The sequence below is a fragment of the Oncorhynchus tshawytscha genome, unplaced genomic scaffold, assembly GCF_018296145.1.
Source record: "Oncorhynchus tshawytscha isolate Ot180627B unplaced genomic scaffold, Otsh_v2.0 Un_contig_7605_pilon_pilon, whole genome shotgun sequence".
In the NCBI taxonomy this organism is placed as follows: domain Eukaryota; kingdom Metazoa; phylum Chordata; class Actinopteri; order Salmoniformes; family Salmonidae; genus Oncorhynchus; species Oncorhynchus tshawytscha.
The window spans coordinates 1-102,841 of NW_024609055.1; the positions used below are offsets into that span (position 1 = coordinate 1).

The window sequence follows — 102,841 nt, forward strand, 5'->3', positions numbered from 1 at the left end:
TGGTTCTTTCAAGACAACTGGGAACTCTGAAAAAAACAAGAAACGTGCAATTCCGAGTTGGATGATCGTTCAAAACGTATTTTCCCAGTTGGAGCTCCTTTTTTCCTCTTGAACTCACTGAAATTTGAGATTTTCCAGTTCCAAGTTTCCAGTTGTTTTGAGCGCAGCAGAAGTCATGCTGGATTGACAGCATGCCCAATGTTGAGTGTTTGTCCTTTTAAGCTGGGAAAACTTGGACCACTCCACTGAATAGCAGGCTAGTGATTTCTTTGCAATGCTTGCAGTTCGCCACTGATTCCTTCCAAACCACTCATTGTTGAATTTGTGATTTCCAATTTTTGGTGTAATGTTCATGTCCAATGGCCAATGAGCACAGATACGGTTTATCTACAATTTCATATGATAAGGATTGAAAAGGATTTGCCAGTAGATTGTCGACTTGATTCATGATGATGACTCCTAGCTTGCTAGCTAAGATTTTAATAGTCTGATGTTGACAATATCAGTCCAATAAAAGATACAGTAGATATGTGATTTGACATCATTTTATCTGTGGCCAATGACCTTGAGCCTTCTTGGATGGGCACTTCGAATGTAACTCTATGGCAGCACCCAAGGGGCTTGAATTTTCTATCTCTACCCGTAGATTTGGCGGTGACGTAGTGTCCCCATGAGTGACAAAACACTGAGCCAATCACAGAGCAACTAACCACCACCACAGAAAGCAAGGATGAAACACCTGCATTTTGGAGCTGCTTTACTCAAGAAAGCAAAAAAAAGAGACCAAGTTTGTATGCGGCTTTATTAACTCAATGATTTTAAATTTTTATATTGTTTGCAAACTGATATGTGACACGTATTAATGCCAGAATAACATTCAAAACAGTTATACAAATCTAAAGTACCATCAATTGTAATTCTAGCATCGTGATTTACGTGATTCGCTGCCTGTGCGGCTTATTTTTCGTAGGAGAACCTCAAGGGAGTTACGCACTAGAACAGGGTTTCCAAACTGATTTTTGCCCACAGGCGGTTTTATTTGGCCCCCCCAATCTTTCTGAGAGACATTTTTTATTTTTTTATTATTTTGGGGGGCATGAAAGACTAAAAACACCAGGAAATCAGCTCCAAGTGATTTTAATTTGAGAAATCTGTTCCCAATTATTCTCAAATGTAAACAAGGTTTAAAATTAATATATTTTAGTCAAACATTATATCTGTTTGGGCTTCTTGCAGCCACTTTGCAACCCACAAAATATTTGTAATTTTGTTCCGGCCCACTGACCTTCCGCTCAAGAAAAAAAATTGTCAAGGGGCTGAATCTAGTTGATGATCCCTGCACTAGAATGTATGAGCACTGAAGTGCCTTTTGACGTGCTGACCCCAACAGCCACCCCAGTGGCCCTCCATTTCAAAGAGTGAGGACACTTAGTGAATTATTTTACTTTGGAATTTAACAGGTCAGCAAAAACAAAGACCAAAGTTCCAGAGAGATGTTCTGGATCCATTCCTTATGTTCTGGATCCATTCCTTAGATACTTTAGTCCCCAGAGGTCTTAACCCCCCCCCTACTGCAGTTGAAAAAAAGCTTTCCCTGTTTTTTACTGGTTCCACTTCTGTAGTTCATCACTAGGTGGCCACATTGACCACAGTACCCCACACCCTGAGTATCAACCTGAATGGTCTACCACAACATCTCTCATTAGAGCCACCAGTTTAAGTTTTCTCCCTAATTGTCTGCCCCATGCCCCATATGAACTTGTCTATTCCCTTTGTGATAATTCTGAAAAATGCCATTGAAGGCCGAAAGCGTAAATCTTTTAAACTTGCTTAATAAAAGTAGGATTTTTTAATGGTGAACGAGCCTTTTCCTTTCCAATGATGTTTACACATTTTTAGGTTGCACCTCAACTCACATTGGTTGAGCACCCTCTACTTCTTTCCAAATGGCTCCAGAGGCTGTCATAACCTGCTTGGGTAATGAGGGGGTGGATTTCTTTCTCAAAGATTTGACCACTTTCCAGAATTGACCTGGATTTCCAACACACTCAGATACATAATTCAAAAAGTATATTGACTTTGCTTATCTAACCAGAGTAAGACATCTATTTCTCAAATGTCTGAAGGACTGCCAGTCACAGGAAGAATCAGTCAATCGAGCCTTAGATTGACTTTCATTAAATATTTCGGACAATTCATGCGTGAACTATGGGTTACCTATGTCCTTTACCCTTCATCTCCTATGTGGGGGGATTCTTATCTACAACAGAGTTAAACAGAGGTAAAACGTTTAAGGGCCTGATCCGAGTCAGACATCAATCATGCAACCCCAAGTCATACAGGAAATGTTGTTCATTGAACGTTCTAAAATGTCTCTTTGTAATAATGCGTGTACATGATGTAGCTAGCTTAGTATCGCTAATGCAGGCAACGGGACAATGGTCACTGAGCTTGTTAGCAAAGATTCCATTAGCTCTGTACTTTCAGAATGATATCCAAAATAGTAGATTTCTCAGGGTGATTTAAGTTGGGGCAAGCTGATTCAGTTACCAGTTGAGTTAAATTTAGCTCAGTACAAATATATGCCAGTTTATCTGATACTGGCATCAACCAATCCAGGTTAAGATCACCCAAAATTCAGAATGAGTATAGTTAGCAAGTCAGATAATTTGCTAAGAGCAATTGGGAGGGCCAAGGGAGGGCAATAAACTCCCAATAACGTTAGTTGGGCATTATTACAAAGGCTCACATTTAGGACAATCCATTCAAATTGCTTAGGGACAGAGGTGGTAATACACACAGTAACATTCAAGTTGTTCTTCGTGAATTTGGAGACACCTCCACTTCTGCCAGCACTGTCAGATCTTTAAACATTATATCCATTTAGAGACATATCAGAGTCTGGCACATACTTTTTTAACCAAGTCTCAGTAATGAACAAAATGTCAGAGTTAGTTTGAGAAGCCAGACTTTCAATAAGATCCATTTTCGAAATGAAATTTCTGACATTTACATGAATCAGTCCAAGACCACAGCTGTGGGATTTCAGATAGTCTCTAACACAAACATGCTATGGTAACCCGCTATATGAAATGGCCATGGGGTTGGCTTGAAATTGTATAGATACAATATTGCTTAGAACTATGCAATTTGGTCTATGCCTTGAGCAAGGACGTGGAATAATACAAGACTCGATAAGGGTTACCTGTTTCGGCCAGTTTTAGGTTACCTGCAATTGCATTATCGTTTTCAAGCGAGTACAAAATTCTACTCTAGGCTGCAGTGAAAATGTCATTTGAATAACGGTGACAAAGGCCTGTGATTTGAATGTTTCATTCCATTTGGATCAGTTGTGAGTCTACTCTAGACCGCTTGTAAGGTCTCGAAAGACGCGGTAGCAGGCCAGTCTGGATGTATTTTTATATTTGATACTGAGACGCGCTGTCTGTTGTAGATCATCATTCTTCCTGTTAGGTCTAGTTATTCAGGAACGCTAAATGCGCGCTCTGCCTCCTCTCCAATCCAATGGTCTATTCCTCGCGCACATAGAACCTAACACTTGCATGTAGACTAAATATTTATCATTTAACTTTTAAAATGTATTACCTTTTGTTGTATGTGGCATAAAACAACGAGTCACAATGTTTTAATCCGATTAGATACTTCAAGCGCATGCGCACATTGTCCAAAATATAATTCCAGCCTCCTCAAAATGGTTTAACATTAACCAGGTTTCCATCCAATTTTTTTTACGCGAGTAAAGTACATGTTGGATAAAAAAAAGTCACGACATCATGGGAAAGCATGCAGTTTATTAGGCAACAGATTAAATCATTTATGATGACCTTCACAGGGTGGTGGTGAAAGTGAATGGTGATGAGTTTAATGCTCCTTTCAATAAATATCGAGGGTCTATTCTGGTGACATGATGATCGAAGTTTGGTGCCGTTTGATAAATAAAAATAATCTTGCACTTTTGTCCATAATAATCTCATCATGTAGGCTATACCCACTCTGTATGTGAGCTGTTGGCTAGAGCACATGTGCCAATACGAGAGTGGCCACATTCGCTATACCTTTGCAACATTTTTTTGTGTGGCAAAACCATCAATAGAGATAAAAATGCGATGGAAACCCATTTAACTTGTTGTCTTTTATTCGGTGCACGGGAATTTAACCGCAGAAGTTAACTTTATGTGCACTACGTATTTCCACACATACTTTTCTTTCATACATTTTTATTCAAGAGCATATAAAGAACATGTACTAAACATACACAATATATCTTTGCCGTCTTTACAAAGGCCGTAATTACATTCACATGTTAAGGATACATTTAGGTTGTATAGAGCAAATATTTCAAGAGTCTGAATAAGAATACAATTTGGATAATGCCACAGGGAAAATACAAGAAAAAAAGGAAGAAATGACAGAAATGACAGAGTAAGACCAGTAAGATATGTCAGGAACTCTGACCAGTAAGATATGTCAGGAACTCTGACCAGTACGATATGTCAGGAACTCTGACCAGTAAGATATGTCAGGAACTCTGACCAGTAAGATATGTCAGGAACTCTGACCAGTAAGATATGTCAGGAACTCTGACCAGTACGATATGTCAGGAACTCTGACCAGTAAGATATGTCAGGAACTCTGACCAGTAAGATATGTCAGGAACTCTGACCAGTACGATATATCAGGAACTCTGACCAGTACGATATGTCAGGAACTCTGACCAGTACGATATGTCAGGAACTCTGACCAGTACGATATATCAGGAACTCTGACCAGTACGATATATCAGGAACTCTGACCAGTAAGATATGTCAGGAACTCTGACCAGTAAGATATGTCAGGAACTCTGACCAGTAAGATATGTCAGGAACTCTGACCAGTACGATATATCAGGAACTCTGACCAGTACGATATGTCAGGAACTCTGACCAGTACGATATGTCAGGAACTCTGACCAGTACGATATATCAGGAACTCTGACCAGTACGATATATCAGGAACTCTGACCAGTAAGATATGTCAGGAACTCTGACCAGTACGATATGTCAGGAACTCTGACCAGTACGATATGTCAGGAACTCTGACCAGTACGATATATCAGGAACTCTGACCAGTACGATATATCAGGAACTCTGACCAGTACGATATGTCAGGAACTCTGACCAGTACGATATGTCAGGAACTCTGACCAGTACGATATATCAGGAACTCTGACCAGTACGATATATCAGGAACTCTGACCAGTACGATATATCAGGAACTCTGACCAGTACGATATATCAGGAACTCTGACCAGTACGATATATCAGGAACTCTGACCAGATATATCAGGAACTCTGACCAGTACGATATGTCAGGAACTCTGACCAGTACGATATATCAGGAACTCTGACCAGTACGATATGTCAGGAACTCTGACCAGTACGATATGTCAGGAACTCTGACCAGTACGATATGTCAGGAACTCTGACCAGTACGATATATCAGGAACTCTGACCAGTACGATATGTCAGGAACTCTGACCAGTACGATATATCAGGAACTCTGACCAGTACGATATGTCAGGAACTCTGACCAGTACGATATGTCAGGAACTCTGACCAGTAAGAACTATGTCAGGAACTCTGACCAGTAAGATATGTCAGGAACTCTGACCAGTACGATATGTCAGGAACTCTGACCAGTACGATATGTCAGGAACTCTGACCAGTAAGATATGTCAGGAACTCTGACCAGTAAGATATGTCAGGAACTCTGACCAGTAAGATATGTCAGGAACTCTGACCAGTAAGATATGTCAGGAACTCTGACCAGTAAGATATGTCAGGAACTCTGACCAGTACGATATGTCAGGAACTCTGACCAGTAAGATATGTCAGGAACTCTGACCAGTACGATATGTCAGGAACTCTGACCAGTAAGATATGTCAGGAACTCTGACCAGTACGATATGTCAGGAACTCTGACCAGTAAGATATGTCAGGAACTCTGACCAGTACGATATGTCAGGAACTCTGACCAGTACGATATGTCAGGAACTCTGACCAGTACGATATATCAGGAACTCTGACCAGTACGATATGTCAGGAACTCTGACCAGTAAGATATGTCAGGAACTCTGACCAGTAAGATATGTCAGGAACTCTGACCAGTACGATATGTCAGGAACTCTGACCAGTAAGATATGTCAGGAACTCTGACCAGTACGATATGTCAGGAACTCTGACCAGTACGATATATCAGGAACTCTGACCAGTACGATATATCAGGAACTCTGACCAGTACGATATGTCAGGAACTCTGACCAGTACGATATGTCAGGAACTCTGACCAGTAAGATATGTCAGGAACTCTGACCAGTACGATATGTCAGGAACTCTGACCAGTAAGATATGTCAGGAACTCTGACCAGTAAGATATGTCAGGAACTCTGACCAGTAAGATATGTCAGGAACTCTGACCAGTACGATATATCAGGAACTCTGACCAGTACGATATGTCAGGAACTCTGACCAGTACGATATGTCAGGAACTCTGACCAGTACGATATATCAGGAACTCTGACCAGTACGATATGTCAGGAACTCTGACCAGTACGATATGTCAGGAACTCTGACCAGTAAGATATGTCAGGAACTCTGACCAGTACGATATGTCAGGAACTCTGACCAGTAAGATATGTCAGGAACTCTGACCAGTACGATATGTCAGGAACTCTGACCAGTACGATATGTCAGGAACTCTGACCAGTACGATATGTCAGGAACTCTGACCAGTACGATATGTCAGGAACTCTGACCAGTAAGATATGTCAGGAACTCTGACCAGTACGATATGTCAGGAACTCTGACCAGTACGATATGTCAGGAACTCTGACCAGTACGATATGTCAGGAACTCTGACCAGTAAGATATGTCAGGAACTCTGACCAGTAAGATATGTCAGGAACTCTGACCAGTAAGATATGTCAGGAACTCTGACCAGTAAGATATGTCAGGAACTCTGACCAGTAAGATATGTCAGGAACTCTGACCAGTACGATATGTCAGGAACTCTGACCAGTAAGATATGTCAGGAACTCTGACCAGTAAGATATGTCAGGAACTCTGACCAGTAAGATATGTCAGGAACTCTGACCAGTAAGATATGTCAGGAACTCTGACCAGTAAGATATGTCAGGAACTCTGACCAGTAAGATATGTCAGGAACTCTGACCAGTAAGATATGTCAGGAACTCTGACCAGTAAGATATGTCAGGAACTCTGACCAGTAAGATATGTCAGGAACTCTGACCAGTAAGATATGTCAGGAACTCTGACCAGTAAGATATGTCAGGAACTCTGACCAGTACGATATGTCAGGAACTCTGACCAGTACGATATGTCAGGAACTCTGACCAGTACGATATGTCAGGAACTCTGACCAGTAAGATATGTCAGGAACTCTGACCAGTAAGATATGTCAGGAACTCTGACCAGTACGATATGTCAGGAACTCTGACCAGTAAGATATATCAGGAACTCTGACCAGTAAGATATGTCAGGAACTCTGACCAGTAAGATATATCAGGAACTCTGACCAGTAAGATATGTCAGGAACTCTGACCAGTACGATATGTCAGGAACTCTGACCAGTACGATATGTCAGGAACTCTGACCAGTACGATATGTCAGGAACTCTGACCAGTAAGATATGTCAGGAACTCTGACCAGTAAGATATGTCAGGAACTCTGACCAGTACGATATGTCAGGAACTCTGACCAGTACGATATGTCAGGAACTCTGACCAGTAAGATATGTCAGGAACTCTGACCAGTACGATATGTCAGGAACTCTGACCAGTAAGATATGTCAGGAACTCTGACCAGTACGATATGTCAGGAACTCTGACCAGTACGATATGTCAGGAACTCTGACCAGTAAGATATGTCAGGAACTCTGACCAGTACGATATGTCAGGAACTCTGACCAGTAAGATATGTCAGGAACTCTGACCAGTACGATATATCAGGAACTCTGACCAGTACGATATGTCAGGAACTCTGACCAGTACGATATATCAGGAACTCTGACCAGTACGATATGTCAGGAACTCTGACCAGTACGATATATCAGGAACTCTGACCAGTAAGATATGTCAGGAACTCTGACCAGTAAGATATGTCAGGAACTCTGACCAGTACGATATGTCAGGAACTCTGACCAGTACGATCAGGAATACGATCATATCAGGAACTCTGACCAGTACGATATATCAGGAACTCTGACCAGTACGATATATCAGGAACTCTGACCAGTACGATATGTCAGGAACTCTGACCAGTACGATATGTCAGGAACTCTGACCAGTACGATATGTCAGGAACTCTGACCAGTACGATATGTCAGGAACTCTGACCAGTACGATATGTCAGGAACTCTGACCAGTACGAAGATATGTCAGGAACTCTGACCAGTAAGATATGTCAGGAACTCTGACCAGTACGATATGTCAGGAACTCTGACCAGTACGATATGTCAGGAACTCTGACCAGTAAGATATGTCAGGAACTCTGACCAGTACGATATGTCAGGAACTCTGACCAGTAAGATATGTCAGGAACTCTGACCAGTACGATATGTCAGGAACTCTGACCAGTACGATATGTCAGGAACTCTGACCAGTAAGATATGTCAGGAACTCTGACCAGTACGATATGTCAGGAACTCTGACCAGTAAGATATGTCAGGAACTCTGACCAGTACGATATATCAGGAACTCTGACCAGTACGATATGTCAGGAACTCTGACCAGTACGATATATCAGGAACTCTGACCAGTAAGATATGTCAGGAACTCTGACCAGTAAGATATATCAGGAACTCTGACCAGTACGATATGTCAGGAACTCTGACCAGTACGATATGTCAGGAACTCTGACCAGTACGATATGTCAGGAACTCTGACCAGTACGATATGTCAGGAACTCTGACCAGTACGATATGTCAGGAACTCTGACCAGTAAGATATGTCAGGAACTCTGACCAGTAAGATATATCAGGAACTCTGACCAGTACGATATGTCAGGAACTCTGACCAGTACGATATGTCAGGAACTCTGACCAGTAAGATATGTCAGGAACTCTGACCAGTACGATATGTCAGGAACTCTGACCAGTAAGATATGTCAGGAACTCTGACCAGTAAGATATGTCAGGAACTCTGACCAGTAAGATATGTCAGGAACTCTGACCAGTAAGATATGTCAGGAACTCTGACCAGTACGATATGTCAGGAACTCTGACCAGTACGATATGTCAGGAACTCTGACCAGTACGATATGTCAGGAACTCTGACCAGTAAGATATGTCAGGAACTCTGACCAGTAAGATATGTCAGGAACTCTGACCAGTAAGATATGTCAGGAACTCTGACCAGTACGATATGTCAGGAACTCTGACCAGTAAGATATGTCAGGAACTCTGACCAGTACGATATGTCAGGAACTCTGACCAGTAAGATATGTCAGGAACTCTGACCAGTAAGATATGTCAGGAACTCTGACCAGTAAGATATGTCAGGAACTCTGACCAGTACGATATGTCAGGAACTCTGACCAGTACGATATGTCAGGAACTCTGACCAGTACGATATGTCAGGAACTCTGACCAGTACGATATGTCAGGAACTCTGACCAGTACGATATGTCAGGAACTCTGACCAGTACGATATGTCAGGAACTCTGACCAGACACCTTCCTACCTATTAAAGAGTGGCTAATGTGTTGGTCCAGTGTCACTTAGATTATGCCTGAAGATCATGGTTCACCAGCAGCCCCAAATATGTAAAGAATAAACTACAGGCCAGACAAAACAAGCTTGTTCTTAAACTCCCCCCTCATAGTCAACTTGAGGTCGAACATTTTTTTTGTCTGTACTGCTGTAATTTGTCTGTATCTATGTAATTATATATGTATTTATGTACAAAAAAAGCAGGGACCACAATGGAAATAAGTTCCCGACTTTATTGTGCAATCCCCGTCACAACAATCGTTGTACTTTGTGTATACTGTGTACGTATTTTATTTTTTTACCTGACACCATTATCGATCAATCCAGACTGTGCAACGGCCATTTGATGAATGGAAAGAGACTTCTGTTACAACGATAAATAATAATAACATTCAAAGATTGTCAAGGCAAGGATTCGATACTGGGTAGGCCTACATGGTAGGGAGGAAGTACTTTCTGTTTGTCGAAATTGACATAGTCTATTTATTGTGGTGTTGAAAAAGCAAACCATGATACTGAAGTGGCCGAAGTATGTATGCTTTGTTTATTGGTTGTGTGGTGCATTGGCACAAAAGGTTGTTGGGGGGGGAACATGTGTTGCATATATTTTATATATAGATATATATATTTTATATATATAAATATATATATATAAATAGGCCGTCATTGTAAATAAGAATGTGTTTTTAACTGACTTGCCTAGTTAAAAGAAAGGTTAAATAAAATAAATAAAATAATATGGCATCAAAATGTTGAAAATCTGAATTCCCCCTAGCTGATCATTGTCTGCAGCCGTAGTGTCGTAGTGTAATATACATCGTAGTGTAATGAAACAGGCAGTGAGTGAGCTCGCCCATGGAGGTCGGCGAAACCTCCACCTTCTGGCATCGACTGTGCCACAAAAGCATGCTGAAGTGGCAAAGTCGATATGCACGTTTATAAGCAGGGTCGCTAGTTATTGTTATTTGTGGTCGTAAACATAATTTAAAATCAATTATACGGGGGGGTGCAATTTATTTTACAGGACAGGGGGGGGTCATGTGAAACTTCATTATCAACATATTTTGCTATTGTTTCACAGGAGGTTGTTGGCACTGGCTCGTGTTAATGACTGGAGCAGTGATAGTGAATAGCTATCAAATACATCAAACGCATGATTTCCAGGTGTATGATGCCATTCCATTTGCTCCATTCTGGTAATTATTATGAGCCGTTCTCCCCTCTGCAGCCTCCTGTGGTTTGTTTGTATAGTGATTCAGTTGGTTTTAGAATGGTGGCCTTCCTAAATATAAATGTACCATTTGGTCTCCTCCCACTCCCCTGCTCTATATCATCCCATCTCTACAACGTGTCTGCAACATACCTGTCGTGGGCTTGGCTATATAGGCCTACACACAGCTACATCGAACTCTGTAAACTTATTTCGGAAGCGCCGTGGTTGTGGGGGAGCGCAGCTCTAGCTCTATATGCGGTCCAATTTCAGCAGTCAATTTCAAATTTAAAAATTAGATTTGAACTGTTATTGTCCTGGCGTCGGACCTATTCGAGATTGGTTTTAGCCCCTTGCCAGAGAAGAGGGTTTTTGTCTAGGAGGGATACGGCTTTTGTAAAAACGGCCTTTTCATAGCATTTAGGAGAAGGGTTAGGTTTATCTAAAATGCACAAAAAACTACTTTTGACGTCAATTTGACAAAAACTGTAATCCATCTAGACATGACCGGAGAAGAGGCGGGAGGGAGGGGGCAAGAGTGCGTAATGACGGATAAAGAGCATGAAGGAGGCGAAGGAAGAACGGGAAGAAGAAAATCCGACAAAGATCAGGTTTGGTTTTACTATTCTAAACACGTGTCACGCAATTTCATTAAATAGCCCGTGTCTTTTTAGCATTATTTTATCCCCAATTAGCTGCTTTTGAGGCAGCGGTACTCTACCTGGGGTGCAAAAAGTGAACAAAACAACATATCAAATACAAAATATACATACATATACACTGTATATATACAACAGTATGTGGACACCTCTTCAAATGAGTGGATTCGGCTATTTCAGCCAGGTGTCTAAAATCGAGCACACAGCCATGCAATCTCCCTAGACACATTGGAAGTAGAATGGCTTTACTGAAGAGCCCAGTGACTTTCAATGCTGCACCTTTCCAAGTCAGTTTGTAAAATTTCTGCCCTGTCAGAGCTGCCCAGCTTAAATGTAATTGCTGTTATTGTGAAGTGGACATGTCTAGGGGTAACAACTGCTCAGCTACGAAGTGGTAGGCCACACAAGCCCAATAATGTTTGTACCATGTTGTGTTGTCATGTGTTGCTGCCTTGCTCTGTTGTTGTCTTAGGTTTCTCTTTACTTAGTGTTGTGTTGTCTCTCTTGTTGTGATGTGTGTTTTGTCCTATATTTATATTGCACTTATTTTAATTTTATTTTTATCCCAGGCCCCATCCCCTCAGGAGGCCTTTTGGTAGGCCATCATTGTAAATTAGAATTTGTACATAACTGACTTGCCTAGTTAAATGTAAGTAAAAAAATAAATAATAATAAATTAAAAAGCTCACAGAATGGGATCGCTGAGTGCTGAAGAGCATAAAAATGGTCTGTTCTTGGCTGCAACACTCACTACCGAGTTCCAAACAGCCTCTGGAAGCCAAGTCAGCACAATAACTGTTTTGTGGGCAGCTTTATGAAATTGCTTTCCATGGTCTAGCAGCCACACACAAGCCTAACTATGCGCCATGCGCAATGTAAAGCTCGCCGCCATTGGACTCTGGAAACGCGTTTTGGCAGATGCCAAGAGAACGCTACCTGCCCGACTGCATACTGCCAACTGTAAACTTTGGTGGAGGAGGAATAATGATCTGGGGCTGTTTTTCATGGTTCTTGCTAGGCCCCTTAGTTCCAGTGAAGGGAAATCTTACAGCATACATTGATATTCTATAGTACAGTTTGGGGAAAGCCCTTTCCTGTTTCAGCATGCCAATGCCCTGTGCACAAAGCAAGATCCATACAGAAATGGTTTGTTGAGATTGGTGTGGAAAAACTTGTATTTATTTATTTCTCCCCCAATTTTGTGGTTTCCAATTGGTAGTTAGGCTTGTCTCATTGCTGCAACTCCCGTACGGATTCAGGCGAGTGAAGGTCGAGAGCCGTGCGTCCTCCGAAACCCAACCAAGCCGCACTGCTTCTTGACACAATGCCTGCTTAACCCAGAAGCCAGCCACACCAATGTGTCAGAGGAAACACGCACACTTGGCGACCGTGTCAACGTGCAAGCACCCGGCCCGCCACAGGAGTCTCTAGAGCGTGATGGGACAAGGACATCCCTGCAGGCCAAACCCTCCCCTTATGGACGACGCTGGGCCAAATGTGCACCACCCCATGGGTCTCCCGGTCGCGGCCTGCTGCGGCAGAGCCTGGACTCGAACCAGGATGTCTAGTGGCACAGCCTTGGACCACTGCGACACTCGGGAGGCTGTGGAAGAACTTGACTGGCCTGCACAGAGCACTGATCTCAATCCCATTGAACACCATTGGGATGAATTGGAACGCCGACTGCGAGCCAGGACGAATCGCCCAACATCAGTGCCCGACCTGGCTCATGTGGCTGAATGAAATTAAGTCCCCGCAGCAATGTTCCAGCATCTAGTGGAAAGCCTTCCTAGAAGAGTGGAGGATGTTATAGCAGGAAAGGGGGGTCCAACTCCATATTGATGCACATGACTTTGGCATTAGACGTTTGAGGAGCAGGTGTCCACATACTTTTGGTCATGTAGTGTACATTTTATAATTTAGTCATTCAGCAGATGCTCCCATCCAGAGCGACCAACAGCTAGTGCATTCTTCTTAAGATAGCTAAGTGAGACAACCACATATCACAGTTGTATCCCAACCACATATCACATAGGCTATTTAATACAAATGCGAAATATAATGCAAAATGCATAAAAATGTCTCTCTTCAGTCCCTGTTGTGCCATAAGGTGTTATTTTTTTGTCTTTGGGTTTTGGCAAGCCAAAATCGGGTGTGAATGGTAGCCTACTGTTTTCTGTTTCTGTGTTAAATATTTCACTGAATGCAGAAAGTATAGTATTAACTGACTTTTATTATAGAATAAATAACATTTATCGCAAAAGAAAAATCCATTTAGATGTAAAATTGCAGTAGCCTATGTCATTCCTCTCCATTTCATGGTATTTCTTTATTTAACCAATTGCTCTCTTTTCTGTTGCTGAAATTCAATAGGCTAAAGTGCTTACAGAACCGGTAAACTCGTAAATTAATCTTGGTCTTACAGTTCCACCTAACCTGTTGTACCCTAATCTTGATATAGCCTACATTCATCAATACCAGTAGCTTTACGTTCATCAATGCCAGTAGCTTTACGTTCATCAATGCCAGTAGCTTTACGTTCATCAATGCCAGTAGCTTTACGTTCATCAATGCCAGTAGCTTTACGTTCATCAATGCCAGTAGCTTTACGTTCATCAATGCCAGTAGCTTTACGTTCATCAATGCCAGTAGCTTTACGTTTCTCAATGCCAGTAGCTTTACGTTTCTCAATGCCAGTAGTTTCTCAATGCCAGTAGTTTCTCAATGCCAGTAGCTTTCAATGCCAGTAGCTTTACGTTCCTCAATGCCAGTAGTTCCTCAATGCCAGTTACGTTCCTCAATGCCAGTAGCTACGTTCATCAATGCCAGTAGCTTTACGTTCTCAATGCCAGTAGCTTTACGTTCATCAATGCCAGTAGCTTTACGTTCATCAATGCCAGTAGCTTTACGTTCATCAATGCCAGTAGCTTTACGTTCATCAATGCCAGTAGCTTTACGTTCATCAATGCCAGTAGCTTTCAATGCCAGTAGCTTTACGTTTCTCAATCAATGCAATGCCAGTAGCGTTTTGCCACGTTCATCAATGCCAGTAGCTTTACGTTCATCAATGCCAGTAGCTTTACGTTCATCAATGCCAGTAGCTTTACGTTCATCAATGCCAGTAGCTTTACGTTCATCAATGCCAGTAGCTTTACATTCATGGGCAAAAATCTACCACCTCAAGGCTCTATAGTATAAAGCTATTGCGTTTGGCAAATATGTTTTAAATAAATCGGCACAACTGCAAATTGATGGTAAATGGCACATTATTCCTGTGTGGTGACTGGGAGACAAGAATAGCTGAATTCTCAATCCTTGTGACAGTTACTTACTCATCAATGTAGGCTAGGAATACTACTGTAGGCTTGCTGTTTTGTTCATACCTTCTAACAAGGTTCTGTATGACTTTATTGCATTTTTTTTGTCGACGTTTAACCGTTTTTTGAGTGGCATTGACGGGATAATGTATGCGTTGTTGTAAAAACATAACACTCTTGTGACACGCGTCTCGAATCACCAGGGTAGGCTAGTCCATCTTTTTCATGAATGAACTGATAGGACGAGAGGTTGGACATATAACTAATTTAAGTTGTACAGCAGCTGCCAACTGTCCCACAAACAAAGTAGTTGGATGACTTTTAGTGCCCTCTGGTCTCTTGACATACAAAAGCTGAAAGGTTTTTCTAACCCTATTTGGAAGGAGTGAAAAAGCAAAACTCTGTGAGTGAAAATTGGCACATAAGTTCTGTATATGTATGCAGCCTCATAAACTAAACTTGAGAATTTAAATTACACAACTTGTCAGTCACAAAAGATAAGGGATGATAGCACACATGCTGGTATGGTAGTACTATGCATTACATTCATTGTTCCCAAGAAATAGAAACAAAGGAGAGATAAGACTGGACAAACTCTATTCAAGAGACAGGAAATAGAGACAAAGACCATGTTTTCATCCACAGTTTCTATGGGACTATCTATGGGACACCAGTATCTATCTGCATATGACCATTTGATCATTTCACTCCAGTGTTAATCTGCTAAATTGTAATTATTCGCCTACCTCCTCATGCCTTTTGCACACAATGTATATAGACTCTTTTAAAAAAAAAATTCTACTGTGTTATTGACTTGTTTATTGTTTACTCCATGTGTAACTCTGTTGTTGTCTGTTCACACTGCTATGCTTTATCTTGGCCAGGTCGCAGTTGTAAATGAGAACTTGTTCTCAACTAGCCTACCTGGTTAAATAAAGGTGAAATAAATAAAAAAATTGTCATACCGAATAAAAAAATCACTACAGCTGTGATGGAAACAGGAAGTGGCGGTATAATTATATAAATGTGACAGACAATTTGTTAGTTCCACATGGTGGGATCTTTTTGTGTCTAAAATTAATCCGCATGAAATGGCTATGGAAAATGCATTTATGTGCAAATATTGATATAAAAGCATTATATTGAAGTAAACTTGGATTCACATGATTATATGTGTTGTCCTCCTATGACTTGGATGCAATTTATTACCTTACAAATGATGTAATGATGAACTTCACAGAGTGGTGAAAGTGCACAGTGATGAGCTTGGTGCTCTTTTAAAATAAATATCCAGGGTCTTATTCTGGTGACATGATGATTGATGCTTTGATTTATTAGGGTCCCCATTAGCCAATGGCATCAGCTAGTCTTACTGGGGTCCAACATATCATGAAAAAGACATTAAAGATTTACAATTTACAAACATTGAAAAACATTAACATGTAGTGTGTGTGCATAAATCAGTTACACATATATGTCAGTACATACACACAACAAGTAGGTCACATGGGGGAGAGGTGTTGTGCTATATAAGATGGAAGGGAGCTCCATGCACTAATGGCTCTGTATAATACTGTGTGTTTCCTTGAATTTGATCTGGACCTGGGGACTATAAATAGACCCCTGTTGGCATGTTGCTTGGCTGCCATTTGACAAATACAAACATTCTTCTTTTATCCATTAGGATCTCATCGTATAGGCTAGCCTATAGGCACTTTATCTGTGAACTGTTGGCTGGACCACATGTGCCAAGACCAGAGTGGGCACATTTGTTATTTGAAAAAGCAATGAAAACAAATGTAATTTTATACTTAAAAATGTAAGCAAAAAATTACCATTTATGTGCATCAAAGTTATTTTAGAAGGGTATAATGCTTTGTTTTTGTTTCAACTGCTGATTGGCCCTTTAAATTATAAAGTCAAACTCAATGTGACTTGGATTCAAAAAGATTAATGCTAAGACTGGTGGAAGGAAACTCTCTCGCCCATGTTCACACCAATCCAATGCTTTTTCACCTCAGTAGGACATGCAAGAAGAATCAAGTTGGCTACCAAGACGATTACCCCATGTGGATAAATTAAATGAAGCATAAAAAAAGCCAAGAATAAGATAATTTTCTAACTGTCGACAGACAACTTGCTCATTCCACATGGTGGGATCTTTTTGCCGGTAAAATGAATGACGTTTAAGGAAACTTGGAGTTACATGATGATATGATATGTGGTCCTCCCACTACAACTCGGAAAAGCATGCAGTTTATTATGCTACAGAGGAAATAAGTTACGATGAACTTCTCAGGAGACGTGATGATCGATGATTGGCAGCCATTTGACAAATATAAATCTTGTTCTTGTCCATAATAATCTCATAATTTTCTAATTAACACAACAGTTTTTATGACAACCATCAGTAGCCTACAATTTGAAAATGTGATGGAAATACATTGAGCAGGCAGAATTTAAACGCTCACAGCAGTAGAAATCCTATTTTTCGAGCTGAAAGACAATGTCCAGAGCTTTCCCATGATGTTGCACAATGATTTAAGTCCTCTAAAACAAGGTTCACAGGATGATAGAAAAGACTGTATCAGTTGGTTATCAAAGCAAGCACTCTATATGTAGGAACTATCATGTGACATCATTACCATGTTTATCTCAAGGATGATGCAAGTGAAGTTTAGTGTAGTGCTGTAGGTTGGTTATTTTTTAATGCAACAGTCATTAGTTCATGTAATGAGTTTATATACCAATTCTGGGGTCAATTTGACTAATGGTTTACAGTAAGATTTGTGAAATATTTTCAGCATTAGTGTCCATATTGCGGTCATCATTGACAAAATAAAGTCTAGGAATTCAATATTTGTGTGTGTAAATGATTTAAATCTCAGTTGATACACTCCACATCAGCGTTCCAAAATACGTCACTACAATCTCACAGCTCTAATACGCAGACTGTGCAAGCGGCAGGACTTCCGGGTTTCTCATCTTCCTGAATAATAGATCCACTTTTCACTATGTTCATACCGCATAATAGGGCAACTATGTGATTATACAGATATACTAATCACAATATTTATTTTGGCTTGCCCATATTTTTAAATATATATATTTTTTGCATTAGACAATAGTCATTGCTCTGGCACCAGTGGCACCATAGGATGCTAATGACATCCATAGTGGCTACCAGCTGGTCTGGTGCAGCCATCAAAGGTTGCAGTGACTTTATATTTACACAGCTTCTAAGGACATACACTGTACATAAGGTTTACATACCAAATTTCATGGCCCCATGTCCATCCGTTCAGTTCTTATATCCCTGGTGTCATATGGTGTATCTAGTGGTGTAGCGTGGCCCACTTTTAAATGCAGCAACTAATCATTCTCAAATTCCTTGAGTCTATATACCAAATTGAGAGTTAATCTGATTTTTCATTAATGTGAAGAAAGTTTTTTTCTTTGCATTAGCATTGGTGCTAACATGCATCTATAGGTACAATGTGGCCATATTTGAGTGCTGCAGCATTTTTTCTCTTCTCAAAACCATTTGACTGATGTAATAAGTCTAAATATAAAATCTGGAGTGAATCTGACATATGGTTCATGAGAAGATGATGATGGCAGATGATTTTGTGTATTAGCGTTACATATATAATGATTTAGTAGTTAACAGTTTATTTTTATGTCAATAGCAAATTCAGTGTGGTTCATCTTAGGTACTGGCCATAATAGTGATGACACAAGTTGATAGGCCACTGTGGAGTGGATTTACAGTGGTTTAAATGGACAATCCCTTAGTTTGAGAAAAGCTAAGTTAAGACGTACCAAGGGCCTATATTCCAAATTTGGTGCCATTTAGTCCTATAGTTCATGAGAAGTATTTCTTGCATATTAGCGTATGTGCTAATAAGCATCTACTGGTATAGTGTAGTCATCTTTGAATGCATCAATGTTATTTTTTCAATCTCTTTAGGAACCATTGTGATGAGTCTAAAAGAGTGAATCTGACTCTTAGTCCAAGAGGAAGATTTTCTATGATTATTTTAAACAGTGTTATGTAGTCAAAAAAGTGAATTGTTAAGCTTCCTCCTTTTTAATGATATCAATGCCAAACATATGCTATACATGGTCATGTTTTTAATGATATCAATGCCAAACATATGCTATACATGGTCATGTTTTTAATGATATCAATGCCAAACATATGCTATACATGGTCATGTTTTTAATGATATCAATGCCAAACATATGCTATACATGGTCATGTTTTTAATGATATCAATGCCAAACATATGCTATACATGGTCATGTTTTTAATGATATCAATGCCAAACATATGCTATACATGGTCATGTTTTTAATGATATCAATGCCAAACATATGCTATACATGGTCATGTTTTTTTAATGATATCAATGCCATACATATGCTATACATGGTCATGTTTTTAATGATATCAATGCCAAACATATGCTATACATGGTCATGTTTTTAATGATATCAATGCCAAACATATGCTATACATGGTCATGTTTTTAATGATATCAATGCCAAACATATGCTATACATGGTCATGTTTTTAATGATATCAATGCCAAACATATGCTATACATGGTCATGTTTTTAATGATATCAATGCCAAACATATGCTATACATGGTCATGTTTTTAATGATATCAATGCCAAACATATGCTATACATGGTCATGTTTTTGATGACCCTAAAATGTTTCAAGTTGACAGGCCATTGGAGTGGATTTACAAAGGATTTAAATGGACCTGTAAAATCAGACTTCCTGATTTATGGATAACTCAGCCATCTCTTAAGGCCGGCGTGATTTAGGGCTTCTAACCCCTTTTAAACATTGTGTGTTTAAGCTACATACTTCTGGGTTGTACCATTTTTGGATTTGTCTATTTATTATACATCACTTGGTAACAACCATTATGTGTTATTGATAGGGGTTGAGCTAGAGCAGTTTTTGAGAGACAAAGGTGGACCCGGAAGGGGCCCTGAGCTGGTCTTTTATTTTGTTTTACAAAAACGGCTGTAGAGTAAGAATGGTTTGCGCTTTTAATAGTTTGTAGCTATCTATGAAAAAGCTGAGACTCTCATGAACACGTGTAACATGTTTCGCTCTATGACACTCACAAGCTACACAATAGTTGTTAGAAGGTAAGGGGTTCTTCAACATAGAATATCATAGGACATCCCGGGACATAGTGTCTATAATACATTAATAAGCTCACGTAGTTGCTGTCACAAACTCCACACAGTTGTCACTAACTAGTTGGATATTAATTTCTAACTGAATAAACCATTTTTGTACGATAAGCATTCAAATAAATTCATTTTTATCAGGTTTTTGTGTTGGCGGACAATTTTTTTTTTTTATACATTTGTCAGTAAAACTCATGATTGCAACTGTGTCAAATTGTTTTGTGTTCTATGTGTAGTCCTGGTTGTCCTGAAAATAACATTTTAAAACAGTTCAGTTCATTGTGAGGCAAAATATAAGGTCTGGATATGCAGATAAATGAAGGTCAGAATTATATTTTCTTTGCTTGGGTCTTGGGACTGATAGATTTGACCAATCCCTTTTTAGCTTTTATCAAACTGTCAATTTTGATATTATTTGGTTCATGAGAATACATTTTCCAAAATGTCCAAGATGGAGGAAAGTTTATACTGACGGACCTTATGGGTCCTTGTGGCAAATGTATTCAACATACGGAAACAGCCTACATACAAAGTTTATAGTCTCTAGGTCAAACGGCGCAACAGATATGAGGGTTCGTGAGACTGCTTACAACAGCGACCCCTGTAGGCCAATCGGTGCCATTATTTTTGACCAAGTTACTATGTCCTCTAGTTTCTGTGTGCCAAATTAGAAATAAAGTTAACAATCTATGCTTAAGTTATTTGACCATTTCAAGGAGAACTAACAAAACACCTAAAATAGGCTACATTTCCATTTTTCATATGTCAATTACAATGATTTAGTTAACACACCCTGTCCACTACCTAGCATCTGAAACAAAATACGCTGTTGCGAATTGGGAATTCACAGAGCCATGCATTTTTGTCTTACCTGGTCCGTGAGACGATTCTAGCTAGTGTATCCCTCTGACTGTTTTTCGACTGTTGGGTGTGGCTGTTCAGTTTATCAAGTCCCAGAATCCATCTAGCAGGCTCCAAATGACTTTTTATGATTTAAAATAAAAATTCAAGTACAATTTGCTCTTTAGCGCCAACAGTTGACTACCTGATAGGCCAGTTCCAGAAGAACTGAGCGCACATTTCAGCACCCCAGGATGTCCATTTACTTTGCAGTCCCCCCTCATAGCAAATGGCTGACAAAACAATCCAAGCACTGGGCGCCACTAGCAGTGCCCATGTGACAAAAATTTTGGACCCCCTTGTGACCCCCCCTAGATGTGGAGTATGCAATAAAATAAATTACATAACTCATTTTTGAATTTGTTCTTTCTGTACATCTGTTATTAGACAGCGGCAACACGGAACATGGTATTTTGCCTGCTAATGCCTGCAATGCAGTGAAGAAAACGTCATGACAACAATAACTTCTAATATAACTGGCCCCTGTAACAGTACAACTGTCCCCAGCTTGGCCCCCCCAGTTGAAATGGTCTAGAACCACCACTGCTGGGCGCACAGCCTGGGCACCCGGAGCTCCTGCTGGCAGAGTAGTAACTGAGCAGCTTGTTTTGTCTACACACATTTACTGCACTTTTATGAGCATTTTAAACATAAGTGTGCTATATAGTTCATTATTTATTAGAGAAACACTTTTCCATCAAAAAGTTCCTGTCAAACAAACATTTTGTGGATCTTTTAGAACTGATCTCCTATTTAGTTGCCCTTTCCATTTCACATGCCACAAGTTATTTTTGTGACAGTGTTTTTGTTGAATATACCGGGGTCATTGGAAACCTGCCTATTGAGAGAGGAAGGTATTTCTCTTGTCTAGTGATACCTTTAATCTTCTCCACTCGTTTTCCTATACTGTACATATCTACAGTTTATACACATGGAAAAGCAAACACAAAACACGAAAACCTAAATACAAACACATTCTTCCGTAAAAACGCCCTCTAACGTCCGCCTGAATTGCTCTAGAAGGACCAACTTTAAGGATGTTTGGAGATCATTCCACATGAGAGGCGCAAAAATACAAAAAGCAGATTAACCTAAATCAGTGGATTTAAAAAAAAAAAAGTGTTTTTATTTCACCTTTTAGTTAACCAGGTAGGCCAGTTGAGAGCAAGTTCTCATTTACAACTGCGACTTGGCCAAGATAAAGCAGTGCGACACAAACAACAACACCGAGTTACACATGGAATAAACAAGTGTACAGTCAATAACACAATAGAAAAGTCTATATACAGTGTGTGCAAATGAAGTAAGATTAGGGAGGTAAGGCAATAAATAGGCCATAGTGGTGAAATAATGACAATTTGCAACTAAACACTGGAGTGATAGATGTGCAGAAGATGAATGTGCAAGTAGAGATACTGGGGTACAAAAAAACAATATGGGGATGAGGTAGTTGGGTGGGCTATTTACAGATGGTCTATGTACAGGTGCAATGATCTGTAAGCTGCCCTGACAGATGATTGCCCATCTGTAAATAGCCCACCACCCAATCTACCTACCTCATCCCTATATTGTTTTCATTTACTTTCTGCTATTTTGCACACCAGTATCTCTATTTGCACATCATCTGCTCATTTATCACTCCAGTGTTAATCTGCTAAATTGTAATTACATTGCTACTATGGCCTATTTATTGCCTACCTCCTCACGCCATTTGCACACACTGTATATAGACTCTTTTTTTTCTATTGTGTTATTGACTGTACGCTTGCTTATTCCATGTGTAACTCTGTTGTTCGTGTCGCACTGCTTTGCTTTATCTTGGCCAGGTCACAGTTGTAAATGAGAACTTGTTCCCAACTAGCTTACCTGGTAAAATAAAGGTGAAATAAATAAATAAATAAAAAATGCTTGAAGTAAGTGAGGGAGATATTAGTTTCCAGCTTCAGTGATTTTTGCAATTTGTTCCAGTCATTTGCACCAGAGAACTGGAAGGAAAGGTGGCCAAAGGGGGAATTGGCTTTGGGGGTAACCAGTGAAATATACCTGCTGGAGCGTGTGCTACAGGTGGGTGCTGCTATGGTGACCTGTGAGCTGAGATAAGGCGGGCTTTACCTAGCAAAGACTTATAGATGACCTGGAGACAGTGGGTTTGGCAGCGAATATGAAGCGAGGGCCAGCCAACGAGAGCAAACTGGTCGCAGTGGTGGGTAGTATATGGGGCTTTGGTGACAAAACGGATGGCACTGTGATAGACTGCATCCAATTTGTTGAGTAGAGTGTTGGAGGCTATTTTGTAAATTACATTGCTGAAGTCAAGGATCGGTAGGATGGTCAGTTTTACGAGGGTATGTTTGCTTTGTTGCAAAATAGGAAGCCAATTCTAGATTTAATTTTGGATTGGAGATGCTTAATGTGAGTCTGGAAGGAGAGTGAAGGGTATTGAAGGAATCTCAAGGTTTAGCCATTCCTGAGTCCGGGTTTGGTAACTTATAAGTCTGAAGTTTAACAATGAGGTAAGGTATGGCTTAAGCATATGCAAGAGGGCTTTATAGACAAAAAGAGCACAATGCTTCGCTCTGAGACTTCAAGGAGGGTCAGCCTACTTTCTGATACAAAATGCAGTGATAGGTTCGGTACACATCGCCCTTAATAAAATGCAATGCACTTTGATAAACGGCATCCAATTGCTTCAATACAGTGGCAGACATTCATAAGCGGGGACACAATGAGGTCTCCATCCAAAACATATACATAAATCATCAGATACATTTTTACGTGATTTGGATAATAAATGATTTAAATAACATATACATGGTTTTACCTGCATTAAGAATGAACTTCAGGTCAACCAGGGCTTTCTACAGGGCGATAAAGGCAGATTGAAGCTCTGACAGAGCCTTGTCAGCTGTGGTGGCAATAGAATATACCACAGTGTCAATATGCATACCATTTTTTTTTTTTTACAGATGAACAAATAATGAAAAGATTCGGACCAAGGATACTGTGGACACCATTTGTTATGTCTAAACAACCTGATTGAACTCCATCAGCAAATATACTCTGTATTCTGTCCTTTTTAAATGATTTTCAAACCAGCTACTGGTCAAGTCCAATTGATGAAAGCCTCTGAATAAGTAATGAGTGAGCCACAGTGTTGAAGCCATCATTAGACAGGTCAATAAACATGGACACAGTGTTTCTTATTATCCAAACCATTAAGAACATAATTTAAAACCTAGAGGTAGTGAAGATAGTGCTATGACCTGGTCTGAAACCTGACTGGTGTACATTTTAGAATATACAGTGCTTTCGGAAAGTATTCAGACCCCTTGACTTTTTCTACATTTTGTTATGTTTTAGCCTTATTCTAAAATTGATTAAAATGTTTTTTCCCTCAATCTACACACGCAATAAAGCCAAAACAGGTTTTTTAAAATGTTTGCTAATTTTATTAGAAATAAAAAACAATTATCAAATTGACATAAGTATTCAGGCCCTTTACTCAGTCCTTTGTTGAAGCTCCTTTGGCAGCGATTACAGCATCAAGTCTTCTTGGGTATGACGCTACAAGCTTGGCACAACTGTATTTGGGGAGCATCGCAGATCCTCTCAAGCTCTGTCAGGTTGGATGGGGAGCATCGCTGCACAGCTATTTTCAGGTCTCTCCAGAGATGTTCGTTCGAGTTCAAGTCCGGACTCTGGCTGGGCCACTCAAGGACGTTCAGAGACTTGTCCCAAAGCCACTCCTGCATTGTCTTGGCTGTGTGCTTAGGGTCATTGTCCTGTTGGAAGGTGAACCTTTGCCCTAGTTTTAGGTCCTGAGTGCTCTGGAGAAGGTTTTCATCAAGGATCTCTCTGTACTTTCAGCTCTAGGAAGAGTCTTGGTGGTTCTTAACGTCTTCTATTTAAGAAAGATGGAGGCCACTGTGGTCTTGGGGCTCTTCAATGCTGCAGAACTTTATTGGTACCCTTCCCCAGATCTGTGTCTCGACACAATCCTGTCTCGACGCTCTACAGACAATTCCTTCGACCTCATGGCTTGTTTTTTGCTCTAACATGCACTGTCAAATGTGGGACCTTATATAGACAGGTGTGTGTCTTTCCAAGTCGTGTCCAATCAAATTATAGAAACATCTCAAGGATGATCAATGGAAACCGGATGCACCTGAGCTCAATTTTGAGTGTCATAGCAAAGGGTCTGAATACCTATGTAAATAACGTATTTGTTTTTTTATTTTTAATAAATTAGCTAATATTTCTAAAGTCCTGTTTTCACTTTGTCATAATGGGGTATTGTGTAGACTGCTGAGGATTTTTTTTATTTAATCAATTTTAGGATAAGGCTAACGTAACAATGTGGAAAAAGTCAAGGAGTCTGATACTTTCCGAAGGTACTTTATTTCGTAGTTAAAAGGGATTTAAGTTTAATATTTACAAAGAATTCTATCATTTCTGCTGCTAGGCAAGATCATTTGAAATGGGGTGATAATCCAGATCCTGGGGATGGTACCAGAAATAATTGTTAGGTTAAAATGGAGTGTTAAAGAGTCCGCAATCAGATCAGCAGAAAGCTGCAGCAAGAAAGGATCAAGCAAATCAGCCGCTGTGGGTTTTATTTATTTTTTTACATCAATCTTGCACAAGGTGTCTAGCACATCACAAGTCCAAAGCTGTTGTGATGAAAGCAAAGATTAACTAGAAGTTGACGGAACTGATTAAAAACATCAATTCTTATTTTTCTCAGTTATGATGCTAGAGTTTGACACAACTTGCTTAAGAAGGGAAGGAGAGGAATTTCCACGCTTCAGTGCATTTACTGTTTTCCCAAATTCTAACAGATCACCAGTAGAGTCGGAGATAGAACTCAGGAAGCAGCTAGATTTAGCTTTCTTGATTGAGGTAGTACATCTCTTTCTCAATTGCATGAAAAGCTGCCAATCAGCTAGAGGGTCCGTTTTTCTAGCCCAGGCCTGATTTCTCATCATAACAAGATCTGAAAGTTTGAGAGAGAGACTAGCCATCTTAATTCACTTCCAGTACAGTATAACTTCTATATGCACTGAGCACGCTATGACAGGTACTAGGGTGTGGGTCAATGGGATATGAGGTCTGAATTGAATGCCAATCCTCTTTCAACAGCTATTGCTAGTCAGGTTCTACCAGTTGGATTAGTCTACAGTTTGTTTACTTAACACTTACAGTATCCCACAGTCTCAGAAAAAAAGGTTGCAAGTTGTACTTAAAGGGGTACAAATGCTTGTCACTGTAGTCGTACCCTGTAAAGTATGCCCACTGTACCATTAGTTATAGGTAGGAGTGGGGTAAGTTGACCCAAATAGTTAGTTGAGCCACCCCTTGTTTCTGGGAAACCGTCCATACACCAAATATGAAATCATTCCATGGAGTATGTGAAGGAAGAAACAACAAGGGAAAAGTGGTGAGCAAGTTGGGTCCAAAAAAACGATTTTCATAGTTAAATGAATATATTGTGTTATAGGTTTAATGATGCTTGTATCTAAACCAAAGTACATCAGCTGGGGTTTATAAGCTACAATGTGAGATCCTAAACCTATCATGAAAGTGTATCATGTATGGGCTAATATAGTCAATATGTTTGCCTTGGCGTAAGTTGAGCCAGTGTCCGTTGGTTAACATAAGTTCAGCCAATGGCCACCATAGACCATACAGATTCTAACATTTTGTCAGTTTTATGCAATGTATCATGCATTTAAACTATTGTTAAAGAGCAGACATCATCATGCCCAGTGTACACAAATGTAAAACCAGCACGTTTAGCCCCCCAAGGAATTGAGAGAAGGGAAGAAGTCCATTCAGCAAGAGATGGAGAAAATAGACTGAATGGTACATTGACAAAAAAAGAAAAGGACCACATACCTGTGTGAAAGAGAGCTATGATAGAGTAGCAGAGGCACACAAGGTCTTATCTGATGACATGGAGTCTGAGCTTGATAAACATGTCAATCTCGCAGACCAGTTTTATGGAGAGAACTTGCCTACAAATCGGCACATCAAAACAACATCCATGTCCCAGACAACTGCTCTAGAAATGGAAGGATAAGTGATATTGAACAGAGATCTATATATGAATGTAGGCATGCATTTAAGATATACAATATATCGCACCCCCAATCCATTAATTAAACTTTGACCAACCAGCACCATCACCCACTGTCACAGAACACCATCACCCACTTACCCCAAGGTGGCTCAACTTACCCTTTCCTTAATGCTCAACTTACCCCATAACCGGGGTCATTTTTTTCAAGAGACTACGTTTGACAAGATATGTTTTCAAAACTGTTATGTTTACATGAATTGTGATTATTTCCAGGGAAAAACAACATCCGAAAATTAATGTAGATACAGTGTCTTTGTTAGAAAGAATACTATATTTCTCTTGAAATAGTGATGCTGAATGTAAAAAATGGCTCAACTTACCCAACTCTCCCCTACATAATTATGACCAAGCAGTGTGACCTCAAAACATTCAATGGTGCACCTTATTGGACAAGATAGTACCTTTTTATTATTAGTCCCTACCACGCTTTCACCTCCTCTTCGGTAATAAAGCCTGTGGAACGTCTTGTCAGTAAGAGGTTAAAAGAAGGTGGAGTGTATCCAAGCTGTTTGCCACTCCCAACAAATCAAATCAAAGTTTATTTGACACATGCTTCATAAACAACATTGAATGTTATTTCAATAAACATTGATGTTACTTCAATATATACACAATTTTCCTTTCTCATGATGCCATCTATTTTGTGAAGTGCACCAGTCCTTCCTGCAGCAAAGCACCCCCACAACATGATGCTGCCACCCCCATGCTTCACGATTGGGATGGTGTTCTTCGGCTTGCAAGCCTCCCCCATTTTCCTCCAAACATAATGATGGTCATTATGACCAAACAGTTCTATTTTTGTCTCATCAGACCAGATTATATTTCTCCAAAAATGATGATCCTTGTCCCCATGCGGTATGATGGCTGTGTGGTCCCATGGTGTTTATACTTGCATACTATTGTTTGTACAGATGAGCGTGGTACCTTCAGGTGTTTGGAAATTGCTCCCATGGATGAACCAGATTCGTGGAGGTCTACAATTTATTTTCTGAGGTCTTGGCTGATTTCTTTTGATTTTTCCCATGATGTCAAGCAAAGATGCACTGAGTTTGAAGGTAGGCCTTGAAAAACATTCACAGGTACACCTCCAATTGACTCAAATTATGTCAATTAGCCTATCAGAAGCTTCTAAAGCCATGACATCATTATCTGGAATTTTCCAAGCTGTTTAAAGTCACAGTCTACTTAGTGTATGTAAACTTCTGACCCCCAGGAATTGTGATATAGTGAATTATAAGTTAAACAATGTGTCTGTAAACAATTGTTGGAAAAATTAGTTGTCATGCACAAAAGTAGATGTCCTAACGGACTTGCCAAAACTATAGTTTGTTAACAAGAAATTTGTGGAGTGGTTACATTTTTTTTTAATGACTCCAACCTAAGTGTATGTAAACTTCTGACTTCAACTGTACATATAGGTAGGTGTAAAGTGACTAGGCAACAGGATATATTATAGACAGAAACAGCAGCGTATGTGGTGAGTGTGAAAGTGTGTGGGTGTATGTGTGTGTTGGGGTGTAAGTGTGTGGGCAGAGTTCAATGTGTGCATAGAGTTAGTGCAAAAAAGTGTCAATGCAGGTATTTTTATTTTATTTAACTAGGCAAGTCAGTAAGATTTTACAATGATGGCCTACCCCGGCCAAACCCTCCCCTAACCCGGATGACGCTGGGACATTTGTGTGCCACCCTATGGGACTTCCGATCACGGCCGGTTGTGATACAGCCCGGGATCTAACCAGAGTCTGTGGTGATGCCTCTAGCACTGAGATGCAGTGCCTTAGACCGCTGCCCCTCACAGGAGGTAGCCCGGGTAGCCATTTGATTAGCTATTTAGCAGTCTTGTTTAGCAGTCTTATGGCTTGGGGGTAGAAGCTATTCAGGGTTCTGTTGGTTCCAGACTTGGTGCACTGGTACCGCTTGCCGTGCAGTAGCAGAGAGATGATCAATGGCCTGGGTGGCTGGAGACTGTACATTTTTTTTAAACAATTTGGAATAGGCACATTCAAACAAAGGTATAGATGCAGGAAATATTTGTGTCATTGCTGGCGCTGCAGACGGATATATTGGTCTGCTAATACAGGACTATTAAAGGCCCAATGCACTACTGTATTGTTGTATTTTTTTTCTTCCGAATTTCAGGGGGTGTTGCTGCACCCTCAGAACCCCTAATTCCCATGGCTATGAACGAAGGCGGAGAGTTGACTCCGAAAGCCAATCATTTTCACATGTGCCCACTTTGGGTAGTGTCATTTTCAACCAAATTATATACTAAATTCATTCAAAACAATATCAAATCAAATTTATTTATATAGCCCTTCGTACATCAGCTGATAACTCAAAGTGCTGTACAGAAACCCAGCCTAAAACCCCAAACAGCAAGCAATGCAGGTGTAGAAGCACGGTGGCTAGGAAAAACTCCCTAGAAAGGCCAAAACCTAGGAAGAAACCTAGAGAGGAACCAGGCTATGTGGGGTGGCCAGTCCTCTTCTGGCTGTGCCGGGTGGAGATTATAACAGAACATGGCCAAGATGTTCAAATGTTCATAAATGACCAGCATGGTCGAATAATAATAAGGCAGAACAATTGAAACTGGAGCAGCAGCACGGCCAGGTGGACTGGGGACAGCAAGGAGTCATCATGTCAGGTAGTCCTGAGGCATGGTCCTAGGGCTCAGGTCCTCCGAGAGAGAGAGAAAGAAAGAGAGAAGGAGAGAATTAGAGAACTCACACTTAGATTCACACAGGACACCGAATAGGACAGGAGAAGTACTCCAGATATAACAAACTGACCCTAGCCCCCCGACACATAAACTACTGCAGCATAAATACTGGAGGCTGAGACAGGAGGGGTCAGGAGATACTGTGGCCCCATCCGAGGACACCCCCGGACAGGGCCAAACAGGAAGGATATAACCCCACCCACTTTGCCAAAGCACAGCCCCCACACCACTAGAGGGATATCTTCAACCACCAACTTACCATCCTGAGACAAGGCTGAGTATAGCCCACAAAGATCTCCACCATGGCACAACCCAAGGGGGGGCGCCAACCCAGACAGGATGACCACATCAGTGAATCAACCCACTCAGGTGACGCACCCCTTCCAGGGACGGCATGAGAGAGCCCCAGTAAGGTTTGATGCTCCAGAGCCTTTCCGTTCACCTTCCCACTCCTGGGCCAGACTACACTCAATCATATGACCCACTGAAGAGATGAGTCTTCAGTAAAGAGTTAAAGGTTGAGACCGAGTTTGCATCTCTGACATGGGTAGGCAGACCGTTCCATAAAAATGGAGCTCTATAGGAGAAAGCCCTGCCTCCAGCTGTTTGCTTAGAAATTCTTGGGACAATTAGGAGGCCTGCGTCTTGTGACCATAGCGTACGTGTAGGTATGTACGGCAGGACCAAATCAGAGAGATAGGTAGGAGCAAGCCCATGTAATGCTTTGTAGGTTAGCAGTAAAACCTTGAAATCAGCCCTTGCTTTGACAGGAAGTCAGTGTAAAGAGGCTAGCACTGGAGTAATATGATCAAATTCTTTGGTTCTAGTCAGGATTCTAGCAGCCGTATTTAGCACTAACTGAAGTTTATTTAGTGCTTTATCCGGGTAGCCGGAAAGTAGAGCATTGCAGTAGTCTAACCTAGAAGTGACAAAAGCATGGATTAATTTTTCTGCATCATTTTTGGACAGAAAGTTTTTGATTTTTGCAATGTTACGTAGATGGAAAAAAGCTGTCCTTGAAATGGTCTTGATATGTTCTTTCAAAAGAGAGATCAGGGTCCAGAGTAACGTCGAGGTCCTTCACAGTTTTATTTGAGACGACTGTACAACCATTAAGATTAATTGTCAGATTCAACAGAAGATCTCTTTGTTTCTTGGGACCTAGAACAACAACAATATATAGAATGCCAACAATGCTAGCAAATGCTAGTAAATGATCTTAATCTGGATAATTTGTGCTTCTCACAGCCAATTAGCCAGCAGCCGCTGGTAGTCAGCGTTCCACTCATACCTACCTTTCCAATATGAACTTCCCCAGACTCTTGAACAATGCGACTGAGGCCTGGAAGCAGAGGCTACTTTATTACAGGTGTTCATTTCCTATGATAAAATCCCATGATTTGTTAATGTGTTTGGACTAAACAGCTAGCGCGACAGCTAAAATAACTTCAGAAAAATACAATTTCAGCTAACAAGAGAAGTATCAAACAAAATAACTGCATTATGGCATTTACACAAACTATTTACATAGAAAATTGGGTACATTTGTGGACAAAATTCTAACTTACTCAACCTTTAATTTAACACTGAAACATGTGGACCCATATTATAGAACAGTGTTATAAACTGGGTAGTTTGGGTCCTTGATGCTGATTTGTCTGAAAGCCATGCTATATCAGACAATATACCATGGTTTTGACACACAATTACTTGTTTACTGTTCTAATTGTGTTGGTAACTGGTTTATAATCGCAATAAGGCACCTTGGGAGTTTGTGGTGAATTGCCAATATACCACAGCTAAAGGCTGTATCCAGGCACTCCTTGTTGCGTCGTGCATAAGAGCAGTCCTTAGTCGTGGTATATTGGACACAGTGGGGAGAACAAGTATTTGATACACTGCCGATTTTGCAGGTTTTCCTACTTACAAAGCATGTAGAGGTCTGTCATTTTTATCATAGGTACACTTCAACTGTGAGAGACGGAATCTAAAACAAAAATCCAGAAAATCTTATGGATCAACCTGCATTCAGAATGACAGTCAGGGTTAGGAACCTTGGTAAAAACATATCTATTTTTGTCCTTACTGTTATTAGCCCATGCATTGAATAACAGATTTACTACATGGAACAACAGATATTCCCCCCCCAAAAATCTAAAGGAAGTTTATTCTGAAGTGTCTGTCTTATCTGATAGATATACATTTATAAGAAAGATCAGATATACATTTATAAGAAAGGTCAGATATACATTTATAAGAAAGATCAGGAAACATTTTTTTAACATGTATTTAACCCCTTGTTTTTGGCACTAAACAGTCCCTATATATATGTATGTGTGGCCCAAACCGTTGAGACGCTACAGACAGAAGTTGGCAGATCGGCTGTACCGACTTCAGATGAGTCCCAAGACGCAAGTGGGTCGTAGAACAGAGCACATCGTGTTTGTGAGAGTCTCATCTTTCCATAGAGGGGTTGCTACAGACGATTTTGTGTGAAGACCGATTTTTCAGGAAGTCTCATGGTCAAACACCGCGATAGCGCTGTCACTTTTCACCGCAGATACGGGGGTGCGACACAGCTTAAACCGACAGATTTTTGTATTTTTGTATTATGCTAATCCTTAGCAGCCCTTGCACAAAAACATGTCCATGTAGTCCACACACACACTTTCGTACAATGTGTATGATGACTTGGCTTTTTGCTAATTGCTACTATACATCCAGTTTCATCTGTAGCTGAGATAGTTACTCTTAATCAACTCTTTCTCTCCCAGAGCTGGATCCCCAACATCATCAGGAAGCGAGTATGCACCACATTCGTAGAGGACTCTTTAAGGTACAGCCTTAAAGGGTCACTGAGTTGTCCCTTTATCTGACACAATATAGTTACAGTTACAATGCAAAATGTGTTTGGTCTATGCAAAGCAAATGTTGTGTGTGTGTGTTGTTTGTGTGTGTGTGTCTCTCTCCCTGTCAGCAATGGGGCATTGTGTCAGTGTGGGGGCATGCGGGAGACTCACGGCTCCAACGCTACGGGAGACTATTTCGGAGCCGCCATCGTCAGCCAGTGGGACAGTTCCCAGCACTCCTCAGAGTACCCCACCGACGCCTTCGGAGAGCTGGAATTCGCAGGGGCTGGCAGGAGACAGAGCCATGTAAGTAACACACACATGTAAGAGCATGCACATACCAACATATGCACACATGTAAGAGCATGCACATACCAACATATGCACACATGTAAGAGCATGCACATACCAACATATGCACACATGTAAGAGCATGCACATACCAACATATGCACACATGTAAGAGCATGCACATACCAACATATGCACACATGTAAGAGCATGCACATACCAACATATGCACACATGTAAGAGCATGCACATACCAACATATGCACACATGTAAGAACATGCACATACCAACATATGCACACATGTAAGAGCATGCACATACCAACATATGCACACATGTAAGAGCATGCACATACCAACATATGCACACATGTAAGAGTATGCACATACCAACATATGCACACATGTGCGTGCATACACTTGCACATATGCAAGCACACACACACTCATGCAATGGCAAACTAACACACACACACACACACACACAACACTAGTGTCTTGGGTTTGGCTTCTGGCCCTTGTTGATGATCTCATGGAGGACGGTGTGTTTATTCATCCGTGTCCCGCACTCAATCAATCAGCCCAGGGTATTACTAAGGTATAAATAACGTTAGGACACACACATGGTGTGTGACTGGCTGATTCATGAATTAGGTAGTTGGCTTAGTGCCCGTCAACTCATAACTATCAATTGACTCAGCTATGTTACCACATGATCCTACTGAGAGATTGAGTTCATACTAATCTCATGATGCTATATGTTATGAAATGAATAGGTCACATAGCCATTCATTGACACTAAATGACAAATATGTGAATGTAGTTCATTTCAGTCTTTTGCTCATCTACATCAGGTCTGGTTGGGCTGTATGTTGCAGAACGTCTGTCTGGCATTCTATGGAACCATGGTGGGCGGAATGTTCTCACCTGTACTGATATCGCTTCACTTTCGATTAGCTACACCATATAGGCAAAACAAGCAACTAGCAAGTAGCACTTTATGTAGCCTCTTGAGCATCATAACTTTGTGTGGCGATACTCATTGACCCTTCCCCACCCTCTTCTCCTTTTCTCTTCCTATTGGTCAGTTCTTGCGACTGTCATGCGACACCCCACCTCAGATCGTGTACAGTCTGATGACGGCCCACTGGGGGGTGCCCTCCCCCAACCTGGTGGTTTCTGTTGTGGGGAGTGGGGGGTGCGAGAAGGTCAAGCCCTGGGTCAGGGAGGTGCTGAGACAGGGGCTGGTCAAGGCGGCACAGAGCACCGGTGAGACACACACACACTCATACACACAAACAGACATACCATGGTGTGCTGTGATTGAGGCTGGTCAGAGCACAGCTGAGGACAACGCCCACTATGTTTCTTCTGTTTGTTTAAAATATAATTAATTCATACACTCTTAGAAGTAAAAGAGAATAACCTTTTGGGATTCAAAAAATTGCCACACAGAGGGAACCTTTCCAGTTCAAAAAGGTTTATTGGAGAACCCCTGTGTAAAGGTTCAAACTGGAACCTTTTTGTAATGGGAGGGGTACAATTAGAATCTTTTAAATAATATATTGTAGAGGTGGCAGCCTATTAAAAGATTGGAGGTGTGGCTTATTGGGGCCGTGGCTTTCAGATAGTTATTTTTGGCCACCTGTTTGAATAAATGTCATTATTTGTACACTGAAAATGGACATTTTCCTTAAGTGCTTCTTGATGACCCCCATTGGGATGACGGGATAAGACCCCTCTATGCAGGAGAGGAGATGGATGATGAGGACGCAAGCCGACAGATCATCTTTCGTCCTTAGCGGGCATTGATAGTGGACGACAAATATTCGCTGCTCGATGTCTGCAAATGGGCAGCGGCCAGACTTAACATTGAGTGGCCCGAACCCGTGGGGGACTGAGACGCAGAGGGGGACTTTTATGATGGGAGGCGTCTCCCCTCTCGTGCTGTCCCAGGCAGCAGCTCTGGTAGCACTTTATTTGGATAGTCCGTCTGTAGAGGCTCCACAGGCTATCAGTAACATTTCAACTAATCCTAGCTCTAATCCTAACTTTAGCACTTATCCTAACCTTAAACTTAACCCTTACCCTAAACCGTATTCTATACCTAACCTTAGCAAGCAGTTGCTTATCAACAGTTTGTTGATAGTATGACCATCTGTAGAAAATCCGGAGTATGCAAATAAAGTGTGAACGCAGCTCCTCCCGGCTGTCCCAGCCTACTTGCCAGAACCCAAGCGCGACTGAGTCAATCCCCTTACCTCCAGGGTCCAAACCAGGCATTTTTCCTACATGGAGGTCAAGGACTTGGAGGACCTGGGTATTTGAGCTTTCACTGGCCAGCCACCTCAACCCCAATGCCATCACAGAGCTCAACCGCCGTGCCTCTAGAGGCGCCATCCAATGCTGTGGCCGCATCATGAATCTTGCGGTGGTAGGAAAGAGAGCCTTGTGCCTCAACCGGTCCGTTCTATCCAACAAGGACAAAGAAGACTTCCTTGAAACTTTAGTAGTGCCTAAGGTACTGTTTGGGCCTTCTGTTGCCACCATGCAGCAGAAGTGCAAACTCTGCAAGAAGGAAAGTCAAGCCTTTATTAACTTTTGTCTGCCCTGTAGACCTGGAAACTGTGGCAATCTGGGCTAGCCCTCCACCAACCAAGGTGGGGAATGGGGAAGCCCCCAGAGACACAGCATGTGACACTGGGGCAAACGGCCATCCCCTGCAGCCACGTCCAAGTCCCACCCCTCTGGTTCTCCTGCCAGGAAGAAGGGGTGTCAGACTTATGGGTACGCCCCCTGCGGAAGAGAGGGGCAGTCAATGAGGCATTCGGTTCCCTGCACTGTTCCTTCTTGGGTGGAGCACAGACTCTGTGGTCCCCCCAAGGGAGATCACTCTACCTCCGGGTGCCCTCCGTGCCACAGTTGTCCCCTCCACTCGTTTGTTTTCAGCTGAGGCAGGAAGACAAATTTGCTTCAAAGCACTGTCACCAGTTCCCAGTGTCACTACACTTTCTTTCAATAAAACACCTGTCACAACCAGGCATCTTGCCAAGGAAACAGAGCAAAAATACAATGCACCACTGGTGAGTGAGAGTCAGCCTCCCTGTTGGCTACTCGCCGAGAGAGTAGACAACTGGCGTGCATGTGCAGTCAAGCCTTGAATCCTATCCACAGTTACCAAGGGCTACAGACTGCAGTTTGCAATGAGACCTCCTGCCTTCAACGGCATTCTGGAAAGGTACAGTGCCTTGCGAAAGTATTCGGCCCCCTTGAACTTTGCGACCTTTTGGCGCTACAAAGTATTAACTTAAGGGGGCTGAATAATTTTGTACGCCCAATTTTTCAGTTTTTAATTTGTTACAAAAGTTTGAAATATCCAATAAATGTCGTTCCACCTAATGATTATGTCCCACTTGTTGTTGATTCTTCACAAAAAAATACAGTTTTATATCTTTATGTTTGAAGCCTGAAATGTGGCAAAAGGTCGCAAAGTTCAAGGGGGCCGAATACTTTCGCAAGGCACTGTATACCGAAACTTCTGTACTGTTTTTATAATAGAACATGGTACTAGAATTTTTCTAAACCTTTGGTACTTCTGTCAAATGTCTCTTGTCGTCTACTGATTGAGAGAGTATCAAGTCTCTCTAGCAGTGCTGCCAATGTCCCCTTATAGGGTAAGCGCATCGTGCCTGCTCCACTTAGTCATTGCTAGCACAAGCCTGTCCCAAGGAACCATTGCACTGTGGTACATTAACAGAAAAAGGTTGGGAACCACTGATTTAGAGTTAATGTAACTTTAGTTGTTCTACAAATGTTGGGCTATATGTTTAGATTTTTAATACATTGCAAGGCTGCATGATGCGACTCTAATGATGATTTGAAAGGCTTTACACACTTTGTCATTCTCTCATTCACAATTTGAGAAGCACTTGATAATGCCTCTAATATCCCGGCGGCAGCCCCTTTGTGTGGCCATAATGCACCCTAAAAAAATCAATGCCTTTTACAGACCTCCTCCCTGAGGCTCTCCATCACGTGATTGGGTCTTTCTCACAGGCTACAAGTGAAGACAGATGCATCTGGGACATAACTGGGCGTGTCCTTATCCAATTCCGGGGTGCATATTGAAGATATTGTAAGAACTGACCCAGGGAAACAGAGAAATGTATCAACCTTACCCATAGACCGTAGCCCTCTGGGCCTGGCCCATGAGAGGCTAAATCTGATCATGACAGGCCTGCCTCTCAGAGTAATTGAGACCAGAGCCCCTTCTACAGGCTCACTGTATGAACATTAGTGGTGTGTTTTTGAGAAGTAATGTGCCCAAAAACAGAATTCCTTACAAACCCACATAAAAAAAATGGCAGTACATCCAACCGGCCTCCCAACTACAGACCACTTGTAAACACGGCAGATTCTGCAGGATTGTCTGAGACCAGCCACCCGGACAGCTGATGAAACTGTGGGTTTCCACAACCCGAAAACTTTCTGCATAAACTGTCAGAAACCGTCTCAGAGAAGCTCATCGTCATGCTTGTCTTCCTCACCAAGGTCTTGACCTGACTGAAGTTTGGCATTGTAACTGACTTCAGTTGGCAAATGCCTACCTTCGATGGCTACTGGCATGCTGGTGAAGTGTGCTCTTCACGGATGAATTCCGGTTTTAACTGTACTGGGCAGATGGCAGATGGCATGTATAGCATCGTGTGGGCGAGCGGTTTGTTGCTGTCAACATTGTGAACAGAGTGCCCCATGGTGGCTGTGGGGTTTTGGTATGGGCAGGAATAAGCTACGGACAATGAACATGATTGCATTTTATCAATGTCAGTTGTAATGCACAGAGATACCGTGACAAGATCCTGAGGCCCATTGTCGTGTCATTCATCCACCACCATCACCTCATGTTTCAGCATGATAATGCACAGTACCATGTCACAAGGATCTGTACCCAATTCCTGGAAGCTGAAAATGTCCCAGTTCTTCCATGGCCTGCATACTCATCAGACATGTCACCCATTGAGCATGTTTGGGATGCTCTGGATCGACGTGTACGACCTTGTGTTCCCTCCAAAATCCAGCAACTTCTCACAGCCATTGAAGAGGAGTAGGACCACATTCCACAGGCCACAATCAACAACCTGATCAACTGTATACAAAGGAGATGTCGTGCTGCATGAGGCAAATGGTGGTCACACCAGATAGTGACTGGTTTTCTGATCCACACCTGATTTGTGACCAAGACCTGCATATCTGTATTCATGTGTCATGTGAAATCCATAGATTAAGGCCTAAAGAATTTATTTCAATCAACTGTTTTCCTTATATGAGCTGTAAACTCAACTGAAATTGTTGTATGTTGTGTTTATATTTTTGTTCAGAGTAGTATTTGTCCAGTAGGTTTCCTGAAGGAGAAAGCCCCCTACCTCTATGTGAAAGATAATAAAACAAAAACATGTTTGTAAATACTACAGTTATGTCCCCAAAAACACCACAGTACATACAGTATAGATGCAGTATAGTATGTTACAGTCTGCAAAAGCTCTACAGTAAAAACTATAGTATACTGTACTCGTCAGTAAATACTATAGTACAGATGGTCCCAAACTTCTTTGGCCCAATGACCCATTTTTATATCTGAAACTTGTCGTGACACCAACCGTGTGAGAAAAAAAAAAGTTATTTAACAGACAATGTTTACTTTTTTATTTTGGCCTAATGGCAGTCTATTGAAAAACATTCTAACAGTATTTCTGATTTCTTTTAAAGATGCACTCCAGCTATTTTTTTACTTTTAAAAACAACATCCCACTTATAAATACAGTAAGCTAAAAATAAATATATGTTTTGAGCTAAATCGTTTTTTTTTTGGACAAAAGTACAAACTGGAGTTGGCCTGATGGTGCCCTCTGTCATCGGCCTCCCCCTTGCTTGAGGAACAAAAGAGGAGCAATAGAGAACAAAAGAGTATCCCCCCCACCCACTTGTGCCATGTCAGATTACACCTGGACCACTTTTGGAGATGTGGGTAATAAATTAGCTGGAGACTGGAGTAGGAACTGGAGAGACTAGTTTCTGGAAGACAATGCTATGCTGACTCACATGCGGAGTAACATGCATGGTTGGGGCTAAGTGCGGTTTGAACAATGCAGGTGTTAACAATGCTGAAGGGACGTAAACAAAGAAGAGACTTTCAAAGGCCTTTTCTCCGACATGTCTCCTAAGTGGATTTACAGGTTTATTGTCTTTCAAAGCAGCATACGTTTCCCATGTTTCCTCCAACTACAGTGTATGATATACTGTACCATTTTGAAGCTCTGCGTTTCCTCTTCCTCTAGCTGTACTGGTTAGATATTCACAGGACACATGACCACCTAGGCCAGGTTCATTAAATCAAGGTGGGGAAATAAGCAAGTTCAGCCATGAAGCATAATAAAGTTTGCAGACACAGCAATGGTAAGAGGCAAACCAGTAGGTCAGATGATCCAGAGAAGGAACAGGATATACTGTACAGTAGTTTCATATAAGTGCATACGTGAGCATTCAAATTCAGTATTTGAAACAACCCTTTCTAGGCCTGATTCCAATACATAATCATTGATTTGACGTCGTCTTTCACTGCCGTTAAATGGACAAATGTTCTTTTAAAGGATGGATGCATCTCACATATTTTCAGTGCCCTTATTTAATTGCTTGTTACTTTTATTTCTTATTCTTATCCATTTTTTTTAAACTGCATTGTTGGTTAGGGGCTCGTAAGTAAGCATTTCACTGTAAGGACCTGTTGTATTCGGCGCATGTGATTAATAAAATTGGATTTGATTTTAACCAACAGGTTCCTGCTCCTTATCTATATATTGTTTATTGTCTATGATTCTTTGTTGCTTAGTTGGTAAGCATGTGGTGCTTGCTATTCCAAGGTTGTGGGTTCAATTCCTGCAGGGATTACATACTCATTCTAAAAATATATGCACCTATTGTTTCATTAACATTTCTCTCACTAACCTCTCTTCCCCTCCCCCTTCTCTCCCTGCATTTCTCCCTCTTCTCTTTCTCCCTCCTTCTCTCTCCCAGGGGCGTGGATAGTGGCGGGGGGGCTGAGGGAGGGGGTGGGTCGTTGTGTTGGGGAGGCAGTGCGAGATCATGCTGCTGCGGCTTCCTGTCTCTCCCAGAAGAAAGTCATTGCTGTGGGCGTGGCCCCCTGGGGGCTGGTGCACAACAGAGAGCAGTTAGTTAACACACAGGTACACGCTCAGAGACACAAATACACTTACACACACACAAATAGACACACACATACACACACACACACATAAGGCGGCACAGGAACACACTACTGTACACTGTATACAAATAAATGAATGTCCTTCACGTTATTTTATCTCTCCCCTCTTTTCTTCTCACCCTCTCTCACTCAGCCAAGCAAAACCACAGGAAATGTAATTAATAACAAGGACATTGTAATACACAATGGATGGTAATCACAATGACCTCTCTTTTTCTCTCTCCCCTCCTTTATTTTCTCTTCCTTGATCTCTCTCCCCCTTCCCTCTCACTTTGCCTTCGCTGATCCCCTTCTCTACCCTTGCCCCCACTCCCCTCTCTTTGTCTCTATCTTCTCCCCCCTCCTCCTCTCCCAGGGTAGTTTCCCTGCGCGGTATTATGTCCAGAACGCATCTCGTGACTCGTGCTGCCTGGATAATAACTACCAGGCCTTCCTGCTGGTGGATGATGGGAGTGTAGGCCGGCGGGGAGGGGAAACGGCCTTCAGGTCCATGATGGAAGACTACATCTCCCACCAGCGCACCGGCATCTGGGGTGAGACACAGTACACAGTACACACACCACACACATGGCAGGTAGCCTAGTGGTTACAGCGATGGACTTGTAACCGAAAGGTTGCAAGATCAAATCCCCAAGTTCTGCCCCTGAATAAGGCTGTTAACCCACTGTTCCTATGATGTCATTGAAAATAAGAATTTGTTCTTAACTGACTTGCCTAGTTAAATAAAGATAAAATAAATACCTACATACTGGTAAGACTAGCCCCCATCTCCTAAAAGTTTATAAAATATATTACAGATGTGCAGGTGAAGTGCAGCATGTTCAAGCTGCCCAATGAAGGTATACTAAGTTCAGATCACAGTGTGACTTAAAAAAACAATCATGTTTCTAGTGCACAGATTTCAGCATGCAGGTGTGAGCTTACGGTAAGCCAAAGTTATGCTGTCTATGGAGTGGTCATTATCTGCCATCTAAAGCCCCTATCCTGTTCCCACGTATTTACAAGTATAAAACTTGATTTAATTCTCATAACGTTCTAGTAAGAGATTTCACACCCAACGTCCTTTGCGATATGATAAAGCCTATGAAACTCAGTGATGCTCATGTAACGCTTTTGTGTTGGTTATATTCGTTGGGTTATTTATATATTTCAGTTAGAAAGACTAACAATGTTTGACAGTTCATCCAAAGTTGAATCTGGTGAGCAACCAATGGGAGTTTCTATTGTTGACATCATGACTACACAGTAAAAACTAAAAAAATAAAACTAAAATACGGTGAAGACGGTGAATCATCACTGCAGAAACAATAAATATTGGGGAGAGCACATCATTCTGGTGCATGCGCAGGAAGACCATGGTAATCTTCTCTGTATCAACCCAATTTTAATATGTTCCCCGATGGATCGGTCACAAAAGAGAAGAGGAGATTTCCTTGCATTTATACACTGTAAAAAAGCCAACATAACCAACAGCGTTATTCTGTGAGTTGAGTGGACTTCAAATGGACAAGAATTTGAGCTAATAAAGTTTGTTGACTCAACAAACTCTGTTCAAAGTGAGCTGAATTTGAAAAAGTTTGAGTAAAATTACATTCATATTTGCCTTTGGTAGGCAACACTGTATGTTGGTTCAGCTATGCTGTAGAAATGTTGAGCAAACTCACAATCCTATTGCAGCTGTTTCACTACACTCACAATAACATCTGCTAAACACGTGTATGTGACCAATAACATTTAATTTGTTTGCCTTACAATTGTACATTAAATCAACAAATTTGAAGTGAGTCGAATTTGAACAATCTTGTTGAGTAAAACTACAAATGTATGTTTGCTCAAAACCATGCCTATTATTGTCATACAGTGTCTCCCAGCATGCTCTATTGCAGGTTGATTTTCAGATATTTTTTTCTTTCAATACCTGTGTTTTTGCATGTACATTGATTGGTTGATTACACAAACATAAAAACAATATCTAAACTAACCCATCTGTTAGTAATTGGACTTTTTGCACCTGTTTCTGAGATGGCTGTTCCAGGTATATGATTTAGGTAGTCTCGATACATTTTCCTTGCCCTGGCAGTCATTCTCAATGCGGGTGATTCAAAGTGCCAATTGTTGTATAGTCTCACCCTGGCCGGAATTACACATCACATGGCTTGTCTGGTCCAACGGTAAAAGCCACGAACCCCGGCACACATGCACAGCCTAGGCTAACAGAGTTGGCATGGGTTCAAGTCCACTGTCCTTCTGACTTGCAATCTCTCCTAGTCATGGGAGTTCTGAGTATTTTATGTGGGCCACATTATTTTGCTCCATTTAGTATAAGAGCCGCGTCATTTAGCTCCAAATGCCCCTAATTCAAAATGGATATTATGGATATTCATATGAGTAGTAAATCATGAAACATTCACACATTGACATTAATATGATGGACATTCACAATGACATCGGATCAATGACTCATGACTAAAAATGTCTCCCCACACCCCTTCCCTGTACCTGTTATCTTCCAGATAGTGGCAGTATAGAGATTCCTGTGCTGTGTATGCTCATCTCAGGGGAAGCTGCCATGCTGAAGGTAAGCTATTACAACATCACTATCATCACTTAACTTTACTGTCCATGTCCAGAACATTCCCTTCTCCCCCCAAACACTCTCTCCCTCCCTTAAAAAAAATCTTTCTCTCTCCCTCCCCCAGAGGGTGGATCTCTCTCTGAGGAAGGCTACTCCCTGGCTGGTGTTGAATGGTTCTGGTCCAGCGGCAGACCTTATCTGTGAGCTGCTGGATGCCCTGTCAGCTGTGCCGATGAGCTGCACCTCTCCCCCGCCAGAGGGTGAGGGGAGCGAGAGCCCCAGCGCGGAGCTGCGCGAAAGGACCCGTGAGAGGGTCAAGAGGCACTTCCCTGCTGAGGCAGACCGGGAGAAGCTTGTGGACAGGGTGCGTGTGGGATAGGTGGGGTGTGTGTGAGTGAGCACTTCATCATACTGCTTATTTCTCTTCCTCTCTCCTCCTTTGTTTTTCTATCTCTCTATGTCTCTCTCTCTCTCCCCTCTGTCTCTCCCCCCTCTTTCTCTCTCCTTTGTTTTTCTGTCTCTCTCTTTCTCTCTCTTTGTTTTTCCCTCTGTCTCTCTCTCTCCCCCTCTTTCTCTCTCCTTTGTTTTTCTATCTCTCTCTCTCTCTCCCTCTGTCTCTCCCCCTGTCTCTTTCTCCTCCTTTGTTTTTTGTTTTCTCTCTCTCTCTCTCTCTCCCCTCTGTCTCTCCTTTCCCTCCTTTGTTTTTCTCTCTCTCTCTCTCTCTCTCCCCTCTGTCTCTCCTTTGTTTTTCTGTCTCTCTCTCTCCCCTTCTCTCTCTCTCCTTTGTTTTTCCTCTTCTCTCTCTCTCTCTCTCTCTCCCTCTGTCTCTCTCTCCCCCTCTTCTCTCCCCCTCTTTCTCTCTCCTTTGTTTTTCTGTCTCTCTCTCTCTCTCCCCTCTTCTCTCTTTCTCTCTCCTTTGTTTTCTGTCTCTCTCCTCTCCCCTCTGTCTCTCCCCCCTCTTTCTGTTTTTCTCTCTCTCTCTCTCCCCTCTGTCTCTCCCCCTCTTTCTCTCTCCTTTGTTTTTCTGTCTCTCTCTCTCTCCCTCTGTCTCTCCCCCTCTTTCTCTCTCCTTTGTTTTTCTGTCTCTCTCTCTCTCTCTCTCTTTCTCTCCCTTTGTTTTTCTGTCTCTCTCTCTCCCCCCCTCTTTCTTCTTTGTCTCTCTCTCTCTCCCCTCTGTCTCTCCCCCTCTTTCTCTCTCCTTTGTTTTTCTGTCTCTCTCTCTCTCTCTCTGTCTCTCTCTCTCCCCTCTGTCTCTCCCCCTCTTCTCCTTTGTTTTTCTGTCTCTCTCTCTCTCTCCCCTCTGTCTCTCCCCCTCTTTCTGTCTCTCTCTCTCTCTCTCCCCTCTGTCTCTCCCCCTCTTTCTCTCTCCTTTGTCTCTCCCCCTCTTTTTTCTGTTTTTCTGTCTCTCTCTCTCTCCCCTCTGTCTCTCCCCCTCTTTCTCTCTCCTTTGTTTTTCTGTCTCTCTCTCTCCCTCTGTCTCTCCCCCTCTTTCTCTCTCCTTTGTTTTTCTGTCTCTCTCTCTCTCTCTGTCCCTCTGTCTCTCCCCTCTTTCTCTCTCTCTCTCTCTTTGTTTTCTCCCCTCTGTCTCTCCCCCTCTTTCTCTCTCCTTTGTTTTTCTGTCTCTCTCTCTCTCTCCCCTCTGTCTCTCCCCCCTCTTTCTCTCTCCTTTGTTTTCTTTCTTTCCCCAGGCTCTGAGTATCTATCAGAACAGAGATCTGATCACAGTGTTCCACGGGGAGCAGGACAGTCCTGATGATTTTGACACTGTGTTACTGAAGGCTCTGGTCAGAGGTAGGTGTGCGTGAGTTGTGCTGTCTGTTGACAAATATGTTGAACATGATCCTGGTCAAACTATTCACTCGTTCAATGTAATTTCTGTCAGCCAGTAAACGTGTGTCCAGCGACGCCAGTGAGTACACAGAGGAGCTGAAGCTTGCAGTAGCCTGGAACAGGGTGGACATCGCTAACAGTGAACTCTTCAATGGAGACATCCAATGGAGGGTGAGCTGCTCCTCATTTCTGACTCCACTGTTTAACTCCATTTATTTTCTTTTATGTTATTTAGTTGACAGGGCATTTATTCTATTCAAAACGACAGACAGACTTTACCTTACCAACTTCTCTATGTGATAACATGAGGAACATAAGGAACGGCTTCAGAGAGGTTTCATAAGGAACAATACAGAGAAGGTAGGCTGGTGTTGAAGGGAAGGGAAGTTGGAACAATACAGAGAAGGTAGGCTGATGGTGAAGGGAAGTTGGAAATCAGAACAATTTCCAATTTGTGAAGCGTTCCTTTATTTTCTCACTCGACAGGATGTTATTGTTTCACTTTTGACAGACAGAGAGAGATATGTTTATAAAAACACCCTCCCATCCTCCCACAGTACGAGGACCTGGAGGACTCCATGACGGATGCACTGATCAACAACAAGCCCCAGTTTGTACGTCTCTTCAATGAGAACGGCCTCAACATCCTGGACTACCTGACCTACCAGCGTCTGGAGGGCCTGTACCGCTCGCTGTCCAACAGCTCTCTGGCCTACACGCTTCTCCAGCGACACCTCACAGAGAGGCAGAGCCTGGCCAGATCCCTTCCCACTGTCCCCTGCTCTCCGGACGAGCCTACACCCCTCAAGAGCCCCATATCAGGACCCTCCTCTGCCAAAGAGCTCAGCTTGTATGAGGTGAGGAGGGGTTGCACTTTATTTTATGGTACAGAAATGACTAGGTACAGTATTTATTGATAATTTATTGAGAAAAACACTCTGTGTAGAGTTGAGGCGCATTTCCTCTAATTTAGGTGTTTTGTTCTCAGTTATATGTGACTCGCCTCTCCTTCCAGGTGTCGCGGCTACTATGGGACATCCTGGGAGATGTGTGTCAGCCCTTCTACTACGGTCCTCTGGGTTTGGACCAGAGCACCAGCACCTGGAGAACACTGAAGGTAATGGCTGCCATAGCTGCGTTCCAAATAGCACTCTATCCCCTATACACTCTCAGAAAAAAAGTTGCTAAGTAGAACCATATAGGGTTCTTCAGCTTGTCTCCATATGGAAACCCTTTTTGGTTATATCTAGAACCATTAAATAAATGGTTCTACCAGGAACCCCTTTTTTCGTCTAAACTCATTGGGCACAGACGTCAGTTCAATATCTATTTTTGATTTACATTTGGTTGAGTTGTCAACTAACTTGAATTCAATGTAAAATCAAGAACAAATGTCACCATGACATTGTATTTAGGTTAGAAATAAGGTGAAAAAAATACTAAATTCCCTTACCTTGATGACTTTTTGCAAATCCAATCAGTTTTTCCCATTTGATTCAACTTCATCACATAGAATTGTTTTCTTGAAATTATGTGGAAACAGCATTGATTCAACCCCTTTTTGCCCAGTGGGAAGGTTCTTCCTAGAACCATCTATGAAAAGTTCTAACAAGAACCCTTTTATCTTTGAATGGTTCTACCAGCCTTATTATCCTTTAAAATAAACCACCTCTTTTTGACAATACATTACATGCTGTATATAATGCCTTACTTTTGAGGGCCTATATACCCTAACACAGTGGTCTGAAGCTCCTGGATTACAGGCCACATTAGGCCTGCAAATCACATTATGCTGGCTTGTAAAGTGATGTGTAGTTCCTTTTGGAATTCATAGTGATCTCGCTCTCTGTTTGCCGATAAGAGTAAAACTTTTAAACCGCCGCCGGGCCAGATGGAATACCAGGACGGGTTCTCAGGGCATGCGCAGACTAGCTGACAAGTGTCTTCACTGACATTTTCAATCTCTCTTTTTGTCCCAGTCTGTAATCCTAACATGTTTCAAGCTGACCACCATTGTCCCTGTTACCAAGAACTCCAAGGTAACCTGCCTAAATGCCTATCGTCCCGTAGCACTCACATCTGTAATTATGAAGTGCTTTGAAAGGCTGGTCATGACACACGTCAACACCATCATCCCAGAAACCCTGGACCCACTCTAATTTGCATACCACCTCAAAAGATCCACAGATGACGATATCTCAATTGCACTTCACACTGCTTTCTCCACCTGAACACCGAACACTAGTTCGGTGTTCAACACCACAGTTCCCTTCAAGCTCATCACCAAACTTGGGACTCTGGGACTGAACGCCTCCCTCTGCAACTGGACCTCCTGACAGGCTAGCCCCAGGTGGTAAGGGTAGGCAACAACACCTCTGCCACACTGACCCTCAACATGGGGGCCCCTCAGGGGTGTGTGCTCAGCCCCTTCCTGTACTTCCTGTTCCCCCATGACTGTGTGGCCATGCACAATTCCAACACCATCATCAGAGAATTAGCAGTGTGGTGCCAGGAAAACAGCATCTCCCTCAATGTCCCAAGACCAAAGAGCTGATTGTAGACTACAGGAAATTTACATTTAAGTGCCTTTGAACAGGGAATGGTAGTAGGTGCCAGGCGCAACAGTCAACAGTTTCCCATGTGTATCAAGACTGGTCCACCACCCAATGGACATCCAGCCAACTTGACACAACTGTGGGAAGCATTGGAGTCAACATGGGCCAGCATCCCTGTGGAATGATTTTGACACTTTGTAGTCCATGCACAAACAAATTGAGACTGTTCTAAGGGCAAAGGGGGTGCAACTGAATATTAGGAAGGTGTTCATAATGTTTTGTACACTGTTGATTTACGCCATACTGTATATACACTCACACACTACACTTTCACACAAACACACACACATCCCCCTCCCCCCACACCTGTGCGCATAGTGATGCCACACACACTTGCACACACACACTTTCACACTCATTATATGCTACTGCTACTCTGTTCTTTATTGACTCTTATTATCTATCCTGATTCCTAGTCCCTTTACCCTGCCTTCATGTACATTTATACCACACATACCTCGTACCCCTGCACAGTGATATGGTACTTGTACTCCCAGTATATAGCTTCATATTTGTGTATTTTATTCCTTGTCTTATTTTTAAAATATTCGTATACATTTTTTTTAAAGCTCGGGAAGTTGTCGGGAATGGCTCATGAGCAAGCATTTCACGGTCAAGTTTATACCCCTTGTATTCTGTGCATGTGGCAAAACATTTGATTAGTTTAAAAAAACAAAAACAAATTCCAAGAGTGTTTAGGGCACTACCAGAGCACATGAATTACAAATGCATCTGTTGTCAATGACAAGGTCCAGTGATGTGTACTAACTAGGCCTGTAGACTCCACCAATATAGTTGAATTATCAACGCTGCTACGGTGAACCCACTTTATCACTGGTCATAGAATGTAACTGTGACTGCTGTGCTAACCAGGCTGTATTTACTCTCACCCTATCTGTCTTTATGTACTGTCTGTCTCCTCTCTCTCAGCAAGTGAATAAGTTGTTACTGGGGGATTGTCTGTATAGGGAGCAGGGCTGTGTCCATCCCTGGGCCTCTCTGTTCATCTGGGCTGTGCTGCAGAACCGCAGCGAGATGGCTGTCTACTTCTGGGAGATGGTAATTTATTAATGAATGATTTTATTCAACTTTAATCTGAAGAGTTAAGTCAGTTAAGAATGTATGGATCTCTATCCCCTTTTTCTTTGTGACAGATTTTCCATTTAGTTTTGTCATCTTTTTAGAGGGGGGGGGGATGTTTACAGGAACAAAAACAACCATAGAAATTCATACAAAGATTTCCCCACCTCAGTTCCCACCCCCACCAGAAGAAAGCATGCCTCCCTCACCCTTGTGGTTCTTTTAGGAGATTCTGACATTTGAAGTTGGCAGGAGTAAGCGTGGCGGTCAGACTAGCTCATATATCGAATCTATTTTATTGATTAAAGAAAACAGAGGTGTAGATAATAGTATGAAATTGATTCATGACAATGATTTATGCCTGTTTGACTAGAAAGTGTACGCTTTTGCTTTCGGATTAGGTGCTTGCCAGGCATAAATGAGATTGTAATCAGAGAGTATATTGCTGGAGAGCCTTGGTTGCATGTGGATAATAACCCCACTGTGAACAATTCTCCCCTCCCCATCCACCCCCCCCTTCGCTCGATGGCTGATGGTTATTTCCTCATAATCAGTCTCTCAGATAGTAGTGGCCACCTCTTTTTGTTGTCTGGTTTTGAAAGTCACCATGTTACCACAGGGGAATTGTGAACAGACAGAATATGCCAGCTGCAGGAGCGAAATAGACCTGCTATTGTTCCTTGTAATACAGTGAACATCCCACACCTTAATGTGATGATACTGTATGTGTTCACAATTATTTGAAAATAAGTCCGTTAATTCATAGTTCTTTTGCAAAAGAAAGCCACAAGAAAGCCAAGCGTTTCAATGCATGCCCCCGAACCGGAACTCTGACATGTTACTTATGTTAAAACAATCCCCTTTTTCTTTCTCTCTCGCTCTTTCACTTGCTCTTTCTTTCTCTCTTTATCTCTCTCTCTAGGCAGGGGAGTCTGTCCTCAGTGCTCTTGCAGGCTGTAAGATTCTGAGGGAGCTGTCTAAGCTTGAGAGTGAGACGGCGGCCAAGCTCTCTCTGAAGGAGCTAGCACAGAAGTTTGAGAACTTGGCCAATGGTGGGCTAGCCTTATTCCAAATGTTTAGCTTGATACTTTAGTTTGATACTTAATGTGATGGGCTGCTCCCTGACATTCTGATTCCCCAATTAAAGCCTAGACAGTCAAGGTATCCAAGTAATGCCTAGGGGCATTTATCTGTTTTGCATACAAGTGAGCATCTTGTATTTTGTGAGTGAATTTACACCCCATAATGCCTAGTAGCGACTCCGGATCAGAATGCAAGGGACCATCTGTTCGAAAAGTCTGCTGGAGGGCATCCCAGTCTGGGGCCATTTGCAATGTTTTCACACTCAAGGCCTGTAGGATGAGGATGGAAGCAAACCAATTTGCACCCAATGTGAAAACCTGTGACCCGTTTCCTCTCATTAGACTTGTTCAGTGAGTGTTGAGTATTAACCCTTTAATTGTCTCTCTAGAAGTGTTCAGTGAATGCTATCAGAGCAGTGAGAGTCGCTCTTTCAACCTCCTTATAAGGCAGTCTCTGGTGTGGGGCGAAGCTACCTGTCTGGAGATGGCCACCGCAGCCGATGCCCGCCTCTTCTTCAGTCACGATGGCTTGCAGGTCTGTATTAAACCAGGGGATCAGAGGTCAAGGTGTGTGTGTGTGCGCGTGCGTACATGTGTGAATCTCTGTGTGAATCTGTGTGTACGTGTGATCTGTATGTACGTGTGATCTGTATGTTCACATTCATCTTTATAAAACTAACCAGATTTCCAGAGTGTGTGTATTAGAATGTGAAGGGTGGTTATTTGAAGTTTTTCAGGACTAACTCTGCTCCTACCTCTTCCCCTGGCAGTCTCTGCTGTCTCAGATCTGGTGGGGAGACATGGAGAGGAGCACAGAAGTCTGGAAACTGATCCTCACCTTCTTCTTACCCCCCCTCATCTACACCAACCTCATAAGCTTCAGGTTAGTGGCTACCTGTCTGAGCATTTCCAATCCATTAAGCATTAAGATATAGAGAGGATTGGCTGCCCACTTTGAACAAATACTACCGTTTACTATAGAATACTACAGTATTTACAATAGAATACTGTAGTAAACTTTACTATTCTAACAGAGGATTTGAGCGGTCAGAAATCCCATTCATTGCTTACCGTCCACATTCCCCCGCTTCGCTAAAAACCCTCACCGCTCACAGGAAAAAATAACTACCACTCCAAATTCGCTCCATTCATTTTTATTTAAAAACTTAATTTAACTACTTACTTAAAAATCATACAATGTGATTTTCTGGATTTTTGTTTTAGATTCCGTCTCTCACAGTTGAAGTGTACCTATGATAAAAAAATACAGACCTTTACATGCTTTGTAAGTAGGAAAACCTGCAAAATCGGCAGTGTATCAAATACTTGTTCTCCCCACTGTATATGTATCTACTTCCCCAGAGTTGGATGAACAGGACTAGCTAGCATGCTAACTGTTCCTGTAGACATCCAGTCACACCCTAGTTAGCATTGGCTGGTGAAACTACATCTAACTTTCTTCATACTGGACAGAGACATTCCATTTTTATCCACGATGGTATTCTGTTACAGCTAGCGATATTCATAAAAAAACATTTTCAAATGGGCATTTTTTATTTCCCCGGACCCCTGCAGTACGTCCACGGACCCCAATTTGAAAACCCCTGCAGTATACAGTCTGCAATGACAATAACTGTAGTAATACTAAAGTATTTACACTATAGTAAACTATAGTAATTTTTCATGTGGTTGGTGGTGAAGGGGAATAAAGTTTCCAATATGTAAAGCATTCCTTATTTTCCTCATAGGGTGTGAATTTGAGAAATGAAGGTGGTGGTGAAGGAAAGTTTCCTCTACGCAATGTCTGTCTGTCGGTTTATCAGCTCTCTCTATCTCTACCTCTTTCTCAGGGAACCTGAGGAAGAGGGGAAGACTGAGCAGGTGCCCCATGGTCAAGACACAGACAGTCTGGATGGAGTCGATGCCACCATGTTCTCCCTCACCGACATGATGTAAACGCACACACGCATGCACGCTCGCACGCATGAATGCACACACAAAAAGTAATTATTCTAATTCTTGTCCTCTCAGGGATGAGGATGCTGAGGAATATGCGGCTGTAAGGGTCAATCTGAAAGGTGCCCCTTCCTCTAATCCTAAGAGGCCGTTCGTACTGCTACGCTGGAGGGAGTTCTGGTTCGCGCCCGTCACAGCGTTTCTAGGCAATGTGCTGATGTACTTCCTGTTCCTCAGCCTGTTTGCTTACGTCTTATTGTTGGACTTCAAGCCCCCGCCCCCTCACGGCCCGTCCACCTTAGAGTTTGTTCTCTACTTCTGGGTCTTCACCCTGGTCTGTGAGGAGTTTCGACAGGTAGGACGCATCGCATGTAAACACACACACACACACACAAAACATATACATATATATAGTCCGTTCAAAAATAATTGGCACCATTGATAAATATCGAACTCTATTGTATGCTCAAAAGTTTTTTTACAATTATATTATTTTACACTCGCCACATACGCTGCTGCTACTGTTTCACATACATACGCTGCTGCTACTGTTTCACATACATACGCTGCTGCTACTGTTTCACATACATACGCTGCTGCTACTGTTTCACATACATACGCTGCTGCTACTGTTTCACATACATACGCTGCTGCTACTGTTTCACATACATACGCTGCTGCTACTGTTTCACATACATACGCTGCTGCTACTGTTTCACATACGTACGCTGCTGCTACTGTTTCACATACATACGCTGCTGCTACTGTTTCACATACATACGCTGCTGCTACTGTTTCACATACGTACGCTGCTGCTACTGTTTCACATACGTACGCTGCTGCTACTGTTTCACATACATACGCTGCTGCTACTGTTTCACATACATACGCTGCTGCTACTGTTTCACATACATACACTGCTGCTACTGTTTCACATACATACGCTGCTGCTACTGTTTCACATACATACGCTGCTGCTACTGTTTCACATACGTACGCTGCTGCTACTGTTTCACATACGTACGCTGCTGCTACTGTTTCACATACGTACGCTGCTGCTACTGTTTCACATACGTACGCTGCTGCTACTGTTTCACATACGTACGCTGCTGCTACTGTTTCACATACGTACGCTGCTGCTACTGTCTATCTGTCCTTTGCCTAGTCACTTCACCCCTACCGATATGTACATATCTATCTCAGTTACCTCGTACCCCTGCACATCAACTCGGTACTCCCTGTACTGTATCATGATATTTTTGTTATTGTTATTTTTACTCATTATTGTTATTTGTTATTCACTGTGGATTGATTCCTCGTGTCAGTATTTAATTTTTCTTCTTTTTTTCTTGATCTTTAACTCCGCATTGTTGGAAAAGGACCCATAAGTAAGCATTTCACTGTTAGTCTACACCTGTTGTTTATGAAGCATGTGACGAATAACATTTGATTTGAAAGAAGGATGCATATTCAGAACCTACTGTAAAATATGGCGGTGGATCTTTTATGTTATGGGGCTGTTTTGCTTCTACTGGTCCTGGTTCCCCTAAGTTCAACGGCATCATAAAAAGTCTGTCAAGTACCAGGATATTGTAGCTAAAAACCTGGTTGCCTCTGCCAGGAGGCTGAAACTTGACCATAAGGGGATCTTCCATCAAGACAATGCATATATCAAAATTCCACAAAGAAATGGTTAATTTGCCACAAAATCAACGTTTTGCAGCTGACATTGGTCTCTGGACAAACCTGTGGTTTGAATTGAAGAGGGCATTCGTTATGCAAAGACCAAAGGATATCAAAGTTCTGGAAAGATTCTGTATGGAAGATGGATCCCTCTCAATGTGTTCTCCAATCTCATAAAACATTATGGAAAAAGTGCTGTTATCGTTGCAACGGGCGTTGCACAAAGTATTGAAAACAGGGACCCTAGCCAATCATTTTGACAGGTTCTTTTTGAGATTTTGTTGTATTACTTGTTAAAGGTGCAATACGGGATTTTTTTTGTTGTCTAATTTTTGCATTGTAATTTCAGAAAATGTCCATAATATACTGTATCTGCTGCTAATAGCGGAATGATAGTGTTTCACAGTATTACTTATCCGCAAGTGTTGTGATCGGCTGTGATATTTGCCTATTCATATCTCCCACCAGAGTGGCGTCTGTTGTCAAACTGGGAAAGCTGGTCCGACTTTGTGGCTGTGTTATCTAGTGGAAATCATTGTACCATCTATATCGCTGTGAAATATATTTTCAATAACACAAAATAAAGTTTTTACAGCTGTTTTGAAGCTGGTGGACCAAAAGGGGTGCAATAAGTCGAGGCTGAGTGTGTGCGTGGTGGTGAGTGTGTGTATGTATCTTCAGCAATTTTTTGGGGCCTTTCTCAGAAACCGCCTGGCATGTACGTCCCCCAGTGATGCACTGGGCCGTCCGCACCACCCTCTGTAGGGCCTTCTGGTCGAGGTTGGTGCAGTTTCCATGCAAGTGATACAACCAGTCAGGATGCTCTCGATGGTGCAGCTATAAAAGGATCTGAGGGGCCATGCCAAATCGTTTCAGCCTCCTGCTGGGTTGAGAAGACCATGTTAAGTCCTCAGTGATGTGGACACCGAGGAACTTGAATCGCTCTTCCTCTTGCTCTCACTCACTCTACAGTGCCGTGAAAAAGTATTTGCCCCCTTTCATATTTTCTGTATTTTTCATAATGAATGTTATCAACCAAAACCTAAAATTAGATAAAGTGAACCTGAGTTTACAAATAACAACAAAACTTGAATCATGTTTTATTTATTTCATTAACAAAGTTATGCAACACCCAGTTCCCCTACGTGAAAAAGTAATTGCCCCCTTACTCTCAATAACTGGTTGTGCCACATTTAATGGCTGCAACCAAATGCTTCCTGTGGTTGTTGATCATCGCTGTGGAGGAATTTTGGCCCATTCTTGCATGTAGAATTTCTTTAGCGCAGCGACATTTGTGTTTTTTCAAGCAAGGACTGCTTGTTTCTAGTCCTGACAAAACATCTCAATTGGGATTAGGTCTGGACTTTGACTAAGCCATTCCAAAACTTCAAATGTGTTTCTTTTTAACCATTTTCATGTAGACTTGATTGCGTGTTTTGGATCATTGTCTTCCTGCATGACCCAGCTGCACTTCAGCTCACAGACGGATGACCTGACATTCATGGTTCCTTCTATTAAGGCAAGTTGTCCAGGTCCTGGGGCAGCAAAGCATTCCCAAACCATCACACTACCACCACCATGCTTGACCGTTGGTATGAGGTTATTACTGTGGAATGGCCAGACCTAATCCCAATTGTGTCAGGACTTGAAGAGAGCAGTTCATGCTTGAAAACCCACAAATGTCGCTGAGTTCAAATCAAATGTATTTGTCACATACACATGGTTAGCAGATGTTAATGCGAGTGTAGCGAAATGCTTGTGCTTCTAGTTCTGACAATGCAGTAATAACCAACCAATTTGAAGCAGTTCTGCATGGAAGAGTGGGCCAAAATTCCTTCCTCCTCTTTATTTTTTCGACATGAGCGATCGATCAACAACTACAGAAAGCGTTTGGTTGGAGTTATTGCAGCTAAATGTGGCACAACCAGTTATTGAGTGTAAGGGGGCAATTACTTGTACATACAGGGGCATTGGGTGTTTGCTAACTTTGTTTATGAAACACATTTTATAAGTATGTAATTGTTGTGTTATTTGTTCACTCAGGTTCCCTTTATCTAATATTAGCTTTTGGTTGAATGTTCAACATCCAAAATATGCAAAAGTGAAGAAAATTTGAAAGGAGGCAAATACCTTTTCTTAGCACTCTATGTGTGTATATATAGCTCAATATGTATTTTCTGGACATCTTTATCAAGGCTGCCATTCATTTTGGAGATGACAATAAAAATAATTGTTATTGCTCTCTCCCTTTCTGTCCTTCTCTCTATCAGACATTCTTCAGGGGCAGCACTACTTTATATCAGAGGATGAAGCTCTACATCCAGGACATGTGGAATAAGTGTGACATCACAGCTATCTCACTCTTTGCACTGGGCATGTGCTGCAGGTGTGTGTTTTTACATATGTGCACGTGTTTGTGTCTGTGTCGATGTAAACAGCTTTTTAAAATGTATAATATTTTTTTCTATCACTTTGGCACGTTTTCCAGATGTATTTGGTATATTTTTCAAAACTCTGGTACGTACAAAACTCTAAGCTGATAACACTTGTAATTCTCCCTGTCTTATGTTCAGAACCTTTGATTGAGCATTCATTGGGGTTTCACACATCTTTCACACCTGAGTTTTTTATTTATTTTTTATTTTTATTTTACCTTTATTTAACCAGGCAAGTCAGTTAAGAACAAATTCTTATTTTCAATGACGGCCTAGGAACAGTGGGTTAACTGCCTGTTCAGGGGCAGAACGACAGATTTGTCAGCTCGGGGGTTTGAACTCGCAACCTTCCGGTTACTAGTCCAACGCTCTAACCACTAGGCTACCCTGCCGCCCCATTCATGTAAAATCAAAGTTTTGTCTGTGAAATACCATGAAAACAAAACAATTTGTCACCAGTTTATAGGCTCACCATTTAGTCCTTTTAACTACCATTTAATCCAATAGCAAAAAATACAAGATAAACATTTCAAAATGGTTATTTTTGAAGTACTGAAGCAAAGGAATGTGTACATGGTAAATATCATTTTCCATACAATATATGACTGTTTTTTTATACAATCATTTGTATCCAATGGCAGGTTTTGAGCATGTTAAGAAATATGTCAGTCTTAGTTTCATTATTCTTATACAGTACATAGGCAGTTAACCCACTGTTCCTAGGCCTTCATTGAAAATAAGAATTTGTTCTTAACTGACTTGCCTAGTTAAATAAAGGTAAAATAAAAACATACGTAGGACAAATGATCAGAAATAGGGGTATTGTAACGCAGTTGGCTACTGTAAAAACGTAGAACGATGTTGTATGCCTTTTCTGCCTCATGAAACATTGTACAAGATCACCTTTTCTATGTGACTTGTCAACTGATTCAGTATTGCCTGTCTCTCTGCTTGAAATTCACCAGCTCATCAGATAGTGGAATATATTGTTATATACAACCTAGTTATTTCAGCAGTGCATTCTACACTACACTATAATTCCACTGTGTCCTATTGAAAAACAATGGCTGATGGAGAATGATGAGTATTTACAGCCACATCCATATACGATTCGGTTTTACCTTCCAACTTAAAGGGTAGGTAGCTTAAACGTAACCACATGTAACATATGGATTTGCATTAGTATTTGCATCAAAAGTTCCCAATGTGAAGTTACATGTCGCTTTTCTGTTTTTCAAGTTATTATATAAAACCGATCAGAGTGCCAAAGTCAATATTGGAAAATGTTTTTGTGGAGTGTGACATTTATATGAAGGACCCGGCAAGCCATGCTATTCCCAGTAATGTAAATTCCAACAAATTACTTAATGTGTAACTTCAAATGAAACCAAATCGTTTACACACGACTACTAGTTTCAATTACATTTTCAGACAACTTACAAGCAAATACTTTACGAATGTATTGTTACAAATCAGCTTGCAAGGTTGCTAGCCAACTAGCCTGTTAACGTTAGCCCTACCAGCCTGCTGTCTACATACCACCACAGACCGATGCTGGCACGAAAACCCCGCTCATTGAGCTGTATACCACCACAGACCGATGCTGGCACGAAAACCCCGCTCATTGAGCTGTATACCACCACAGACCACCACAGACCCCGCTCATGCTGTATACCACCACAGACCGATGCTGGCACGAAAACCCCGCCATTGAGCTGTATACCACCACAGACCGATGCTTGCTCATTGAGCTGTATACCACCACAGACCGATGCTGGCACGAAAACCCGCTCATTGAGCTGTATACCACCACAGACCGATGCTGGCACGAAAACCCCGCTCATTGAGCTGTACACCACCACAGACCGATGCTGGCACTAAAACCCCGCTCATTGAGCTGTACAACACCACAGACCGATGCTGGCACTAAAACACCGCTCATTGAGCTGTATACCACCACAGACCGATGCTGGCACTGCTCATTGAGCTGTATACCACCACAGACCGATGCTGGCACTAAAACACCGCTCATTGAGCTGTATACCACCACAGACCGATGCTGGCAGAAAACCCCGCTCATTGAGCTGTATACCACCACAGACCGATGCTGGCACGAAAACCCCGCTCATTGAGCTGTACACCACCACAGACCGATGCTGGCACTAAAACCCCGCTCATTGAGCTGTACACCACCACAGACCGATGCTGGCACTAAAACACCCCTCATTGAGCTGTATACCACCACAGACCGATGCTGGCACTAAAACCCCGCTCATTGAGCTGTATACCACCATAAGCAAACAGGAAAACGCTCATCCAGAGGCGGCGCTCCTAGTGGCCGGGGACTTTAATCAGCTTGACCTAATTTCTATCAGTATGTTAAATGTGCAACCAGAGGGGAAAAGATTCTAGACTACCTTTACTCCGCACACAGAGACGCGTACAAGCTCTCCCTCGCCCTCAATTTGGCAAATCGGACCATAATTATATCCTCCTGATTCCTGCTGGAAAATACATATTTTCAACATCCGAAAAATAAGTATTTTCAATACTTTCATTCAGAACCGACTATAACCATGTGTTTTTTGTGTGTTCTAGAATGTTCCCATGGTCCTATGAATTTGGCCGGGCTGTGATGGCTGTGGACTACATGGTGTTTACCCTCCGTCTCATCCACATATTCGCCATCCACAAACAGCTGGGACCCAAGATCATCATCGTTGAAAAAATGGTGAGGGCTTTCTAAAAAGAGGGATAAAACCCTTTTTACTGCAGTGCATCTAGATCAGGGATTGACAACTTTCATGGTTGTGAGGGCCACAAAACAATGGTAATGAGGGGCTCTGCGTACCCACAAACATGTAGTCAAAGTCCTAGCCTTAAAGCTTTTTGGGAGCCCTAGCGAAATTTAGTTTTAGAGTTCATTTCCTGCAATTTTACACATTTTGCCATGGGCATAGAGAAAATGTTGCAAGTTTGCTACAATTTGAGAGAAAGAAAATGAGATGGGGTGGAGATGAAGAATCTCATATAAAATATATGTATTTTGATTTGTGTAACACTTTTTTGGTTACTACATGATTCCATATGTTATTTCATAGTTTTGATGTCTTTACTATTATTCTACAATGTTAAAATTATGAAAACCTTGGAATGAGTAGGTGTGTCCAAACTTTTGACTGGTATTGTATGTATGTGTATACAGTGCCTTCGAAAAGTATTCAGACCACTTGACTTTTTCCACATTTCATTAAGTTAAGCCTTATTGTAAAATGGATTGAATACATTTTTCCCTCATCAATCTACACACAATACCCCATAATGACAAAGCAAAAACAGGTTATTAGACATTTTTTTTAAGTGAAAAAACTGAAATATTACATTTACATAACTATTCTGACCCTTTACTCAGTACTTTGTTGAAGCAGCTTTGGCAGCAATTACAGCCTCGAGTCTTCTTGGGTATGACGCTACAAGCTTGGCACAACTGTATTTGGGGAGTTCCTCCCATTCTTCTCTGCAGAACCTCTCGAGCTCTGTCACGTTGGATTGGGAGCATTTCTTCACAGCTATTTTCAGGTCTCTCTAGAGATGTTTGATCAGGTTTAAGTCCAGGCTGTGGCTGGGCCACCCAAGCACATTCAGAGACTTGTCCCGAAGCCACTCCTGCGTTGTCTTGGCTGTGTGCTTAGGGTCGTTGTCCTGTTGGAAGGTGAACCTTTGCCCCAGTCTGAGGTCCTGAGAGCTCTGGAGCAGGTTTTCATCAAGGATCTGTGTACTTTGCTCCGTTCATCTTTGCCTCGATCCTGACTAGTCTCCCAGTCCTTGCTGCTGAAAACATCTCCACAGCATGATTCTGCCACCACCAAATTTTACTGTAGGGATGGTGCCAGGTTTCCTCCAGACGTGACACTTGTCATTCAGGCCAAATAGTTCAATCTGGGTTTCATCAGACCAGAGAATCTTGTTTCTCATGGTCTGAGAGTCTTTAGGTGGCTTTTGGCAAACTCCAAGCGGGCTGTCATGTGCTCTTTTACTTAGGAGTGGCTTCTGTCTGGCCACTCTACTATAAAATAAAATCAAATTTTATTGGTCACATACACATGGTTTGCAGATGTTAATGTGTGTGTGTGTGTGTCATTGAGTCTGATAGCATAGGCAGCGTCATCGAGGCCATCTCCATTTTGAAGTAGTCAATTTCCTTTTACAACTAGTTCACAAATAAACTGAAAAGGTGCACACAAACCACCCTGAGTTTGTTGTTTGAACAGGTATATAGCCAAGGTTTGCGATTTAATTCCACTTGCAATTTTGGAATCTTTGCTCACAAGCATAATTCATTGTCTGATCCCTCCTAATACCCGGACGGAATCATGTAATCCTTTCTTAACCAATTGGAAGTCCCACCCATTTGACTACTTAAAAATGGTGAAAGTCCATATTGGCGCTGCCATGCTAAAACTGTATTTTGGGAAGTAGAGTCCCCAACCTGTCTAGCAAAAATATTCAGACCCCTTGGATTTCTTCACATTTTATTAACATTGATTTAAATGTAATTTTTTTTTGTCAACAATTTACTCAAAATAATCTGTCAAAGTGGAATATATATATATATATATATATCATTTCTATTATTCTTTTATAAAAAAGAAAAACTCCCACTTTAACATTTTGTGTATTTTGTGTAGACTGTTGACAAGAAATGACAAATCTATTTGAATCCCACTTTGTAAATCCAAGGGGCCTGAATACTTTTGCAATGCACTGTCTATGGTCTAGATCCAGGTGCTGGTTTTGGCAGCGACAACTAATATCCAAAAACAAGTTTTAAAACTGCACTAGAGAAAACAGACAATGTAATTTTCTCCCCTTAATATTCTGTTCCCCTCCTGATTGGCAGATGAAGGACGTCTTCTTCTTCCTCTTCTTCCTGGCGGTGTGGCTCATGGCCTACGGCGTAGCCAATCAGGCGCTGCTCTACTCCTACGATCCTCGTCCCGGTTGGATCTTCCGCCGAGTGTTCTACAGGCCATACCTGCACATATTTGGACATATCCCCATTCATGAAATGGATGGTGTGTTAATGCTTGTGTACGACTGTGGTTTGCATGTAACATAGTACAGGTAACTGCCAAAATAAAGGAAACACTTGAGTAAATGAGGGATACAAAGTACTATATATTGAAAGTAGGTGGTTCCCAAGTTAATTAAACAATTACCATACAATCATACTTAGGGTCATGTACAAACATGCCCAGTTGGCCATTATTTTGGCTACCATGGCTAGAAGAGATCTGTGACTTTGAAAGAGGGGTCTGAAAGGAAGATAGGAGATTTAATGTGTGTGTGTGTGTGTGTGTGTGTCCACAAAACACCAAATGATGGAATTTCTCATGGATTAAAAGGTGTTGCATCCCTCCAATAGAGTTCTAGACACTTGTAGAATCTGTGCCAAGGTGCATTGAAGCTGTTCTGGCTCGTGGTGGCCCAACGCCTTCTTAAGACACTTTATGTTGGTGTTTCCTTTATTTTGGAAGTTACCTGTGTATATACCTGTATGCACACTGAGCGTAATAAACATTAAGGACACCTTCCTAATATTGAGTTTACCCTCAGAACAGCCTGAATTTGTCAGGGCATGTACTCTACAAGGTGTCGAAAGTGTTCCACAGGGATGCTGGCCCATGTTGGCTCCAATGCTTCCCACAGTTGTGTCAAGTTGGCTGGATGTCCTTTAGGCGGTGGACCATTCTTGACACACCGGAAACTGTTAAGCGTGAAAAACACAGCAGCATTGCAGTTCTTGACACAAATCGTTGCACATGGCACCTACTACCGTAACCTGTTCAAGGGCACTTAAATATTTTGTCTTGCCCATTCACCCTCTGAATGCCACACACACAATCCATGTCTCAAGGCTTGAAAATCATTCTTCAACCTGTCTTCTCCCCTTCATCTTCACTGATTGAAGTGGATTTAGCAGGTGACATCAATAAGGGATATATTTCACCTGGATTCACGAGTCAGTCTATGTCATGGAAAGAGCAGGTGTTCCTAATGTTTTGTATACTCAGTGTGTATGTGTATACCTGCCTCTCTCTTTCTCGCTTCCTCTATCTCTGTATCCCATCTAAATTCCCTCCAACCTCTGCCCAATCTACCCTCTTTGTCATACCATTTTAAATATTTATTCTGCACACCCCTCCCCCTGCTCCTTCCCATCTCTTTTGAACTCTCACCGTCTCCCTCCCACCTCTTCCTCTCTGTCTAGCTGATAAACTGGAGGAGGGGATAGAGTGCACCAATAACGTCACCCTGATCGAGGCAGGGGCCGAGCCCTGCACGAGTACCTATGCTAACTGGCTGGTGGTCATCTTATTGGTCATCTTTCTGCTGGTCACCAACATCCTGTTGGTCAACCTGCTCATTGCCATGTTCAGGTAATGGACCCTCTCTCTGTCCCTCTCTCACTCTCTGTCCCTCTTTCACTCTCTGTCCCTCTTTCACTCTCTGTCCCTCTTTCACTCTCTGTCCCTCTTTCACTCTCTGTCCCTCTTTCACTCTCTGTCCCTCTTTCACTCTCTGTCCCTCTTTCACACTCTGTCCCACTTTCACTCTCTGTCCCTCTTTCACACTCTGTCCCTCTTTCCCATCTAGCACCCCCCATATGCCTGTTTTCACTCTATTTGTGTGTCCCCTTGAGATCATCACTCATTCAATAGGCCTCTTTAATCTGTGTGCTGAATTCATCTTATCTTATCTAGTTCCTTACTGTTGTTGTATTTAAATTAATCAACTTGATTAGACTTTTAAAGTGTCATATTTGATACCAGCCCTGCATGTTTGAGTGTTGTCAAAATGCCATATCCTTTTCTAGCTCTGTCATTGGGGCCCAAAACATCATTAACCAAAATGTATAATAAAATCAATCATTGGTTATATGAGCGGGAGTCACCTATTCCCTGATATTCTGCCTGTTAACCATTTCTTGCCTTCCTTCCTTCCTTCCTTCCTTCCTTCCTTCCTTCCTTCCTTCCTGTAGTTACACATTCTCCAAAGTGCAGGAGCACAGCGACACCCACTGGAAGTTCCAGCGCTACAACTTGATCGCAGAGTACCACTCTAGACCCTGTCTGGCTCCACCCTTCATCATCCTCTCCCACCTCCACCTCTTCATCAAGAGACACATCCGCAGGATCCCCTCTGTCAAGATCAAACACTTTGGTTAGAGACTGGGGGAGGGAGACAGAGGAAGGGAGACCAATGATCAGATAATTCACTTCCAGTATTTTAGAAGTCCACTTCCATTGTCCTTCAAGAGTATTTTTCTCATTTTCTCTTCGTCCCATTTTCTTTGTTCTTCCCTCTTTTCCCCTCCTCTATCCCTTCTTCAGTTCTGGATATCCGTGGCAGGCAGGCCAGTAGACTGAACACATGGGAGGCCATCCAGAAGGAGAATATACTGTCTGCCCAGAACAAACGAGAGCGAGAGAAAGACTCCGAGAGACTCAAACGCACCTCTGTCAAGTCAGACATCGCTCCATCTCTCACCCTCGTCCACTTATTTATGTCATCGACTAAATGCCAGATTCATTTAACAGCTTCAGTTTAACAGCTCGGCTTGATCTGGCCTATGAATAGAATGGTGTAGATTGATTGTCTTCCTGTGTTAGGGATCGGGTCAATGACATTTTAAATTCATGAATCAAACTAATTAATACACTTCCTAAATTGATTGAGAAGCGATATGTGAATTGACCGCTAATCTGTGTTGTGGTTGTGTCTGAAGGGTGGACAGTGTCCTAAAGCAGATGGCAGAGATCCGGGACCACGGCCACAGGCTAAGAATACTGGAGGCAGAGGTCAGTGTCAGCCTGGGCTGCTGCCCGCAGCAGGGGGGGCTTAGTGTGTGTATCTGTGCACGCACGTGTGTGTGTGTGTGTACATGACGGGGGCTCAATGCGCCTCCCCTGGTTTCTCCCTCAACATTTGGACTGCAGCTGTTGAAACTGTCTGCTCAGCACTGTATAGAGTGCATCCATCAGGGTCACCCCTCTCACCCTCTCTCTCTTTGTCTCTCACCCAGTTGGAGTACTGTTCTAGTGCCCTCTCCTGGATGGTGCAGGCTCTCTCTCAGAGTAACTTGATAAAGCCCACACGTCCTCCGCCCACTCTCCGAGGTAAGGTTGCATACAGATATGTAATATATATGAAATAGGTTACACATGTGTTCTATTTCTACGAAATGGTGCCTCCTACCTCCGTGAGACCTTTCCAGTCATGGGATATAACATTTAAATTAACTTTATTGATCCCCAGTCAATTTTATTACTTGGTTTCATGTATTAATTCCAGTTTCTGCTTTCTCTTTCAGATCTAACTCTCCAACTAGCTGACCCAAGTCTGGAGAATAATGAAATCTAGACACGTGTACACACACACACAATCACTGTCACTCAGGGCAAAAGAATGTCTGACTTGATGCTCATTCGTCCACCGTCCTTTTATAAACATTGATCATTTGAACTGCTGCCATTTTGTAAGTGGACCATTGTTGCTGTTCTATGTTACACTTATTGTTCCTATGTTGTTCTAGAAATCTTTTTTACTGTGGGTTCTAGAATGTATTGGCGTCTTGTTCTTAATGTAATATGTACAGACATTTGTAAAAGTGCAATTCAAATGTCTCTACCCCCATAATGACATGACCAGGTACAAACACATTCAACCTGACACCATCACAAGAAAATACATAGTTTGTATGTTGATTTTTGGTTTTGCACTCAGACTCTCAGCAAGGGCTGTATTCAATCAGTTCTGCCTTAATACACGGTAACCGACAACTGTATAGCAGTTTCATTGTTTTTATTTACGTGATGGAGTTGTGCTGGAGTGGCTAATGCCTAGGAATGCTATTTCCTGATGTTGCACCTAGTGTTCAGCCAGGGGTAAACAAAAGACTACTGCAACCTGATTGGCTGAACGCAATGTGCAATTTCACTTCCTTATGCTATCAAATATATTTTACCAACACAAATATGATTCTTCATGTTCAGAATTGTTCAGTGGGGTCTTTCTCTAACATATCATTAACATTATCCAAAAAGTCAGATTTCATAATCTAATACTTCCGATAATAAGCACTGAGCTATGTTCACACGGCGGTGCCGCTTTCTCACAGCAACTTTTAAGGATTTTAGCTGTGGTGGTCATCTAAAAATGTGTTTCCGCGAGTAGCAAAACCTAAATTACTATGCCACAAGCCAAATTAAATCTAAAACGCTTTGAACGCTTTGAACAGAAAGCTTGTGGTACGCTTAGTGACAGAGGTATTTCCCATTAATATGAAAAGCATATACTAAAGTATGAAAATATAACATGTGGTCTCAAAATCAATGTCTTTCTCACCTCTATATAGAGCCCACCAGCTTGTAGTTTAAAATCCAGAAATTGATTACCTCTGGTTCGTTCAGCCATTGGGGAAATGGAGAAAGAAAAGGGTTTTGGGATAAACGCAAAAAATAAGGTCTGAGGTTAACACAGGTTTAGGAGAGTTTATATGTTTTGTTCTGTGAGATAATATCAGTCTGCTAACATGAACTTTGGATTTTGAAGTCTTTATGTGATAATTTTTATGACATAATTACTGAAAAAGAGGTCTGCTGATGAAGATTATCTCATAGAACAAAACGTATAAGATTTCCTAAGCCTATGTTTACCACACACCTTATTTTCAGCGTTGATCTAAAACCCTACAACAGCTCTTTCTCCATAGGCTTTGCCCAACAAACCATGGCAGATTCATGTCATTCCTAACATGCGGTGCCTTTTCTGTCCCCAAGAAATATAACTTCTTATTTATTGTAAAATAGTTTAAAATGTTGATTCTAAAATGCTTTAAATATAAGGTCAGGTGTCCTTTGCCTTGAAAACACAAAAATATGGATTTTGAAGGGAAATGTTATGCATATCGAATACGTTTTTTCAGTGGATGTAGGCATTTTTGCCACCTTCCCAGGTCTTATTCGTCAAATTTTAAAATAAATATAAGCAATAAAATAATTCTATATTTAAAACCTTTCTTCATTATTTTATAGTCCTAGTTAAAATTATTGTATTTATTTAATTTAAAATGTTCTGTGTGTCCCTGATATCATTTTCCACCCTGTTAGTTTATAGTAATTCTCCTTTAAGAAAACAGCCCCTTACCACTGACACGACTTCCACCGAAGTCGGCTCCTCTCCTTGTTTGGGCGGCGTTTGGCGTCACCGGCTTTCTAGCCATCGCCGCTCCATTTCTCATATATCCATTTGTTTTGTCTTGTTCCATTACTCACCTGGTTTTCATTCCATAATTACTGCATGTATTTAGTCCTCTGTTCCCCACCATGTCTTTGTGTGTAATTGTTTATTGTTATGTGGATTTTGTCAGGCGCTATACTTGTCCTATGTTCTGTGTTTTTGGCACGTTATTGTTATTATGTGCTGTCATTTTTGGACCGAAATTAAAGTGCGTCTGTTTATTACACTCTGCTCTCCTGCACCTGATTTTGCCTCCCGGACACACCCTGACAGAATTACACACCCAACCATGGAGTCAGCAGGAGCAAGGACCCCGGTTAGAGGAGTCGAGGAGTGCTCATCTTGGTGCCATGATGGATCGCGTTGTCCAGACCATGGACCGCTGGGAGAGACAGGAAGTCTTTCCAGTGCCTCGACCAGCGCAACCGGGGTTACCTCTACCCGCCCTGTCCGGAACCAGCTCCCTTGGAGAGGGAGAGAGTGTCTGCCCTCGTCTCATGCCTCTCGGGGAGAGCTCTGGAGTGGGCAAACTCCGTGCGGGGAGAAGGAGACGCAGTGTTAAGGAGGCTGCAAACACACGTTTGGTTTGCTCCTAGCAGAACTCTGCTTGGAGAAGTGAATGTCTGTGCCTCGCATATTCCCTTAAGACCTTCGCTTGAAAATGTTGAAAGCGGCAATATTATAGTTTGTCCCTCTTGAGACGCAATAGCAACAAATAGCCAGTATACACGTCCTCATAATAGTCCGAATTAATCGAAGATAAATCAATTAATTTGGACATTTTTTGCCATTTTACATTCAACTAAGATGTTTGGTGCAGTATTTCTCGGAACTGCAGAACACTAAAACGAACAAAAACATCACACAATTATGTCAGAATATATGTGCAAACTATTTCAACTGGGAAACATGCAACATGCTTGATGACAGGCTTTTACGCAGCTAAACTTCTGTGTGATTACTGTCCACGGGATCCAAAATAGGTCAGATCAGGTTTGCAATGAATAACTTCGATCATACCCCCTCTCACCCATAGAAGGGGAAGGAAAGAATTAGTGGGGATTAACAACTTATGCCCTGTTATAAATCAAGGGAGAAGATTCAGGCCTGCGCTCTCAAGATTCACAAAAGGAATGTGCTTTGTCTCAGCAGACTTTTTCACGCTGAAACTCTAACATGTTCAAAAGTGAATACTGGAACAATATTTCTAACGTAGAATGTGGGGAATGGTCAGAGCCGATCTATAGAACACTAATGTCATTTGTTTGTTATTTTGCGATGTCACTAAACATGTTATAAAGGAAATACTGTAACTTGGAAAGTATACCCACTACATATATGAAGTTTACTATGCGTTGTGCATGCAATATAATACATTATGAAAGTGTTTTTGTTAAGAGAGGGATGTGATTTGAGAAGCTATAAGATAATTGTTTTCCATGAACTTTGCACAGTGAGTAGTCACCGCCCCGGAGTGAGGTCAGGGAGTGTGCCAGCCTGCCGGAACTGCCCCTTTACAGCTAAATCTATAAATGATGGGTTAAGAAAAAAAAACATGGGACCAGAAAAGCGTGAAGCTGCTGCTGTGGGTTTAAAGTGGTTTGAAGTTTGAATCTCAACACGAGGTGGAGACTATCACTGGTACAGCTGATTAACTGTCCTAAGTAAAGTATCTTAGAAAGTGAATTTAAGTAGGACCATCCTGTTACTCTGCTCAAACCATCGATATGGCTTGCTAGCCTATCTTCAAAGAAGCCTCTTCATGACTGAATGGAAGAAAAGTCAACTCTGTAGTTGTGTTCAGGACTACATGACAAGTCACTTGAAACCGGTCAACTACGAAGAAGGACAACCGTAGAAGGTTGTTGGAACCATTTTGGACAATCAGAACCTTACAAGCATGCCTCAAAGGCCCAATCCCCTTTCTAAGGCTGCCCTGTTCACCGAGAGACCCCGGCGAACCCCAAGTAAACTCAGCAAAAAAAGAAACGTCCTCTTACTGTCAACTGCGTTTATTTTCAGCAAACTTAGCATGTGTAACTATTTGTATGAACATAACAAGATTCAACAACTGAGACATAAACTGAACAAGTTCCACAGACCTGTGACTAACCGAAATGGAATAATGTGTCCCTGAACAAAGGGGGGTCAAAATTAAAAGTAACAGTCCATATCTGGTGTGGCCACCAGCTGCATTAAGTACTGCAGTGCATCTCCTCCTCATGGACTGCATCAGATTTGCCAGTTCTTGCTGTGAGATGTTACACCACTCTTCCACCAAGGCACCTGGAAGTTCCCAGACATTTCTGGGGGGAATGGCCCTAGCCCTCACCCTCCGATCCAACAGGTCCCAGATGTGCTCAATGGGATTGAGATCCGGGCTCTTCGCTGGCCATGGCAGAACACTGACATTCCTGTCTTGCAGGAAATCACACACAGAATTAGCAGTATGGCTGGTGGCCTTTTCATGCTGGAGGGTCATGTCAGGATGAGCCTGCAGGAAGGATACCACATGAGGGAGGAGGATGTCTTCCCTGTAATGCACAGCATTGAGTTCGCCTGCAATGACACCCAGCTCAGTCCGATGATGCTGTGACACACTGCCCCAGACCATGACGGACCCTCCCCCTCCAAATCGATACATCTCCAGAGTACAGGCCTTGGTGTAACGCTCATTCCTTCAACGATAAACGCATATCTGACCATCACCCCTGATGAGACAAAACCGCAGCTCGTCAGTGAAGAGCACTTTTCCCCAGTCCTGTCTGGTCCAGCAACTGTGGGTTTGTGTTCATAGGCGACGTTGTTGCCTGTGATGTCTGGTGAGGACCTGCCTTACTACAGGCCTACAAGCCCTCAATCCAGCCTCGCTCAGCCTATTGCGGACAGTCTGAGCACTGATGGAGGGATTATGTGTTCCTGGTGTAACCTGGGCAGTTGTTGTTGCCATCCTGTACCTGTCCCGCAGGTGTGATGTTCGGATGTACTGATCCCGTGCAGGTGTTGTTACACATGGTCTGCCACTGCGAGGACGATCAACTGTCCTTCCTGTCTTCCTGTAGCTCTGTCTTAGGCGTCTCACAGTATGGTAATTTATTGCCCTGGCCACATCTGCAGTCCTCATGCCTCCTCGCAGCATGCCTAAGGCATCTTCACGCAGATGAGCACGGACCCTGGGCATCTTTCCTTTGGTGTTTTTCTGAGTCAGTAGAAAGGCCTCTTTAGTGTCCTAAGTTTTCATAACTGTGACCTGTTAGTGTAATTTAATTATGCCAGTGTGCTTTCATTAATTGAAAACCCTTAATCTATTTTATGAGAATTTGTAAGATTCTTGTTTGCATAAAATAGACGCAGACCAGTCTTTCAATAATAGGTAACAGAATTTATTCTCGGAGCGCGCTGCCACTTAACCACGAACAACAGTTTATACACAGATCATGACGTCATTTCATTGCTTTAACAGAATCCCCTCCTCTCGACCGGGACAAAGTGAGGTGAAAAGTTCATTCTAACTTACTAACACACTCCCAGGTAACCTTTGACCCCTCAACATTATCAATCACCACTGAGCTGACAGTTCTAATTAACAGAAAACTTAGGAATGCACTCACTGTCTTATCTAAAAACCCCAGAGCTAAGTTTCTGTAGGGTCAACCATAGGTTAACGACCTTCTGTTTTCACAGTCCACAACCCATTTGTTTCTTCCTAGTTGAAATGGTGTTCATTAACTTTAATTACTCCTTGTCCGTGTCTCACAATCCCTTCTTATGAACTCATATTGTTAATCAGATATAATAAAACAGAGTATACGTTTTACTTAGTTACAGTTCATTTAAAATGATTTGTTCAGTCATTTAATCATAATTTTACCAACAGACCTTAATTACCTACCGTCTGTAAGTTGTTAGAGCCTTAACAACTGTTCCACAGGTGCATGTTCATTAATTGTTTACGGTTATTTGAACAAGCATGGGAAACAGTGTTTAAACCCTTTACAATCAAGATCTGTGAAGTTATTTGGATTTTTACTAAAAAAAAGTCCTGAAAAAGGGACGTTTCTTTTTTTTGCTGAGTTTATATGGTTACTGTTGGTGAGAGTAGTTTCAGAATGTACCAATGTGAAGTGTCCCTCCCTCTCCATCTCTACTTTAACAAGCATCAATGTTGTTGTCATTCCGCTAGGGTCTCCAGTCATTAACCGGTGCAGAGTGTGTATGTTTATCCTGTGTTCCCATTTAATTAGCTAGTAAATAATTAATTATACCAATTTGTATAGTACTGAATCATAACTAAGGCTGGGGTTTTCGCAGATGCAAGGAGGTTATGAATGTTCAGAATGATGATATGATACAAGGTTATGATTAATAAGTTGACTGTTTATAGATGTGATAGGTAAAGACCTTTTGAGAGTTTAATTCGGGAGATGGTAACTCTTTAACAAATCGCTCTCGTTGTGCCCCAGATCCTAATGAGTTAATTGTTACATGATTAAGTTAATTGGATTTTTTTCAAGGTTTCCTTGTTGCCCAACCTCACATTTATGCTTAAGGTTAGAGGCAATTACATTTGTTTCACCTTGGAGCTTGTGGCTTCCTCCCGCCGCCCTTCCCTTCTATGGAAGAAGAGCATCTCCACTGTTTGTGTCCAGTACATGCATTGTGCATATACCTGGTTTGAGCGAGAGCTGTGAACAAGAGCAACAACTCTTTGTGTCCTGGGCACCTCCCTGCTAGGGTGAGACCTCTCTCTCATCAATTGGATTGTGGAATTATTATATTGGTCTATAATAGCAAGGGGTTACAGACTCTGGAGGGCCTGAGGGCTCACTCCACCAGGGGTATGGCTACAGTACCTCTTGGTCACTGTTCAAGGGTATCTCCTTACAGGATATTTGCGATGCAGCTTGTTGGGCATCCCCCACAGGAGGCTGCCAGGGGAGGATGGCACATAAGTGGCTGGAATGGAGTGGTATCAAACTCATTCCAGCCATTACTATGAGCCCATCCTCCCCAATTAAGGTACCACCAACCTCCTGTGGCATCCCCTCATATATTTGAGGTTCTACTGGCTTGACATCACTGCACCTTCTTTGGTGCATACTGTCTTCAGTGTCGGGGCCTCTGAGGGTTGATATGTTGAGACTACCTGGCTTCGGAAAGCATGTTTGCGATACGGGAGTCGGCTATCTCCCACATGTGCGATATCGAAACAAATAATTGAAAGATAACTCAAGGTTAATTGCGTAACCTAGGTTCTCTGATATGAGTGAGATATCTTACTGCATACCCTTACTCGCAAGAGTGTGAGGAAGTTCAGCATGGTTGAGAATGATCGGAGGCAGGCAATTGGCTCCTTATAATGAGGGGAGGGGCTCACCTCATTCGGCACTTCACCTGTTTGTTTCCAACAGTTGTGTGTAATTGGTTCTTCGAGCTTCTGAGATTCGGGTGAATCCCATGTGTGATATCTCATTCATAATATCAGAGAACCTGGATTATGCAAGTAACATTACGTTTTTTATTGTTGTTATTAATATAATTGCATATAAATCATTCATGCTAAGGCTTTCTTTGTTGCTTTTTCTTTGGGTAGTTTGTGAGTGTTACGAACTTAAGGGAGCGACGTCCCTGCCCTACGCCAGTCCCAGGCTCAGCTGGCCCTACTGTCAGTACCTGGTAAGGGCCCCTCCCAAGGTTATGACGTCCACTAATTACGTTGCAGCCTTTTGGAGCGTATGGTTACCACACCATTGGATAGATTGAGCATGTAATCTTCACTATTGGTGGCGATGAGCGTGAACTTGATGTTGTTGCCTCTACCAAGTGTCTGGAGGAGTTTTACAGATCTGTTGTGGATTCCACCAAGAGCTGGGTTGAGACCCATGAAGTCATGAGGGAATATTACAGCAAACTGGTTGAAATGAGGGATGCACACTAAATGTGAATATTGGTGAAAAGGACAGCAATATGTAAGTAAAACCATTACATTTCTCATGCTCTCCCATTGATGGGGCTGCAAATTTAATGAGGCTTTCAGTTAGCAGGCTCATAAATGTATTTCTTACATTATGACAGATGCCCACTAGATGGCAGAGGTACCAAACAACTCAAAGGTTTGACTGGATAGTTTGTATTTGTCTCATTATCTTAATATTGAATATCAAAGAGCTCTGTTAACCAGGTCATCAGGCCCTGAACCTTTCACTGCTGCTTGTGGGGCTCTCAATGTGCATCAGGTAAAAACTGAGCTAGTCTACCTAAAAATCCAGTATTGGTGAATTTTTGTCGAAGTTGGTTTGTATATTGCCATCCTAATGTTGGCATTAGCAGAAATGGTCCCTGAGGCAAAGTGACTGTGACAATCCTTCTATGCTAGGGGGTTGGTCAAGTGGGTGCCCCTTTCCTTCATTAGGAGAGTGCTTCATTAGCCCAGCTAGATGCCTGTACCAAATGCCATTGATTTCCCTGGGCCTCATTAAGATTAAAGATGCCCATTAAGTCTATGGTTGTGATTACATTTGCGATCAGCTCTTCAAAGCCATAAACAGGAGCGACAAGTGATTAAATATGATTCAACCTCTGGTCAGAGGAGACAAGCTGCTGGGTGGAATAAGGGATAGGCTGATTACCACTGGGCGGCTGTAAGCACAGGATGGTTAGTGACGTGGTCATGGCTGAGAGAAAGTCACCCTATTCAACAGCAGTCTCCCAGGCACCTGAAATCTAACTAGTCCTCACTGTCTCAGAGGTGTTTGTAAAGGCACGGACAATACATTGAGCAGTATGAGGCTACCCACTGGGAAAAACTGGTTGAATCAACGTTGTTTCCTCGCTCATTTTAACAAAAAAAAGTAATGCGATGATGAATCACAGTGAGAAACTGATTGGATTTGCAAAAAGTCATCAATGTCAGTGAATTTCTTTTTCCACCTACATCCAATGACATGGTGAAATGTTTTGTTGATTTCAAGTTAAATTCATGTTAGTTGACAACTCAACCCAATTTAAACCAAAACTAGACGTTGAAATGACGTCTGTGCCCAGTGGCAGGTAAGTTCCTATCTATAGTGGAGGTTATTTGTCATGGCCTGATGAACAAATCCTTCATTCATTTTGGGTCTCAAACCACAAGTGAGTCATGTTGAATAAAGGAATTCATTCGGTTTCAGGCATGAAGGATGAACTTCTGCCAAGGTGAATCACAAACAGGGAGAAATTGAAATAGTGTAATGTAAATAACGGATGATTTCGAGGTGTATGACTCAAGTTTGAACTTTTCCTTTGATCCCAAGCTGGCAGCAAATGGCAGACATTCTGATAAACAGGAAATTTAAAGAGCTTTCATACCTTAAGCTGTCTTTGGATAAGAAATGCTATTATGATACCAATATCAGTTGTGCGAGTAAGTACACTATATATACAAAAGTATGTGACACCACTTCAAATTAGTGGATTCAGCTATAAAAGCCACACCCGTTGCTGACAACTGATACAATTTAGCACACAGCTATGCAATCTCCATAGATAAACATTGGCAGTAGAATGGCCTTACTGACTTTCAACGTGGCACTGTCATAGGATGCCACCTTTCCAACAAGTCAGTTCCTAAAATGTCTGCCCTGCTAGAGCTGCCCCTGTCAACGGTAAGTGCTATTATTGTTAAGTGGAAATGTCTAGGAGCGACAAAGGCTCAGCCGCAAAGTGGTAGGCCACACAAGCTCACAGAACGGGACCACCAGGTGCTGAAATGCGTAGTGCATAAAAATTGTCTGTCCTCGGTTGCAACACTCAGTTCAAAACTGCCCCTGGAAGCAACGTCAGCACAAGAACTGTTCATCGGAAGCTTCATGAAATGGGTTTCCATGGCCAAGCAGCCACACACAAGCCTAAGATCACCATGTGCAATGCCAAGCGTCAGCTGGAGTGGTGTAAACCGCACCACCATTGGACTGGAGCACGATGAATCACGCTTCACCATCTGGCAGTCCGACGGACTCATCTAGGTTTGGCAGATGCTTGGTGAATGCTACCTGCCCCAATCCATACTGCCAAATGTCAACTTTGGCGGAGGAGGAATAATGGTCTTTTGGCTGTTTTTCGTGGTTCGGTCTAGGCCCGTTAGTTCCAGTGAAGGGAAATCTTAACACTACATCATAAAATGACATTCTAGATGATTCTGTGCTTCCAACTTTGAGGCAACAGTTTGGGGAAGGCCATTTCCTGTTTCAGCATGGCAATGTCCCCATGCACAAAGCAAGGTCCAGAAAGAAATGGTTTGTCGAGATCGATGTGGAAGAACTTGACTGGCCTGCACAGAGCCCTGACCTCAACTCAATCGAACACCTTTGGGATGAATTGGAACGCCGACTGCGAGCCAGGCCTAATCGTCCAACATCAGTGCACAACCTCACTAATGCTCGTGGCTGAATGGAAGCAAGAACCTCCAGCAATGTTCCAACGTCTAGTGGAAAGCCTTTCCAGAAGAGTGGAGGCTGTTAGAGCAGCAAAGGGGGACCAACTCCATATTAATGCCCATGATTTTGGAATGAGATGTTCGACAAGCATGTGCCCACATACTTTTGGTCATGTAGTGTATATGAAAACCCTAATACGGTGGTGTATCTCAGGGTCATTGCTTCTCACTCTGGCAGTTTGTGGACTGACTGGCACAACACAAGAGTTTTGAATTTGTAATGTTGAAATATTCCTCCTGCCTATTTTTATTTAGCAAACTATGATAACTGCATGGCCTGACCTGTACTAGTGGCTTTGTTCAGCTTGACTTTTCTTTTTCTCCCCATGTCTTTCGATCTTCCCCACTCACCTTATCTCCCTCCTCTGTAACTCCCCACCCTCTGCCTCCAGCTTCTCGGCTGACTGATAATTCATTTCCACATGGATAGAGATACTAACTCTGAGCAGAGCTTGAATAGATAATCAAAAGGGGACTATCGCGCTCTGTGAAAATAATAATAAATCAAAAAATGAAGTAAGCTTTCTTTATGCGACATCATTTTGAGTGTGGACCCATCACACCTTCTGTTTGTCAGAGCCTGAATAGAGCCTGAATAGATGTGTTGCATGTGATAGATTCAACATTTTTTTCTCATGTGCTGCTTGCAAAATATTGATATTCAACATTACCAACAGATTATTTCAAATCAATTTCTATGCAACAGAAGAAATATCAAGCACCATGGTAAACAAAAATGATAACAACAGCAGTCTCATGATCTAAGTCCTAATTAGGTCTTTCAAGATGATCTAGAATTGCTGCCTCACTATGCATTCACTTTGTACAAATCTATAGGCCACTGTGTCAAGGTTTCTAAGCAGTGGCAAATTGCCTCTCCAATTCCACCCTGCCTTGCATGAAAACAGTCTCCACCGAAGGACCTCCGGCAATGTCTGTCTAAAGCCGAAAAGATGCCCAGTGAACTCCGGATGAACCCAGGCCTGTCTCTGTCTCTGAGAGGGCACTGCAGCTTAGACACTGGCTCATGTGTTGATACTGTACCTCCTGGGCAAAAATGGTTGTCATATTGTTTCATCACAAAGTCATGAACACACACAGGTTTTCTCTGTTTAACCCTGGTTTGAACAAAACATCCACACAAAAAAAATCTATACAGGTAACAAAGTTCCTGAATTACACATCAATCAACCTAATCAATGTGTAAATATTCTCAGGTCACTGTCTGCTGGCAGATTGCTTTTTCTGGCAATACTCTACAAGTAAGTGCACACACAATTCACTGTATCAGCAACATGTGCTAAATTAACTGCATAACATTTGTGTTGTGTAAGATGTTGTCATCCATAAATAATATGATTTGTAGATCCTGGGGTTGAACTCTAATATTATAAGACTTGTATTAATGGAACAACAGGGCACCCAGAGGGAAGACACAGACACAGCTCCTGATACAGACAGAGCAAATAGCTGGCAGGAGTTCCTGGAGAGTGCTGATGCAAAATAGAACCTGACCAGCAGCACAAAATGGCTTTCAAGTGAATTTTCTCCCTCAGTCTGTCTACTAGTACTGCTCTGCTTGGAGGAGTCCTCTGGTGTCCTGACTGCTGTTATCACTGGGAGCTGAGATGAGGACATTTCAGTGCACATTAAGTCTGTGTAGTAGAGATGTCAGAGTGAAATAGGATCTCCCCTTTACATTTCTATCACCACAACACACTGTAGGCACTGATGCCTTTTCCCAAGCTCCCACCCCTCCCCACAAACCACAAGCACTGTATGACAGAGTATTATGCTTGTGGTCTGCACGATGGATCCTCTTACAAAGCTATGAAGAAATGAGTGATACGTCTACACAAGAAGGCAAAGACGACAGGACCCCGCAGCAAAAACTTTTTTAATCGTTTCACATTAAAAACACATACTGTACGCTGCATCACAAAATGAAAAAGCAGTCCTGCAATAACAATAGAAACCAAAAGAGAAGAAACAACCAGTGGCATTTTCACTGAGACTCAGTATGTGTCCCATAGTAGTTCACCTCTCTCCATGGACAGATCTATACAGTAGGTGAGAAGCAGGGGAGGACTGGGACCAGAAATTGGCTCTTGCATTTGCAATATACCGGCCCATTTTTTCCCTTGAGGTCCTCACACCGGTCCATATTTTTCCTCAAGGTCAGATAATGATAATTTAGCAAAGTAACAATTTTCTGTTAGACAGGCCCACTAGGCTAAAAATGAACTAGCCCATCTGGCATTTCGGGCAAATGCCAGATGGCAAGTCCACCCCTGGAGATGGCTGAGGTCACTGCTAAAGGAGACATGATAAGCCATACATGAGAGATTAGATTACACACAGCAGGTCAACAACAGACAGGAAATCATAGTTCACAAAGCACTTGGAGTTCATTCCCACCTGTACTGTACATTGTAACGATGACATAGTAGAAGTTTTGTCACATACACCGGATAGATGCAGTCAAATGTGTTGTTTTACAGGGTCAGTCATAGCAGTACGACGCCCCTGGAGCAAATGAGGTTTAGCTGCCTGACTCAAGGGCACATTGACAGATTCTTCACCTTGTCGGCTTGGGTATTCAAACCAGCGACCTTTCGGTTAATGGCCCAACACGCTAACTGCTAGGCTACCTGCCGCCTGTCTGAATAATCATGGCTAATTGATATGCTACACTGGATGGATGTCCTCGTCATATCATAGTGATGCAATATGGCCCTTTTTAGTGTGATGGCACTAGATGGGAGGGGTGTTAACGAAACATAAAGTGCAAACCAAATCCTTTTTGAGTTGGACTCAGACCAGTCAGCGTTTCATGTCATGGTTTTGGATAGTCCTTTGTCACTTTTTTTGAGAACAGAAAAACACCTCCTGTGGTTTTCACACCACCCATGGTTTGGTGAGTTTGATTTTAACTGGTTATTAAATGTGTTTGGTTGGGGCTATCGGCTTAAAATCGCCTCCAATTTGACAAAGATTGTGTCTTTCAGTCAGAGATGGACAATAGTCCCGGAAAAGTCTGCAGGCTACCGTTTCTGCAAACGAAAGGCTTTACATGTTGGGCTTGACTATTTGAATTATCATCCTGCTCTGTTAGCAAATTTGTATTTGCGTCAAATCAAAATGTCAACCAGTCATAAGTCGGTTCATGTAAGTCCTTCTTTAATAACATATCCACTGTAGACAGGACAGAACACTGTCTCGTACCGTTTTGGTTTTTCGTACTACAACACCAATATTAACACCACAATACAACACACCCTGTATCCTCAAATGAATCAGAAGATAATTTCCCCTCGTCTGAATCTACATCAGTGCAATTATTATCGTCCAAACATTATTTCCATTAATAGAACCGTGATTATCATGGAAATTTAATTTTCAATTCAATTCAATTTCTAGCTGGGCTATCTCTATGTAAGGGCCAAGTCCATTATGTAAAATATGATGAGTTGGGAGTCCGTCAGTTCTCACCAGACAACACACCCACATCATGCAGCTGAAATGAAAATAAACCCCCCCAGCATGTTCATTTATGAGCGACATTTGTACTCTTGTATTCTGCCAGGTAAACAATGTCATACTCCACCTCTCTGGTTTTGGCTCAGCCTCAGTCATCAATGAGTGCTTTTACCCCACTGAGGCGCTGCCGCCAAGAGGCAAGCGTTTAATCATTTACATGAGTTTACACATAGGAATATGGCACCTGTTTAATATGTTGTTAAGAAGCAGCTCAGTACCTTGCCTTCCCTCGGGGGAAACTCACCTTGTGGTAAATTGATAGGAGTGGAATCGATAGAACGGACAACAAAATAAATAACCAAATGCAAAACAGTCATTTTGGAATTGATTCTTTAGAATGCTCATGTTTTCCCAATATGAATGCAAATACAGTCCCAACAGCCCTTCCCGTAGATATACAACTTGCCGCCTAAGAAAACAATGCATCAACAAAATGAAACTGCCTTAGATGGATGTGTCATATGAAATATGTTATAGTGAACCATGTTCAATCTATACATTCTATTTCTATAGCTGGCCTCATCACATAGGCCCCGAGAGAGACAGAGAGAGACAGAGAGAGAATGACAGAGAGAGAGAGAGAGAGAAAGAGAGACAGGGCAAATGTACAGTAAAGCAACACTGCAGTCCAGCGTCAGCCAATCAGCATCACCAAAGAGAGAAACCGTCTCCGAGAGGAAGCAGCGCATGCAACTTGGACAGTTCACAGCAACTGTTATGGTACAATGTCTGGCAGTACTGACCGATGGGTGACTAGTGAATACACATGTCTAGGACAGAGATGAGTCCCTTCCCGGTTTACAGTGCAGTCTGTCTGTCTGTCTGTGAACTGGAGAAGACCTATGAGTCAGGTAGATGAGCACGTGAGGAGGAGGGGAGGTGGCTGTCCTCCTCCAGCAGTACAGTAACAGTTCCAGTAACAGAGAGCACCAGTAAGTCCAGGTGACAGCTCCTTAATCCCCATTAGTGCTGCAGTGACAGTGTGGAGGGGAGGCCCAGTCCAGCCCAGTCTAGCCCAACCCAGCCACCCTTTCCTCTGACCAGCCACCCATCCTCCCCACCAAAGTCACTATCATTCTGTCCTGGTAGCCTGTGGAAGAGGCTGCTGCTCACTGGCTCCCCGTGTGGTAGTGGCTCACAGTGGCCTTGCCTGGTGTGTGTGTGGAGCTGGGCTGGGGGCTCAGCAGGCGATCTCCTCCAGCGTGCCCAGGGTGGTCTGTAGGGGGACACTCACCGTGTGGCTGATGGCCTCCGAGTGGTTAGCCATCGGGTCACAGGAACTCTGAGGTAGGGTGACACACACATATGCGTGTAGTACACTTATACACATGCCACGTCTACACTGCACCCCACTGCTGGCTTGCCACTGAAGCTAAGCAGGGTTTGTCATGGATGGGAGACCAGATGCTGCTGGAAGTGGTGTTGGAGGGCCAATAGGAGGCACTCTTTCCTCTGGTCTGAAAAAAGATCCCAATGTCCCAGGGCAGTGATTGGGGATATTACCCTGTGCAGAGTGCCATCTTTAAGATGTGATGTTAAAAGGGTGTCCTGACTCTGTGGTCACTAACAATCTTATGGCACTTATCGTAAGAGTAGGGGTGTTAACCCTGGTGTCCTAGCTACATACCCAAACTGGCCCTCATGCCACCATGGACACCTAATCATCCATCCTCTCCCCCTAACTATTCCCCAGGTCGTTGCTGTATGTAAGAATGTGTTCTCATTCAACTTACCTGGTTAATTAAAATTCACTGAGTGACATTTTGACAAGATTTAGTAGGAGAGATCTCATCTCCTTTCTTGTCAATAACTGAGAATTACACTGGGATAGCTGTCTGGCACAGAATAACATAAATCATATTGAGGTTTGGCTGGATGCTAAGCCATAAATACAATATAAAACATTTTCCAAACAGTGTGACAGTCCAGTTTGTAATCTGATTAACCTCATGACCTTACCACGTCCTCTCCGTGGCTCTCCTCCTCGTCGTCTCGGCTCAGTAGGTCCAGCAACTTGTCCTTCACCACCTGACAACATATATATGTAACACACATCATCAGGGTCATCAGGACATACACAGTATCACAAAATGATTCATGAAGTGTGCATTTTACATGCTGTGGTAACTTATGACCAATTTAGTTTAAGGTGAATTTGAACAGTTATAATTGTCACCATAAATAATACAGCAGGTGTGGACTTTACCATGAAATGCTTGCTTACGAGCTCTTCCCAACGATGCAGAGTTAAAGAATAATAATAAAAAGAAAACTAGTAATATAAGAGGAATAAAATACACAAGAATGGAGCTATGTACATGGAGTACCAGAACCGGATCGCTGTGCAGGGGTACCAGGTATTTGAGGTAGATATGTACATGAAGGCATGGTAAAGTGACTACGCATCAGCATATGTAATAATATCTTGACTCAAGGCCAAACATCACCGTGGCTGTTATTTTAGTGGCGGTCTTTAAAACCACAGCCAGAGCAGCAGCACTCTCTGTCTGACAAAACACCCCGCACAGGCTCCCCATTAAAACATGAGAAAGGTTTGAGAAAAAGGACTTTTCATGTGTACTTCTAAAGCCCAGAGGGCACAGAATGACTGGTTTGTCCTTGGCAGAGCTCCAAGCAGACCAAAGCAGTAGGAGAGAGAGACAACGGCTGAGCTGACTTAATGAAAAGACTGATCACGCACCTCAATCACTCAGCCCAGACAGATATATGGCAAGGCTCTTTCGTCTCAACAATTTAAATGTGAATGTGAATATGTGTGTGTGTGTGATTGGCCTTGAGTCTGTGGAGAAATGTGTGTGTAACCTATTAGACAGGTGTCTCTGATATGAATTGTTATTCATTTTTAGTTCTTATTTCTTCCGCCAAACATAACTGTCTGTGAGAGTGTTTGATAATGCGTGTGTCTTTGGAAGTTTCTACATGGTGTGTGTTCTATGTCTGACCTCATAGGCGTAGTCAAATAGCTCCAGGATGGTAAGGATACTGGCCCCGATGAACAGACCCATCTGACCACCTATATCACCTGGAAGATCAACAATACACAGTTAGAGAGAGAGCATGCGCGCGAGAGAGAGCTAGCAAGCACTGGAAACCCAAGAGCTGAACCCTGAAAAGAATACCCTATGCCAGCTATTGAAAACACTAAACAACTATATTATCCAAACACACAGGGAATTCAATCACATTGTTACAGAAATGAAAACCTCCTATTTGACAAATTGGGAAAATGAAACAAAAATACAGGAAAAACCAAATTGCTATTTGGCCCTCAAAACAGAATACAAAAATGCAGAATATCTCTACTCTGTCAGAGATACAAAACAGATACATATCCTGACCAAATACAGGCTCAGGGAACACCAACTGGCTATAGAAAAGGAGACACAAAAAGACATGGCTACCCAAAGGAGAGTGTCTATGTGGTCACTGCATTACAGGGGAGGTAGAGACAGAGATGCACTTTTTCCTGAGAAATACTCCCAAATAAGCTAATATTTTTCAAGAAAATATCTCAATCAATTCCCAACTTCTGTGCATTTACTAATGACATTATTCTGGGGGAGGGAGAAACCGCAAATATTACTGACAGATACAGTATGTATATGATTGCCATAGCCTGAGGATGATTGCCATAGCCTGAGGATGATTGCCATAGCCTGAGGATGATTGCCATAGCCTGACTTCCCATAACCATTAATTCCCTGAAGTATTTACATTGAATATAACTGACAGTAATATATACACTATATAGTAATATATAGTGTATAACCATCATCCATGTACATGTTGTTCTTTATTTATTAGCCATTCTTTCTTTTTCTTTTTATGATCTTCTTTTTTATTTCATTAAATGTATCTTAATTTGAATTTTAGAGAGAAGAGAGAGAGTGGAGAGAGAGAGGAGATGGAGAGAGAGAGGAGATGGAGAGAGAGAGGAGATGGAGAGAGAGAAAGGAGATGGAGAGAGAGAGGAGATGGAGAGAGAAAGGAGATGGAGAGAGAGAGGAGATGGAGAGAGAGAGAGAGAGGAGATGGAGGAGAGAGAGAGAGGAGATGGAGAGAGAGAAAGGAGATGGAGAGAGAGGAGATGGAGAGAGAGGAGATGGAGAGAGAGAGGAGATGGAGAGAGAGAGGAGATGGAGAGAGAGAGGAGATGGAGAGAGAGAGGAGATGGAGAGAGAGAGGAGATGGAGAGAGAGAGGAGATGGAGAGAGAGAGGAGATGGAGAGAGAGAGGAGATGGGAGAGAGAAAGGAGATGGAGAGAGAGAGGAGATGGAGAGAGAGAGGAGATGGAGAGAGAGAGAGGAGATGGAGAGAGAGAGAGGAGATGGAGAGAGAGAAAGGAGATGGAGAGAGAGAGGAGATGGGAGAGAGAGGAGATGGAGAGAGAGAGAGATGGAGAGAGAGAGGAGATGGAGAGAGAGAAAGGAGATGGAGAGAGAGAGGAGATGGAGAGAGAGAGGAGATGGAGAGAGAGAGAGGAGATGAGAGAAAGGAGAGAAAGGAGATGGAGAGAGAGAGGAGATGGAGAGAGAGAAAGGAGATGGAGAGAGAGAGGAGATGGAGAGAGAGAGGAGATGGAGAGAGAGAGAGGAGATGGAGAGAGAGAAAGGAGATGGAGAGAGAGAGGAGATGGAGAGAGAGAGGAGATGGAGAGAGAGAGAGGAGATGGAGAGAGAGAGGAGATGGGAGAGAGAGAAAGGAGATGGAGAGAGAGAGGAGATGAGAGAGAGAGGAGATGGAGAGAGAGAGGAGATGGAGAGAGAGAAAGGAGATGGAGAGAGAGAGGAGATGGAGAGAGAAAGGAGATGGAGAGAGAGAGTGGAGATGAGAGAGAGAGAGGAGATGGAGAGAGAGAGGAGATGGAGAGCGAGAAAGGAGATGGAGAGCGAGAGAGGAGATGGAGAGCCAGAGCGAGAGCCAGAGCGTGCGCGTGAGAGAGGGGAAGAAGATAGGTAGATAATAGCTAGAGAGTTGACTATACCCAATAAGCCTGCCACTTCGTAGGCTTTCTTCTGCTCAATGGTCTCATAGTTCAAGGCCTCAAAGAACACATCCAGGACTAGGATGTTATCCCTGAAAGAGAGACATCGATAAGATCAGATAACACTTCAATCATGTTAAAGAGAAGACAACACATTTATCTTGATATTGTCATCCTATTTAACTATCAATCAATGAACTAGTAAGTCATCAGTCATTCTTCAGGTCATCAGTCTAAACACATCCGTTTTTTAATTGTATTTTTTGAACATTTTCTTAACCATTAGTCTTTTCAAAGTGTGTTAATCTTTCTGTCAACGGGGAAATAGACATACAGGGCATACTATACCTGCTATCGCAATAGCCATAAGTAAGGGTACTTATTCTTCCACACTGAACCACATGTCCCATACAATGTCATTAGTAGAGTAGCATCTCAACTGATGACTGCATCCACTAGAGAATGCCTATTGTTATTATCATCAAAATCCCATTATATGATAACATGACGGATCTCTTCAATACCAGGCTTCCAGTTCTCTTTCCCATGAGTCTGAGCGTCAAAGACTGCCAGGTCGCAATTGTAAATGAGAACTTGTTCTCAACTTGCCTACCTGGTTAAATAAAGGTAAAATAAAAATAAATAAATAAATAAATAAAAAGACATCTCAGTGTAATATCTTCACTTTCCACCCACAACCTCCTTACTATGACTACATATAATACATGTGATACTGTAGGCTGATGTATGTTACATTTTCCTTCTAATGCATTCATCTGTCCCTCTGGAGCCTCCTATAGGGCAGGTACTTACGTGATGTATTTCTCAGAGCGGTTGAACTTCTTTTCCAGGTAGCGTGCTGAGGTCTTACTGGGGATCTTGACCATGGACAGCTCCTTGTTGTAGCGTGTCATGTTGCATGGTGTCCTACAGATGCAGTTGCTACTCTCCAGCATTGACAACTTGGCTACAGTAGAGAAGACAGGAAGACATGAAGGAGAGGATGAAGGGATGGATGGAAGAGAGGTAATGGGTGAGGATGGGGAGAGAGAGGAGAGGGAGAGTTGACCTTAGTTTGAGGGCAACTGAGGGTACACACACAAACACACACCCATCTCAACAGCATTCCCTACAGTATATACTTCAGAATGGCCGTACGTCTTGATGCACTTAAGCAGAAATGTCATTGTCTATTTAACAGTATACATGTTTTACCTGGGACAGTGTACTAAATACATAATGATGGGAGAAAATAAATGTTGATCCTTCTGCCTCCAGGATGATCTATTTGTACATACTGAAGGGTGGTTAGTGTAATTGCTACTGATATTTTTTTTATGGGGTAGATTTAATATTGCAGATAGATTGTAGCTTCCATCAATATAATTGTATTTATCATTTCCAATCATATTTATTTTTTGTAAATGTGTACAGTACTAGTCAAAAGTTTGGACACACCTACTCATTCAAAGGTTTTTCTTTATTTTTTACATTGTAGAATAATAGTGAAGACAGCAAAACAATGAAATAACACATATGGAATCATGTATAAACCAAAAAGTGTTAAACAAGTGAAAATGTGATTTTATATATTAGATTCTTCAAAGTAGCCACCCTTTGCCTTGATGACAGCTTTGCACACTCTTGGCATTCTCTCAACCACCTTCACCTGGAATGCTTTTCCATTTGCGCTTAGTGGGACTATCATTTGGTTTCAACAGGACAATGACCCCAAACACCTCCAGGCTGTATAAGGGCAATTTGACCCTTATAAGGACACTCTCCTTATAAGGGTCACATTGCCCTTACACAGCCTGGAGGTGTGTTTGGGGTCATTGTCCTGTTGAAAACAAATGATGGCGCTACATCAGATGACCTGGCCTCCACAATCACCCGACCTCAAACCAATTGAGATGTTTTGGGATGAGTTGGACCGCAGAGTGAAGGAAAAGCTTCCAACAAGTGCTCAGCATATGTGGGAACTCCTTCAAGATTGTTGGAAAAGCATTCCTCATGAAGCTGGATGAGAGAATGCCAAGAGTGTGCAAAGCTGTCATCAAGGCAAAGGGTGGCTACTTTGAAGAATCTTAAATATAAAATATATTTTGATTTGTTAAACACCTTTTTGGTTACTACATGATTTCATATGTGTTATTTCATACTTTTGATGACTTCACTATTATTCTCTAATGTAGAATATATTAAAAATAAAGACAAACACTTGATTGAGTAGGTGTGTCCAAACTTTTAACTGGTACTGTACATACACACACACACACACACACACACATAAATACATACATATACCTTTAAAAATATATTTCCTTTATTATTTTCCGCTAACCCCATCACACCTCCCCTAATTGGAGTAAATTAACGAACAACAACACTTAGGCTTTTACTTCTGGCTTATACACACTATAGACCTTTTACGGACACAATCTATTTTACAATAGTTAAGAAGGGGTTATTATGTTTGTTTTTAGTCCTGTCCTTCTTCTACCCTCAACCTCTCCAAGGGAAGCACAGCCGAGAGCTGCCCAGTGACACGAGCCTACCAGACGAGCTAAATTACTTCTATGCTTGCTTCGAGGCAAATGACACTGAAACATGCATGAGAGCATCAGCTGTTCTGGAAGACTGTGTGATCATGTTCTCTGCAGCCAATGTGAGTAAGAACTTAAAAAAGTCAACATTCACAAGGCTGCAGGGCCAGATGCATTACCAGGACGTGTGTTGCAAGCATGCGCTGACCAACTGGCAAGAGTCTTCACTGACATTTTCAACCTCTCCCTGACCGAGTCTGTAATACCAACATGTTTCAAGCAGACCACCATAGTCCCTGTGCCCGGGAACACTAAGGTAACCTGCTTAAATGACTACCAACCCGTAGCACTCATGTCTGTAGCCATGAAGTGCTTTGAAAGGCTGGTCATGGCTTACATCAACACCATTATCCCAGCAACCCTAGACCCACTCCAATTTGTATACTGCCCTAACAGATCCACAGATGATCCAATCTCTATTGCACTCCATACTGCCCTTTCCCACCTGGACAAAAGGAACACCTATGTGAGAATTCTATTCATTGACTACAGCTCAGGGTTCAACACCTCCCTCTGCAACTGGATCCTGGACTTCCTGGCGGGCCGCCCCAGGTGGTAAGGGTAGGTAACAACACATCCGCCACGCTAATCCTCAACACGGGGGCCCTCAGGGTTGTGTGCTCAGCCCCCTTCTGTACTCCCTGTTCACTCATGACTGCACGGCGAGGCAAGACTCCAACACCATTATTAAGTTTGCAGATGACACAACAGTTGTAGGCCTGATCACCGACAACGACGAGACAGCCTATAGGGAGGAGGTCAGAGGCCTGTCCGTGTGGGGCCAGGACAACAACATCTCCCTCAACGTGATCAAGACAAAGGAGATACTTGTGGACTACAGGAAAAAAAGAGGACCAGGCATGCCACAATTCTCATTGACAGGGCTGTAGTGGAGCAGGTTGAAAGCTTCAAGTTCCTTGGTGTCCACATCACCAACAAACTAACATGGTCCAAGCACACCAAGACAGTCGTGAAGAGGGTACGACAAAACCTCTGGAGATTGAAAAGATTTGGCATGGGTCCTCAGATCCTTAAAAGGTTCGATAGCTGCACCATCGAGAGCATCTTGACTGGTTGCATCACTGCCTGGTATGGCAACTGCCCGGCCTCTGACTGCAAGGCACTACAGAGGGTAGCCACCCTTGTCATAGACTGTTCTCTCTGCTACCTCATGGCAAGCGGTACAGGAGCACCAAGTCTAGGTCCAAGAGGCTTCTAAACAGCTTCTACCCACAAGCCATAAGACTCCTGAACATCTAATCAAGTGGCTCCCCAGACTATTTACACCGTTGCTACTCTCTGTTGTTATCATCTATGCAAAGTCACTTTAATAACTCTACCTACATGTACATATGACCTCGACTAACTGGTGCCCCCGCACATTGACTCTGTACCGGTACGCCCCTGTATATATTCTCACTATTGTTATTTTACTGCTGCTCTTTAATTACTTGTTACACTTATTTCTTACTCTTATTTGTATTTTTTATTTAAAAAAATACATATATCTAAAAGAAAAACAAAATTAACTGCATTGTTAGTTGTGGCTCGTAAGTAAGCATTTCACTGTTGTTGTATTCAGCGCATGTGACTAATACAAATTTGATTTGATCTATTTCTAATGTTCATCCAGTTTGATTTCTATTTGCCATATATTTTTTTAACGGTGCTGTGATGCTTCACAAAAGCTCTGAACCTTTCTATTCTCATAGTTTCTACCGATTGTAAATTAACTACTAGCCTCAACAACTGTGGACACTGTAAATGCCCTCTTGAAATACACAGGAATGTTTTATGAATTTTCCAGACATTTCTATCCATTCCTGGAAGTATAAAAATACTAGTCTAATCTATCTGGTCCTATCCAAATCAATTTCCTCTGACAATAACCAGTCTCACTCACATTCTCAACACATTCTAGCCTGCTGCTAGGTTCCCTTAATGCATAAAAATATCAAATCTGATCTCCCAACCCTAATCTCTCACTGTGACAATAGTATGGCAGTCTCCCCAGCTTGCCCTGGGCAGGGCGGAGTCTCCCTTGGATTACTAATAGCCTTCAGGGCCAAGTGGTCACGTAATTGCAACAGGAAATTCAATATGGCACCTCAGTCGCTTTTCATTCTCATTCAAATAAGGGGTTATTGGATCCGGGTAGCAGTGTGCATTCATAACCCTGATTTACACCCTCCCTTTTCTATTTCTCTCTCTCCCCACATCACAATCTTACTCTCTTTCCTCTTCTTCCCTACCTCTCTCTCTATTTCCTTCGCTCTCTCTCCCTCTATCGTCTTTCTCTCTCTATTTCTCTCTCTCTATCCACCGTCTCATCTCTGTCAAAAACAATTATTCTAACCAAATCATCTGCTTTATTTCATATTTCCAAGCTTATTAAGAAACAGTGTTTTTAATGACTTAACACTCTCCATTACGCTGTCTTTGGCTGTGAACAGAATGTTATATTTAAGCTAGCAGTTGTTCAACCCAGAGACGAGCTAATCCTTTTTATTGTATGTTTGGTTTAAAACCTTTATGTGAGATGAGAGGATCTTCTGTCATTCATCCTGCAATGAGACCGCATTTCTAAAACGATTACGCTAGTAATGTGATTGTATGATCACGTTACTGTGGGCAATGCTATCCAAGTCGACTTTTCACAGGACAACAAATGTCTGTGTTTTCCTCAGTGTGTATAATTAGGCACAGAGAAGATTTCTGTGTTCCTCTGTAATCTAGTCACAGGACCCTCCAGTGAGAACAGATGCAGCTGTCTTCCATTAAAACAGCAGCCACACTGTTTCTGTCTCCCAAACTTCCTGACTGACACATTGGTTTAAAAAAAGCACAACTTCAAACTTTACTAAGTGAAAACGGTGCGGTGGATATATCAAATTGGTTCACAGTCTAACTAGGAACTGATTTGCATAGAATTATTGGATCTGTGTGTTTGGATGGAATAAGCACAGGCCTTTCAAATAAAACCAATTCAGGAGGAGCGAGAGGGAGGGAGCGGGAGGCCAGGCTGGTCCAAGCACAAGAGGGTACTCTTGCTCTAACTCTCCACAGTCCCAGTATAGCATACCTTGGCTTCATATCCTCTTTATTTGAGACACATTGCCTAATTACAATGGACGAGCCAGGGCCAAAGCGTAATAATTGCCAGTGTTTGTGTGTGTATGTCGCCCAGTAGTTAACAGAATGAGAGAACGCCTCCCCTAAATAATGATATCAGCAGGGGAGTTAGACACCCCTACTACACAAAACACATACACACTTTTCAATAAAGTTAATTTAGAGGAAACAAGGTCATGTCTAATCTGATTTTAATTTATCCTTTCAGTAAAGTATGAGTCTGTGGTAAAGGTAAATGTATAAATTATTATATAAAAACAGCCTAATAAAAAATTAGACGAAGGAGAAGTGAGAATAAAAAGTCAATATCCCAGTTTTACAGAAAATAACAGTTCAATATAGATGGGTTTAGGCACAAAATGAGATCCTACTGTATGTGAATTATCCTACTGTATATGAGTGATCCTACTGTATGTGAATGATCCCACTGTATGTGAATGATTATTCTATATGTGAATGCATACAGCTCCACCTCCTCTCAACACAGATAAACACAGATTCCTTATTTGTAATCTATACAGTACAGTATGAAAGTAAAATGAACCGAGGGAGGCTTCTAGACCTGGCTTTTCTAGAGGAAAAAAAAACACCTGAGCAAATCCTAAATACCAGGGTCAACCAGCAAAATGAGAGAACCTCTGTATTCTCTATGAATGATCAATAATACAAAATGTGTCAAATCTTTTGGGAAATGATAAGACACTTGTGTTGACACAATGTACCTATGCCTTTCTTCATGATATCTTTATGTCCCCCAGCCCATGGAGAAACAGGAATGATGTCAAATCGTTTATCCCGAATCAACCAAACAGCAACAGCAAGAGGATGAGTGAGAGAGAGGAAGAGGGAGGTGTTGCACTCCCAGTAAGTATTCTATTAATACGAAGCACTGCAGCAACACATACTATTCTACGAACACTACTCTTTTGTCCACTGAGACTCGAGTTTCCTTGTCCACTTGAGACTACGAAGCTGTTCCTGAAGGGAGGAAGCTGTGAAGCACCGGGGAAGCTGTGAAGCATCGGGAAGCTGTGAAGCACCGGGAAGGGAAGCGGGAAGTGAAGCACCGGGGAAGCACCGGGGAAGCTGTGAAGCACCGGGAAGCTGTGAAGTGCGCTGTACAGCCTGCACTCTAGCCTGTTGTGTGATTGTGTTTGAGTCTGTTATTAAAGAATGTGAAACAATGTTGTGTATGTTAACTAATGCCTGATTCTGTTCATGAGTCTGTTATTAAATAGTATGTTTACTGCTTTTCATTAAATCATGTATGGCTATTGTATTTGTTCATATGGGCAGAATATTGTACAGCAGGGTTCCCCAACTGGTGGTCCATGGGTCAAATTTGGCCCCCCAATTTTTTTAATGCATTTTCATTGTTGACATCAAAGACTATAAAAACACCAGGAAATCAGCTCCAAGAGATTTTAATTTAAGAAATATTTTCCTAAGTATTCCCATGCGTAATAAAGAGACACATCATATTCAAATGTAAGGTTTGAAATGTTTTAGTCAAACATATTTGTTTGGGCATCTTGCGGTCAATTTGCAATCTACAAATGATTTGTAATTATGTTCCGGCCCCCAAACCATCCACTCAAGAAAAAAAATCTGCCTGCAGCTGAATCTAGTTGATGATCCCTGTTGTATTGACAATATTGCCTACAGAAATTGGTTCAGTTATAGCCTAAAATAAATGTGTTCATATGGGTAGAATATTGTTTGTTAGGTGCACCATCCTACAGACAGTGAGTCACGTGGTGTCAAGGGTACTGGCTGGTGGCATTGGTGTAAAGGTATGGGGAATGTTTTCCTGGCACATGTTAGGTCCCTTGATACCAATTGAGCAACGGTTCAATTCCCCAAAGAATTCAGTCTGTTCCGGAGGCAAAGGTGGGTCTGACCCGGTACTAGATGGATGTACCTAAAAAACTGACCACTGAGTGGATATCAATTCATTCATATGGTTATATTAAAGGCTGAAGCCTAAAAACAGCCTATACTATATCTAATCCTATATCTAGTTCCTACAATCTATTTTCATTTTAAATCATGGCTTTTGGTTTTCTCTCGTTTGTACACCATCCACTAACACCAACTATTTACTATAAAACATTTATTTATCAACAAAAAAGCTTAGCAAAATACAAAAAATGATGGGGCAAAAATAAGTAGGCCTAAAATATTAGTAGGCTACATGACAATGAAGCGCCATAAAAACAAACAAATCATCCAAGAGTGTGCTTAGTGTTCTGGTCTCATAAGGATTTTGGAGTCATTGAAAGGGTTGCACTTGAAGAAGTGTCCAAGTAGACTAGGTGCTCATTTCTCTCAGATGGATTTTGGAGTATTCACAACTGCTACTTGAAAGTGTAGGCAACGCTCTTCGGGTAAGACTCCATCAGAGTCGTGGTGTTGGCTACTTCTCAACCAGCGACTTCAGATCCTTCTGTTGCTTGTGGTAGCAGGGTCTTTGCCGTGGCGGTGGAATGCCAGCAAGTTGCTGCTCCCTTCTCATTTCACCTCCTTGCTGCTGTCGCTGCAATGCCTCGATGAACTTACAAATGGTGTGGTGGGCCAAGATTCAACCAAAAAGTTCAATGCCAGCTCTCCTCTCCATGGTTGGTCTTTGCCAAGTCTTGCAGGACAGCATCGTAGCAGCAGCAAAATTCAGAAAATAAATAAATAGGTAGAAGCATATTAGCAACAATTTTATTGGCCTTGGGCATGATGCCATCAATAGTAAGAAAAATAATAATAAAGCCATTATTATGTTAACAAGCCATACATATGGGAAACATTGGCTTTCTTCCAATGAGTCCGATATTCTCCCCAACCCATGTTGCCTGAAAGAACCAGGTATCGCTGAAAGAACCAGGTATCCAGATACTGTAATCTCATCATTCAGGGTTATGCAAGGTCGGCATTTCAAAAGTGTGATATTCGGTGCACTTCCAAAAGGACTTATTTGCTGTCTGTCGTTCCTGTCTCTGTAGGGGTAGCCTTCATGCAGCAGGATATTTTTTCCATGCACCCAGAGGATAAATTCGGGTTCCACTGTATCTTTCTCTGACCTCCTCTAAGAATGAGGAATGAGGAGGGTAGCGGTGCAAGATCTTTTTAAGCAGAATATTTGTGGAACGGCTTTCCTCTTCCTCTTCTGAGGAGTAGCAAGGATCGGACCAATACACCGCGTCGTAAGTTTTCATCTTGGTTTTTAATAAGAACACTGAACAAAACAATAAACGACAACATGAAACCGAAACAGTTCCGTGTGGAAACAAACACTAACATGGAAAATAAACACCCACGAAACACAAGTGGGAAAAGGCTACCTAAGTATGATTCTCAATCAGAAACTAACGACACCTGCCTCTGATTGAGAACCATACCAGGCCAAACACAAAACACAACATAGAAAACGGAACACAGACAACCCACCCAACTCACGCCCTGACCATACTAAAACAAAGACATAACAAAGAAACTAAGGTCAGAATGTGACAGTACCCCCCCCCCAAAGGTGCGGACTCCGGCGCAAAACCTGAACCTATAGGGGAGGGTCTGAAATCAAATCAAATTTTATTTGTCACATACACATGGTTAGCAGATGTTAATGCGAGTGTAGCGAAATGCTTGTGCTTCTAGTTCCGACAATGCAGTAATAACCAACAAGTAATCTAACTAACAATTCCAAAACTACTGTCTTATACACAGTGTAAGGGGATAAAGAATATGTACATAAGGATATATGAATGAGTGATGGTACAGAGCAGCATAGGCAAGATACAGTAGCTGATATCGAGTACAGTATATACACATACATATATACATGAGATGAGTATGTAAACAAAGTGGCATAGTTAAAGTGGCTAGTGATACATGTATTACATGAGGATGCAGTCGATGATATAGAGTACAGTATATACGTATGCATATGAGATGAATAATGTAGGGGATGTAAACATTATATAAGGTAGCATTGTTTAAAGTGGCTAGTGATATATTTACATAATTTCCCATCAATTCCCATTATTAAAGTGGCTGGAGTTGAGTCAGTGTGTCAGTGTGTTGGCAGCAGCCACTCAATGTTAGTGGTGGCTGTTTAACAGTCTGATGGCCTTGAGATAGAAGCTGTTTTTCAGTCTCTTGGTCCCAGCTTTGATGCACCTGAACTGACCTCGCCTTCTGGATGATAGCGTGGTGAACAGGCAGTGGCTCGGGTGGTTGATGTCCTTGATGATCTTTATGGCCTTCCTGTAACATCGGGTGGTGTAGGTGTCCTGGAGGGCAGGTAGTTTGCCCCCGGTGATGCGTTGTGCAGACCTCACTACCCTCTGGAGAGCCTTACGGTTGAGGGCGGAGCAGTTGCCGTACCAGGCGGTGATACAGCCCGCCAGGAGTGGGTGTCTGAGTGGGTGTCTGTCCGCGGTGGCGGCTCTGGCACGGGATGTGGACCCCACTCCACCTTTGTCCGCCTCCTCAACCGCCTCCGTGGCCTCATTCGAGCGGCGACCCTTGCCGCCGACCTCGGACTGGGAGGGTCCTGAATGGACAGGAGATTCCGGCAGCACCGGAGTGACGGGCGATTCCGGCAGCTCCTGGTTGACGGACAGCTCTGGCAGTTTCTGGCTGACAGCCGGCTCTGGCAGCTCCTGACTGACGGGCGGCTCTGGCAGCTCCTGACTGACAGGCGGCTCTGGCAGCTCAGGACAGAAGGGCGGCTCAGCAGCTCACGACAGACGGGCGGACCTGGAGGGAGGAGGAGAGACAGCCTCGTGTGTGGGGCTGCCACAGGACCCACCAGGTTGGGGAGATCTACAGGAGGCCTGGTGTGTGGAGGAGGCACCGGATGGACCGGGCTGTGGGGGAGCACTGGAGCCCTGGTGCGCAGGCTTGGCACCACTTCTCCAGGCTGGATGAACCCTTTAGCCCGGACCCTCCAGAGTGCAGGCACAGGTTGAACTGGGCTGTGGGTGAGCACTGGAGATCTGGTGCATACCACTCGCACCTCTCCCTTAGGCTTAATACCCACATTCGCCTGGCACGGGCGGTGTGCAGGCATAGGACGCACTGCACCCTCCCAGCGCCCTGGAGACACAGCACGCAGCGCCGGCGCAGGATGACCTGGGCCGAAACGGCGTACTGGAGACCAAACACGCTGGGCTGGCACAACACGCCCTGGCTGGATGCCCACTCTCGCATGGCACTTGTGGGGGGCTGGCCTATTGCCCACCGGGCTGTGGGCTCGTACTGGCGGCACCGTGCGCTTGACCGCATAACACGGTGCCTGACCAGTACTGCGCTTCTTTCGGTAAGCACGAGGAGTGGGCTCAGGTCTCCTACCTGACTCTGCTCCACTCCCCGTGTGCCCCCGGCTGCCTCTCGTGCCTGTCGCGCTGCCGTGCTACCTCCACAAAATTCACCCGCTCAGCATTCGCTGCCTCCAGCTCTGCCTTGGGGCGGCGATATTCCCAGCCTGTGCCCAGGGTCCCTTTCCGTCCAAAATCTCCTCCCATGTCCAGGAGTCCGTAGATCGCTGCTGCCCGATACCACGCTGCTGGGTCCTTGGTTGGTGGGTGATTCTGTAACGGAATTCTTCGTCCTCCTCTGACGAGGAGTATGAAATGTCGGAACAATGCGCAGCGTGGTATGTGTTCATGATGTTTATTAACTGAACAACAAAATACAAAATAACAACGTGAAATAAATGAAAACCGAAACAGTCCTGAAATGTGTAGAAAACACTAGACAGAAAATAATCACCCAAAAAACACAGGTGGCAAAAGGCTACCTAGGTATGATTCTCAATCAGAGACAACAAACGACACCTGCCTCTGATTGAGAACCATACCAGGCCAAATGCATAAACACAACATAGAAAAAATAACATAGACTACCCACCCCAACTCACGCCCTGACCAAACTAAAACAAAGACATAACAAAGGAACTAAGGTCAGAAAGTGACAGACTTAAAAAACTTAAGCCCATGCAACATTAACCAATTAAAACTGTGCTGTAGCAATGTGGTTTGTGCTGTAGGCTATAGGCCCAATACATGATCACTGCATATTGGCTATGCTTGAATTGCCCTGCCAATTTTGAAATGATATATATTTTTAAATGGTATATGATCACACTGGTACAGGATCATTTGTTGGATTACTTTTGAGGCACAGCTGAGTGAGTATAATATATATATGTGTTTTTACTGGACTGATGGCCAGCATCTGATATTCAGTCTGAGGCTGCCTCTCATTCAACTCAACAATACCATCCCTCCACTCTCCCTCCCTCAGCTGATGGAAAAACTCAATTCACACTGCATTATTTCTGCCTCATGCACCAATTCATGTTGTTACTCCTATGACCAGAGAAAGTGAAATATTCCCAGATACAGTGCCTTGCGAAAGTATTTGGCCCCCTTGAACTTTGCGACCTTTTGCCACATTTCAGGCTTCAAACATAAAGATATAAAACTGTATTTTTTTGTGAAGAATCAACAACAAGTGGGACACAATCTTGAAGTGGAACGACATTTATTGGATATTTCAAACTTTTTTAACAAATCAAAAACTGAAAAATTGGGCGTGCAAAATTATTCAGCCCCCTTAAGTTAATACTTTGTAGCGCCACCTTTTGCTGCGATTACAGCTGTAAGTCGCTTGGGGTATGTCTCTATCAGTTTTGCACATCGAGAGACTGACATTTTCTCCCATTCCTCCTTGCAAAACAGCTCGAGCTCAGTGAGGTTGGATGGAGAGCATTTGTGAACAGCAGTTTTCAGTTCTTTCCACAGATTCTCGATTGGATTCAGGTCTGGACTTTGACTTGGCCATTCTAACACCTGGATATGTTTATTTTTGAACCATTCCATTGTAGATTTTGCTTTATGTTTTGGATCATTGTCTTGTTGGAAGACAAATCTCCGTCCCAGTCTCAGGTCTTTTGCAGACTCCATCAGGTTTTCTTCCAGAATGGTCCTGTATTTGGCTCCATCCATCTTCCCATCAATTTTAACCATCTTCCCTGTCCCTGCTGAAGAAAAGCAGGCCCAAACCATGATGCTGCCACCACCATGTTTGACAGTGGGGATAGTGTGTTCAGGGTGATGGGCTGTGTTGCTTTTACGCCAAACATAATGTTTTGCATTGTTGCCAAAAAGTTCAATTTTGGTTTCATCTGACCAGAGCACCTTCTTCCACATGTTTGGTGTGTCTCCCAGGTGGCTTGTGGCAAACTTTAATCGACACTTTTTATGGATATCTTTAAGAAATGGCTTTCTTCTTGCCACTCTTCCATAAAGGCCAGATTTGTGCAATATACGACTGATTGTTGTCCTATGGACAGAGTCTCCCACCTCAGCTGTAGATCTCTGCAGTTCATCCAGAGTGATCATGGGCCTCTTGGCTGCATCTCTGATCAGTCTTCTCCTTGTATGAGCTGAAAGTTTAGAGGGATGGCCAGGTCTTGGTAGATTTGCAGTGGTCTGATACTCCTTCCATTTCAATATTACCGCTTACACAATGCTCCTTGGGATGTTTAAAGCTTGGGAAATCTTTTTGTATCCAAATCCGGCTTTAATAACAAGGCAAGTTTATCGGAACACTTTGCTACGCTCATCTATTGCAGGTGCAGTGCTGGTTATAGCGTGAGTGGAAGTAGGGAGAACGTATATTTTATGGCTCATAAAAATGTTGAACAAAGTGTTGACAGTGCTGGATAACAACTTAAACATGTAATGTACTCACTCATAATAACAGGCTTATAGGTGCACTTGATTTGCTCTCTGGGGCCTGCTGGGTAGGTGGAGTTCTACCTTCAGAATCATGAAATGATTAAAAATGGGGACACTTTGCCTTCCCGGAGCTAGGGCTGCTGAATCAACTGCATCTACCGCCAACAGCGAGAAACAAATAAAAAAAATAGGAACGAAGGCTTTATTGTTGGGTTTTTTACAGAAATGTTTGGTGATCGACTAGGAATGCCTTGGAGGTCAACCAGTTGATCACGATCAACCGGTTGGTGATCACTGTTATAGCCTAAATAAATGTATTTTAGGCCATATAAAGAACAGATATGCACGATTTAATGAAAAGCAGCAAACAGACACAACATTTTTTCACATTCTTTAATTAAAGACTCAGAAACAGAAACAGGCAATAGGCGAAACAGCTGGCGTCACAGTTTTCGCCAAAACACCTTCGACGGGGTCGACAAAAAGACATGTAAGCTTGTGCGTTTGTGTGCATTCATATTGTGGACTTACCAAGGGCAGGCTCTGCACAGTCTTTGTACTGTTCAGGGGTACAGAATGGTGAATCACCTAGAAGGACAGAAGGAGCACAGAAGGAAGGGGAGGAAAGTTCAGATTCTGCTTTTCTGCTAGATATATTTATGAAATGAATGACTTAGGAGTTTGAGAAAAACAAACTGTAAACAGCTCAGATTTCTGTGGAATATGGTTACAAAGCTATCAGTGATTTACTAAAGTTACCGAGGTCTTCAGTAATTTGGGGTAATTAACAGAAAATCTATGGCAATCTATCGGAACTTTGGTCATTTATAGTTGAATAACATAAATCTGTGTCCATATTGTCCATGAGTTTCTAGTAGCTAGACCATATGGGGAGAAAATAGCCTAATTCATAAAAAAAGCATCTAAACATCTAAGCATTATTTTCAATTAACTCTGCAACTCTTCCAACTATTGACTTTTCTTCACAACTGCCACCAATCTGACACCAAAACATCGACAACAAATACATATTGTATTTTACATAGTAAAATCAATTAAAGTGTGTAAAAAAAAATTATAAAGGGTATTAAGATGAAACTCTCATATTAAACACCAATGGTATTCCCTAAATTGATAGTTTATTTTTATGATATTGTTTTACAGCTTTGTCATATTTATTTTGTTTTTGTTGATATTTTAAAATCATATTATTTAATGATGCCATATATTCTGCATGTGACACGACCACACAGAGGGCCATAGATAACACCTGGGATAATCTGGAGTCCCCAAAAGGGGCCAATAGATCATTTATGATAGATTACACAAAATCCTTGAAAGACACCAACATTCTGATAGTTTAATGGTCAACTGTGAACGTTTCCAGTAACATACCCTCCCTTTGCAACCCTACTGTGGAAGCAGTCAAGGAGACTCGCAACATGCAAAAATCTAGCACACCTAAAGAGAGTGAGAGAGAGAAATAGAGCTTTGTGTGGAGCAAGGTGATAGACAAGCCTTGGAGCAGAAAGCTTTATAATACACGAACACAAATCTTGACCTTACACCTTACAGCTCTTTGACCTTTTCAAACCCACCACAGACTTTAGATGACTTTATCCCAACCACAACAACTACTGTAAGGTCTTTATCAAACTTTCCTCACCTTGTTCTATGTCTTCAAATAGTCCTTGATGAAAAACATGGCCCATAGTCCAAACAATTGATTTTGTTTTGCCCATGGCCCAGACAATGCTATATTACAGACTCTATCCACATGTTTTGCCCATGGCCCAGACAATGCTATATTACAGACTCTATCCACATGTTTTGCCCATGGCCCAGACAATGCTATATTACAGACTCTATCCACATGTTTTGCCCATGGCCCAGACAATGCTATATTACAGACTCTATCCACATGTTTTGCCCATGGCCCAGACAATGCTATATTACAGACTCTATCCACATGTTTTGCCCATGGCCCAGACAATGCTATATTACAGACTCTATCCACATGTTTTGCCCATGACCCAGACAATGCTATATTACAGACTCTATCCACATGATTTGCCCATGGCCCAGACAATGCTATATTACAGACTCTATCCACATGTTTTGCCCATGACCCAGACAATGCTATATTACAGACTCTATCCACATGTTTTGCCCATGACCCAGACAATGCTATATTACAGACTCTATCCACATGTTTTGCCCATGGCCCAGACAATGCTATATTACAGACTCTATCCACATGTTTTGCCCATGGCCCAGACAATGCTATATTACAGACTCTATCCACATGTTTTGCCCATGACCCAGACAATGCTATATTACAGACTCTATCCACATGTTTTGCCCATGGCCCAGACAATGCTATATTACAGACTCTATCCACATGTTTTGCCCATGGCCCAGACAATGCTATATTACAGACTCTATCCACATGTTTTGCCCATGGCCCAGACAATGCTATATTACAGACTCTATCCACATGTTTTGCCCATGGCCCAGACAATGCTATATTACAGACTCTATCCACATGTTTTGCCCATGGCCCAGACAATGCTATATTACAGACTCTATCCACATGTTTTGCCCATGACCCAGACAATGCTATATTACAGACTCTATCCACATGTTTTGCCCATGGCCCAGACAATGCTATATTACAGACTCTATCCACATGTTTTGCCCATGGCCCAGACAATGCTATATTACAGACTCTATCCATGTTTTGCCCATGGCCCAGACAATGCTATATTACAGACTCTATCCACATGTTTTGCCCATGGCCCAGACAATGCTATATTACAGACTCTATCCACATGTTTTGCCCATGGCCCAGACAATGCTATATTACAGACTCTATCCACATGTTTTGCCCATGGCCCAGACAATGCTATATTACAGACTCTATCCACATGTTTTGCCCATGACCCAGACAATGCTATATTACAGACTCTATCCACATGTTTTGCCCATGGCCCAGACAATGCTATATTACAGACTCTATCCACATGTTTTGCCCATGACCCAGACAATGCTATATTACAGACTCTATCCACATGTTTTGTTTAGTGTGAAAAGGGAAAGAAAGTGTGTGCTCTTACCAGGCATGTGCACCATCCTGCAGTTACAGTTTTCCACGATGTAGCGTGTCTCACAGTCGATCCTGCAAGCTGTCACACTATAGACCTGGAAGAAGCCAGAGTCTAGGGCCTTGGACTCACACTCTCCCCACGGAGGAGGCAGGTAGGTCAGCTACAACACAGGAGAGACACAGTGGGGGGATTGAGCAGAGAGACAGAGACAGAGAGTGACAGGGAAAAACACTCAGCTGAAGTCTAAAACTCCCATAGACACATAGGAGATGTCATGGTGTTATTGTGATGTAGAGCCATCAGAGAGAGGATCCAAAAGGCCCTCTAGAACACAGCAGGCTAGATGACAGAGGAACAAAAGGAAGGTCTGGCCAAAAGACTGGGCAGAATGGGACACATTCACAGATACAGTCTCTCGCTGTGAAACTCACAACAGGTTCCAAGAACACAAAATCTCCAAATGTTCCCCCTCTCGCCTCCACCCCACCCCCATGGCCCTGGAGACAAGGAACAGCAGACGAGGGAGAGGGACACCAGGAGGAGCTGTGTGAGTGCCCATCTGCCCTACACGCAGGCAGCCCTCTCCAGCCGCTCCGCTACTCTCGGCTCAGCATCCATCACCCAGCGCCCCCTGCATTGTGGGAGATGCAGTTTCCTCAGCCAAATACCAGTTCTTGGACCAAAATAATCCTTATCCTGCCAGGTCAGATTTGGCTGTGGAATGTCTGTTAGCACAGATAACATTGAGAAGAAGAATCCCTCCAATCAGAGACTGATACTGTATCCATGCATCCAGATTAGTTTGCTGTTGTTAACTCGAACACAGAATTCCCTCGATATCAGCAAGCGAGACATTGATTTTTCAAATCAAATCAAAGTTTATTTGTCACGTGCGCCGAATACAACAGGTGTAGACCTTACAGTGAAATGCTTACTTACAGGCTCTAACCAACAGTTCAAAAAAGGTGTTATGTGAACAATAGGTAAGTAAAGAAATAAAACAACAGTAAAAAAGACAGGCTATATACAGTAGCAAGGCTATAAAAGTAGGAGGCTACATACATATAGATACCGGTTAGTCAGGCTTGAAGTAGTATGTACATGTAGATATGGTTAAAGTGACAATGCATATATGATAAACAGAGAGTAGCAGTAGCGTAAAAGAGGGATTGGCGGGTGGTGGGTGGTGGGACACAATGTAGATAGCCCGGTTAGACAATGTGAAGGAGCACTGGTTGGTCGGCTCAATTGAGGTAGTACATACATGAATGTATGGTTAAAGTGACTATGCATATATGATAAAACAGAGTAGCAGCAGCGTAAGAGGGTTTAGAGGGGGGGGTTGGGGGACACACAATGCAAATAGTCCAGGTTTGATTACCTGTTCAGGAGTCTTATGACTTGGGGGTAAAAACTGTTGAGAAGCCTTTTGTCCTAGACTTGGCACTCCGGTACCGCTTGCCATGTGGAAGTAGAGAGAACAGTCTATGACTGGGTTGGCTGGGGTCTTTGACAATTTTTTGGGCCTTCCTCTGACACCGCCTGGTGTAGAGGTCCTGGATGGCAGGCAGCTTAGCCACAGTGATGTACTGGGCCGTACACACTACCCTCTGTAGTGCTGCGGTCAGAGGCCGAGCAATTGCCATACCAGGCAGTGATGCAACCCAGTTAGGATGCTCTCGATGTTGCAGCTGTAAAACCTTTTGAGGATCTCAGGACCCATGCCAAATCTTTTTAGTTTCCTGAAGGGGAATAGGCTTTGTTGTGCCCTTTTCACAACTGTCTTGGTGTGTTTGGACTATTCTAGTTTGTTGTGATGTGGACACCGAGAACTTGAAGCTCTCAACCTGCTCCTACAGCTCGATTGAAACACGACTAATGAAGCCAACAAATCAAAACATTTCAAACTAGCCCTGGCCTCACTCATATACTGTAGGTCTGGCCATGCTCCTGTAGGTCTCCATTCACAATTAAAAAGTCTTCCCTAAAGGCCAGCTGTTCATCACTTCTAGGAAGATAGACTTTCCCAGCACTGTGGATTTCATTAAGATGAGAGGCAGGTGCTCCTCAGCAGCAGTCAGTCCATCACCTTTCCCATCACCTTCATACCTCTGCTAATCTTTCCTCTTGTCCTAAGTGGAGTGGCTGATGTACAACACTATTATCCTGCTGTAATCAAATATCAAATCATCAGAAGATAGATGTCAGAGCCCACTATGGGGTGATCTGATGACCTGATTAAATACACGGCCAGGACCTCTCTGCCCCCACACATTCATCAATGACCACACACTCTGCCATTGGGATGCACGTCAGCAAAGCATATTAGAAACGATCAACAGTTGAATCAACAAGGGGCATAATTAAAGTTGTCGCCTCTAGATTTGGAATTGGCTTTTGGGAGCTCTGCATGGATTTGCTAACTTTGGGATTTTGTTGAAAATCGGAGCTGTGAGTCTGGAGTTTTGTGCCGAACCAGTACAGTATAGTATATCAGTTCATCCCTCTCCCGTGGACACTAGGTTGCCAAGACCAAAAATACATTACTGAGACCCATCCAGAAGACACAGGAGGGGGAGAGAGGCTCAGGCTCTTTAATAGAACAGTAATTTACAGACATGGGAATGCCCTTGTGACTTCTGTGGAAAGCATAGCAAAGAGCACTTTAACATTTGAAACTCCCTATTCTTAAAATAATGAGAAAATACAGAGGATTATTAAAGAACACAGGCAATCTGGTGTGTGTGTGTGTGTGTGTGTGTGTGTGTGTGTGTGTGTGTGTGTGTGTGTGTGTGTGTGTGTCTGTGTTCATGCATTATTAAGTGCCTATAGTGGCTGTGTTCTTTGGCTTCTGTGCACTTTTTTTTTTTGATGAAGTGGCTTTAATCTGGAAGTAATAATACGAGTTCATTTGAGTGCATGACTTCAGCTCCGCCTCACAATTGAGCTGTCTGGTTGGATCTGATTACAATCGCACACAAATGACCACAGGCAGCTATTGTACTTTTACAAAGTCCCCACAGTACTGCTAATCATTAAGACATATCGGCTATATTCAGCCTGATTATAAGCATGGTCATTACATGGCGTCTCACAAGATGTCCTCGGGCTGGCTCAGTCAGGAACTAAAGTTGTGCCATGCTGCAGGAACACAACAAGGGCCAAGCCACAGTAGGAAGTCTGGAGAATCTTTGAATTCAAAGTGCAAAGCGGAGTTAATTAGCTGGTGTCTAAATTTACTGTGTTTCCCACTGTGCTGGTGCAATGGGGAGGATGAAGGATGATGATGTTGTGCCAGTCAGTCACACAGAGCC

The 102,841-nt window shown here is 42.4% G+C and overlaps 2 protein-coding genes across 3 annotated transcripts; one reads left to right on the forward strand and one right to left on the reverse strand.

The window, feature by feature from the left end:
* Positions 1-11,138: 11,138 nt before the first annotated feature.
* On the forward strand, positions 11,139-66,153 carry LOC112259040 (transient receptor potential cation channel subfamily M member 4). 2 transcript variants are annotated; one of them, XM_024433803.2, is made up of 27 exons: positions 11,139-11,607; positions 32,722-32,783; positions 32,925-33,102; positions 34,176-34,356; positions 40,159-40,328; positions 40,725-40,902; positions 42,883-42,947; positions 43,069-43,308; positions 44,633-44,735; positions 44,827-44,945; positions 45,332-45,631; positions 45,790-45,891; positions 48,320-48,448; positions 49,392-49,521; positions 49,941-50,086; positions 50,322-50,434; positions 51,402-51,503; positions 51,583-51,862; positions 55,461-55,576; positions 58,224-58,356; positions 60,526-60,700; positions 61,897-62,065; positions 62,668-62,849; positions 63,020-63,152; positions 63,415-63,487; positions 63,712-63,805; positions 64,000-66,153. In XM_024433803.2, the coding sequence occupies exons 1-27, from the start codon at positions 11,500-11,502 to the stop codon at positions 64,047-64,049; spliced, it is 3,831 nt and encodes a 1,276-aa protein (XP_024289571.1). In that variant the 5' UTR covers positions 11,139-11,499; the 3' UTR covers positions 64,050-66,153. The 2 variants fall into 2 exon arrangements, with proteins under 2 accessions (XP_024289571.1, XP_024289572.1); XM_024433804.2 differs by lacking the exons at positions 34,176-34,356; positions 40,159-40,328 and having other exon boundaries at positions 11,140-11,607.
* Positions 66,154-76,301: 10,148 nt separating this feature from the next.
* On the reverse strand, positions 76,302-100,024 carry LOC112259267 (acid-sensing ion channel 2; the record flags this gene model as incomplete). The annotated part of the gene is made up of 8 exons (XM_042314078.1): positions 76,302-79,222; positions 79,900-79,968; positions 80,904-80,983; positions 82,947-83,038; positions 83,760-83,913; positions 96,952-97,008; positions 99,537-99,687; positions 99,959-100,024. Coding segments are annotated over 8 exons (771 nt in total), but the record flags the coding sequence as incomplete, so codon positions are not given.
* Positions 100,025-102,841: the final 2,817 nt, after the last annotated feature.

Coding starts and splice junctions, on each gene's coding strand:
- LOC112259040 (XM_024433803.2), top strand. CDS start 11,500: ATGACCGGAGAAGAGGCGGGAGGGAGGGGGCAAGAGTGCGTAATGACG. Junction 32,784..32,924: donor TTCGTAGAGGACTCTTTAAG/GTACAGCCTTAA, acceptor TCTCCCTGTCAG/CAATGGGGCATTGTGTCAGT. Junction 40,329..40,724: donor AGCAGTTAGTTAACACACAG/GTACACGCTCAG, acceptor CTCCTCTCCCAG/GGTAGTTTCCCTGCGCGGTA.